Source organism: Diospyros lotus, chromosome 14 (genome assembly GCF_014633365.1).
Source record: "Diospyros lotus cultivar Yz01 chromosome 14, ASM1463336v1, whole genome shotgun sequence".
Classification (NCBI taxonomy): Eukaryota; Viridiplantae; Streptophyta; class Magnoliopsida; order Ericales; family Ebenaceae; genus Diospyros; species Diospyros lotus.
Window position 1 is genome coordinate 16,195,171 of NC_068351.1, and position 144,179 is coordinate 16,339,349.

Consider the following 144,179-nt stretch of genomic DNA (forward strand, 5'->3'; position numbering starts at 1 on the left):
ACACAAATATAACAAAAATTCTTATGGGATAAAATTTATCGTATTAAATATGATTAATCACAATTAATGTCATTTAACTTTATGTGACATTTGCAACTCAATATATAATTTTAATTAATTAAAGATGTTGTGACTAGTCTCCAATTAATCAAAATTATATGGACCACGTGACATTTAGCTGATTTTATGCATAATAATTTTTAATAAATCATGCATGTATAATAAGCAAGCAATAACAATTTATGCATATATAACATTATTAATTATTCATACACGTTAGCATGTGAATCAATAGACCAACAATAGATAATTTACTTAAGCATGCATTAATAATTAAACATGTGAATAATATAATTAATTGTATGAAAACTAAATTTTTACAAGTTGTAAAATGAATCACAATCTCGCCTTTATGTGAGGTTAATCCAAACACAGCATTTGAGGCATCTTTAGGTGAAACAAACCTCGTCAACAAAATCGAGGACCCCAAAAATCTTAAGAAATACCAATTTCCAAGGCTGGGTGGCCACCTAGGGTGGTGCGTGGTTGCCAAATCTACATAATTGATTTGGTTTCGATCTAACCCGGTGGATTGACTTGCCCACTACGCATGAGTCACACACCTCTCCATGGCTTGTGACCTCCTAGATCTGTAGATACAAATTCGATTGGATCTAACCTGGTGGGTCGACCCAACAACTTAATAGGTCAACCCACCTTCTTCCCCAAATCACCTAGTTAGGGGCCCCTAACTAAGGACCCACAACAAGATGACATAAAAGCCAAAACCCATTAAAACATTACACATCCTCCTTGACAACGAAAGCCACGCTCATACTTTCTTATTCATAGACAAACACAATAGTGTCCACATGCCCACAAAAACAAAATTAACTCAATATTACACACCACATCAAGGTCCATAAACCCACCATTATCCCCTCAGGGGTACAACCTGAAACATAAACAAGCATAACTTAATACTATACACCACAAAACACCCCCTAAAGACCTTTGATTGAGATGGCTCTGTACACATCACTACCCTATGGATTCTGATTCACTTGGCTCGTCTTCTACTTTAACCTTACCCTTACCTAGAATGATGCAAGCAAACATGAGCCACAAGGCCCAGCAAGTATAACTGGAAGAAAACGAGTATAAGAGTCATGGGTATCAAGAAGCAAAAGAAACATGAATGTCATTTAAGGTACTTTCACATGATAAAATGATGATACATGCATCCATGCTCATATGCAGTACTTTTTAGAACTATAAACATGGGATTGAAATCCGAAATCTTGGGACCAAAGTCCATAACGTAAACTTGGGACTAAAATCCATAACATAAACTTAGGACCGAAGTCCAACTTTGAGCTCAACATTTTCTCTGCGGATATATCCTGCGGACTTGTCCGCTGTGCGCCTCATGAGACCTTTACACATTCTTAAAAACCACTTTCATGCACATGCTTCATGCATCATCGTAACATGCAAATTTGTAATAATTTTTCATATATAATTGACATGCGAATAACGAAACAATAAGCACAATAGGACAACATTCATGCAAGATAACATCAAATCCTTGCATGTCCTTAATAAAGCATCATTCCCAAAGAAAGATAGGGTGATACAAAACCTTATTTGAGACTCAAGAGGTATAACTGAGAACCATGAAATAATTTACTAGTAAAAGGGGAAATAACTTGTAAAATAGGAAAATAACTTGCAATTTAGAAAATTAAGAGGTAGGATCTTGCAATAACAAGAGATAAAGAGTAGAACTTGTAATTTAAACATAACTTGAGCAAAGAGGAACTGAACTTGTAAAATAGGAGAAGAACTTGTAAAATAGTAATAAGAACTTGCAAACATGAACTTGAGAAGAGGGAGAAACTGAACTTGCATATTAATAAGAAAACCGAGATCTTGCGTCTTAAATGAAATAAAGAGGAAGAAGAACTTGCCTTAGATATTCTTTTTTAACCTTTACTGTGAATCAAGGTTGCTTACGTCATAGCCCAAACTTACACGGACAGAATTTTTCTCAATTTCCCCCAAACATTCCTCAAACATTCCCTCCCAAAATCTACCCATTCACTCAAAGACGTAGCCTATTTATAGGCCAAGGGGTAGGGGATGTGGTAGGGCATATGGGAGAAAAAATTACTTTTTTTTTTTTTTTGGAACAAAAATGGATGCTGGACGTGTGGCTGCAGGAGGCAGCCACGTGGGCGCGTAGCAAGGCCACGCAGGGCCCTACGTGGCGTGCTTGGCCGCGCGCATGCGCCTGGCCACTCGGCCGCCCGTGTGGCACGTGGGCGCACGCTTGTGCCTAGGCTGCTCCGAATTTTTTTTTAAAAACACCATAAAATAATTATTCTCTTAAATTTTCAAATATTCAATAACCACCTCAAATAATTATTTTTAATCCCAAAAACATGCCAAATTTAATATTTTCCATTAATCTCCATAAAACCTCACATAACTCAATAAATTACCCTAAAGCCCATAAATTAATTATTTTACTTAAATCCTCTAATCACTTCAAATGGTGAAATTAAAAATTGTCAATTATCTCAAATTTCGAGATGTTACACTTAGGGTTTTCACACCCTTGTCGCCGCTGCGGCCACACCCTCAACCCACCGTCGTGACTGCTCTCTTTTCCTTTTATCATTGTCGGTGGCTCTGGCCATTGGCCATCTTCCTTAATGGCAGCCACTAGGGCTACCGATTGAAAGGGAAGAAGAAGGAAGAAGCCTAATCTCCATGAGAAGAAGCAACTTGATCAGCCATGGTAGTGAAGACCCAACTTGATCAGCCCAATCGTGACCATTAAAAAGATCTCGACCATGGCGTCATCAACCATTGCCACAACCAATCCATCGATCACGGCATCACTGCCATGGCAAGCAATAACCAACGCGATGCCCAAATCCAACAACCATGGCAAAAAGCTTAAATCGATGGCGATGTCGAAGCACTAATGGGAAGATTAATCGCTAGCCAATGAGTATCCACTATAAAAGCAACCTTCGACTGGCCACTAGAAAAGCGACCCACGACCGGCATCCATGTAAGGCAACCAAAAAATTGAAACAAAGGGTCACGCGTTGTTGATCTCTGTCGCAATTGCATTGCCAGCAGCCATACCTCTTTACCCATGCTCATTGTTGATGACACTAGACTGCCCACGAACCGAGACATACACGGTTGACCATTCATGTGGGAGATGACACGACGAATACGATAGCAAATTGCTTTACTGCCATGGAGTAGGAAGCAAAGGCTGCCCATGGTGGTCGCCGGCAATGAGAAAATCTAGCCATGGTAGTGACCATCGGACACCAATGGTCAATGTTGCCCCACACTCGCCGAAGACACGAATGGCTGCGATGAATGCGGCCGCCAACGATACCTCAATCATGGTTGAAACCAAACAAATAGACAAGGCCAAAATATTTTTTATAGAAAAACACAAAATTTTTCCGAATAAAAAAAAATCGTTATAGAATCAGATTTTAGCAACAAATAAGGTAGAGATACAATAGGTTTTGATACCAACTATAAGAAGATTTAAAAAATATATACACTAACCTTCAACAATTATTTGTATGCAAAAGAATCACTACAATTAGTTTGGATGCCTTCGGTCAAATAGCTAACTGCACACTGATAGTGTATGCCCTTAGATCTATTTTTGATTGAGAACCCAAATTATTTTATGTAATTTTTGTATATTTTTCGAGAAACTTCTCTATTTATAGACTAAACAATATTTATCTTTATTTAAAACTAACTCCATCAAATTAATTTGAATTCAATTTCAAAAGTAATTATCACTTCTTATCTAGTGGATAAATATCATGAGATAAATATTTAACATTTTAAATAATATTTATTAAATAAATAAGTCTACCTAATAAATAATTATATTAATAGATAATTACACATAATATAATTATTTTAGTAGATAATTAGAGTAATAAACAATAATAATTTTCTTTTCCAGTCCATGGATGTAACGTAAATGAGCAAAAATTGTGTCTGAAAGTTAATTTAAACAGAGAATAAAATGCTTGTTAAATTAATTTTAGAATAACATTTTTCAATTATGAATTCCATTTTAGAATAGGATCATCGTGCCCAGAATAATTATAGTACATTTATTTCCTTCCTTTCTTTCTTTATGGTGTTGAAATAATCACTTTATGAACACTAGTAGATCACCCATACAATGCATGGATATCGTAAAAAAAAAAAAAATTATTAAAGTGAAAGTTATATAATTTAGTAGTTACAATAAATAAAAATCACAATAAAGAAGTAAAGAATAAATAAAATAATCATGTTATAATCATTAAAATACAACAAAAAGATTATAGATTTTGAAATATTTCTTTATATACATTCAAGGGTAGACTAATAATTAAAAGCACGTAACTCTATCCTGAAACCATGTAAAAAATAAACCTAAATTAACATGTAATACAATAAGCAATGCGTAAAAAATATAAAAATTATATAATAACATGAAAAAATAAAAAAAAAAAACGATAACCAACCTGTAAGCACCCCCGCCCGGATATCCCAACCACCCGATTTATCCGAACGAAAGTGCTTACATAAGGGAAGAGAAAAAGACATAAGACAAAAATACCCTGGCATGCATACATAAGAAATAAAACAGCAGAAGCAAAAACAGTAAACATGCATACCCACAAGTACCCCGCTGGAACAGCGGTCACGGAGTATATAAATATATACAAACCCTGTGCCAACAAATAGGAGATATAAGGGATAACCTGGCACGATCAAAAATGAGAGACAGAAGTTCTAACAAAATATCAGAGATGACGAGGCAGCTAACTGTACACCCTACCAACACGGTTGGCTGCTAGGTGGCGCGGTCCTCGCCCTCGGCTTTTTGCTTTACCCTTACCTGGAATGATGGAAAGTAAGGTGAGTCACAAGACTCAGCAAGTTATAAGAAAATGAAGGCTATACAGAAAATAAAGGAGATCACTCCAAATATAGACCCCACATATACACACAAGCCATGTGACACAACAATACAATAGTGCAGCATAATAAAAGCACATACCGGTCCTTGGGGCCCACATAAGACACCTGGCACCCAAGTCCCATACCAACATGCCGCTGCCCTGAAAGGCAACATAGATCTCCAACAAACCTATGCGCACTATCTCGGGTCGGTACTCTCGTCACCCGTATCCATGTCGGTACTCCCGACACTCGAGCCATAGGTTCCCTCGGAACGGTACTCCCGTCCGAGAACTAAATACTACCAGGCATCAGGCCATGCAATGCACATAAAATGCAATGGCGTAATGAGCATCAACGTGATACATGGCGCCCATACATCTAGACATCAGGCCATGCTCCACCCATATAGTAAACCACACGCGATGCATATGCCCGTGCTGGATGCAGCATAACCAAGCTAGAATGTCCATGACCAAGCATAACCAAATCATGATAAATCCCAACATGCAGCCCGTACCCATGTGCATACCAAACCATGCAACAAGAATTAAATGTAACCAGGCATGCTATAATCACATAATGGCAGAGCTAGTCAGTAGTGTCTGGCACCGGTCAGCGGTCAATGACTAGGAGAGACCATCTAACGGCCTAAGATAGACCGTACGACAGTCACACCGTCACCGAACAGCCGATCCTTGCCTCCATTGTACAACCGCTCTAACCGATAAACAACCAAATATCCAATAATAATACCCGAACAGCTAAGAATCTAGCCCCGGGTGAGTACGACATCATTCTCATAGGCTTGGGGGTGGTACAAACCCCCGTAGGCAACCAACGAATAAAACCCTCAAGACCAGTTAAATAAATTAAATTCTTAATTAAGACAAACTGTTTAAAATTCCATAATTTATTAATGGCCGAAACAAATGAAGGGAGGTCAAATAAATTGACAACGAAGGAAACGACAAGGAGGGTATAAAGAACTTGCCTTTACGAAGGTATCCTTAGGCTTGTTTTGGCCAAACACGCTAAAAATTATACACACTGCAATATCCCAATTATTTGCCAAAATTAACAAAATAGGGCTCTAAATAAAATTTTGACCATACAGAATATTAATTACTAGCTTCTCTACATACCTAGATAATTAACTCTTGAATTAAACTTGATTTAATCTGAATTTTGGCCCCAAAATCTCTCAAATTTCTCCCGCGCGCACGTTGCTGATTTCTGTAATTTGCTCACTGCTCAAATGCAAAAAGAAGCGCTCGAATTGGGCTTAAATTCGGCTAAAAACGAGCGGAGGAGTGGGCGCCACGTGGCAGCGCGCGGGCCAGCCGCTGGGAGGCCACCGCCTCAATCGAAATGACGTCGTTTCGACACCCAGTGGCTGAAATAAATCAGCCAAAAATCCGCCATCGCCGCGCAGCCCCCGCGCCTCGAACCCTGGCCGCCTCGCGCGCGACCGCTCGCACCCGCACACGCCTTCAACCTATATAGAACTTAAGTTATATTTGAAGTGATTTTCGGCCCTTTCCGCAATTCGCACCAGCACCCCCAAACTTCCATAAATCACACACATACCCCCTTAATTAATTATATTAACGCCCGAAACTTCTAAAAATCCCACATTTTGATTTATTTTAATTTTTTTTTCTTATTTCAGAAATTTCTAAAATAACATAATTAATTATCTTAATTTCTTATTTCCTTAAAATCACATAATTCACATAATTTATTTTTATTTAATAACAACAAGTTATTTTAATATTTCTTTTAAATTAAATTACCCCGATAATAAATAATTAAATTAAATCACAATTTACGGGGCGTTACACTACCTCTTTATTCTAAAATATGCATTCAAGGGTAGACTTTTTTTTTATTATTATTTTCACGTATATTTGTCTCATATGTGCATACCACACGAACTCTCAAAGCCTAATTTTTCTTAGTTGCATTCACATCACTCACTTGACAGAATAGTGGTGCTATGTTACACCAGAAGACCAAACTAGATAAAAAAATGCAGTTAAAATTTACTAAATAAAAGTAAAGAAGAAGATAAAATTTGAAAAGAATAATCAAGAAATGAGAAGAGAGGAAATGGAATGGTTGAACGGGAATGGAGAGGAAGAAGAGAGAGAGATATTTACTTTCTTTTATTAACTTCTCTTCCTTCAAATTATCTTATTTCTCTCAATTTATCAAATCACATGTCACCATTAAGTTTCGTTTTTTTCCCAAACTTAGCCACACAATTTGAATTTTACTCACTTAACATAATTTTCAAAACACAAATTTAATTTACATTTAATTTCTCCAAGTCCAACATATAGCACATATTCAGAGTAGACTAATGGGAAAAAGGAGAATTAAATAAATGACAATAATCAATTAAGTTAAAAAATAAAATTATGACATTTAAAATGATAAAAAATAATTTTTTATTAATTAAATTATTTGTAAAATAAAGATAATTTAAATAATCGATTAATTATATAAATAATAATAATCAAAATTTCAAAATTGATTATCCATACATGACTTTACATATTTCTCCTAATAATTAATTACCACATTTAAGACAGGTCAAATTTTTAAGGAAGTAAAAAAAAAAGTAAAAAAATAAAATTATAACATTTAAGTTATATATAAAATTATAATATTTAAAATTATAAGAAAATTAATTTAAATTAATTAAACTATATATAAAATAAAGATAATTTAAATAATCAATTAATTATATAAATGATAATAATCAAATTTTCAAAATTGATTATCCATGACTTTATATATTTCTCCTGACAATCAATTATCACATTTAAGACAGATCAAATTTTTAAGAAAGTAACAAAAAAAAGTTAAAAAAATAAAATTATAATATTTAAATTATATATAAAATTATAACATTTAAAAATATAAAAAATAAATTTAAATTAATTAAACTATATATAAAATAAGAATAATTTAAATAATCAATTAATTATATAAATGATAATAATCAAATATTCAAAATTGATTATCCATACATGACTTTACATATTTCTTTTGACAATCAATTACCATATTTAAGACAAATCAAATTTTTAAGAAAGCAACAAAAAATAAAATAAAGTTAAAAAATAAAATTATAACATTTAAGTTATATATAAAATTATAACATTAAAAATCATAAAAAAAAAATTTAAATTAATTAAACTATATAAAATAAAGATAATTTAAATAATTAATTAATTACATACATGATAATAATCAAATTTTCAAAATTAATTATACATACATGACTTTACATATTTTTCCTAGCAATCAATTTTCACATTTAAGACATGTCACATTTCTAAGAAAGCAACAAACAAAAATAAAGTTAAAAAATAAAATTATAACATTTAAGTTATATATAAAATTATAACATTTAAAATTATAAAAAAATAAATTTTAATTAATTAAACTATATATAAAATAAAGATAATTTAAATAAATAATTAATTATATAAATAATAATAATCAAAATTTTAAAATTTATTATCTATACATGACTTTACATTAGAGACGGCAAAATGGGCTTGGCCCGACGGGCTGGCCCATTGGGGCTCGGCCCAGCACCGAGCTAAGGCCAGCATTTTGCTGGCCCATTTAAGGTCGGGCCGATTTGGCCCAGCCCACTTGGCCCGGCGGGCCAAATGGTGGCGGGCCGGACTGGCCCGCTAATCGGCCACACAACCCCCCCCAAACAGCCCTCGCCCTCACCCTCTATCTCGCCCTCGCCCTCGCCCTCGCCCTCTGTCGCCCTCGCCCTCGTCTCGCCCTCACTCGCCGGTCGCCGCCCTCGCTCATCCTCGGTCACAGTCGCCGCCCTCGCTCGCCCTCTATCTCGCCCTCGCCCTCACCCTCGTCTAGCCCTCGCCCTCACCTCGCCCTCGCCCGCGCCCCTCACCCTCGCCCTTGTCTCGCTCGCCCTCTGTCTCGCCCTCGCTCTCGCCCGCGCCCCTCGCTCTCAGTCTCTGGGCGGGTTGGGCTGGCCCGTCTAGCCCGTGTAAGGCCTGGCTAGGGCCAGCAATCTGCTGGCCCGTTTTTAAGAGGGCCGATTTGGCCCGGCCCGCTTGGCCTGCGGGCCACTTGGTGGCGGGCCGACCTAGCCTGTTTGCCATCTCTACTTTACATATTCCTCCTAACAATCAATTATCACATTTAAGACAAGTCACATTTTTAAAAAGCAACAAAAAAAAATAAAGTTAAAAAATAAAATTATAACATTTAAGTTATATATAAAATTATAACATTTAAAATTATAAAAAAATAAATTTAAATTAATTAAACTATATATAAATAAAAATAAAATAAAAAATTTACTTGACAGTCGGTATTCGGCAGTATTACCTATTATCTCAAGATTTCTCTCGAATTAAAAAAGTCTCATTTTTCTGTAATTTATTTCAATTAAAATTTTATGCTAATATTTAAAAATTAATAATATGGATAAATTAATAATATTTATCTTAGCTCTTCATATACCAGCATGCTTACACATTCTCTAAATACTATTCAATCATGAAAAAAACTATTTACATATTCCAAGAACTACATGTTTTTCACAAATCTAGACTTAATTAATGATTTATAAAAATTTCATTTCGGGTATGTAAAAAAAATTAAAAAAATATAATAAAATATCAAAATAGTAACTGGAAATGTACGGAAAAAAATTTGACGGTTGTTTTGTTATAATATATATAGATATAGATATAGATATAGATATAGATATAGATTATCTAAAATCATTAAAGTTGACTGGGAGTGGACCCAACCCGCCCAGCTGAGCGGTCATAAAGCAATTTTCTAGAAATGTGAGATATCAAGTAGCCTAATTTGGTGAATTATGCCCTTTCCGCTTCAATCAATTATTCCTGAAATGGTAAATTCATATTATATTTTTTAATTTAAATATTTCTAAATTTTAAAATTGAATCAATTTAAGTTTTTACGTTTTAATTTTAGTTTTAAATTTATTTTTAGTTTTCTATTTTAGTAGTCTATTTTTAAAAAATATAAATATATTTTATTTGTTATTCTAAAAAACTGTTTTTCAAAATAAAAAATAAAAACACATATTTTTTAAAAATTTTATTCAATTTTTGAGACTTATTTTGGCTGAAAAAGCTAAAAAAAATTTTGTTGTTTTGAGTTTTCTTTATAATTTTTTTATTTTCAAAAATATATTTTTAAAAATATAAAAATAAACACGTTTTTAGTATTTTAAAAATTCAAAAACTCAAAACAAGTTAAAAACAATAAAGAGAACGTTTTTAATTTTTTAAAATTAGTTAGAACACCTCTTGCTAACACATCCATTTTTTTTCCATCTTCAATGCACTTGACAAATTGTCCAGTAGATAATACATTAAATTTGAAAATCTATAGAGAACATCCATTTTTTTTGTCCATAACAATGATTAAAATTAAATATGAAGATCAATCATAGATAAATTTAATATAAAAATATTCAGATAGTATTTAATGAAGTTCTGTTTATTTGAAAATGAAGAGCAATCGCATTTAATGCAATCATAACTAATCTATTTTTCAAATTTAAAAAACGGCTAGTCAAATAAGATTAATAGTTACTAGAGTAAATTTAGAGATTACTTGAGTATTTTTAGTACTTAGTCGATTAAGTAATTCATTACTCTACTATTAAACAATCTTACTTGATTAAAATTTTTAGAGAGATGTGTCATTCCTCGATTAAAACTAACTCTCAATCGATTAACTTTTGAGTATCTTATTGTCCAAAAATGTTTGAAGAATAATACTTGATTAAACAAGTTTGTTACTTGGCTAAAGAAGATAATACTCGATTAAACAATTTTGTTACTTGATTAAGAAAGAATAATATTAGACTAAAATTAATTTTTAGTTGATTAATCTTTTGAGTCCAAAATTATTCGAAGAATAGTAGTACTTTTACAAATGATACTCAACTATATTATAGTATTAGTTGATTATGTTGGGTTTGCTAAAATATGGCACCACACACCCAAAATGAGGTAAATTGGGTATTTTAAAAATTGTTTAAAATTTGAAAATATTTGTTTGAAATGAAGTTTTAGTGAGTTAAAACAGAAAATATAAAATGTCAAATGCAATGCTTAAAAAATATAAAGCAAGAATGATAAATAACACAAGACATTTACAGTAGTTTGACTAAACTTAACCTATTCCACTAACTTAATTCCCCACAAAGAATTTTCAAATTTACTAAAATATTTTGTTTAACCAAATATGCCCTCTAGCATGAGTTATTAGGAATACAAATCTCATATCAAATCCGATAGGTTCTATAACACACAAGTTATGAATTACAAGAAGTAATACAATCAAAAAGATCTGAGAGTTAACACTCTCAGTTATAATCTCTCAAACAAAATACACAAAAACTAAAACAAGATAATACAATTGATACATATGTAGCCTTTTGAGAGAGAAAATGAAAGTTTAAGCACTAATGACAAGAATGACCACAATGGTAAGTTTTTGACACTTTATTTTCATTCATTAGCATTTTTCAGTGTTTTCTTGGGTTGTATTTATAAGTTTATTCAAAGTTTGAAGAAAAACTAATCGTTATTAACCGTTAGAGTCTGCAAAAACTAGTCGTTAAAGAAATTTATAATAAAAATCGTCGACAAACTCATAGAAACGATCAATAGCTACAAAAATGGTCAACAGTTTGTCTTTCAAATTTAAAAACATGGTTTTGATGTTCAAGACCATATGATCAACTTTGATGAATCAAATATAAAAATTTCTTTGGATAATAAAAAATTTAGTTTTTCAAATGCCGTCAAGGATATTGAGAACTTATTTTGGCATTAGATAATTTTTAGCATGGTGCTTAATTACAGAGGTTAAAATAATTTAGTTACACCTATAAAAAATTATTTTATAAAAAATAGATGGACAATATTTAATTAATCAAATGAAAATTTTCATTATCAAAAATAGAATCAAAGAGTAAAAAAACAGATTAATTTTTTGGTTACTCGATTAAAACTTGAGTTCTTTAATTTGTATGACAATCTTATTTGACTATTTTACTCGATTAATAGTCTTATTACTCGATTATGTCAAGTGGTTAGTCGATTAAAATTTTGAATCTTGAATTTTCGATATATTTTACTTTGGTAATTAATTCTTATTACTCGAGTGACTTTGAATATCAGTTTAACTTGAATTTTTCAGAAATAATTACTCAATTAATATAAAATATTACTCCAATAAAATAAAGGTATTCGATTAACTAAATGTGTTATTCAATCAATTCCCTGTTTTCATATTTGACTTTAGCAGTTTGTATTTTTATTATTTCTAAACTTATATTTTGAAATAAGTATCAAAATCAAAGGTTGAACACAATTTGTTGAATTAACTGTAGACTAATTGAGGTCCTAGAATGCCCCCTTTTGATTCTAGGTTTTAGGTTTGCTTTTTCTTTTTTCTATTGTTTATATCCCTTGAACCAAAGGCTTCCCCATATTTTACCTTTAGCATTTGTCATTTTTTAACTGCTAGCTTGTAATCAGCACTACGTTGTTGCAGCACATTTGGTATGCTTGCGAACAACATTACTAGCAACTTATGACTTAAATTCTAATTAGGCTTCAAATTTAGTAGTGGTATCGCAATTAATCCATATTGAAGTTGCTGCTTAAATTACATCCGAATATAAGATGTGAGTTTAGCCTTGTTATACATCCACTCTTTTGTTTTTGTTGTTAATAGATATTAACGTGGACGAATATTACAAGTACAAACTACGAATGGATTTTTTTCGTAATTTCAAATTAAGGATATATTTTATATTTCTAAACTATGATTATACTTGGCCGTTATCTTTTTAACTATGTAAAATTCATTTAAAGCATAGAAGTTTTGTTAGAGTAAAAGGATCATCAATAAGAGCGTTCTAGTGCATTATAGATTCTTATCAAAGACTTGATGACGGTTTTTGGGATCGACCATCACGTGCCACCTCTGCGACTGGACCTCGGGAATGGAACCTCGGACTTGGGGATGTCAGACCTCGAGTGTAGAACCTGCAAGACAATGGAGGACCGGGGCTTGGATCCCCCGGGGTGGACTCTGACGCTCAAATCAGTAGAGTAAATGCAAGTAGTAGTAAATGAGAGAGCTGTAGAGTTTGAATATACCTGGCGAGAGTCCTTGTCTTTTATAGGCGAACCTGTTTTGGGGTACCCGAGATGAGCGGGCACGACCCCCGAGAATCCCGGTCAAGTTGGAACAGGTCTTGCGGTTCGGCCTGGATTTCCCGGGCTCCGCTCCAGAATGTTGACTTGCCACGTGTCGGTCTCTCAGGTGATCCGCATGGCAGGTGAGACTATCAGCGCGTAAGGGTATTCTAGTAATTTCAGTTGGTGCCACATCAAGACTTAAATCATTTAGTAATGTCATGTGAATTGCTAGAAACATGAAAATATATGACTACCTGAATAATAAAAGTTTCGCAAAAAAGATTGGAGGAGACCACCATAAGACAAAGAATCTTATTTCCAAGGAGATTTGATTTAGAGCTGGCCCTGGACATAGTCTATCTAGGAGCCGTCTACGGCCCATGCCTATTTCAACTCACTTAGGGGACTCATGCTCATTATAATTTTTAAATTTTAAATTAATTAAAAAAATAAAATTAATTAAAAATAATAAATTTAAAAATTGAAGAGACGTTAGAAGCCCATACACATTTCAAGCCATTATAAAATTTTAATTAATCTCAATCTCCTACATTTCTTTTATCAATAATTAATCTCATGAATATCACTATAATTTTTAATTAATCTCAATCTCTCATATTTCTTTATTAATAATTAATCTCATTCCTATATGTCTGGCAGTGGCACCCATCCCCTCACAACTATTCTATGTATTTTTAATTAATCTCAATCTCCCCCTTGTATGATTGTATTACAACTATTTTTATGCGCCTGGCAGTAGTCCCGACTCCATTGTTTTCCTCAGTTCCTCTATTTTTTAATTTTTTATTCATCCATTGTCATTGGTATCTGTCATCAATCTGCACAGGCGTAGGTCTTCAATCCAACCGATTTCACAACTACGCCTTCTCTTCAGCGATTTAATTTACGTCCTCATCATCTTGTTGTATGACTTATCAAGTATATCTTTTAATTTTTTTTATTAACCCTTAAATTATCAATTAATTTTGTATATATATTTTAATATTTGTGATTCCTCTGTTATTAGTGAATCTACACTAATGGTTTGGCGATTGTGTATATTGAAAAATATATGTGGGAATAAATTAATTGTAATAGTTTAATTGTTAATTTTTTATTTAAAAATGTTAAAAGAATAAATTTAAAATGAAATATTGTGAATTTTATATAATAAATTTTTTTATTCATATTAATTTTATTTTAAATATAATCATAGAGCGCCCCATAAAAAATTTTGCTTTGGCCCTAAAATCTTAAGCCGGCCCTGGGTGCAAGGTTCAAAATTGAAATAATTTCTTTGGCTTTTAACTTTGTCCAGAATTCCTTTCTTCGTAAGAAAGATTATAAAGGTAATATTTCTCTTTGATTTAATTCTCCTCGTCCAATTGCCAGTTTGAGAAATTAAAAAAAAAAAAAAACATGTGGGAATATAAAACCTTTGGATTATTACTTTGTTCACCTGTTTCCCATATTTTCTAGCTGATGGTACCTCTACGACCAAGTAAGCAGATTTATTAGCTATTTACTTATTATAAAACCTGCTGGGTTCTTGTTACTCATTTCCTATTTATATAGTATAAATGAGATTATTTATCTTCGTGGCAACCATTTTATCTAACAAATTTGCAGGCGTGTTAATGATTTACTAGTTCAGCAAGAAACATAGAAATCTTCCAAAGTGCACAGTGGAGAACCATTGGATTTGTTGATTGAACCCCCTTCTATAACAGCCTGATCAGATGTCCAATATTATCTTGAATAATCAGATAGAGCTTAAGGCAACGGTTGATGCCACTGTAGTTGCAAACCAAAGAGAAGTAGAAGCTCATGAAAACATCAATTATCTTGTCAAAAGAGAATGATGAACTGCAGGTGAGGCATATATAAGGTCTTAAATTCTTAATCGAGGATACTAACAAGCTAATAGAACTATATGGACGAGAATGCTTTTTTTTCTGAAGGACAAAGCATTACTGCAACTAAAAGAGAATTTAATTGCCTTGAAAAGCTTGTTAAAGTGGATGGAGGCAATATAACAACCAAGATGGATATCTTGGTTCTCAAGCAACAATACCCTCAAAGGAGGAAGCTAGTTTATTTGGATCTTAACTGCAAGATGAAGGAGAAAGTCTCGAGTTGGAGAAACCTGTAGGATCTGGGGAATGCTTCCTGTCAATGTCCTCGACATTCCAAAGGAAGGGATTCTCTTAATTTAGATGAACTTCTTTCTAGTGTACAAGAAACTCACAACAGTGTCCTCAAGTCAAAATGGAAAGTACCACGTCAGACAAAACTTACCTTATCAGATGAAGATAACATAATAGACAAGGAAATTGGTGTTTCTACCTTGGACTTACTTGGAACAATAATCCTGCCTATTTGTTGAAAACCCTCAAACAGATGTAGGGATTTAGAGTTATATATGTTCGAACCAATTATGACTTGGAAAAAAATTCATTAGATCTCACCATGGTAAATGCATCTCGTGATCTAGACTTGGTTAGAACGAAGTCAGATGGAATAGAAAAGAAGCTTCTAAGTTCTGCTGAGACTATCATTATTTGGGTTGCTTGAGTAAGTAATTGCCAAGGCTAATGATCTGTCAAGAGAAATTGAAGTAATGGAAAATGCCATTCAGATGAAGCAGCAGGAATATGCATCCCCGAAGCTCATTTCTTGTGAGATTCATGAAAGAAGAGCTTTAATTTTCAGAAAATTAATGGCTCTCAAATACTTATTGTCAAACTTTTCTTCATCTTTTAGTTACTTTGAACAAGGAGAAGCTAAAAGCAAGGGCAAGTGTTAATACTTTTCTTCTCTTCTCTGGATTGAAAAGAAGATGAACTAGCCTATCTCCAAATTCATAAGAATGAAATTGAGGATGCTCAGAGGAAATTTCAACAACTTAAATTAATGAACAACCTTGCACATTTAAATTCAAAAATAGAGGAAGAAAATCAAAGATGGGATAACGAAAAGGTTGTTTTGGAAATAGACAACCTTAAGGAAATAGATGTTGCTCCCTATAGAAATTGGCATTTTAGTAGTAATAGCAATTGAATTACTCAGGTCTGAGGAAGGTAAGACCAACATATGAGCTGAGATGAAATGAACACGATGTAGAGTTGAACATTTAAGGTAGAGTTGGTGGAAGAGGTGAAAATCTTGGATGAAGAATTACAGATCCAATTTCCCCAAGTAGAGTTACAGAAAACAAAGGCCGTTAACAATTACTAAGAAGAACCAATTATTACGGGTCACACAATCCAAGTCATGCTTGGAAGAGATCCAAGATATTAGGATGTCAGTTGTGGAGTTGAAGTTATTTCTCAAAGACGATGGTTAAATCTTCCATTTAACGGTCACAATTTTCACATAAGCCAATATTGCATATTGTGATTGTTAGTTATCCTTACGATTGTTAATAATCAAGAAGATCTGCTCACTATGATGCCATTTAGATATATATAGACAGTTAGTTCTTTATTATTCCTCTTCAATGGAATGCATTCCTTTCTTGTTGACTCAAATCTTAAGCTCACCTGTGCCAACAACTGCAACCCCTTGCACGGTTGCACTTCTTGGTGGGGTGGTGAAGTAGAAGCAATATTAGGCAATGACTCCTATGATCACCCTGTAATCTTAGTACTTAGCTTGTCTCCATCTCTGTTGGCAGTCCAAATACATTGATTGTACTTTCTACTTCTTGTCGTGGCATACATTGTTCATTGTGTTACTAAAAAATTACACTATGTAAATGTTCAAATTTAAGCTCAAATGCTGGCATGAGAGGTATCCAAGAACATATAGGATTTCATTCAATGAAATTCTTTCAGCATTAAAGTTTGGAAAGAAACATAAATAGCAACCTTTATAAGGGCATAAAGCCATAAACTTTGGAGAGTTGGGGGTTTGACATTCAATCACTGTAAATACCCACACGTATTTTTGAATAATTTTATTAGATTCTATATACATATAAAATATTTTTTTTTCTAAATTTGTTTGTTTGTTTTTTTTTTGCATTATTTCATTTTTTTAACATTTTAGTTCTAATTTGAAATGTGAGATGCCAATGGGTACAAAAGACATAGATCATAATATTAAATAGTTTTTAAGGATAATTTTTAAAAAAATTATATGAATTAATTACATAATGAGTATTCGTAGAATATTCATTATTTGACCAGTATAAAAATGAAAATGAAGAATTAGGTAGATTACTAGAAAAGTATGAAGACAACAATGGAAAAGAAAAAAAACAATGGCCAAACCTATATTTTTGCCTTGCTACTTTTATATTTTTTTCATGTGATTACTCCAATTTTTTGTTGTTTTGATTATATCTTCGAACTTGTATTTTTGAGTTAATTTAATATCTATATTTTAACTTTTTTTTTTAATGTAACAACTCAAATTTTTCATTATTTTGATTACACCCCCAAATCTGTATTTTTAAGTCAATTTAATTTCGTATTTTGACATGAATTAAATGTGACGTATATTTTTTTTATTTATTTTTATTTATTTTTTTACACAAAAATACATGAATTAAATTGACCCAAAATTTGAGTTCATGGGTGTAATCGAAATAACGAAAAAAATGAATTATTACAAAAAAAATGTAAAAGGATTTGACAAAAATATGAATTTAGCCAAAAAAAAAAAAAATTAAATAGATCTTGATCTTTGCTATGAATGAGTGATAATTTGTTGGGATACATTGGTCAAGTAGGCAGAAGGACAAACCATTAGCCTAGATTACACAGAAATGAAAATAGAAAAATGTCATTTTTTAAAAAAAGTAAAAAACAAAAATACAACTAATGTTCTAAAACGTGTTAGGTGCTAGTCGGGCACCAGACTAGTGTCTAATACCTAGGCTGCCTAGGTGGGAGACATAGGAAAATTACTATTTTTTAAATTAAAATTCATATTATCCCAAATGCACATACAATATCTCAGTCTCTCTCTCTCTCTCTATATATATATAAATCTTTATCTCTCTTTATATATATATATATATATAAACACATAGGCATATTTAGGAGTAGATCTAGGGAAGGGCTGCCCTGCAGATCCATGAGTATTTTAGCTATTTTCCCCCCAAATAGACTAGATTTGCTTTGTAAATCTAGGGAAGGGTTGAATATCTCGGGAGGGAGGGGGTTGCAGCCCGTGCCTGCCCGCCTAAATCTGCCCCTATATAAACAAATATACCTATATAATATATATATATATAAATCTTCCCCTCCATCTTTTTCTCTCTTTATATATAAATAGATGTACCTATATATATATAAGATACCTATATATATACGTGCAAAACGCAAACAAAACAACGACGAAGAGACAACGACAAAGATGGGTTGGTTTGGGTTTTGTTACGTGTATTTTTTGCTCTACTCCTTATGGGGAAGGCTCAACTCAGTGGGCTGGCCCAATTGTATAAGGCCCAGTAGACCTCGAGCTGAATTCTTCTAAGCAAGCTCACACATCGCTAGAGCCCAAGCTCAGATTGCAGGACCAAGTAGGCTTGATACGAACGAGCTCCCAGCTACCCTTCGAGCGAGTTCCTAGCTACACTTCGAGCGAGCTCCCAGCGACTCTTACAGTTCGTCGGCTTAGCTGATCAGCTCACATAACGAGAATGTCATATGCCTGGGAATATTAGTGGCCTAAAGGCTACCCCAGCTGGCCCCGTCTTCTCGGCCCATATCAGTCCCATCGTTAGCCCTTTGCAACATCATTACAACCGCGTTTGGATTTTCGTGCATTCACCTTAGATCTCATCCACATTAATGAAGGATATCATTTACATTAATGAGGGTCCCGTCGGCACCTTACTGATGCGTGGGCGCTTTCGCCAGTGCCAAAAATTATGTCCCATCATCTGCAGACGTACAACACATGCATGAGGGTTTCTCCACCTCTCATATATCAACCAGCTCTTCCTAGAGCCATGGTATGTTTTTTTTCACCAACTTGCTGATACTTTGCATTTCCTTACTCGCTTACTTACTTGAACGTCAGAGTATTATCACAGGGACCAGACGACGGATCAACAAACCCAACCAGATAGCCCCATTTCTTCTCCCTTTCGGATTCATCACACCAGTGCGGGTCAACGAATCACCATCAACTATATCCGAATGTTGACATTTTGGAGCTAGAAGGAGGGCCTACTCTGGTCGATATCAATGTCGAAAACAAGAAATACAAGAGGTTTCAGAGCGTTGACCAACCAACCTGCAAACCATGCTAACCAGTTGTCGAAAATTCCACGAGTTGGAGGCACGGTTGCATCCGCTTATGTGCCCCCTCCGACTGGATCCGCCCCCGGCGTCCCCGGATGGTGTCCCTACCTGCCTACGGCTTCTACCTCCGGGATAGAGGCGATTCAAGCCTGGCAGTAACGTTAAGAAGCATTGGAGAATACTGTCATGCAACTCGCTGACGTGGTTAGGGCACTGGCCCAAACACAAGTCCAGACAGCCCATATGCAGGGAGGTGTTATGCCACCTGTAGGAGCCCATCGACCTCCAGTCAGAAGGCTTTCTCCAGATGAAAGAAAGGTCAGAAGAGACCTATAGTGAGCTGGATCGGTCCGCTCCTCAAACCTGTACTCTCGAAGGATAGAACAATGGTAGTGCCACAGAGACGAACAAGAGGTGCATCCCATTAAACAACAGGCATGTGTGAGTTCTTGCAGAGTTCGCCATGGAGATGCTCATGAAGGAAGTCAACGATGTGGGGATTCGCGTCGAGGAGATAGCTCAGTCGGAGCCAACCCTAGTTACGCTACCCGTTGTAACTCCCCTGACCGTGAGCTGAGGAGGCGACTTCCTTCGTGAGATCGCCATTCCCCAGAACAAGACCTTGTTCGGGAAGGACAGCCCCCCATGGGGCGATCTGCAAACCAGGATCCCGTGGTGAGGGAGCTACTGCTGAGAATCTAGCAGCTGGAGGTGAGACATGGGGCACATAACCAAGGAGAAGAGCATGAAGATAGGAACCCATTCTCTAGGGAAATCAAGCTGGAGCCTATCCCCCGCAGATTCAAGGTCCCCAGTATCCAGTAGTACAATAGGGATAGTGACCCATATGACCACCTGGATGCCTTCAATGTTTAGATGGACCTGCAAACTTCCAGCCCGTTAGCAAAATGCCGGGCTTTCCCTCTGGCCTTGGGAGACATACCCGAGCATGGTTAAGAAGGCTCCACCATCGACGGCTAACCGACGATGAATGATTTGCACAAAAGGAAAGATGAAAGTTACAAGGAGCTTACCAATCACTGAGCTTGTCGTCGGAATGAGAGCTTGAAGCAAGCCTCAGACAGAGATGGTCGGCGCCTGAACGATTGTGAACAAGAGAGCCTGGTAGCAATGGAAGTCTCGAGAGAAGAAGGCAAAAGCAAGAAAAGATTTCAAAATAGCGTGAAAGAGGGAAATGGCTAACACCCTCCACTATTTATACCTTCATCTCGTTCAATCCCATCCGTCGGATCAAAACAGCTTATGGAGTGCTCCACATCCGTCGGCAGCACAACAGCCTATGGGTCCCATAAGTGTCATCATGTGCAACAGTGGAGAAACGTGCTCATTAAATGAGCCGTAGACAAGACATGCAGCATGAAACGTCATGATTTGAAGCAATTGGGCAGAAAGCTAAAAGGTACATTAACAGCTGGAATAGCTGACACACGTCAACTCCCAGTCCAAAGATCGCACTGCAAGCTGGGGGGCTTAATGTTACGGGTATTTCCCGCTCTACTTCTTATGGGTTGGGCTCAACTCAACGGGCCGACCCAATCGTATAAGGCCCAGTAAACCTCGAGCTAAATTCTTCTAAGCAAGCTCGCATATCGCTGGAACCCAAGCTCGGATCGTAGGACCAAACGGGCTTGATACGAACAAGCTCCTAGCTACCCTTCGAGCGAGCTCCCAGTGACTCTTGCAGGTCGTCGGCCTAACCGATCAGCTCACACAATGAGAAGGTCATATGCTTGGGAATATTAGTGGCCTAAAGGCCGCCCCAGCTGGTCCCGTCTTCTTAGCCCATTTGATCGGCCCATATCAGTCCCATCGTTGGCCCTTTGCAACATCATTACAGTCGCGTCTGGATTTTCGCGCGTTCACCTTAGATCCCATCCTTATTAATGATGGATCTCATCCACATTAATGAGGGTCTCGTCGGCACCTTACTTATCCGTGGGCGCTTTCGCCTACGTCAAAAATTCTGTCCCATCATCTGCAGATGTACAACACATGCAGAAGAGTTTCTTCACTTCCCATACATAAACCAGCTCTTTTTAGAGCCATGGTATGTTTTTTTCACCAATTTGCTAATACTCTACATTTCCTTACTCGTTTACTTACTTGAGCGTCAGAGTATTATCGCAGGGACCGGATCAACAGACCCAACCAGATAGCCCCATTTCTTCCCCCTTTCGGATTCATCATACCAGTGCAGGTCAACAAATCACCGTCGACTAAATCCGAACGTTGATAGGTTAGAAAAAAGAAAACGACGACAGGATCGATTTAGAGAGGAGAATGACAATGGGTTGGAGAAGACTTGCACAGCGGCGAAGGGAAAAGAGAACGATTCGGCGGCAGCGTGGCGACAGGGGAAAGAGATGATGGATATAGGTTGTAGCGGCAATGACGAAGAGGGAAAAGTGAGAAGAATTAGGGATTTCTTTGAGGAGAAGGTTGAACTACAACGCGAAATAGGAAAATTAGATGATTTTTGTAGGGATCTCACCAAAAAGCCAAGTGACCCAAGTAGCTAGGAGCTGCCTAGACTCCGATTGGGTCTGATTAATTGGGCCCGATGTCTAAGAGACCGACTTTCCTGCATTCGCGGCTGCCAGGGGCCGCTTAATGCCTCGATGACTCCTAGGCCTAAATAAAAAAAATATAAGAATCTTTTTATAAATATAATTTTTAATATAAGAAATTATAAAAAAATAGTTATTCAATATAAAAATAAACAAAATTTCCATAATGCATTCAAACAACAACTGAAAATAAATTCTAGAAAAATTAAAAATTTTAATTTAAGTTAGAGACGAAATTTTTTTATCTTTATATGTGGATCGATTGATATTTTTTTAATATTAGGAAATAATCACAAAAAGTTTTTGAAATTATAAAAATAACCCAAAAATATTTTTTAATATTTTAAAAATAAAAATATTTTAAAGATGCTAAAATGACACCTCCAAAAAAATTCCAAACATCATAGCCATTGGCCCAATACATTCAGACAAATTATTATTATTATTATTATTCAATATTATTGCATGATACATTTAGTTTAAAAGGTTACTCTTCTCAAGCAGCCAAAGATATACTTGGTTACTTTTGGGTTGGTTCTTCTACAGGGTTAGACAGAATGATAGAGAGATTTACCGAATGGGGGCAAAAAGATCAAAATGCCCTTGCCCACTTTATAAATTTGCAAAGTGGGCCAATGCCCTACTCTTTCCTCTCCCTTCCCATGGCTACTGCCGTCGCCATCGCTTCGCGATGGCAGCGAGGCGACTGTGGTGAAGCGAAGATAGCGGCGAGGCGGCGGTCATGGCGAAGACAGTGGGGCACTTTACAAATTTGCAAAATGGACGAGAGCATTTTGGTCTTTTTACCTCTATTAGATAAGCCCCTCGATAAGTTCTTCTAGCTCTCAAGAATTTTTTGTAGCTCTGCATCTGAGTTTTGCTACATTGCCAGACAACTTTACTGAGAGTTATCGAAACCAATTGGGAAATTCTATCCGCAGCTCGTGAAATTGCTCTTTACAGCCCATACCATGCAAAATTCCCCGTTAATTTTAAAATTCCTAATTTAGCCCCACAGCCCACTATTTTCTCTTACCACCCTCGACCGCCGCCTCACCTCTCTTTTTCTTTCCCACACCATGTACACACAAACACATATGTATATATATATATATACACATGGGCGACAGCCATGGCTGTCGACCCACCACCATTACCCCCCCACACACTCTTGTTCTCTTTCTCTGTACAATGGCCACGAGCCATAATAGAGAGAAGAGAGAGAGAGAGAAAGAGTGGGTTGGTTGTTATGGCTGACCCCCCCCCACACACATACACATATATATATATATACACACCTATATATATATATACACACACAGCATGGCCGTGGCGATGGCAGCCGCAGCCATGAAATCTAGCCTAACACACACACACACACACACCTATATATATATATATACCAGTGTTCTAAAACTCGGGCTGGGCGGTCGCCTAGGCGCTGGGCGGCCGCCAGCCGCGGCGCTTTTGGGGGAGGCGGCCCATTTAGGCGGCCCCCCGACTAGGCGGTTCCAGGCGTGCCTAGGCGGCCGAGGCGGCCGCCTAGCCGCCAGTCGCAGCCCTAGGCGGCCTCCGCCCCCCACACTTTTCTTCAGCTAAGCGCGTAGATCGTTTTTAGGGTTTACATTTCATTTCAGATTTCCCCCCCTCCTCTCTCTCTCGCCTCTCATTGTCTCATCTTGGTGCGTTGCCGGTTGCTCCCCTCCTCGCCGTCGCCGGACCCGCCGCTGCTGCTCGCTGGAACGACGACCTGTCTGGCCGCCTCTCTCACCGCACCACCTCTCTCACCGAGCAACCTCTCTGGTCGCCTCTCTCACCGGCCACCGCACCGCCTCTCTCACCGGCCGCCGACCGTGTCCCTCGCCGCCGACCGCCTCCTCTGTGTTCTGCCACCGCCGAGCCCCTTTCTCTCTCAATCCGCCGCCTTCAAGCTAACAGTCTAACAGTATGTACTATGTATTATTGTATTTAAAACTATTTATTAACCATCATCTATGATTTTCAGATTTATTAACCATGTCTTTCACTAGCAATGTTTAGATTTTATCTTCCACATGATTTTGATTTTCAGTTTCAGATTTGTGTTAGGCTATTAGCAATGTTAAGTTCCTGTGTTAGGTTGTTAGTTTTGATTTTCAGATTTGTGTTAAGCTGTTAGCAATGATTTTCAGATTTGATTTTCAGATTTTGTCTTCCACATGATTTTCAGATTTGATTTTGACTTCCACATGATTTTCAGATTTGATTTTGTTCAGTTTAAGTGATGTCTGGAACGGGGAGTACGGAAGCATCGTCCGCTACCGTCTCAATTCTTAAAAGGAAGTCAAATGATGTGGGGTGGGAGTATGGGATGTTAATTGATCCCAAGAATATGGACAAAGTCAAATGCAAGTTATGCAGTAAGGTGATGTCTGGCGGTGTTTATCGAGTTAAAGAACACATTGGCCATATTTCTGGAAATGTGTCTGCATGTCCAAAAGCTTCTCCAGATGATAGAGCCAAATGCAAGAATGCAATTGAGGAGGCAAGGAATAAAAAGAAGAATAAGAAAAAGGAAGAAGATCTGATGAGATCAACAGTCAATATTTCTGAAAAGGGGGAAGGGAATGGCGATGATGAATTGCAAGAATTAGGGAGTAATAACCCACCCCGCACACTTGGCCCTATGGATAAATTTGCAAGCTCCATCAGCCCTGAAGCTGGTTCAAGTGTAAAAATGACACAAAGACAACAAAATATCAATGAAGCACTCTTTAAAGAGAGGACACAGACAGTTCGTGAATATTGTGCTAGGTGGGTCTATGAGCACGGTATTCCTTTCAATGCCATTGATAATGACAGTTTCAAGTTGTTTGTTGAGGCAGTTGGTCAATTTGGGCCAGGCTTCAATCCTCCTAGTCAATACCAGTTGAGGGAAACGTTGCTAAAGGGGGAAGTTGACAGGATGAAAGGTTTGTTAAAGAAGCATGAAGAAGAGTGGGCAAGAAATGGGTGCTCCATTATGACAGATGCTTGGAGTGATAGAAAAAGAAGGAGCATCATGAACTTATGTGTTAATTCTAATGCCGGTACTGCTTTCCTTTCTTCTAAAGAATCTTCAGAGGAGGCACATACAAGTGAACTCATTTTTGAGTATGTGGACAAATGCATTGAGCAAGTTGGGCCACAAAATGTTGTCCAAGTGGTAACTGACAATGCTGCCAACAATATGGGAGCGACAAAGTTATTGAAGGTGAAGAGACCCAATATCTTTTGGACATCATGTGCTACTCACACCATCAATTTAATGCTTGAAAGCATTGGAAAACTGCCAAGGTACAAAAAAGTCATTGATCAAGCCAAGAGTTTGACAATCTTTATTTATGCACATCATAAGACCTTATCCTTAATGAGGTCATTTACAAAGAAGAGGGATATAGTGAGACCAGGTGTCACTAGATTTGCTTCTTCTTTCCTTACTCTACAAAGTTTAATGGAGAAAAAGAGCCAATTGAGGGCAATGTTTACTAGCTCTGAGTGGGAGGAGTGCAAGTGGTCGAAGACTGTTAAAGGGAAAGCAGCCTATGCAACTGTGTTAAGTATTGCTTTCTGGAATGGTGTGACTATATGTCTTAAGGTTTTTGCACCTTTGGTGAAGGTGCTTCGAATTGTTGATGCAGATAAGAAGCCTTCTATGGGCTTTTTATATGGAGAGATTAATCAGGCAAAAAAGGATATTAAGGAGGCCCTAAACAATCTTGAAAAGAACTATTTGCCTATTATGGAAATTATTGATGCAAGAGTGAAAGATAGGCTAGATAGTCCATTGCATTTTGCGGCTTACCTTTTGAATCCATATTATTTGTTCAAAGATATGGATATGCAATTTGATAATGAACTGATGGATGGGTTTTTTAATGCTGTGGAGATGTTTTTTTATGGTGATGATCGCATGCAAGGGCATATTTTAAATGTTGAGTTGCCAAAATATACTTGCAAAGAAGGAGTTTTTGGAAAGTCATGGGCAATTCAAGGGTGTGCAACAAATGATGATAATTATAACCCAGGTATAAAATTCCTTCCTTTAATCCTTAGGACTTTTTTTTTTTAGTTTCTATCGTATATTAGTTTAGTGTATAAATTTCAAATTTGTTTAACCTATGTAGTTAAATGGTGGATGACTTATGGAAATCAAACACCAAACTTGCAACGAATGGCGAGAAGGATCCTCTCGTTAACTAGTAGTTCATCCGGTTGTGAAAGAAATTGGAGTACTTTTGAAGGGGTTAGTGCATATTTTAAAGTGTTTTCAATATTTTAATCAATTAGTTATCTATCATTTATATTGAATTATTGATATTGCTTTCATTTTCTTCATGTAGATACATACGAAGAAAAGAAATAGACTAGATGTTAATCGATTGAACAATCTAGTCTTTGTCCAATTTAATGCAAAACTGATGAACAAGCAAAAAAGGGAGAAGGAGAGGAATGTTGATGTGCTACTTGCTAGTGATGCTAGTAATGCACAAGGATGGATCGTTGATGGAGAAGATGATGAAGAAATTGAGCCTGGTATGGGGCTCACTTGGGAAATGGTTGGTGAAGCTTCTGGAGCAGACGACATGCTTTAACCTCGAAGAAGTTCTAGGATGAGAGAACTTCATGAAGATGATTTTCAATCAGAAGAAGAAGATGAACAAGAGCATCATGAATTTGATTTTGAGTCTGATGAAGATCGTGTGCTAGAAGAATATGGAGAGGAAGAAGAAGAAATCCACTAAGATAACTAGATATTACTTAGATTCTTCATATATGTTTTAATGTTTATGTTGTATTATTGTTATTTTTGTCATTTTAACCTCAGTACTAATCTACAACAATTTGTTTTTAAAGTTTTTTAATGTTTAAATTCATTATTTCACTTATTATTCCAACTTTGGTTTACTTGATATCAAATTGCATCAAAAAATTTAAAAAAAAAACACTATTTTCCAAGTCGCCGCCTAGGCCCCGCCTAGGCGCCCTAGGCGCTAGGCCTCAGTCGGGCGCCCGACTAGCGCCTAGCGCCTTTTAGAACACTGATATATACACACTCACACACACGAAAGCATGGTCGAGCCCATGGCAGCTGCGGCCATCAGAAACCTCTACACCTCGCGGTGCCTAGGTTTTTGAAACCTTCACCCCAACCCTCCCCCATCCCAACGACGATGGCAGTATCGCTGCCTTCGTCAGCTGCGATGCCACTACCATCGCCTCGAGTCGAGGAATGCTGGGTTCCCCGACTACTGCCATGGCCACAGCACCACAGCCATGCGTGTGTATGTGTGTGTGTGTGTGTGGGTCGGCTATGGCCGACCCACTATCTCTTTCTTTCTCTGCAACGGCCCCCAAATGGGTTAGCTTCCATGGCTGCGGCCATGGAATTGTGTGTGTGTGTATATATATATGTGTGAATGTGTATATATATATATGTGTGTGTGTGTGTGTGTGAGTCGGCCATAGCAACCGACCCACTCTCTCTTCTCTCTTTGCTACAACTATGAGGTTAAAATGAGAATTTTAAAATTAGTGAAGCATTTTGTATGGTATGAGTTGTGAAAAATAATTTCAGGAATTGCGGATAGAATTTTTCAAACCAATTTTGCTCCAACAAAAATACCTCCTCACCCCTAACAGTATTGCAAAAATCACCTGTTGCCAACTTGGGTGCAAAAGGTGAAATCGTTCACCTTAAGGGCCTCCAAACATTGCCCCACACACGTGGGAGGGATTAATCACAGAACATGGCGGCCCCCAAGGTAGGAGGCAGAATGCATAGCGCTCACAATAAACCATTCCTATAAGATGATGAAATTTTCATACTGCGATTGTCATGACTCGAACCTGCATCATTAGGTGCAATTTTCTATCCTGTGAACCATCACTGCTATGCCCGTGGGGCACCTCTTGCCAACTTGGTTCAAAGGTAAAATCGCTCACCCCGGGCGCCCCCCACACCCGGCCCGACAGGATGTGGGGGATTAATCATGGTGACCCAGTCGGACGCAGTTGCTAAACCCAGGTTCACCGCGTATAAGGAGCCCCCTCACTTTGAAAAGAGATACCCCACACTACTAATTACGAGACTTGATCCTCGATCTTGGTCCAAGATTCACCATAGAAGGCACTTTGTGCCCCTTTTTGGCCAACTGGCCGCCCATGCGGGCACCTCTTGCCGACTTACCTTCACCATTCGTGGAGAGAGAAAGCAAGGGTGAGGGCACCAAAAGCCCCCGTGTTCAGTCGCCGTTCTTGCATCTGGAGGAGTCGATTTTCAGTCGCCGTTTCGCCCACTTCACGCCACCGCCTCGCTCTCTCTTTCTCTCTCTCTATCGGCAGAAGAAGAGCACCGCCGTTCCTCGTGCCGCCTTGTTCTGATCGATCTATCTATCTATCTATCTGTCTGTCTTTCTAATCTGCTGAGGTTGTTCTTGAAGACAGTGGCAGGTTGGCATACAATGCTACCACTCCGGCGATGCATAACCCCCAAATGGGCTTCTCTCCCCGCTACCTCCGCCTTGTTGAATTCGTCCACTCACAGCATCAGCCCTTCTTTCCGTTCGGCCGGAACAGTCTCTACATCCGTCCTCGGCGAGGAGGGATTGCGGTCTGACGACGTGGTGCTATCCTTTAGCCACTGGTTCAAGTCCCGAAAGAACCCTTTGTTCGACCATATCTTCAAGATATTGGGCGACGATGAGAGACAGGAACGAGCTGGATTTACTGCCGATTTGGCCCTCTCACAGTTGGGTCTTCGGCTGTCTGAATCCCTGGTTCTGGAGGTCTTGAACTACGGCAAAGACGTTCTCTCCTGCCTTAAATTCTTCCACTGGTCTGGTCGGCAGCCCGGTTTCTACCACACCCGCGTGACTTTCTTTGCGATTTTCAAGATTCTTTCAAGGTCCAAGCTCATGTATTTGATGGAAGACTTGTTTGCGGACTTCTGGAAGCCTGGGAGGTCATATAATACCCGGTTATGCAGTGTTATGGTCATGGGTTATGCAGTTGCTGGGAAGCCTGAAGTTGCACTCCAACTGTTCGGCAAAATGCGCTTTCAGGGGATTGACTTGGACATCTTCGCTTACCACGTGCTTTTGAATGCTTTGGTGGAGGAGGGTTGTTTCGATGCGGCTGAGGTGATCGCCAAGCAGATAGCGATCCGGGGATTGGAGAACGTGGTTACCCGGACCATACTTTTGAAAAGTTTGTGCAAGCAGCGCCAGTTGGATAAAGCTGAGTTTTCCCTCCGTGGGTCGGTGAGCGATGAGAGGCAGTTGAATGGACACTCTTTGGGCGTTCTTGTGGATGCACTCTGTAAGGATAATCAGTTTGAGAAGGCGGGTAAGTTGCTCGATGAGTTTTGCCACTTGGGGATCGGTAAATTGGAGCATGCTTATGGTATGTGGCTTAGAAACCTTGTTCAAGCTGGGAAGCTTGACGGGGCTCTGGAATTCTTGCAAAGCAAGAAGTCATTGGAAGGCTATGTTCCTGATGTGTTTCGCTATAACATGCTGATTTGTAGGCTTTTAAGGGAGAACAGGCTCGAGGAGGTCTGTGATTTGTTGATGGAGATGAGTGACAGGCAGATTTTACCCGATGATGTCACCATGAATGCGGCTCTCTGCTTCTTTTGCAAGTCAGGTATGGTAGATGTTGCCCTAGAGTTGTACAATAAGAGGACTGAGTTTGGTCTCACTCCAAATAGCTTGGCTTTCAACTATCTGGTCAATACATTGTGTGGGGATGGAAGCATTGATGAAGCTTATCAAGTTCTGAAAAATTCCTTATACCAAGGTTATTTTCCTGGTAAAAAGGTAATTTCTATCCTTGCCAGTGCCTTGTTTAGGGAGGGAAAACTTGAGAAGATGAAAGAGTTGGTCATTGTTGATCTCGAGCTAAATTTAATGCCAACTGGTTGGATGTTTAATAAGTTAATATCAGCTCTTTGTATGACCGGTAAAGTGAAAGATGGTTATTTGATTTATGGAGAGCTCAACAGATTAAATAAAGTTGTCAGTAAAACTACTTACGGCCATCTCATACATGGTTTCAACAAGTTAAAGAGGGGAGATATTTCTGCTGGACTACTCATAGAAATGCAAGAAAAAGGTCTCAGTCCTACCCAAAAATTGTTCAGGGCAGTCATCCAGTGTCTATGTGACATGGAAAATCCAGAAAAGCAATTTCTCAAGTTGCTTGATTTGCAATTGTCTCGTCATGGCCCCAGCCGTCAAGTTTACAATAATTTCATTGATGGAGCCAAACATGCAAGAAGACCTGAGTTGGCCACAGAAGTGTTTGAGATGATGGTGAAAAGTGGTATAGCGCCGGATTTGACTTCTGACAATCTGATGTTGCAGAGTTATCTAAGCAGTGGCAAAATTTCTAATGCTCTGAATTTTCTCGCTGACGTGTCCAAGAGGAGAGAGATTGGAACAAAATTGTATGGCACCATGATTGTTGGCCTTTGCAAAGCCAACAAACCAGGCCTTGCATTGGAGTTCTTGGGGAAAATGAGGGAAAACAAAAAGAAACCAAGTCGCCAGTGTTATGAGGAGATTCTGAAACTACTTTGCGATAATAAGAAATACAGTATGGCGGTAAATCTTATTCAGGACATGGTGAGAGTTGGTCAGCCTGTTTCGTCCTTCATGGGAAATGTACTTCTATTGCATTCATTGAAGAGTCAACATCTGTATCGCACATGGGTTGGATTAAATGATTTGCAAAATGGGACATCATCTACTTGGATGCTTGAACAGCTAATTGCCAAGTTCTCTAGCCGCACAACAAACGAAGATTTTGAGGTCTTGGAAGAAGCGATTAAGCAGTGCTTCCCGCTTGATCTCTATACATATAATATATTGCTGAGAAAACTAAGCATGAGGCAAATGGAGCATGCTTGTGAGTTATTCAATAGGTTATCTCGGAAAGGTTATGAGCCCAATGAATGGACTTATGGCATCATAGTGCAAGGGTTTTTCAAACACGGTAGGACAGCTGACGCTCAGATATGGATAGAACAGATGCTCCAGAAAGGGTTTGATCCAAATAAGTGTACCAAACGACTCATCTAATTGACAAATATGTTTACAGCAACAGGTACAAATGCTAAACATTTATAGAGCCTATAGTTTGGGGCTTTCATTTGCTTTAAACTATTTTGTACATTATTTTATTCTTCATTGATTTTCCCAAGGTCAACAATGATTATAGTAATGAAATTATTTATGTTTTTGGCATTTCCTGGTAAGCACTTAATTTTTATTGGTATGCTTCTAAAGTATCATGGTGTTTCCTTATGGTTCTTAATTTTGTAATAGATGGCAGGATACATATGGCTGAGTTTGGGACTTGCTACCAATGAATAGAATACTGGTTTTCTGCCTTTCTAAGCTTGATGCAATACATTTTTCATTGAAATATTGATTCATAAGTGATGCAAAACCTGAAACAAATAAACAAGAGTAATCCCAATTACTCAAACCAATTTCTCAATATCAATCAACAAAGTCTATTTAACAATACATCTCTAAAGGGTTTTGTCATGAACCTAGGGTTCATAATAGGTTTAAGAAGTAATTGGGGAGGAATTGAATTGGGGAAGAAATCAGAATTGAAGAATTGAAGGAGAGGGAAGAAATTAGTAGAAAGAGGGAGAGTAACAGAGATAAAACGAGAGGGAGATTGGAGAGAAATTTAGAGAGGAAAATGAGAGATTCAATATCAATTCAAGCATGCTTTCTTCCTACAACATTGGCTTATTTATAGCCCACTGTTCCTGCACCCATGTGCAGTCTGTTTGGTCTCAACCATGTACCCATGTGCATAACAATTGAAATTCTAACAAATTGCAAAATACCCTCTAACAACTGTTTATATCTTTATTACAATTTTTCCCCTCTATTGCTCATAGGGTCATGACAATTCCTCCCGCCTTAAAACATTTATTGTCCCCAAGAAATGCCAAACCTCACAGCTTCCTATGTGCCTTTTTCCTTCTCTTCCACAGCTTGGATGGAGAAGTTTTGAAAATCCTCTGTATGCGTAGCAGATTTGTAGTAGTTCTCATGTACACCTCGACAACTTTCCCCACCACAGCTTCTTCAATGTAGGCTGGTGCACTTCCAGAAGATTGGTTAACTGTGACCCCAATTTCCTTTAATATTTTGTCACTATTTTGGTCCAAGTCCTTGATGAATGCCTTCAACTGCATGTGGACCATCCAATCTTGACCCTGCCTAGGATATACGTCACAAGTGTTGCCATTCTTAGCTCCAGCTCTGACCTGCTTTGTAACTGACTTATCCAACAAGTCAATGTTTTGTTCCAAATCTGATTGTTCCTCAGATTTCTGTAAGTCCAAAATATGAGTAAAGACTCTAGCACTAATATCCGTTGTGCCAGATTCCATGTAATGAATTCAGCAACTCCTTTTTCTTTGTGTTTGCTAGAATATCCTTCTACAAGAACTTCTTTTTCAACAATTTTAGATTGTCCCTTTGCCTTTGATGCCATATCAACCTCACCATAGCTCAGGTTCTTCCCAACGTTGCCCCCACCAACTACGTTTCCCATTGAACTTGTAATTCGAGATTCTGCATTTCCAAGGGTTGGAGATACTCCCATTCCTGGAACAACATCCCAATTACCGATTGCAACAGAGGTTGGAAGAATCTCGGGAATAGACCCACCAACTCCATTTGTGCCACTATTATATCCAGGGCTTCCAACAACACTCATTATACAACTATTTGTCACCCCTGAATGACTATGTGCGCTACTATGAGATATTTGAGAAAGGGCAATAGGGAGATTGTTTGATGTAAAACGACCACTAGAAATGCTTCCAGCAAGTTGTTGAACTCCTTGAATGGTTCCTGCATGATGAAAAATAGGGGATGCAACACCAGATTGAGTAGAGAATGATGTAGCAAAAGACCTCCCAGTACTCTTTGGAATATTTGAAATCAATCCATTCATAGATGACTAATTTTGGCGAGAGAACATGACCATTAAATAGTTGATCCCTGATCTAAGCTTCCACTTCATCTATAATTCCATTCAACCTTCTCTCCAAGCCCCCTAGAAAGGTCTCCAACTTCCGATCCAACGCCATGATAGCTACCTGCTCACGTTTGCTTCCGGTCTCCAGTAATTCCACTCGAGCTTGCAGATAAGTGGTTGCCGAGTGGAATTGTTGGACCTGGGACTCAAGGTTCTTCATCCGCATCCCTTATGCCATTGCTGATCTTGCATAATTTTTTAGGTTCAATAGCCTTCAACTTGAATCGAAACCACAACCAAGGATTAACTGCTTGGCTACGTTAATTCGGTCTGCTTTGCCTCTCAAAATTTGAATCGAGAATCGTCGGAACGTAACGACCTATGCACAATTAGAAATTAATCGTCATGAAGCATTGGAAATTAGCAGCGATGGAATGGAGCAATCACAGCCTGAGAATCGTTGTACTCGTCGCCAATCAAGAAGACCTACAACCACTGCGACCCACACCCCAATCACCATCCAATGGCCGGGGCCACTAACTCTCCTTCGGAATTTAATTTGAGAGATGCTCACCCGTTTTGATCTGCTTCCGGATCGCGAAATGCCTTGTGGTTGCCTCCCTGAACCATGTCTGCAATAGCCGAAATCTCGGATTCTGTTGCGGCAAGGAAAGTTCGCTGGACTGCTGGACTTGCCTTGAATCCTTCCTTTGGTTCTGGCTACTTAGTGGTTGCGTTTGATAATGGCCTCCACACCTTCCTTGCCCACGTCGCCCTTCGACGGACTTCCGCCTACTCACGAACGCCTGGGTTGCTCACTTGTTGGAAATTAACCACGTTGGTAGCAATATTCGGAAACTCGTTCGGAATTCTCTTGGCTAGATTGCCATTGAAGTCCTCCTCCCGACTCCGAACCTAATTGCCGCCACAGTAAATACTTTCTAGATCAGATCAGAAGCTCAACCTATCTACCGTCAAGCTAGATTTGCAACACCCAATCACTGTCCACTGGTCGTGACCACTCTCTTGGTTTTGTACTTTATCGGAATTGTTTTACCTAATCACCAATGTAAATCATCGTTGGAGATCGATAACAGAGTCGGATTCTTTCTCGCCTCCAAAAGTTGAACAATCTTCTCGATCACCTTCTTCGATTTGCTTTGCTCGCGATCGTTGTGGATTCAACGATTGTATTCCTCGCCGACTCCTTCCAAAATCAAATCTGAAGCAACCACTTACCTACCATCAATCACCTTCCTGCCTCGGGTTTTGCTTCTATGAGTCGCTTCTAGAACAAACTCTTGAATGTATCGACTCCAATCGCACCACCGAAATGGTTCGACTCTGTTGCTTCGCCACTACTGTGTTGTTTTCGGAATTGCCTCCTGCGACCTATTACTTTCCGCCACCGATCGCCGGTCAGCATCAAAACCTACTGTGGACCGGTGTCCGTTCTACCACTACTATCTTCTTTGAATTCCACCGCTAAGATAGTCGAAATTTGCAAACGCATAAGAAGTGAAGGCTACGGATGTTCAATGGTATTCGCCAGAATCACCATCGGACTCACCTTCAAAAGTCGGACACACTAACTTGATTGCCGAGCTCACAGTCGAGGAATGACTGCTCTGATACTATTTGTCAGGAACCTAGGGTTCATAACAGGTTTAAGAAGTAATTGAGGAGGAATTGAATTAGGGAAGAAATCAGAATTGAAGGAGGTGGAAGAAATCAGTAGAAAGAGGGAGAGTAACAGAGAGAGATTGGAGAGAAATTTAGAGAGGAAAATGAGAAATTCAATATCAATTCAAGCATACTTTCTTCCTACAATAGTGGTTTATTTGTAGCCCACTGCTCTTGTACTCATGTGCAGTTCGTTTGGCCTCAACTTGCACCCATGTGCATAACAACTGAAATTCTAACAAATTGCAAAATACCCTCTAGCAACTATTTATATCTCTATTACAATTTTGCCCCTCTATTGCTCCTAAGGTCATGACAAGTTTATATAGATTAGAGATCCTAGCTAATTAAGAAACATATTAAAGATCAAATCACATCTTAACTAGAATGGAAGTATAATTGTAAAACCCCACACATAGCCTAGGGTATTATAGAGAGCACTAACTCTCCTAGTTGGGGAGAACACTGATCAGAAGTTATCAACTAATAATTAGGTTATGAGCCTTTGAATTGTTCTCCCACTCACTAGGGTAAAGGAAAAATTAGCGAAAGGCAGGAAACCTTTCCTGTTGAGTACTTCCTTTGCATGCACTTTATAGGCAAATGTGAGTCTTTTTATGTTTTGCAATTGTGCAAATTCTATAATTTCATATAACCTAAGCATGCAACAGTACATCCATCATACAATCAAGATAGACTAACATATTACAAAACATTCAAACTTGCGACAAGCATAAATAACATCAAACATAAATTGAGCCTCTGGCTCGTCATACTCATACATTATAAATAAAACACCACTACCTAGCCTCAGGCTAGGAATTACGTTCTAAAGAAAACAATTAATACCTACACGACGGTGCCACACCCTTTTAAACTCTATTCGAATTGGCAACACTTGTCTCTTGATCCCTATTTGTTTTTCGACCTCTACATGGTTGCTCGATCACTATCTTGTCCTTGTCAAAACCTACGATGATTATTAAAAATAGAAAGGGAATGGATTAGTACATATACTTAGTAAGGCATACCTAAGGTGTATGAGTATAAAGGATGTGCAACATGAATATGCTTGTAAAACTTTGTGCGAAAACCCTGTTTTCTTTACTGGAAGCCTCAGGATTATGTTGGTCATGCATTGTTACCCAAAGCGACTGTTGCAGGTGTCCACCTTATCTCGGCTACGGACATTATGGACTCAACCTCAAAGCATCTCATTGATCTTAGTTATCTTACCTAGCCCTGGAAGGACTTATGGATTTGTCTTGCTCCTAAACTGAGGTAAGAGGACTTGCCCCTCAACCAAGTTCCTGGAATAGTCCGTGGACATCAATGCCTGAAAACTTTATGCAAAGCTGCAAACAACATTGTTAGATTGGGAGCATTGACAGTCCTCGATCAAAGACTAAAACACACTCACACACACACGGATTAAACCCACAATAGAAATAAAACAAGAACAGAATTGAAAAGATATGGCAAGAATACACAAACCACACAAAAAGACAAAGATATATCCTGGTTCAGATTACTGTGAGCAATCCTACATCCAGCCTCTTGCAATCTCGAGAGCAATCCACTAGAAATTAGAAATCAGTACAAAGAGTCCCTCTCTCTCTCTCTCGCTCGCTCACGAGTACAATTCTCAATAGAGATTACAAAGAACTAACTGCTCTAGCCTTTCCTCTCTCATTTTCACTGCACTCGTACACAATCAGAGAATTGTCACGACACACCCGTGAATGCAACTACTCCTAGCCCCGGTTGGATTAGGAGTGGGTTTCGACCAACACAAAACAGAACAGAGCAGGGGAGGGAGAGAACAAGAGTGAAGAATGAGAGAGAGAATAAGAAGAGAGTTAGGAGCAATGGAGGAGAATCAATTTTGATATTATCGTTCTACCCTCCTTTCTCCAACAAGTTGGGAATATATAAACACTCGGTGGGTGGGGACTGCTACATTAGATCCCTTCTCCATGTGGTTATAACCATTTCTTTGTCCTATTCTAATTCCCATCTATGTGGGGAATCTTCCAGCCAATATCACTAGGGAAATTACAGCAGGAAAATAACAAAATTACAGCAATAAGGAAATGACAATAGTAAGCAAAAAATAAACCAAGACTTTAACTATATGATGTAGCGGTCCTAGGTCCCCTTCCATGACAATTCCCCCCTCACACCTTTCTTGTTCTCAAGAAATGCTGAGGAGACTGGCAACTCTGGGGAATCGTGTGAGCAGGCTAGGCAAGTACTTCCAAGTATCACTTCCTGCTGCACCACCTTGCCATTTTACCAATACTTGGATGAGTGGAACCCCTTGATTATGAATTACCCGCCTATCCAAAATAGCTTCTGGTTCTTCTAGGCTGTCCTCTCCCTCAGAGATAGTGGGCATCGTAGGGTTCACTTGCTCAGTCCCTACTGTTGCCTTTAACAGGGAGACATGGAAAACTGGGTGGATTCGAGTTCCCTCTGGAAGCTGTAGTCGGTAAGCCACCTTTCCTATCCTTTCCAATATGGTAAAAGGCCCAAAATATCTAGGGGCAAGCTTTGAGACTTGTTTTTTAGTAATAGCCTTTAAGTGGTACTTCCTCAACCTCAGGTAAACCTTCTCCCTGACCTCAAATTTCCTGTCACTTCTCTTCTTATCCGCAACTTGCTTCATCCTATTCTGAGTCGTAGCCAATTCTTGTTTGAGCTGCTGTAATACCTCCCTTCTCTGCTACAAATACTCTTCTATCGAGGCTGCAGTGGAATGTTCTCCTGTAGCTGGTAGTAAAGGAGGCTTATAACCGAAGAGAGCTTCGAAGGGAGACACCTTTAAGGAAGAGTGTTGGCTGGAATTGTACCACCATTGGGCTAAAGACAGCCATCTGTGCCAACTGTTGGGCTGCAAGATGCAGATGCACCTCAAATAATTCTCCAAACCCTGGTTTACCCGCTTAGTGTTACCATCCGTCTGAGGATGATAGGCCGAAGACATGCTCAGCTTGACACCCAATGCCTTCATAAGTTCTTTTCATAGGGCGTTTGTAAAAACTTTGTCTCGGTCGGAGATAATAGTAGTAGGAACCCCATGCAAGGCTGCCACCTGATCCATGAAAATTCTAGCCACCTCTTGGGCTGTATAAGGGTGGGCCAACCCTATAAAATGAGCAAATTTCATGAACCGATCAACCACCACCATTATACTATCTTTTCTCTCAGACCTGGGCAGCCCTTTGACGAAATCCATAGAGATGCTAGACCAAGCTTGCTCGGGCACCGGTAGGGGCTGTAGAAGCCCCGGCTAGGCCGCATTCTCAGCCTTGCACCTTCTGCAAATATCACAGCCCAACACAAACCTTCTTACCTCAGCTCTTAACCCGGGCCAATAGAAGAGCTATTTCACCCGTAGGGAACTATGTTGAATGCCGGAGTGCCCTCCCAATGGAGATTCATGTAGTGACTGCAGGATTTTCTTCTTGAGGTCTTCTTTATTCCCAATGACAATCCTGCCCTGGTGCCTAAACATTCCATCCACCAGTGTATATCCTTCAACTCCTTCAGATCCTATGGCCAGCTTTTCCAACAGCTCCTTCACTGCTGCATCCCCTTCATAGCTTTCGATCACCTGTTGACACCATTCAGGGATAACGGTAGTTATGGCTGCCACACTTCCCCCCTCATGACACCTTGACAATGTATCAGCAACCACATTTTCTTTTTCCTTCCGGTATTGTATCAAGTAGTCTAATCCCATCAACTTGGCCATTCCCTTCCTTTGCAATTGTGTTTGTAGTTTTTGCTGTAGTAAAAACTTCAAACTCTCGTGATCCGTTTTGATTATAAACCTCCCCGTTTCCAAGTAATGTCTCCATTTGTCAACAGCCATCAGTACCGCAATGAACTCCTTCTCATATATGCTAAGCCCCACATGTTTTGGGCCCATCGCTTGGCTAAAAAACGCCAAGGGCCTCCCTTCTTGCACCAGGACTGCCCCCACACCCGTTCCACATGCGTCAGTCTCCAAGACAAAGGGCTTACTAAAATTAGGCAGCCCCAATACTGGCACTCTACTCATGGCCTTCTTAAGTTCCTCAAAAGTCCTCTCAGCTTTCGGTCCCTAGCTAAAATTGCCCTTTTTTAGCAGTTCCGTTAGTGGTTTGCTGAGGATTCCATAATTTTTAACGAACCGCCGATAATACCCGGTTAGGCTTAGGAATCCCCTCAAGGATCTCACGGACTGAGGCCTCGGCCAGGACACCATTGCCTCCACCTTCTTTGGATCCGTACTAACCCCTCCCTTGGATATAATGTGCCCTAAATATTCCACTTGCCCTTGACCAAATGCACACTTAGATTTTTTAATGAAAAGCTAGTTAGACTTGAGGATATCCAAGGTGATTTTGAGGTGAATTAGGTGTTGGCTAAGGGAAGGGCTGTAGACTAATATGTCATCAAAGAATACAAGGATAAATTTCCGAAGATAGGGTTCAAATATTCGGTTCATTAGGGACTGAAAGGTGGTCGGGGCATTGGTAAGCCCAAATGGCATTACTAAGAACTCAAAGTGTCCGCTAAAGGCTGTCTTATGTACGTCTTCTGGTCTCATCCTAATTTGATGATACCCCGAACCCCGAACGCAATCAAGCTTTGAAAAGATTTGGGCGTGGTGAAGTTCATCTAGGAGGTCTTCCACCAAGGGTATAGGGAATTTGTCTTTAATGGTTATGGCATTAAGTTGGCGATAGTCCACACAAAATTGCCATGACCCATCTTTCTTTTTAACTAATAGGACGGGTGAAGCAAAGGGGCTTTGGTTAGGCTTGATAATCGATTGTTGAAGCATTTCCCTAACCATTTTCTCTATTTCAGTCTTTTGGAGAGGTGGGTACCGATAGGATCTTACATTAATGGGTTCGATATTTGGCTTTAGGTGAATGGTATGGTCATATGGTCTGGCGGGAGGTAGGGACTTAGATTCCATGCAAAGCTCCTCATAATCTGCTAGCAGTTCATTAATGCAATTTAAGTGGTTTACCTGGTTAGGGAGCTCCCCAGTTGAGCTGATCGTCAGGTAGGCCTTCCCGTGCCTTCTTGGAAATTCCTCCAAAGTTATGATGGAAAAGAGATTGGCCAGCTGACTCCATTTCCCCTTGAGCACCTTCTGCAACCTCCTTCCTGTTATCATTTTGCATGTTCCAGCTTCCTTACCCCCTGTCAGTATCATTCTTCTTCATTCCTTTTCAAATGACACCTCCATTCGGTTAAAATCAAAATTAATCGAGCTTACTCCCTTCATCCAATCCACCCCCAGCACTACATTACATCCCCCCAGTTGTAACAATCTGAGGTCTGCTTCGAATCGCTCGCCTTGCATCTCCCAGCAGAACCCATTGCAAGCTGATGTACTCATCACTTGTTGGCAATTTGCCACGGTCACACTCAAAGGGGGTGTACCCGTGAGCTGACACCCCAGCTTCTTGGCCGTGCCTTCGTCTAAAAAGTCGTGGGTACTCCCACTGTCAATTAAGACCATCAGGCCTTTCCCTTTAACCTATCCTTCTACCTTCATTGTTTTGTTGTTGGGTACCCCTTTCAAGGCATGGATGGATATCTCTCCATTATCCTCCTTGGCCTCTTCCTCCTCTTCTTCTTTCGTTACTGTTTGTTCAGACTCCTCATTACCCTCCGGCAACAGTATCTGTCTCTTACACTGATGGCCCACATGGTATTTCTCTCAACACCGGAAGCACAATCCCGCCAGCCTTCTCTGCTCCCTTAGTTGTTCTCCAAAAGAGGTTGGGTTGGGGCTTGCCACCCCTCTCACCCCGCTATTTCCTCTCATCTGATCCCGGTTGAAGTGTCTTCCAACAGCATTAGATGAGCCTCCTACAACGCCCCTCTTTTGCTGTCTCTGCTTTCTCATTAAGGCTTCCACCACCAACTCCTGCAGCCTAGCATTCTCGAAGGCTTGCTCAATTGATTGGGGCCTCAACACCTTCACCATTGGTCTGAGCTTGTCATTAAGGCCACTTAAATAACTTGACACAAAATAGGCCTCCGAGAGGTGAGGATTATATTGGATCATGAAGGATCTCAATTCCTCAAAGCGTTTTTGGTAGCTCTCCACACTTTCGGTTTGTCTCAGTTTGTTAAATTCCTCCACAATATCCTCCATACTTCTTTTCCAGAACCTCTCGCACACCCTCTCAAAGAATTCCCCCTACATGTAGGTCCTCCCCTACCTAAGGCTTCCTTGATACCAGGCATCCACCATCTCATTGAAATGAACCGTAGCCAGGGGTACTCTTTGCCCTTCAGGGATACCATACCACTCAAACATTCTTTCGCACTTCCTCGGCCACCACCGAGGATTAACTCCCTCGAAGGTGGGAATATCCATCCGAGGCATCGGAAACCCTGAGTGATGATTTACAGGTCTGTCCTGAGCTCTATCCATCAACCCAGCCAGCTCCTCTTTTGGGTCCGCTTCAATCTTCGAGGTTCCGTGTTCTCCGTTAGTTTCATTCCTCTGTAGGATTGGTTCTGTGTGCTCTCGAAGTGGAAAATCAGGAGACAACCTTACTTGGTTTTGGTGAGCGAACATAACCATGTACTATTGCATTTGAGCACCTAGTTCATCTCGCACCCTTGCGATGGACCCTTCCAGCCTCCGCTCCATTCCATCCATGGAGCTCTCCACTCGTCGGTCCAACGCCATGATCGCCTTGTGGCTACGGGTAGCTCCTAACTCTAGCTGGTCGATCTGATTTTGACAATCGGTCATGGTCGAGCTGGCTTGTTGTAGGTGTGATTCCAAATTCTTCATACAAGTCCCTTCTACCATTACTGACTTCTTTTTCAATCGGCCAGGGAAAGGTGGCTTTGATACCAAATTGTCACGGCACACCCATGAATGCAACTACTCCTAGCCTCGATTGGATTAGGAGTGGGTTTTGACCAACACAAAATAGAACAGAGCAAGGGAGGGAGAGAACAAGAGTGAAGAATGAGAGAGAGAAGAAGAAGAAGAGAGTTAGGAGCAATGGAGGAGAATCAATTCTGATATTATTGTTCTACCCTCCTTTCTCCAACAAGCTGGGAATATATAAACACTCGGTGGGTGGGGACTGCTACAGCAGATACCTTCATGCGGTTATTACCGCTTCTTTGTCCTATTCTAATTCCCATCCATGTGGGGAATCTTCCAGCTAGTATCACTAGGGAAATTACAGCAGGAAAATAACAAAATTACAACAAAAAGGAAATGACAATAGTAAGCAAAAAATAAACCAAGACTTTAACTATATGATGTAGCAGTCCTAGGTCCCCTTCCGTGACAAGAATGAATGAATGAATGAATGATGTCCAAAGCGACTGCACCTGCCCTCTATTTATAGATGTTTGAGGTGGATACATCAAGGAAATATAAAAGATATGCCAATACCTTAAATACCTCTAAAGTACAGGTTACTGTTAGACAATCAGCTAACTAACTAATTGTCACAAGGGACCAATCAGGGCTCTTTTCAGTTCTTCTAGACCTTCTATACTTGATGCAAAACATAACAAACATAATTGGTGCATGTCAAAACAATGCAAATGCACATGAATGCACCACACTGATTAGTGCCACCTTGGGTAGTCCTTACCTATTTCTTCCGGTGAATCAAGCTGAAGTGAATTTGCCTTCATCATATGTGAAAGGAGTCTGTTTTCTCTCCTAGGACATGGGTCAGTCATGCTGTAGTTTTCATGAAACATCTGTCTGAAAACTTTTTGCCACATATGGTCAAATAACCATTATATAAACAACAATGTGATACTGTTGACATCTCTTTATTTGCTTATGCAACTCTTCAATTGTGTGAAAATTGGCAGATGTTCTCATCAGTGATTAAAAACATGAGCCCAGATATGATGCTAGTATGGGCCAACAATTTGGATTTAAGCTTTCTCAGGAGGCAGAGAAACCTCAACAAGTCATCTCCTCTTTGTCACCAGATGACTTGGATAGAATGGTACGTTCCTTCACAAATTGTATTTATGTGAACTAATTAATGTTTCTTTGCAGTTTTGCTTGCCATGGTTGTTCATATCATACAGTCAAACTTCTGTAGAAAACAGAAAATGTAGATGAGTCATTTTCATGTAGATCACTTTCTGTGAATCACCATGCATGATTAATCATTTATGCTATTCTTTACCTTAGACTGGTAACCTATTTATATCTGTGAAAGAAATTTAATGCTGGAAGAGTCTCCGAGACAAAAAAGAAAATTCCCATGATCTATTTTTCTGCTCGGAGTCTCCAAGATTTGGAACATATCAAGTCCTCCTCTGAAGCCTTGGTCTCATGTTATAGTTACAGGCAAGTACAGAAAAAGGAAACACAAAAAAAAATTGCAAACCTGATTATTTCACAAAGGAATAAAGAAAACCCGAGTCAAAGCCCTTACTGAACTGAGGATCATAGTTCTCAGTTCCTATATGAAGCCTTGTCAGTTGCTTGCTGGTTTCATCAGAAACATCTTGAGCTGATAACTGCAAACTAGGGTGGGTGGCTTTTTTAGGGTACTTTGCTGACACATGGCAAATCCTGATGAATATCAGCATGTTGTGAGCTATGGATTGATGTGATGTGTTGCATGGATTTTTTTGAGCCTTGCGGGGTTTAGTGGGGCTTGCACAAATTGGACATGCACGTCTGCCCCCAGCTGGTGCTGCTAGTCTGGAAAAATCTCTGGAACACTTTCACATGATGTTCCTTAACTGGAGCCTACACACGAACATATGCTTGTTTTTTCTATTTACATGTAGATGTTGAGAAAATAATGATTTTAACATTAGTTACTATTTTAATTACTTGGGCTGTTCTTTACTGATGAGGCAGTGGTGGGCTGGACAAAAGGTAATCCACTCAAACTATGCTTTGCTATCAACTCACTACTAAATATAACATTACATGAGACGCACATGAGCCTATAGATTTGTTCTTGATGCTGCCTGGGTGTATGATTATTGTGGAGGTGGAAGAGTCAATGATCAGGCAATCTCCCAAACAGGAGACGCACACGAGCATGTGCTTTTGCTTACCCATTAATTATTGTGAAATTTTTAGAAGAAACCAAGAACTTGGGCTCTTGCATTGATAATGTTCTGTTTTACAACTTGTCAAAGAATGCCTATGCAGTAGCCCGTTTCTGTACCTTTTGAAGAATATTCCACTTTCTTCATAGTAGGTGAGATATTATAGTTCATGTGGAAACTTCCTTATATTGAGCATGCTTTGGTTGGAACCTGATGTTAGACGGGTGCATTTATGAGGCTGAAAATCGTTCTCACAGGCACTTAAAATCTGCTGAACTTCTTGTGTTGATTTCATGTCCTGGATCTGCAACACACATTCATGTTCGTTGTTCACACAAAATGACCCATACATTCTCATTCATTCAGATGCAATGGGCGGATAGGATTCAGAGAGGAGTCGAAGGTGTGAAGAAGGCTAAAAATTAGCTCTCGGGAAGACCCGGTATGATTCTGGCAATATTTATTGTAATTTTAGCAATAATCCTTCACCGGCTAGGCAACATCGGAAGCTTAGAGTTGTCCGTAGGCCATGGAAGCATGGGGGGATCAGCTCAACCTCTAGTTGAGCAATCAATCATGCATACTGCAGGAACAGACTGCATACAGAGGTTCAAGGGTAGAGAGTGTGATTGCTCAGTGGGCGAAAGATGACTGGGTAACAATATATCTTTGTCATGTTAGTAATAGTAAATTGATTTTGATTGGGTCTTGGTACTTGTAATGTTCCATGACATAAGTTTGCCATGGGAGATCAGTTTTGGGATTCGAATTCTGTCTTTGCAACGAGGATGTGTGGAAGAAATAAGAAATAAAATACAGACACAAGCTAATGTATTCCATGATTAGGTAGCTACATTGTGTCCTGTGATTGTCACGGCTACAGAAGAACATGATGCATTGTCATCTCCAGCAAACTATAGGATCCGAAAAGAAAAAGGAATCACTCTCCCTTCTGAAATTCTAAGTGATTAGAAGAGCAAATCGTAAGGTAATAATGGCACTGAGAATGGAAGAGAAAATGATTTTATCAAGCAGCAGCCCCCACTCATCACAAAAGCTTCCATGGAGATAGGAAAATATTATTTATACTCTTTGTGTTATATTTTGGGTTATATAATATAGTTAAAATAATAAAAATACATTTCACTAAAGACGGTGAGGTGACGTGAGGTGATGAAGTGCAAAATGATGAGGTGCGGTGGTGAGATGCGAGGGATATTTTAGTTATTTGTGAGTGTGTAATTCAAAATGTAGTACTTGATATACAAATAGCATGGTTCGAGAGATAAGAGAGTCCATACATACAGATATAATTTTAATTTTTTTGTTTCGTGATTTCGATTACAGTTTAATCTAACTGTGTTTCTTTGGGAAATTTTGTTTTTGAGTTCTTGTTAACTCTTTTTTTAATAATGATAAGATATTAATTACTATTTCTAGAATTTTTCATAATCAACCAACCATCTCCCTCATTGACTGCTTAGCAATTAGCAAATAGCAAATGCCAGTCTAGAAAGTGGAAAATGGAGGGTGGAAACAAATATTGACAATATCCTTGCGTTCCCAATTTGACTCATAAATTTCCAATAAATGCAAATTTGACCCATAAAATAAATCAATAGAAATTTCTAGGTATTATTAGTTATTACATCTTTTAGGCATATGTTGACTTTATTTATTTTTTAAATAATAACATGTTTTTATTATATATTTTTAAAATAATTCCATTAATTAATAATAATAATATCATATTTTAAAACATTTAATTAATTAATAAAATTATTTCAAAATTAAAAATAAAATACTATATATATATATATATTTATGTGAAGACAGTGAGTGGGAGACCGAGTCACTATCATCCTGCGTGGTGGACTCGGTCACCGCCAAAGTAACGATAAATAAAAAGAAGGAAAAGGGAAGCGACGGAGAAGAAAGGGAAATTTTCAAAAGTAGGACTCCCGTTACTAAAATATGCAAAAATAGGACACTTTGAAAATCTTTGCAAAACTAGGACTTTCGTGAGTTGAATGGACAAAAATGGCCCTGCTTTTAATAACCCCGCTACTTAGGGATGGTCTTCTCCCTCCCTCTCTCTCTTCTGTCACTCACATTCTGACTCGGCCGCCGTCAATCTCTCACGCTCGTCTTTCTCAGAGCCATTGTTGTTGTTATTCACTTGCCAAAGTGCTGCTGCTTCTTCATCAAGCGTCTTATTCGCGCCCATTGTTCTTATTTCTTAAGCGTTGTTGAGCTCGCACATTAATCGACTTCTCTCGATCTAGGTATTTAGTTATTTTCCAATCGTCGACAAGATATTTTTTCCTCTTTTCCAAAGTTATGAGTGAAAAATTATGCATTTCGCTAGATATCGGTTGATATATCGGCAATTTACGTCATGATATAGGTTTAAACATAGAACCATTAACCGATATATTGGTTGAGGTCTTATGTTAACTGATATATATTAACCGATATGGCTCTTACAACCGACATTTAGAAACCGATAATACCTTGCAAAGTTTTAAATTTATTTTAATTTAGAAATCGTTTCAATGTATGTTATAGGAATGGTTAAATCTCGAAGACCTGTCTTTGTTGTTGTGATGTATGGAGGTCAGTGGCAATATGATGTTGATGCGAAAGAATATAAATACATGACCGAAGAATGTGGGTCGGTACTACGTGTGGAATCGGATTGCACACTTGACCAACTAGTAAGTTCCCTATACAACAAGTTCAACGTTAGTACGGCGGAGAAGTCAGTTGTGCTGAAGTACAAGTATAAGCACTCGGTTCCATCCGCACTTCCATTGGAGATACGTAATGATACAGATGTTGAGTGCTTTCTATTGGAATGCTCTCGGATAGAGTCCAGAAACCCATTGTGTGTTGATTTTGTGGACAGATTACTACCGCGGACAGAACCTAAGGAAGTGGTGGCGGAGAATTCTCCCCTGACACGCTTGGGCATCGATAGTCCGACATCGTTGAAAGACGAGGTTAATCGCGATGATGCTTTGGATGGAAATGGTTATGAAGATGTTAAACGGGATGATGCTGGACATGGTTTTGAAGATGCATTCAATGCTGATGATGCTGAAAATTTGTACATTATCAATGTAGACTCACGGGATTGTGCTGAGCAGCCTACTTTTCTCCTATCTTTGAGATTATCAAGGGTTAGTGCGGGAACATCGTCGGCTGCGTCAGATGTTGAGTTGAACGAAATTTTTTTCGTCAAAATCAGAATTGCATGAACGGATGAGTTTGTTGGCTTTGAAGAATAATTACGAATACAGAGTGGTCAAGTCAACTAAGAAGGTAGTTTACATGAAATGTAAGCACGGTGATTGTAAATGGCGGTTGAGGGCAGCCACGCTTGGCACTTCTTTTGGTTGGACAGTTAGGAAATATGTAAATACTCATTCATGTTCATCTTCAATAATGCGCCGCGATCATTGTCAGGCGAAGAGCAGAATAATTGGTTCTTATATAAAAAGCAGTTTCGAGGATGTTAAGCGTATTTATAAGCCTAAGAACATTGTCCACGATATTCGCAAGGACTTTGGGGTCAACATAAGTTATGAAAAGGCATGGAGATCGCGGGAAAAGGCTCTGGACATGATCAGGGGGGGTGCGGAGGAATCATTCCAGTTGCTTCCATCTTATCTGTACATGTTGAAGTTGAATAACCCCGGGATTATTGCAGAATTCGAGAGTGACAGTGGGAACAGATTCAAGTACCTTTTTATGGCCATTGGTGCATGCCTTGCCGGATTTCGTAGCAAGATGCGGCCTGTCATTGCAGTGGATGCTTGTTTCCTTAAGGGCAAGTATCTTGGTAGTTTGTTTGTTGCTACGTGCAAAGACGGTAACAATCATGTTTATCCTACAGCGTGGGGAGTCGGAGATTCTGAGAATGATGCCTCATGGGAATGGTTCTTCAATAAATTGCGCTCTGCCCTTGGTGATGATACACCTGATTTGGTATTTGTGTCTGACCGACACAAGAGCATCCATAAGGCGGTCACGACTGTGTTTCCTAACTCATTGCACGTTTCATGTATATATCATATTGGCCAAAACATAAAGGCTAAATTCAAAAAGGAAAATGTGCATGCTCTGTTCTACAAGGCTGCGAAGGCATATCGACAATCAGAATTTAATGAATACTTTATTGAGCTCGAGCGATATGCTCCAGCCATCGGTGCCTATCTTAGAGAGGCTGGTCTCAGTCGTTGGGCACGTGCATATTCGGATGGCAAGAGGTTTGATATAATGACCACAAACATTGCGGAATGCCTTAATGCAGCTCTGGCAGATGCGCGTAAATTGCCGATTCAATGTTTGATGGAGTATATCAGGAATATGCTGCAACAATGATTTTATGAGAGACGGGGTGATGCTAGTAAAATGGGTGGATATATAACAGCTTGGGCTGAGGGAGAAATAGGCAAAAGATTGGCATTATCCCGGAATTGGCGTCCAGAGCCGATTGATATGTATAGATTCAATGTTCATGATGGTCACTTTGGGGGTATTGTCGACTTGAAAGCGAGAACTTGCACTTGTAGAGTGTTTGATTTTGACAAATTGCCATGTGGTCATGCCCTGGCTGCTGCACGTTCACGCAATATTCACCCATACAGTTTGTGCTCCTCATACTACCAAACAGAAGCTCTGTTGTGTGCCTATGCCGATCCGATAATGCCTGTGGGCAGCCAAGCCGACTGGACCGTGTCGGCGGAAATTGCGTCTATTAAATTGCTACCGCCGGCAAATAGACGCAAACATGGAAGACGTCAGATTTGTCGAATTCCCTCAGCCGGTGAAGAGAAGAGGAGGGTAAAATGCAGTCGTTGTGGTCTAATTGGTCACAATCGCCAAACTTGCTCTAATCCAATAACTTTGCTGTCATAAACGTCGTCTAACATACATTCAGTAATTTCAAAAATTTAAAAAGGTCATAAGAACAATGTAACAGGCACCATTATTGATTTGTCGAATTTCTTGTCTTATGGAATCGATGAAACATAACCGACGAAATATCAAGAAGAGGATATCGGAAAAAGGGTATCGGTTTCAAACCGATGAAACATAACCGACGAAATATCAAGAAGAGGATATCGGAAAAAGGGTATCGGTTTCAAACCGATGAAACATAACCGACGAAATATCAAGAATAGGATATCGGAAAAAGGGTATCGGTTTGAAACCGATGAAACATAACCGACGAAATATCAAGAAGTGGATATCGGAAAAAGGGTATCGGTTTCAAACCGATGAAACATAACCGATGTATCTGTGGAAATATTATCCACATAATACATTGCAAACCAATGATATCACATATAAATAAAGGATTTCTTATCCATTCGAGAAGAAATATCCCACAATCACCACCCCTGCCAATTACAGCAAATAACATTTATATCGGCTACATGTATCGGTTCATGAAAAGTCCGGTCGGACTACTCTTATGTGTTAGAGATGCCCGATCAAACTATTCACGGTCCGCTTAAGTGTGAAGTGTGAATTGTCCCATCGGATTAGCCTGATCGGCCTCTTAAATTGCCCGGTCTTCGATCGGATTTATATTAAGTCTTATCCATGCATTTATCCGATCCGGGTTCTCTGATCGGATTATTTCTATTTGTAGAGCCCGATCGGCCTCCTCTTAAATGGTCCGGTCCGCGTAAGTAGATCAAATTAATCAAACTATTCATGGTCCGCTTAAGTGTGAAGTGTGAATGACCCCATGGATCATCAATTGTCCGATCGGACTATTAACGGTACGCGTCCGCCCGATCGGCCTCTTAAATTATCCGGTCCGCGTAAGTGAAATTGTCCGATCAGATTACCGATCAGACCATCGACGTTCATCAGGTAACGCGTCGTCCATTGAGATTCTCAAATAAGTAGGAGTATTAATATCAATTTCATTTATCCGATTGGACTATTGCGTCGGTGTGAAGAGTCCGATCGGGTTCTCTGATCGGACTACTTCTATTTGTAGAGCCCGATCGGCCTCCTCTTAAATGGTCCGGTCTGCGCAAGTAGATTAATCGATCGGACCATCGACGTTCGCCACATCCTGCAACGCGTCCATTGAGATTCTCAAAATAATTAGTAGATTAATCAATTTTATTTCATTTCAATACATCCCGTTTACACAACAACAATTTCCTTGATCAAAGATTCACGGTGAAGAGTCCGATCCGGGAATGTGAATTGTCCGATCGGACTATTGGTATTTGTAAAGGATTGATCCCTTCAGATTGTCAAAATAATTTTATTTCAATACATCCCGTTTACACAGAACAACAATTTCATTTCATAAAATCCATTGCTATGTATCCCCGATCAAACTGGATTACTGTGTCTGTACAAGTAAAAGGTAATGAACTTCCGGAGTTTTCAAGTGTCCTCTTTCGTATGGTGCATCTCTCATCGGTTAGTTAAGTTAACCGATTATCGGAAAAAGGGTATCGGTTTGAAACCGATGAAACATAACCGACGAAATATCAAGAAGAGGATATCGGAAAAAGTATATCGGTTTCAAACCGATGAAACATAACCGACGAAATATCAAGAATAGGATATCGGAAAAAGGGTATCGGTTTGAAACCGATGAAACATAACCGACGAAATATCAAGAAGTGGATATCGGAAAAAGGGTATCGGTTTCAAACCGATGAAACATAACCGATGTATCTGTGGAAATATTATCCACATAATACATTGCAAACCAATGATATCACATATAAATAAAGGATTTCTTATCCATTCGAGAAGAAATATCCCACAATCACCACCCCTGCCAATTACAACAAATAACATTTATATCGGCTACATGTACCGGTTCATGAAGAGTCCGGTCGGACTACTCTTATGTGTTAGAGATGCCCGATCAAACTATTCACGGTCCGCTTAAGTGTGAAGTGTGAATTGTCCCATCGGATTAGCCCGATCGGCCTCTTAAATTGCCCGGTCTTCGATCGGATTTATATTAAGTCTTATCCATGCATTTATCCGATCCGGGTTCTCTGATCGGACTATTTCTATTTGTAGAGCCCGATCGGCCTCCTCTTAAATGGTCCGGTCCGCGTAAGTAGATCAAATTAATCAAACTATTCACGGTCCGCTTAAGTGTGAAGTGTGAATGACCCCATGGATCATCAATTGTCCGATCGGACTATTAACGGTACGCGTCCGCCCGATCGGCCTCTTAAATTGTCCGGTCTGCGTAAGTGAAATTGTCCGATCAGATTACCGATCGGACCATCGACGTTCATCAGGTAACGCGTCGTCCATTGAGATTCTCAAATAAGTAGGAGTATTAATATCAATTTCATTTATCCGACCGGACTATTGCGTCGGTGTGAAGGGTCCGATCCAGGTTCTCTGATCGGACTACTTCTATTTGTAGAGCCCGATCGGCCTCCTCTTAAATGGTCCGGTCCGCGCAAGTAGATTAATCGATCGGACCATCGACGTTCGCCACATCCTGCAACGAGTCCATTGAGATTCTCAAAATAAACAGTAGATTAATCAATTTCATTTCATTTCAATACATCCCGTTTACACAACAACAATTTCCTCGATCAAAGATTCACGGTGAAGAGTCCGATCCGGGAATGTGAATTGTCCGATCGGACTATTGGTATTTGTAGAGGATTGATCCTTTCAGATTGTCAAAATAATTTTATTTCAATACATCCCGTTTACACAGAACAACAATTTCATTTCATAAACTCCATTGCTATGTATCCCCGATCAAACTGGATTACTGTGTCTGTACAAGTAAAAGGTAATGAACTTCCAGAGTTTACAAGTGTCCTCTTTCGTATGGTGCATCTCCCATGTATGCTCCCTATGCCGCAATATGTCATCCACGTACTTGATAACAAAGCACCCGCAGCTAGTCCTGCAAATCATCAATTAACGATTTAATTTTAATTTTTTTGGAATCATTTAAATAAATGCAGTACCCGTCCTGTTGCTGAGGGATCGGCCTCTGCACCGGATCAGGAATATCCACCTCCCATTTTTCGTATGAACAACCAACAGCCGTACAGTGCTTATAATAATCATCCGAAATAGGAGAATGGGTAGGAGCATGGATAATGGCCTCAATTCCTTAAGCCTTTTCTGCCTGCTTTCAATGGACATTGACCTGGGGTCGTATACAATGATTATCCTATATTTGAAGGAGATTTTCGCCAGGACCCAGTGCTCGTTTTCTACAGCACATGGGAGCAATGCCTGCTTGTAACATTAACACATTAGTTATGCTAAATACAAGAAAACCAAATAACATGCAATACACTTACGTGGTCTACTGCCCACCAGGGGAAACCTTTGTCATTCTCCCCTGAGACATAACGGGACCATTCCTTGGGGAGCTTCACGTCATCAGGCACGAAGGGTTTCTTTCCCTTCTCGAATTTGGTATCCCATACATATTGCATATACCCCTGTGAAGAAAAAACAAAAAGTTTAACTTTACTAACGAATAACAAACAATGCAAAATAGTAATATAATTTGAGTTCAACACTAACGAAAAGCGATGACGACACAACGGCGTAGTTTTCATCATAGATAGATCCAGGCGGTGACTGCGTTTCTCTAATCCGTCGGATGCAACACAAGTAGTTGTCAATGTGTTGCCCTTCCAACCAGGTCGTCTCTCCCTCTATCTGGCGGAGCATACTTGGCACAATGTGGTATATGTGCCCAGTGGTACGCCTACAATGAGCATGAATTAATATGGTTTCTGTTGGAATTTTAGAAACATCGGTAGCTATAAAGTTAACGAACAAAAGTTGAAAAAAAACATGAATGTGAAAGGCTGTAATCTAATTATTTTTATTCACATCATCATGCCTTTAAATAGGCAATACATGTCAACTGAATAACAAGAAAATAGGATTTATTGCTGGATTTAAATTTAAAAATAACGAAATTATCTCAATCCACTAAATCAGTAAACAGAATCAAAGACTCAATCATAACTAATAATTTTGACCCAATCAATCCACTAAATTAGCAACTTTGAATCAATATTCAACAGTTTCTGTTATTACCGATGTATATAGAAAGGTAGATAAAGTTTTTCTGACTTACTGTATCTCATCTTTTGAGGCTACGTACTGGATGTATCCCGATGGTAGTATAGGACCAAAGTCATCCTCACCCTCAGCCCCAAGGTGTTGTTTGGCTGCTTCATGGGCGATCAAGTTTGTCTCCCCCGCCACTGCATTTTTCTTTATCTTCTTCCATGGAATGGGATAAGTGAATGGTGTTCGACAAAATTTGGATGGATTCCGCTTTCGTACTGTTCGTTCGTCCACCTCCTCCTGCAAATTAACTAATTTGCGTGTGAATTCGGTAGAGTTGACTAATAGGAAGTCATATAGTAATTTATTTTTTTTCTTACGATTGAAGGAGATGTTTGATTCGCCTCATGCATCTGAACAAAACAATTCACGGTTAACAGATATATAATCACATGCAAGTGTATCAAAGTTAATTGCATCTTACGACTTACAGTACATGGATTGTCCTCCTCGTGCATACGATGAGGCTGGATGTGATCACCACCATCTGGCTCCTCCTACAAGTCAACAGAAATTAATCGTTACAATATGGTTTTAACATATACAAGTTAATTTGTATCTTACAACATAAGGAGGTGTCTGGTCTCATTGACATGAACATGATGGAGCTGATCTCCAGCAACTGGCTGATCATAACCGTCTCGATACTGATTGTCATCATGATCGACGTGTTGCTGTAAAGCTGGACTGGCTGGGCCTCGTGTAATAGTTAACACTGATTCAACCATCGTCTCCAACCGCTCCAAACGTGTGTCGAATTGGCCAACCCGTGTCTCCAACCACCCCACCTGTGAATCCAATTGGCCCACCCGTTTGTCCAATTGGCCAACCCGTGTATCCAATTGGCCCACCCGTGCGTCCAGACTCCTCAACAATTGTAGCGCCTCACGGAGCATCTCAGTCACCTGTACATTTAACCGTCGAAACCGAAAACAATTACAAACAAACCAATAGTATGCGTACAAGAGAAACATATTCAAATAATATTCATACCATATGCTCGTTGTGGATAGCCTGCGTGGTGGGAAGGAGTCCCCTATCGACGGACTCCTCGTCATCCTCCTTGTCCGCTCCCTCCCCTCTCTCCATCCCACCAGGCTCCTCCTCATCCTTAAATCCTTCCCTGCATCCATCAGCTTCCTCCTCACCCTTAAATCCCTCCCTGCATCCATCATGCTCCATAACACCAGTAGTCTCCACCGCCTCCTCCCCCCTACCCCCATGCTTGAAGACGTCGGGTCCAACCAAGTGCAGAGGGTTAAACGACCTCCAAAAATCAGTGTCTCGCTCTGTATCTGTTGGCTCGATCGTCCAACTAGGTTTAAGTGACTGTAATATTGACATATTTACATAGCTATTTCTGTAAACAAAACAACAATATACAAAATAGATACACATAGACACATTCATGGGAATTTACGTCAGCCACTTACCAACATGGAAAGACATTCATCGTAACTTATTTGTTTGGGCCTCTTTTTTGATAACCACTTCATGCATCTAGGGATATTGACTGTGCCTTTTATTGGTACAGCCCACATACTCGCCACCCATGGGGTTGTTTCGATCAACCACCACTGTCAAATGTGAAAGAATTATAATAAAAAAATTCAACTAAACAAAACAAAAATTGTTTGTATATACAAATAAAGTGAGGATTTAACCTGGAACACCCAAACAAATCCATAGATGTTGACTTTCTTCCCAACTTGAGCATTGAACTTCCACCCGATGGTAGCTAGACGAAAGTAATGTAGTCCCTGACTATATATGTACGTTCCCCAAGGGAACGACATAAACGATTCTAAATCCTCCACCAAGCTCCAATGGAAATCTTCTACACTTGCCCGCTCGTCGTGGCCTATTAAAAGCATGTTGACCACGGCAAGGTATCCCATCTTCAGCGCATCATCTTTATCCAGGTCAATCTTCGTATCAAGTAGTTCCTTTATGTCTTCCAGATAAACGACCTCTTTATGTGGGAATAAACGTGTCCGTAAGCTACCATCCTTGGCAGGCCTCGCATGCAAGATTTCCCCGTCAATTGGGCCGAATCTAAGTCCTGTGATGAGGGTGAACTCCTGCTTCCCATATCGACATGCCACGCCGCCCAGCTCGAACCACATCTCATCGGGGCGGCCACCGGGAAGTTTCACCTCCCTTAAAAGCACGTGAAGAATCAATTGCGGTGCAGTAGCTTGGGAGGAGTGGGGGATCTGCATGAAATGTCCTAGTGGGCCCCGAATGAAATCCTCCAACACACCATACTTCACAAGGGACTCACGAACAAAGGGCAAGATTATTGATGCAACAGTGAGTGGTTGCTCGCGTACCGGGAGGTAGTACCCGGCTAGCATGTACATACGTAAATGTCTGCTTCTTCTTCTTTTGAAAACTTCCCATCTGTAAACAATAATTAAATAAATAGAACACCCAAAATCAACGAGACTGACATCGGACTATTCATGAAGAGTCCGATCGGACTCATTAATACTTTAGGAATTGTGTGAGAAATAAAAACAACAACAACAACGATACAACAGTTTAGGAATTAAATGAGAACAAAAGTATTCAAGGACTCAACAAATCTTCGCACTTCACTTAAACGGGCCGATCGGACTATTGTTGTCGGACTCCTGATTAATCATTTCGGATCCATAGTATGAGTTTTAGCCACTTTAACAACAACAATACAATAGTTTTTGAAGAGAACAAACAAATTCATTAAAACAAATAAAAACCCAAACCAAACTCAGCTTATCAGACTATTAATAGGCCGGTCGGTCTATTTTCAATGGATTACTCTTTTCTATCGGGACTGTCCATCAGCTTGGTCGGACTATTAAAAATAACATTCAGATCCATATGTTTTTCGTTCGATTCATTTGGCTATTTTCGGTTTCATCCTACATTTCTCAAAAACACGAACCAACACAGCTTCAACAAAAGTGCAATCTCATCCCACATTCAAAAGTAAATATTGTATAAAGTTTTTGACAAATTTTTAACAAAAACCCGACTCTTCTTCGGACCAAGTTCAAAATGACGGAATAGTCCGATGAATAGTACCACACGTTTCATCTCCTTCCTCCACCTTGTTAATAAATATGTTTTCTGGAGAGCTCTGCAAAACTGTGTGACAACCCTTGATCTCACTTCTCGGTCTCGTTCCCTTCGTCCTTGGATTGCTTCCTCAAGGACGTCGCCGTCGGCCTCTGATTCCTCTTCGCGTTGATCGACTCTTTGGGCTATTTCTCTCTTCTAGGGTTTGGTTTGAATGTTCCGATTCCATGTACCCCGGTTAACCCACGTGGTTTTTATTTGACTTTATGTTTTTTCTTCATCAACGTGGTTTTATAAAGCCATGTGGCGTGTCACCTATGCAAAGGCACACGCCCGGGGATTTGATTTCGACATGTGGCCAAAATTGCAACTCATTTCATAAAATCGGTACCTTTTGCCAAATTTCAAAGGATTGGATATTATCGCAATACCACAAAACGTTTTGTCTTTTGGTGCTAATTGGCCTTGTTAATTCATTTTTCAGTTTTTGATTTTTATTATCTATTTTTATAATATTGGATATGCCTTCTCGTTGTAAACTTGAAAAATTATTTATAAAACATAAAATTATAAAACACCCAAATTTTTAATATTTTTACAACAATTTTTATATGACATTGTACATAATGAGTATAAATTTCATTACAGAACACGTTTACTTTATAAATTCAGTAAATATTATTTTATATATATATTTTTAATTCATTTCATTATGATATAATAAAATTAACTTTTGATCATAATTTTATTTTGTGAAATTAAGTAATGGTAGACTTCTTATTATACATGTGACATTTTATATTAAAATTATGTTCTGCCTTCTCGACTACAATATCACATATCTAAAGAACCCATCATCACACTTGATTGTGTGAATGTCAAAAATACCCCATTAGCTGTTTTGTATAAATAGCATATTTGCCTCATTTATAACTCTTGATAACACATGCATTTTAGGAAATTGGCCTTTTTGAATGCACAATAATTTATTGGTATAAAAGATACAAGGTGAAATTTACATGTTACATAATTCCCTTTGAAACATGGTGTGGTTTAGTTCATCTTATCGGCCTACAATAAATAACTTGCAGTTGAGCATAGGAGATATACGTCGGACCAAGTTGACTTCCCGCATCACTTCAATTCAATAAACCTTGAAACAGCGAATTAGATTGAATGAGGAGATGCCATCAAGCTTCAGATCATGCCAAGAAGGACGATCACCATTCATGATCTCCTGCTTCGCATGATCTAGAGTTTGATGGCATCTCCTTGTACTATGCAATTCACTGCATCAAGGCTTATTTAATTGATTATATGATAAGAGAGATCCTTGATTCCAATATCGATTGCCTGCAGGAAATTTGCACATTTCAAAGTTAGAACACAATTACATTTTCCAATTAGACATCACATTTTCCAATTACATGTCAGTAAAACATACAAAGTAAAACGTTATACCCACATGATCTGGAGCTCGATGGCATCTCCTTCCTTAAAGCCATTTGCTGCATAAGGTTCCCCCGGGATCTGGCCGCCGCTGTTCACAACTACCGCATCCAGCGGTCGCCGGCATACACTGCCGTCCGTACATTCCCACGATCGGAGCCTACCATAACAAACGCAAAGCCATCCAAGTTAACATACAAAACAATGCACATACAGTCCCGACGGCTACCATGGGCAGGGGTTTTCGACCCATCATAGGCGCCCACCCGAAACCCTTATCCCCATAGACCAACATACCCCAACACCAACAAGATCCAATGGCGGAATATATCTAATGTAAAAACTGTCGTCCTTACCCAAGCCCACATATATACGAAAACATAAAATCATTCATTAATGCTAAATCGTATTACGTACCTGTTCTTCGGGTGATTCTACCGTGAAAATACGTTGGGATTGAAGATCAAACAGTTCGAATTCTCAAAATATATGATTTACCGAAGCTGTTTAGAAAGATATGGGTTCATCGCCTTACAACATTGGTTACGGCGGAGGATTGGCCAAGTCCTTACGGCAACCGCGATTTATTACCTTTTAACAAATAGGAGTTATCATTTATTTATGTTTTAGGGTGGCTGAACCAATAATAAAACGCATACCAGACGTCCGTAGCGCATTTAATACGGGCACATTTTACGAAGAGATATTCGGCCTCATCAGATCTCACCGGAGCCGATCCCATGTGTTGTGGCACCACCTGATTGGATGGAATAAGAGGTGTTACCATTTATTTATGTTTTAGAGCATAGAGCGGCTGAATCGATAATAAAACGCATACCAGACGTCCGTAGCGCATTTAATACGGGCACATTTCACGAAGAGATATTCGGCCTCATCAGATTTCACCCGAGTCGATCCCATGTGTTGTGGCACCACCTGATTGGATGCGTTGGGAGGTAATCACGTGCCATGGTCTTATTACTCGGGATGGGTCGACGGATTGACCGAAGTGATAGGTCTAATCACATCGGTTATGTAAACGATGTATGTTACTACTGAGGATAAAGAGTCTCCTCTTCTGTAGGGCATGCCTGCCGTCGCGCTTTCTCTTCTTAGACAACCATAAATCAATAAATCCTATAGTTCCAACCATTAGCTGGAGGCACTGTGTGTGCCTTAAGAAATTAGACCCGGTCAAGTGGCGTATTGTTTTATATGTTGGTGACTTTGCGTTTGTAATGGTAGGATCTCATCGTGGGAATGTGTGGACGGAGGTGGTTGTTGGCGACCGATGCAGCGGCGGTTGCCAGATCCAGGAGGAGCCTTCCGCAGCAAATGACTTCAACGGAGGAGATGCCATCAAGCTTCAGATCATATCGGTATAACGTTTTTACCATGGAAACTGTGTTTTAAAAGTTCATTACATCATTAGTCACCAATTAAACTATTTTTTGCAATGGTAGTTGATACATCGGATACAAACCGCCCCAATCGGTTTGAATCGGTTAATACACATCGGTTATATAACCGATATTAATGACCCGATATGAACCGATATCCTTTGACCGATTTCCACTTACTGAGATTTCATCGGTGAACACACATCGGTTACGTTGCCGATGTTACCGATATCCGATATATCGTATTCATCAATATGTAATGGAATTATACCCAATATCATCGTGAACTAGTTGTTTATGCTTATAAGTTGTTCTCTGCCACGTATATATTAATTCCCCAGTAATTATATGCATGTGTTTGATGTGTGTTTTTTAACATGTAATTGTGTTATAACTTTGTAATACGTCAATTTTCTGCAGACAATCCACTCGAGAGGAACATTGCATTGCCATTGCATACCTTACCAGGTGGAAATACTCCTCCAGGTTTTCTAGGGTATGCAGTTAACATGATGATACTCGGCTTGTAATCATACCTTCAAGTTATCCTCCATGAATGGTGACCGTCCTTCCTGGAATGTTCTCTAGCTTGATGGCATCTCCTTCAATGCAATTTGCTGCAGAAAGGCTTATCTAAGTCATGATGGATGTCAAGTTACCAGCAGTTACGTAACATGTATATTGCACACTATCGATCAATTTAAAAATATTGTATATGATTCTGAGATAATTTTGTATTACAGCAGAAGTTAACATCAAACAATGCATGTGTTTACAAGAGCGAATGGCTATAAATGATTATTGCTTCAGATCAGTTGTAGACATAATGGGTAAATGCGTGATTATAATTGTTCTTGTATATTCACAACTTAATAAATAATGGGTGTATTCACAACTTAACCATGCACTACTTAACTACATTGGACTACGATGACACTATTACCTATGCAAATGTATTTCGTACAGAACATTTAATCAAATTGATGAAAAGAACATTAATGAGGAACACTATTCCTGCCCCCGCCCCCTCGAAATACAACCACAGTTTTCATCGTGGTCTGACTGATTGACGATAATAGCCGGGTTTAATTGAACATTTAAACCCGATGTCCTCTACAGTAAACCCGGGATGCGAATGCCCCCGGTCATTGCCCTGAACCCGTCTTAGCAATTCGGGATACGGGAAAAATTTGGAACGGTACAAATACGAGTATTATTCGGTTTGATATATTTTAAATACAGTAACAAAAGTTTTCACCGTGGTCTGACTGAGTGACGATAATAGCCGGGTTTAATTGAACATTTAAACCCGATGTCCTCTACAGTAAACCCGGGATGTGAATGCCCCCGGTCATTGCCCTGAACCAGTCTTAGCAATTCGGGATACGGGAAAAATTTGGAACGGTACAAATACGAGCATTATTCGGTTTGATATATTTTAAATACAGTAACAAAAGTTTTCACCGTGGTCTGACTGAGTGACGATAATAGCTGGGTTTAATTGAACATTTAAACCCGATATCCTCTACAGTAAACCCGGGGTGCGAAAACACCCGATGTCCTCTAGCCGGGTTTAATTGTTAATTTGCTGCCAGTGAGGTGGCCGAATTTTTTAGCCGAATTTAAAAATATTCGTAAGTATAAAATACGTGAATTAATCCGTATGTTTGAAAATACGCAAATATAATACTTTTGATAAAAACCGGAATTCGCGAATAATACGCGAATAATTCACGTATTTACTAACAAGGCCTTGAACTGCGCCGTGGTCAAGTTCCATTCGGGTGGACTGCCTTCCGGTCCTCATACTGCGACAATGCCCGTGAGTCAAATATTCCGGGTTTAATCGGCATATGAATCCCGCTAACGTTTATACCCGACAAAGTTCGGGGATTATTTCCTGATAACGCCCGGTTGTACATTCAATGGGGATAATAATTTCATAAAACCCGGTATCCGGGTGTACTCACCCGATGAAGGCCGGATCCGACGATCACCACACTCAACCATTTTACACAGCTATGTATATACAACAGACCTTTCAACATAACATATATATTACGTATCAGCATAATATACATATTACATGTGAGGAAAATACAAATACCAACTAGACTTAAATGTATATAGAAATACATATTAATTTTACTAATAACATATACACTCAACTATCAACTACACTGCTATGTCTATACAAAAACATCGCAAACTTCTGGCGGAGACTTGTCATATCACCCATGCTGTGATTGCTCACCCACTGGTCCTCGCTGTGCCGCAATATGTCCATAACGTACTTCATAATGTACACTCTTCAGGAGTGCCTGTAGTAGACAAAAATCAAAAGTAGTTAAACATTCAATGTCAACAATATTAAATTGAATCCATAATAATTTAATTTAATGTAAATCACTCAAGTACCCGTCAGGTTGCTGCGGCACAGCCACCTTCCCCAGATCAAGAATCTCCAACGCCCATTTTTTGTAAGCAGGCGCATCTTTGGATAGATGCTCATAATATCCACTCCGCACCAAGAGAATGGGGAGGAGGCTGACCAATGCCTGCATGGCCGTCACCCTGGACTTCCTGCTATCTGCTGACTTGGCAAGGGAGTCATATACAACAACTTTCCCCTGCTTCAGGCAAATATTCGCAAGGACCCAGTGACCATTATTTATACTGCATGGGAGCAACACCTGCATATAATATAACGTTAGATTTTGTAAGGCAGTAACTCCATAAATAAGATCAAATAACACATACGAATTCTACTGTCCACCACGGGCGTTCATCATCAGTCTGGCCTTGGACAAAATTCAGCCAACTGTCTGGGACAATCGCATTACCAGGCACGAACCGCTTCCCGGCATATGTATTGTTCCAGTGCAATACCATAAGTACCTGGATGGAATATATGAGACAAAATATTTATCCAACAAATAAGTAATATAAGATTTATGTATAGCACTCACAAATAGTGATGACGACATCAGTGCGTAATTGGTGTCATATACACCACTAGACTGCGTCTTGATTATTCGTCGGAGGCAACACATATAACTGTCGATGTGAGCCGCCTCTACCCAGTTAGGCGATTCCGCTATGCATCGAAGGTCATTGGGTATTAGATGGACAATGTACCACTGTGTCCCGCCTACAACAACAACGAATTAAGAGTTAGACTGCGCATATGTAAATAGAAATTGCAAGAAAAAAATGCTTAAGCCTTTGAATACTCACGCAATTTCTTTATCCGACCGTATGTAATCACCGTAGCCCTCGGGGGGGTTAGGATTATCCTCATCGTGCGGGTCCAGGTGGCAAAGCGCTGCTTCAGCTGCTATCTGCATGACCACCTCGGCAGCATCAGTGGGTGATAGATTTTGAGGGACTTCATCCCAGGTCCCCTCCAGCTGCAGGTGGTGTTCCGCAACATGAGCCGCATTATCCATCACATTGTCTGCCCCTCTGTCCGGTTGAGGAACAGGAACATCCTCCACTGTCCCAACAGATGTGGACTGCGGCACTGTATCCGCATCAATTGCATCGTCGGTCCTGTCCACCGCGACAGCATTCCTTACCCGCTTAAGTCTGGTGGGATCGGTGTATTGTGGCCGACGACACTACGATTGCGACTGTATAATCACTAACCCTTACAATAAGGTATTGCAGACTGAAATATAATACGAATTCAAAGTGAAGTTCGAGCATACTCTGCCTGTTGATGTCTGGTAATCCGCTTCATCGCCAACTAGAGGTGATGCTTGCCCCATTTCCAATTGCCTCAACCTCCACTCCACATGGCCCAACCTCCTATCAGTTAGCTTCATGCGTGAGCTCAGTAGACCGATTTCCCGGTCCAAACGTGTGCTCATCTCGCTGAGTTGACCGTTCATGGACCGCAACATCTCCACCGTCAGATTCAGCTTATCGGTTATCTGCAAAAGGCAATGCCAACAATTAGATGTGTATATATACAATATGAACAATTGATCATATATCAAATATACATGACATGAACAATTTTATTACCAATATCATACCTCTTGTTCGTGCTGTCCGCGGTGCGTATGTGTACGAGGAGCACCATCAGCCGCATCCGCCTCCTCCTCCTCTGGCACCTGGTCGGACCGGACCGCATCCTCCATATTATGGTCAATCCCTCCGCCGCCTAACTTGTATACGTCCACACCAACCCAGTACATAGGGTTAAAGGACCTCCAGAAGTCAGTGTCCCGCTCTGCATCGGTTGGCTCGATCGTCGCACTCGTACCCCGAACCTATGACATTATTTTATCATTTTTAACTTTACTAAAAATATTCAAAAAATTACTCAATTTAATTTGAGATTTGGAACATACATTCCTAAGGCCTTCTACGTAGTTGATTTTATGTGGCCTTCTTTTAGAGCACCACTTCCGACATCTGGGAATGGAGAACGGAACAGATAGTCTGATGGCCCACTTATTCTCCACCCATGGGAATGTTTCGATCAGCCACCACTGTATAAATCAAATAATTTAAAAAATAAGCCGATAAAACAATTGAAGTAAATGAAAAGTGCAGTTGGCAACCGATGTCACTATACTGAATTTTGTACCTGAAACGCCCAAACAAAACCGTAAATATTGACTTTCTTGCCAAGCTCCCCACTCAGCTTGCCATCTGCAGTGGCCATCCGGATGTAATGCAGGCTTTTACTGTAGATATACGTACCCTAAGGGAACGACTGAAATGCAGGTAAGTCCTTGGCCATAGTCCACAGAAAGTCCTCCACCGATGAGCGTTCATCGTGGCCAAGCAACAAAATTGTCACAACAGCAATATAACTTAGCTTGAGGACATCATCTGCAGGGAGGTCATGTCTGGAATCAAGAGCTACTTTGATGTCGCGCCAATTCACCTCTCGTTGCTGTGGGAACAGCCGCGCGCGTAAACTGTCCGCCTGCAGCAGCCTCGCTTCAAATTGTTCTTTATGAATTACGCCAAACCGGAGTCTAGTTATTAGAATGAATTCTTGCTTCCCGTACCTATATGGCACACCCCCAAGCTCGAACCACATCTCATTGTCCCGGGCTCCGGGAAATGTGACCTCCCTAACCAGGACTTCTCCAACCAATTGTGGTGCAGAATACTGATAGTGCAGAGGGATCTGAATAAAATGTCCCAGGGGCCCATCGGCGAATGTTTCCAAGAGGCGATAACGACTTAATGCCTCACGAACAATTGTAAGATGGTGCAGGCCACAGTGAGTTGTGAACCGCGTAGTCGGCGGGATTACCCGATTAGCGTGAACGTACGTAAATTTCAACATCTGGTAGGCATCCACCTGACAGTGATCGACCAAAATTTAAAAAGGGAAAACCTTTATGTTATCATAATAGGAAGGCGATATCTAATGGGGTACATGAACATGTTCTATTTAGCGGGCCTAAAGTAGTTTGTAAGCCCTAAAACGGGCTTAAATTGCATATTAAGCCTGTAAATGAAAAACGGTATAGCTTGTGTCCGGAGTGGCGATGAGGCACGACGTCAATGGCGCCATGACGCCCGGTTGGCCTGAAATTACATTTTAAGCCCGGGACCCACGATCGCGGGCTGCCTAGCTTCATCGGGTTACAAGGAGGCAGACCGGCCACGAATGCAGACGGTCATCATCGCCAACGGGTCTTCATCACGACGAAGCGCCGTCGGCAAGACAGTCGGTCCACATTCCGTCCCTCATCGAGAAACATAGCCGGGCCATGATACGGATTCCGTTTAAGTCTAAGTGTCCGACAAATATAACACAAAAGAACAACATGACTCACCTCTTAACGGCGGTTAGGGTTCGGCGGTGACGTTCAACGCTAATGCGGCGGCTGCTCGCTTGTTCTGGGGCGGATGTGGGGTTTAGGCAGAGATAGCGAGTTGGGCTTAACGAAGACAATCACAAGGAGCGATCGGGTGAGTGAAAGGAAATTCGGGTTTAATTAGTACGGGTGTTTTAAATTTCAGGGGTAAAATGGAAGTACCAGGGGTATACGTAACAGTGTGCAATAAGTACTAATAATCAGGTATTAGTTAAATTAGGGTTTTTTGTAGTTATCAGGAGCGGGGGGATCGTATTAAAGTAAGAGGCATAAAATAAATAACCCCCAATTTGATGTTGCCTCTGAAGGATTCGTCGGTAAAATGAACAACCAAATTCAAAAGTATACCTATCGGGTTTATTATAGCTATAAACCCGATACGGGTTTATTCGGGCATTAAAGCTCGTCCTATCCAGTGAATTGATATTCGGGCCAACAAGGGATTTTATGCCCGTAAAATGAACTTACGGGCTTTATACACATGTTAGGCGCGGTGGGGTAAATTTATTGAAAACACTAAATATACTTTCCTCCGAATGTGAAAGGGTTTGCCATTTTATATAAAGACGGTTCAAATACAATGTATAATCCTTATTGAATACAACATTTAAAATTTCTTTATCTTTGAATATTTGAGGTTCCAATGACCTAAAATATATTCAAATTCAGTAAAAAAATTTCCGTCTCTTCCTTGTACGTTTGGGAGTTTCTTTCTCTTTCTCTATATGGGCAACTTCTTTATCTTTGAATAATTTGCCAGCCCTTTGGGCTGCATAATCCTTTGCATCCATGACTGCAAAAGAATAGAGCTCCACAGCCATTTCTTTTCTAAAATGTGCAGCTCGTTCCTGGGTCATCTCCTGTATTGAGATACCGTTGGCCAGGAATTCCATCCATTTGAGCACAAAAATCCCACAATCACCACCCCTGTCAATTGTAACACCAAAAAACAATCACCTTCCATTAATAGGACTAACACCAAAAACACTAACTACAAATTTTTATAAAATAACATATACTAACCCGGTTTGTTGCGGACCTTCTTCAACACAAAACCTCCACTTGTCAGTCAAAATAGTATCGGGTTTAAATATGGGGTATTTGCAACTTATTAGGAGTTTGGGAATCATATCTACCATATACTGGAACTTATTTTCATAGTCTACAGGTTTGGTTGAGGTGATAACACGAACAATCTGAGATTGCAGTTCTATCTTTACCAAAACCCAATGTGTATCATTTATATTTGCGGGGCATAGCACGCTCTCCACGTTCAAAAATCCGTTGGAAGCAAGTGCATCTCTTCAAAACATTTGCACAGGTAAATCTGGTTCTCCGAAAGGCACCCAACTGCCTTTCTGAAATTCGAACCACGAAGCTTTCAATGATTGCTGTATGGGGCCAAAATGACAGTGTTCATAATGTTAAACACAGTTAATTCCATGAAATAATTTACAGATATATTCATTGCGTCGGAACTTACAGCAAATGTGCTTGGCACCAATGATAATTTATCATTGGTTGTCCGTGATTCTTTCATTCTTTTATTAATCATGTATACGTAGCTATCAATGTGCTGCAAAGATTAAAAGAAACTTGAATAAGAATTATTAAATTAATAATGTAATTGGAAATTGATGCATCAAATTGAAAAATATCGGTTCGCTATATCGGGTAACACCCGATATACAAAACCGATGGATAGAATGAATAAAATGTGCCAAGCAATCAATAATGTGCCGATATAGAATGAATAATAATAATATGTTGGTTATCTATAGCGGATATTAGCCGATATCATGCGTACGTAGCAATGAATAATGTGCCGTTTTGATTTTAAATATGAAATCAAAACTTACATACGCAACCGAGTAAGACCCGATATACGGATCCGATACGATATTTTTAAATACTTACATCAGATAGGAGCCAACTGTCCGGTGTGGACAGTATCTCAAAAAACGCCTTGTCCATATCACAGCAGCTAGCTCTTATAATGGTTGGAATTTTTAAGAAATTTGGTACTCCCGATGCCAATCCCCGTTAGGAGGACCTTGCGGATTCAGCTTCGGAAGGGCGGATATGAATGTTTGAACTCCGTCGCCCTTATTTTCACCGGGGGCTTTCATTATTGATTCAATGACTGTATTTCTTTGCTTGCCCCGTTCTATTCGTCTCCTTTTGAATGTCTCCTTAACAGGAGTTATAGCTTGTATTAATTCTAATGACATATTTGTTGAGTCGGAGGCCTTTGTCTCCTCTTTCACCTCAACTTCCCCATCCTTGTTCGCCTCGTCTGTGCGTCTCCTATTGAATGTTTCATTAACAGGAGTTATAGCTTGTATTAATTCTAATGACATATTTGTTGAGTCGGAGGCCTTTGTCTCCTCCTTCACCTTAACCTCCCCATCCTTGTCTGCCTTGGCATCAATCGTCTCTGCTAGCCTCTTCACCTCCCCGTCCTTCGGATCCTCCATCATATCCACCTCCCTATCCTTATCATCCGCCCTCTCCACCGCCCCCTCATTATCCTCCGTCCTCTCCGCCTCCCCCTTATCCTCCATCCTCTCACCCTCGTCCCCCATCCTCTCCCCCTGGATATCGTCATGGTTCTCATATATCCTATCAACCTCACCCTCCTTAACCTCCACCTTATCCCCCTCGTCATCCTTCAGCTCATGCTCATCCTGGGTGACTGTTGATTTGATTGAAAATTGATGTAAGATTAAATTAAGCATATGCTTTATGTCACCCAACTCGTTTCTCAATTCCCTCCTAACTTCCCTTCTCACAACTTCCCCAATTTCTATCTTTAAACCTTGAAGATAGTTCTTGACAGTCCTCTGTTTCTGTGGGTATTCACGCTTACCCCCGGCTTGGTTTAATGACTCCATCTCCACAACATTTTCACCTCTTCCTTCACCTCCAACTTCCTTTTCTTCGTCTGCTTCTTCTTCATCCTCTGATTCTTCTTCTTCTACAAAAACGCATTGTGAGTTCTTGTAATAATGTTCACCCATCTCCTCCTCGGTTGGCACAATAGGGGTAACATACCCTTTATTCTTCTCATCGAAAATTCCCAACTCCGAAATCTGGTCTTAGGTGAATTTTGAATCATAAAGTCTCCATTTGTTTATTCTTGGAGATTGACGGCCTTCTTGATTTCTTTCCACAAGTTGGAGGTCAACCAAATGTGGCATTACCTCAAACATAAATATCTGCATAAAGAAACAAAGTATATATTAGATGCCTTATAATGTTTTATATTATACATATCGGCTGTGCATATCGGTTCATTGAAACCATGTCGGTTAAATTAATCGGCTGTACCGAAGTGATAAAACTGATATACTTCGCAATGAAGACCGATATATAGTAACGGATGCAATTATTTAAAAATATACCTGTAATGTAATTGGGAAACCTCCCATGTCATATGTCTTCACCTTCTGCTGCTTCTAATTGAACGCATTCAGAATGTGATTTCTGGCACCATCTGTCGTACAAATAAAGGATTCGTTTGCCCAAGGGAAACTGTTGGCCTCTTCCCAATGGGAGGCCAGGTGAAAATATATCATATCCACCTTCTTCGAACGAGACTTGGAATTGATTTCATTGATGATCATGAGATATGACAAAGAGAGAAGATCTTCATCAGAACATTTAACCTTGCCGCTAGCAATGTCCTTCCTGAATAACTCTCTCAACCTTGCACCTGAAACACCTTTCTTCGGGGTACAGTCAGGGAAAAACTTGGTAAACAGTTTAGGAGTTCCCACCACCTTGATTTTCCTCTTTGCTGATTCGATGTTGCCAAACTTCAACCCTATTATCAGAGCAAACTCCTCCCTGCCAAATTTTACATCTTTCCCACATATTCTGAAGCATAGGGAGCCTATCTCGTCATTGTCTTCCCTCGTCAACAGTCTTAACAGTAGACTGTGGACTAATTGATTGCTCCATGTGAGTCCATCCAAATCGTATACTAGGTGGCCGAAAGCAGAATTCTTAAACTGTTCCTCTAGTTCAGGCTTCTTCTTTAGTGCCTTCCTAATTAACTCAACAGTGGCATCAAAATGATCGAGTCTAGTTATTTTGGCGTTGAAAAACTTATTGATCTCCAATTTAGCATCAACTATCTGTAGCAAATAGAGAAAACAATAATAATTTAAAAAACATATAGGATGTTAAAGAAAACATGCCGGTTAAAACCGAAATGTTAACAAATCAGCATTTCACGGTAGGCCCATGTCGACATACGTCGGTGGAGTATTTCAAAACATGACAAAACAAAGGAATATTGTTCTAACCTTCTTTCTGGTCTTAATCTGGCTCATGTGAATGGCCTTCTTCTCCGCCTTCTCGGTTGTGTTCTTATCAAACGACGCATGTGAGCGAGCCATTTTCAGTAATACGGACCTGGGACAGTAATGAGGGAATCGCAACGAGAATACAGAGCAGTTAGATACACAAAAACGAACGAAACCAACATGGAAAAGGGAAGGGAAGAAAGTCAAAGTACATGTGCTGGGCGGGAAAGTCATTGTTGTCCAAAGGATAAAAAGTCAAATCGGTGCAGACATTGGGAACTGCAAAGTAAAGATTTGAAGCGAGAAAACAACATCAATATAAAACATGTATCATTGCATTATTAAGATATAACACCAAATTTGGTTTGTTTAAAGCAGATAGGAAAAACATATCGGTTATAACCGATATTACATACCATAAACTATTCCGGTTAAACAAAGTATCGGATATAAGATCGATATAACATGAGCGATCGCTAACATCTACATGTGTTGCGCGGGAAGGGCATTGTTGTCCGAAGGATGAAATGTCATATCGGGGCATACATTGGGAACTGCAAAATAAATATTTTAAACAGAAAACGCGACTAATTGCATTATGAATAGTATGTTTCCGCGATAAGATAATGGTTATTTCTAGTTTGGTTGCACGACATTTAGTTTGTTTAAAGGATATGGGGGAAACTTATTGGCCATAAACCGCTGTCCTGATACGTTATATGGGTTCTCGGTTACAGCCATATAACATAACCAAAAGGCGGGCAACCGAACCCCTGCAAATAACGGTAAATGATCGGCCGAGGTTTACACGACGTATTCAAACCAGTTAGGGAAGTGTAAGGAATTGAGGCAGGTTATGTCGGTTGTATCTGTCGTAATTTGGATCGGTGAAAAGATATTTCAAACGCATCGGTGTATACATATCGGTTAATTCAAAAACAATGTTAGAGGCATTAAGAGGACTCTGAAGCAGATTTCGGTTTCATATATCGATCCATCGTACATGTTAGTATCGGTGCGAATATCAAATATGGTTTCGGTTGCCTTTAATATGTAAGCAAACGTATAAACAGTCCTCATTGCATTATTAATAGTAAATTTAACCGATAAGACATTCGTTATATTTGAGGTTGCACCGGTGTCGGCCAACCGAACCGTCGCACAAAGTATTGTTGTGTATCTCGTACGTTTGACCGATATAGTGGATTAAATGAGCTAGTATCGGATACGTTTTTAGATAGGATAAAAACCAATATTATTTTTAGCAGTGAATAAACGTAACCGACTTCCTTTTTAACAAATTGTTTCTTGTTTTCATGGCGGTTCAATTCGATACAATTTGCATGTGGTAGGCGAGATCATAATATGGGTGTATACATATCGGTTTAATTTGTTGTAATCGTGTTTTCATGTCGGTTCCAAACCGATATATTATATTATATATATTCGTATTTTAATTCCATTCCAGAGAAATATATAATCGACAATGACAAGAGAAATAACAAAGAAGAGAAAGGACAAAATGACAGGGAAACAAGAACATTTACATTTACATTATTGTAATCAACTAATGAATTTACAATCATTTCATACATGTTCTGAAAATGGAGCAGGCATCGAATATAACCGAATACATATCGGTATTGGACAGAGGATGTAATACATAAAATTTAAACCGATATCAATTCACCGACGTATCCGTACCCAACCGATTATAGTACAGCACCAGCAGACGATATTGCCAACTTCACTTGCCAACCGGATGCAGGAAAATCTGAGCGTGCTGAACTAAACAACTTAGCATCTTATCTGTATATCGGTACTGTTGTATCGGTTTCTAGCTTCATCTCTCTATGTCTCTGCACCGATATTACTTCCCAATCCGACATAACCTGGGTCATTTCCTTACACTTCCCTTGAGTGTCTACTCCCTCAGAGAACCCTGACTGAATATCCTCGACCACATGGTTTAATTCCCTCAGTTGCCTAACTAGTTTGAATACGTCGTGTGATCCTCACACGACGTATTCAAACCAGTTAGGCAACTGAGGGAATTGACCCATGTGGTCGAGGATATTCAGTCAGGGTGTAAGGAAATGACCCAGGTTATATCGGTTGTTTGTTAAGGTCAGCAGTGCATTGGCTACATACCTGGAATATGAACTAGCAATAGGACGCGGGGCAATCCAAAATGTGAGCACCCCAAGGAAAGTGACATCTACTGCTGGCCTTGGTATGGGATTCTTACAAATGTTGAGAATGCAAAGCGTGCGAACCAAGAGAAGTGCAAAACATAATGCAAACCCACTGATCAATGGGTTTGCCTTTGTTTTGCACTTCTCTTGCATGACCCTCGCATGCTGCTGCTGCTGGTGCTTTCTGAATCCAATCTATCAATATATATATATAGGGTGGTGGGAGTAGTGGGTGGAATAAATGAGCTATTAAAGAAGGGATGCCAACAGTCGGCGAACCGAACGGTGTAATAAATGAGCTAGTAAAGAAGGGATACCAAAAGTCGGGCAACGGAACGGTGGGTGCCGTACATAAATTATATATGCGGTTCACATAAAATCATCAGTAAAACGGGTCTTGGGCATTAGGTTAAACTTCACAAAGAGAACGTATTTCAATATTAAAAAAATAGACTACCAAAATCAAAAACTGAAAATTGAATAAATAAGGCCAATTAGCACCAAAAGCCAAAACGTTTTCTGGTTATTGCGATATCCAATCCGATCGGACAATTCACACTTCACACTAACGCGGACCTTGTATAGTCCGATCGGACACATTTATATATAAGAATAGTCCGGTCTCTTCATGTGCAGTCCTTGTTTTGTTGCACAGTAAATATGGCTCCCATTTAAATAGGCAACGTAGCGTGCCACCTATTAAAAGGAACACGCCCGGGGAATCGATTTAGAGAGCAGGCTGAAATTGCAAGTAATTTCATAAAATCGGTACTTGTTGCCAAAATTGAAACGATTGGATATAAACGAAAAAACCGTTCACCGTTTGTATTTTTGGTGCTAATTGGCCGAATTAAAAAGAAAATATTACAATTATTATTAGTAATCCATCGGCCTTGATGTGGTCCGCCGGACTATATCGTGGTATTAAGTCCGATAGATGGAGTATGAATATTCATTCGGATTTTATCAGGGAATCAAGTCCGATCATATATTCCTGAAACGATTTTAGATGGAAGCGATATCCTAATTTGATTCGATATTGTTTCATTAATGGAAGCGGTCCATACCACGACAAAGTCTGATAGGATCAAAATCTCCTCCCGAACATACATAACGTGATATCGGTTATAACGTAATGGGTACCGATTGGACTAACCAGGTGTATATGATCAGTCGAACCCTTTCATTTGCATCTCTTCGCTTCACATTCTGTCTTTATTATAATTGCGTTGCCTGACCGCCTTTTCCTCTATTAGATCATTATTCCCAATTTGGTTCGCGTTCTTATTCCATATTACTGATACGATGGCTAGCTCAATCGAGAAGCAATCGAAGGCGGCCAAGAGCAAGAGCGCGAAGAAGACAGTTCATCAGGTTTGATTTTGGACTATTTTCTTTGTCTGCTGATGTTTTGACGAGATTGGCAGCGAATAATTTGATATGAATACATACCACTGAGTTCCGGTTTGAGAAGATGAACTGAATCCAGAAAATATATGTTATAAACCGACGTATTTATAATATTAGCGGATGTGTTAGCATTTATCTCTCGCTAGATGAAGAAGGGGCAACGGTTTATGGCCATCATGTTCGGCGAAGATATGTTATAAACCAACGTACATAATACAGGCTGATAGGTTAACATACATCGGCGGCATATATATACACCACCGATATGGGGTTTAGCGATGGTTAGGGTTTAGCGTTTACTCCGTATGGATATGGGGTAACCGATATCGCTTATATTATATACTTGATCGGTTCCTTGTAACCGATAAAGATTGTATTGTTTAACTTAATATTGTTTTTTTATTTTTTTGTACAGAGGTTAGATGATGATAACTTGGAAATCAATGAGTTTTTCCACGCTCGGATTACTAGACTTGATCATTTTAAGGATACTGTTGAAGGCATTAGGGCGACACTGAGGCATAAGCCTGACCTTGAGGAACAGTTTAAGGCATCTTGTTTTGGACAGCTCGTATATGGAGTACAGGGACTAACATGGAGCATTCAGTTAGTCCACAGTCTACTGTTAAGGCTGCTGAAGATAGCAGACAACGACGAGGAAGGCTCCTTGTGCTTCAGAATATGTGGGAAGGATGTAAAATTTGGGAGGGAGGAGTTTGCTCTGATCACGGGGTTGAAGTTTGGAAACATCGAAGCATCAAATCGGAAAATCAATGTGGAGGGGAGTCCTGCACTATTTGCCAAATTCTTCCTCGACTATAACAAAAAGAAAGGGGTTTTAGGGGCCAAGTTAAGACAGATTTATATGCGGGATATTGCTAGTGGTAAGGAGCAGTGTTCTGATGAAGATCGTCTCTCTATGTCATATCTGATGATTATAAATGAAATCAATTCCAAGTCCCATGGCGTGAAGGTGGATATCAGATATTTTCACCTGGCCTCTAATTGGCCAGAGGTTAACAGGTTCCCCTGGGCAAACGACTCCTTCATCTCTACGACAGATAGTGCCAGACGAGGCATCTTGAATGCGTTCAGACAGAAGAACGATAACAAGACATACGACATTGGAGGTTTCCCAATTTCCTTACAGGTATATATCGGTGTTGGTGGATCATCGATATGGATAAATCGATACGAATATGATATCGGTTATACAATATCTCTTAGTTTATCCATATCGTATTGATTATACCATATCGATATCTGACCGATTAGAACCGACATGTCTTATTAGAACCGTAACACTGTTCTAATATTTGTATTATGAAGCAGTAGTCTAATACTTATTTCCTTAATTTTGTATCATATGCAGATTTTTTTATTTGAGGTCATGCCACATTTGGTTAAGCTGGGAATTGTTGAGAGAATTGAATCAGGCCCTCAAGCTCCAAGGCTGAAGAAATGGATACTTTCACATAAAAAAATCAACCAAGAACAAATTTTGCAGGGGCGTTTATTTGATGATGGGGAAGTTATCCCCATTGTGCCAACAGAACAGGAGAGGAGGGGGGATTATTTTATTGAGCCACGTGGTGTATTGGAAGAAGAAGAAGTAAATAAAGGTGAAGGAGTCGGAGGGAGTGCAAATGTAATGGAGGTTGACTCAATAAACCAGGGAGGAAGGAGTGTTGAAGCGAAGGAAACAATATGTATAAAGAACGATTTAGATGGTTTAATGGAGGAAGTTCGGGAGGAAAGGAAGGAAGTCAGCAACGAGCTCGGTGAAGTTAGAAACGAGCTAAGGGAAGTCAGAAACGAGCTAAGGGAAGTGAAAAACGAGCTCGGTGAAGTGAGAAACGAGCTAAGGGAAGTGAAAAACGAGCTCGGTGAAGTGAGAAACGAGCTAAGGGAAGTGAAAAACGAGCTCGGGGCACTTAGGCACATGTTTACCTGAGATAAGGAAGAGAGCACCGACATAAAGAATATGTTTACTTTCATCTGCTAGCGATTGTCAATCAAGCCACCGGTACCTGAGGGGGAGGACGACAGGAATGACCGTGAGGTGGAGGGGGATGGGGAGAGGAAAGATGTTGAAGGTGAGGTTTCGGTGGAGGACGGGGAAGAGGAGACGACGGTAGGCGATGTTGCTGAGGCTGTGGCTGTGGTTGAGAAATTGATAGAGGGGACACAAACAGAATCAATAAACCCGTCATTAGATGAAATAAAAGCAGATACTCCTATTAAGGAGACATTCCAGAGGACGGGTGTGCAGATGGGGCACAAAAGAAAAGCCATTGAATCAATTATGAATCCCCCCGAGGGAAATAAGGAAGACTCGAGAGTAACATCATTCACCTCGAAACTCCCAAAGCTGAATCCCAAACCCACAGGTGCTCCAAGCGGTTATTGGGTGGAGGACTTACATAAATTTCTCAACGATCCAAATACAACAGCAGTTATCAAAGCTTCCTGCTATTATATGGATAAGGAATTTTTTGAGATCCTATCAAAAAAAGACTAATGGCTCCGATCTGATGTAAGTCATTAGCTAACTATATATGTTCTGTTGTGTATATCGGGTTATAATTATCTGTTAAGAGCCGATACTTACTTACCTACATATATCCTTTGCTGTATAGCTACGTCGGCTACACTTTATCGGTTATATGTTAATTAGTTGGTTTCCTACATCGGTCTTGAACCGATATATATAGCCGATATATATACATTGTAATGTATCGGTTTGGTATGTAAGTTACGAACCGATATATATACATTGTAATGTATCGGTTTCGTATGTAAGTTACAAACCGATATTTATAACCGTATTTGCTTATGATCTTTTTGGTTTAAATATTTGCAACACATGGATAGCTACGTGTACATGTTGAATAAAAGAATGAAACAAACAAAGACAACCAATACAAAATTAGCATTGGTTCCAAGCACATTTAGTGTAAGTGTCGTAACCATATATATTATCTGGACTGGAATTTACTTCCCAAAATAACAAAGCATTTGTGATTTTGACCGCACACAACAATTATTGAAGAGTGCGTGGGATCAGTTGAAGGCAGGAAAGTGGGGAAACTTCACGGAGCATGATATTCCTTGCCAATATTTTTGGGGAGAGACAACAGATACCAACGGATTCTTAAATGTTGAGGCCGTGCTATGCCCTGCAAATGTAGATGATAAACATTGGGTTTTGGTAGGGCTGGAATTCGCGGTTCAATGTGTTCATGTATATACCTCGACCACACCAAAAAACTACAAAACTAAGTTCGAGTATCTTGTACATATGGTTCCAAAGCTTCTAAGAGATTGTAATTACGACGTCTTAACACCTGGATTTAAGTTGAAGCCTAAATGGGACTTCAAGGTTCAAAAAGGTCCTCAGCAAATTGGGTAAGGTTAAGGTTAAGGTTATTCAGCACATTGTTTATTTGGATTATGATGGATATAAATGTTATTTGCTTACAATTGACAGGGGTGGTGATTGTGGGATATTTGTTCTCAAATGGATGGAACTCATGGCCCACAATGTCTCAATAAACGAGATGACCTAGGAGCATGCTGAACTTTACAGGTCTCATATGGCTGTGGATCTTTATGCTTTTGCAGTATCGGATGCACTGGATTTTGCAGCCGACCTTGATACCAAAGATCCCAAGAAGAGAAAGGAAAACTAAACTATTGTAATGTATATATCATCTTAGTAATATTGTAAATTATATCGTACCAATATATATGTTTTAACTGTTAATATGTCCTCATTAATGTCCATTAGTTTGACATCATTCTATTAGAGGAAATGGATCGGTAACAGGTGTCATAATTATATCGGTTTTGATTCATCGGATATAAACCGATATTATTTGACCGAGATGTCGAATTCCTCAGTATTAATCGGTTAATAAACATCGGTTAATTAACCGATATGAATTCACCGATATTGTTTTCCCCATAACTAATTTCTTAACTTTCAAAATTATTTGGCGGTTAATAAACATCGGTTAATTAACCGATATGAATTCACCGATATTGTTTTCTCCATAACTAATTTCTTAACTTTCAAAATTATTTGGCGACCTGTGAGACATCCTTTATATGTGATATCATTGGTTCTGTGTTTAAACCTATATCATGACGTAAATTGCCGATATATCAACCGATATCTGGCGAAATGCATAATTTTCCACTCATAACTTTGGAAAAGAAGAAAAAATATCTTGTCGATGATTGGAAAATAACTAAATACCTAGATCGAGAGAAGCCGATTAATGTGCGAGCTCAACAACGCTTAAGGAATAAGAACAATGGGCGCGAATAAGACGCTTGATGAAGAAGCAGCAACACTTTGGCAAGTGAATAACAATAATAATGGCTCTGAGAAAGACGAGCGTGAGAGATTGACGGCGGCCGAGTCAGAATGTGAGTGACAGAAGAGAGGGAGGGAGGGAGAAGACCATCCCTAAGTAGCGGGGTTATTAAAAGCGGGGTCATTTTTGTCCATTCAACTCACGAAAGTCCTAGTTTTGCAAAGATTTTCAAAGTGTCTTATTTTTGCATATTTTAGTAACGGGTCCTACTTTTGAAAATTTCCTGAGAAGAAAAGCAGTGAGAAAAGTTGACAAAGTCATTGCCGTTGTACTCAGGTTTGCTTCAGATTAACGTGTAGTATTATCTCTTCCAAATCCAGTGGAGGTGATTTCGAGAATCTTTCTTCCCAATTGATTCGCGAGCAATCTTCACAGTAATATGTGGCATTTGTATTTGTATACACGGGTGTCTCTTTGATTGTCTTAAAATTGGCCGATTTTGGGGCTTTGTTCAATTCCGGTTACTGAATACTGAATAGGGCTAGTTTTCTTCTTTTTCTGGTTTTCGCTACTCTGCTTGAAGGTGATCCTGGATTTTACTGTTTTCCCCCATTTAAACTTTAGGTTTCCCCCGTTTAATGTTACTTGAAAATCCGCTAGTGATGCGATGAATTGTTTATTTTGTATAATAATGGTTAAATTTTATTGGTATGAACGCTTCGGCTTATATGTTCTTTCGTTCTGCTTCGTTTCTTTGATGTCTTCAAATATTGGTTGGTGTTTGGATGCTTAATTTTTAGTGTTGTTGGGAATTTAGGCTTATGCTTGTCTGTTTCTTGTTCGCTTAAGAAAAAGTACAATTGCAGATGTATTTCTTACCTCCTTTTTATGTGGAAGTGAGATGATAGTGAGGATTGCCTCCTTTTCCCACCCCCGTTCAATTTGTAGTTTCAGTTACATGGCTTTTGTTTGTAACCCTTTTTAGTTGGTCTGGTTATGCAACATTCTGCATTCAACGCGGCGTCCAAGTGTAACAGCTTTCTAGGTGGTTTTTCTAGGATTAGTTTCAATTAGTTGTTGTTCCAAGGAGAATAGGGTTTTAGGGTTTTCTAGTTTTCTGACTGCTGGTAGTGAAAAGGGCTGATGGGCTTAGCTTTTCTGTGTATAGTCAAGTGTTTAGGTGAGGTTTGTGAGTGTTGTTTAAAGGTGGGAAAAGTGATAACTATCTTTTTTTGGATTATAAAGGTTAATAAAGTGCTAGGTTTCCATCAAGTTCCCATAAAGATCAATCATATTTAGCTCAAATGAATTGAAGATAAAGTGATACACATGCCCTCTTGGCTGGTTTTTCATGCTTGGATTGTGCTACCAATAACGAGAACTTGATTTGTTATGAATGAGATGACCTCATAGAATGGATATCTTTATGTCCAGCAAGAGCTATGTTTGCTTTCTTGTTCTCAAAGATGAAATTAAGCATGCATAAATTATTTTATCGCTGTGTGTTTTGGATTAGCTACTAAAAAATTCCTCTCTTGCTAGGGTGGACCATAAATGGAAATTATATCAATTTATATATCTCTTATATTAAAATGTTTTGGAAGTCTTTTAGGGTGTTACTTGTGGACATCATTGACTAATTTTAAGTGGACGATTTGGTGCAACACCTAGGTATTTTGTATTTATCTATCCATCATACTTGTTAGGAGGTATGCAATCGAGTTTTAGTTGTTTTGATGTGAAAGCTTTTTTTGAAGCCTTGTGGGATAAATGAGGTTATTTTTTCCTTTAAAGGAGTGTAACTTCCCAATGCTACTTTTAATTGGTCTTTTTTGTTTTTTTTTTTGGATGGGTTTTAATTCAATTTTTTGTTTGGATAGGTGTTCACTGCACAACCCTTAAAATTAATAATGGAAACAATTAGATTGCATCATGTTGGACGAGGAAGAGAAATTCAAATTTGAAGATTGATAACCAATGGATAAGGCCTTTAGTCTTATAGTTTAAATATTGTAAACTTGTATTTTAAAGTTTAAATTAGTCTCTATAAGTTAGGAGATAGAATATCCTAATATTTAGGAAATAAAATATCCTATCTCATCTCCTATTTTATAGGAGAAAAGATAAGGATGTATTGTGTATATATTTTCTGCTCTTTTCCGTGAGATTTATTCAAGCAAGATAGCATTTTTCTGCTTGTTTCATGGTATCAGAGCATAGGAAAAATCTCTAGTCTATCTCAGCCGATTGCTAGTTTCCTCAAAATCATGGGCGATACAATTCAAAACCCTAGTCTCACAGAAGCTTCAGCCACCAGTTCTCCAGGTGCAGTTCATCCCTCAGCTACCTCTCAATCTTTCCCAAACCTGTCCAGCCATTCAATCGACAACCATCCATTGCAAATTACTCACCATAAGCTAAATGGGAGTAATTTTAGGGAATGGTTTCAGTCCGTTTTATTGGTGATCAAGGGAAAGGGAAAATCAGGCTATTTAACCGGTGCTACCCTTGCTCCTCCACCGACAGCAGTCACATATGGAACTTGGGAGGCATAAAATTCAACCATTATGGCTTGGTTGATAAATTCCATGGAGCCTAGGATTGGAAGGACATACCTCTTTCACAAAACAGTCAAGGAGATTTGGGATTCAGTGCAAGAGATGTACTCAGATTTGGATAATTCATCTCAAAGTTTTGAAATCAGGTTGGCCATAAAAAATACCAGACAAGGTAATTTGAATGTTACAGATTATTTTAATACTTTGGTTGAATTGTGGCATGAGATGGATTTATTCTATACTATAACTTGGGAAAATGTGGCTGATAGCATTAAGTATAATAAGATGGTTGAAAAAGACTGAATATTTGATTTTCTCCATGGACTTAACAGTGATTTAGATGAAGTGCGTGGCAGAATTTTAGGTACTAAACCTTTGCCCAGTTTAAGAGAAGTATTTGCAGAAGTTAGGGGAGAAGAAAGCCGACGCAAAGTAATGCTTCAATTTGCCGATGATTTATCCCATCAACAGTCTGCCCTAGCCACTGTTAGACAAGGAGATTTTGTTCAAAAGGATGCTGGGAGAGAGAAGCAATGGTGTGATCATTGCAAGAGACCATATCATACAAGAGAGACATGTTGGAAGATCCATGGCAAACCAGCCAACTGGAAACCAAAGAATAAGAGAGAAGGCACTAGATCAGCTTATATGACTGCCACATCCGGAGAGAGTGGACCGAAATCTGTGGAAAAGGGATCAAAAACAGATCTAAATATGTCAGAGGAACAAATCCAAACCCTATACAGGCTACTAAACCAAGGTACAAACTCAACCGGGTCTTCTAATCATCAACCTACTGGATCAGTTGCTTTACAAGGTAATCCTCACTGCTCATTTATGTCAAAACAGATTCCTAAGGATGTATGGATAATAAATACTGGGGCATCCGATCATATGGCTAGTTCTATGGATTGTATGACTGAATATAGGCCATGTAAAATAATGATTGAGATATCTATGGCAGATGGGTCTATTGCACCTGCATTAGGACTTGGGAAAGTTTGTGTATCTGACTTAAAACTCAATTCAGTCCTATATGTACCAGGATTAAGCTACAATTTGTTGTCTGTAAATCGGATTACCAAGGACATGAACTGCAAAGTAATCTTCTTATCATCTTGTTGTTTATTTCAGGACCAAGCCTCGGGGATGATGATTGGCAGTGCTAAAGCTAAGGATGGTCTTTATTGGTTGAAAGGAAGTCCTTCAAACCCATTTTGTTCAAATAAAGTTGTTCTAAATGTTAATTCAAATGCCAAAGCTATGTTATGGCATAAATGTTTAGGACATCCTAGTTTCCCTTACTTAAAATTTTTGTATCCTCAATTCTTCATTAATAAAGATCACAATCTTTCATGTGAGCAATGTACTCTTGCTAAACAATCTAAAGCTCATCATTTCATTCAACCATATAAACCCTCATCCCCATTCCACTTGGTTCATAGTGACATTTGGGGTCCTTCTAAACTCCCAAATGTTTCGGGCTCTAGATGGTTCATAACTTTCATAGATGACCATTCTAAGGCTTGTTGGGTATATCTTATGAAAGAGAAATCCGAAGCTAGCAATATTTTTAAACGGTTCCACAAGTTTGTCTTGAACATGTTTCAAGTCTCTATTCATATTCTTAGGACTGATAATGGGAGAGAATATTTTTCTCATGACATAAATAATTACCTTCTTGACCATGGGATTTTGCATCAAAGTTCTTGCCCATACACACCACAACAAAATGGAGTGGCCGAACGAAAAAATAGGCATCTCTTAGAAGTTGCTAGGGCTATGATGTTCGCCACTCATGTCCCTAATTCCTATTGGGGGGAGGCTGTTCTTACGGCTGCCTATCTCATAAATCGTCTTCCCTCCAAAACATTGCAATTCCAAACACCCCTTGAGACCCTTTGTGCTATATATCCTCATGTTCCTCTCTTACAATCTCTTGAACCGAAGGTGTTTGGTTGTGTTGTCTATGTTCATAACCACAACACATCTCGGACTAAGCTTGATCCCAAGGCCCTAAAATGTCTTTTCCTTGGTTATTCACCTACCCAAAAGGGATACAAGTGTTACAGCCCTATGACTCACAAGTATTACATTTCCACCGATGTCACCTTTTATGAAAATATCTCATTCTATCAGTCCAACCCATCTGTGCCTATACCCTCTCCACTGTCACTGCCAATGTATTCTCAAGGGGGAGAAATCATTACCTATGACAATACACTGCCAGTGGAATCTCTTTCTAAAACAGTTCCAGCAGTCCCATCCCTTTCTGAAACAGTTCCAGCAGTCCCATCCCTTTCTGAAACAGTTCCAGCAGCCCCTGACACAGCCTCTGAGTCAAAATCAACTGATTTTGAAACATCTGACCATTGTTCTGGTCAGTTTTCCTCTCAGCCACAAATTAACTCAGTTGCTGAACCTAAATTTGTTTATTCCCGACGACCAAGGAACCAAACGGAGCAGCAGCAATGCCAATCATCTCTACCAAAAGCTGGTCCATCAAAGGATGACTGCAGCTTTGGAAAGGAAATAACCAGAGATAGCACAGAAACTTTCAGATCAACACATGATGCTAACAGTGAGGCAGTTCTTGAGGATGGGCTAGATTGGGCAGTGCCAATAGCCCTGAGGAAGGGTTTAAGATCCTGTGCAAAATATCCTATCAAAAATTATCTAACTTATGCTAAGTTATCTCTTAAGTTCAGAGGTTTCATTGCTAAAGTTGACAATATAGTTGTTCCAAAAGATGTTCAAGAAGCAGTGCAGGATCCGAAATGGAAAGCAGCTGTTATGGAGGAAATGAAGGCATTAGTGGATAATGGAACATGGGATATAGTGAGAAGACCCTTAGAAAAGAAAATAGTTGGGTGCAAATAGGAATTTACAGTAAAGCATAAAGCTGATGGCAATGTGGAGAGATATAAAGCTCGATTGGTGGCCCAAGGATTTACTCAAACCTATGGGATAGACTATGAGGAGACTTTTGGTCCTGTGGCAAAATTAAATTCGATCCGGGTAATCCTTTCAATTGCTGTAAACTTAGATTGGCCACTATATCAGTTTGATATTAAAAATGCATTTCTTAATGGTGATTTGGATGAGGAAATATACATGAAAGTACCACCAGGTTTTGAAAAGGAGGCTAGTATAGACAAGGTTTGCAAGCTGAAGAAATCTCTATATGGGTTGAAGCAATCACCTAGGGCTTGGTTCAAAAAGTTCAGCATGACCTTAATTCAATTTGGGTATCAACAAGGACAAGCTGATCACACATTATTTGTAAAATCCTCAGAAAATGGAAGGAAATCTATTCTAATTGTTTATGTTGATGATATAATTGTTACAGGTGATGACATACAAGGGATTGAGACCTTAAAGAAGCAGCTAAAATCCAAATTTGAAGTCAAAGATCTCGGGCTTATGAAATACTTCTTAGGTATGGAGGTTGCTAGAAGCCGTGAAGGATTATTTATCTCACAAAGGAAGTACACCATAGATTTGCTAAAGGACACCGGGATGATGGCTTGTAGACCTACTGGAACTCCATTAGATAAAGGATGGAAATCAAGAGAAGAAGAAGATGATGTCCCTGTGGATAAAGAGAAGTACCAACGGTTGGCAGGGAGGTTGATTTACTTGTCTCTTACTAGGCCTGACGTAGCCTATGCAGTAAGTAAAATAAGCCAATACATGCATTCTCCTACACAAAGACATATGGATGCCGTGTTTCATGTTCTAAGATATCTAAAAGGAACCCCTGGAAAGGAGTTGATGTTTCAGAAGACAAAGGAAAGAGGAATTGAGGGATTTGTGGATGCAGACTGGGCATGATCAAGTGAAGACAGCAAATCAACAACCGGATATTGTACCAAGGTGTGGGGAAATTTGGTGACATGGAGAAGTAAAAAACAATCAGTGGTAGCCCGTAGTAGTGCTGAGGTAGAGTTTCGAGCTATTGCTCAAGGAATGTGTGAAGTAATCTGGCTAGAAAGGTTTTTTGGAGACCTAAAGATACCTTTGGTTCAACCTACAAGGGTATACAGTGATAGTAAGTCAGTAATAAGCATAGTGAAGAATCCTATCCAACATGATCGCATGAAACATGTTAGGATAGACCGAAATTTTATAAAACGAGAGATTGAAGGAGGAGGGATAGTCTTGCCTTATATTTCTACCACTGATCAAGTAGCAGATGTGCTCACCAAAGCAATGGTAAGACCAGGTTTTGAATTTCTAATTGGCAAGCTGGGGATGACGTGCATTTACTCCTCAGCTTGAGGGGGAGTGTTGGACGAGGAAGAGAAATTCAAATTTGAAGATTGATAACCAATGGATAAGGCCTTTAGTCTTATAGTTTAAATATTGTAAACTTGTATTTTAAAGTTTAAATTAGTCTCTATAAGTTAGGAGATAGAATATCCTAATATTTAGGAGATAAAATATCCTATCTCATCTCCTACTTTATAGGAGAAAAGATAAGGATGTATTGTGTATATATTTTCTTCTCTTTTCTGTGAGATTTATTCAAGCAAGATAGCATTTTTCTGCTTGTTTCACATCAAAACACCCCAAGAGTTGTTTTTTTTTTTTGGGGGGGGGTGAATTGGGGGTTTCCTAAAATTTAATCTTTTAATATGACAATGATCAAGGCAATAATAAAGTGAAGAAATCAAAAAGCGGCACACAATGATTTATCATGGTTTGGTTATAACCAAGCCTACATCCTCTTTTCTAGTTACCTCTAGAGATATTTCACCAACTTAGAAGGATGTTTTCAGGCTGACCTCTCAAAACCTTTACAACCAATGGTTTCTAAAGGTTCAATACAATACCTTTTAGTTTTCTAGGACCACTACAAACCCTTTTTGACTAAATCAATATAATTTTGATACACTATTGAATCAGTGTACCAAATACACACAAATGACCTCTTAAAAGGTCCCAACTGAAATCAAATGCCACTTGATGGGTCTGATTGTTTTACAAGAAATAACCAAAAGCAAATAAACAAAGAAACCGAGTAGTTGAACGATGCAGACAGCAGAACTACGGTTTCTTTGAGAACTTCAGTGCTTGAGACTTTGCTTGTGAGAGATTGTCAAGAGCTCTTGACAATCAAACAATCAATAGTCAATCTTCATCAATCAATCAATCATATAGTTCTTTCTCTTTTGAGGAGCCTTTTGTATTCTCTTGGTTATCTGATGGTTGAAAATAAATTGGATCCATCTTGGTAATTTTGACAAAATCTGCAGGGATTTTTGCTTGATATTCATTTGACAGATTCCTCTGATGAAGGGAAACAAATTAGACCTAGCTTTGGTAACTTTGACAAAATCTAATCTGAAGAGATTTTTGCATAATAGTGAGTTGACAGATTTCAAAATGTTTTGAAACTTAATGAAAATGTTTTGAATGTTTTTCTTGCAGCAGAAAACAACTGAGAGTGTGCAAAACATAATCCCATGTTTCAAAACTTTTCTTCTTCAAAAACTATTTTGACCCAATATTTACTCCATTTCAAAAACATTCTACAATTGTTCAAAATCAAATAATACTTTCTTCAATGGTTTTGTTTCCCAGAAAAATAACCCAAAAGGGGGGTGAATTGGGTTTTATAAATTTAATTGTGGATTTCTCTATCAAACCTTTGATATAGTGAGTTCGATTTAAAGTGTTCTTTATTAATAGATAGAGATGGAAAAGTAAGAATGTGATCAAGCACAAATACAAAGTTTTATATAGGTTCAGGTTTTAGAGTCTACGTCCTCTCCCTTCAAATAAAGCTTGAAAGCTTTGCTATGAAACAATAACAACCCTAACTTTGGTCTAAGAGCTAGAATCTTGATGCGGTCCCAAGCTTTTGTTCAGGAGCCAAAACCTAGATGCAATCCCTAGCTTCTATTCTAGAGCTAGAACCTCAATAGAGTCCCCTTGCTAACAAGAACACTCCTGTAGCAAGTCAAATTCCGCGCAAACAATGTGAGATCTCCTCACACGCAGGTGAGTTAAATATAACAATAATAAATGACTTAAAACCCTTTAAAAATCAAAGATGAAGGCTGGAACAGCAATGGTACAACTCAAACGAATGCTTGAATGCCTTGAACTTCTTTGCTGATGTGTAAGCAAATGCTTGTGTCCCTACTTTTAAAGTCTCTCAGTAGCTTCTTATCATTGGAGTACTCTTCACCATTTGAAAGAATTCAAATTTGAATTTTGCTAATGTTAGTTTCAACCTGAGAGAGAGAGCTCCAACTTCGTAGAACATTAATTTTTAGAAACATGTAATTAGTAAGGTCAATGCTTGAGTCTTTGAACTACCGTTAATGCCAATAAAAAAGGAGCATTCAGATTTAAAGACTATCTAGACATTTCAATCTGCAAGTCAAAGTATTATTTTATGAAAGTGTCAAGCTTAGACAAAGACGAAGAGCATGTTTGCTTAACCAAAACAGGAAATATTTGTATTTCACCAAAAATCTTACATAAATACATGAGAGTATATAGGTAAATTATATGTAAGAGAGATAAGTTAAAAGAGTGAGATTTGATCACAATTTTAGGCTAGAAGTCATTTTTAATGTAGAAAGATCAGAAAAATTTGTTACCAAACTTTGACTTTGATAAAATAAACTGGCTTTGAGAATTTGTCTTGGACTATACTGGAAGACTTTGGTCGACCAAACTTTTTAACTTCGACTAAACAGTCATTGATAAAACTTGTCTAGGTCACTGGAAGACTTTGGTTGACCAAACACAGAACGTAAGGACTTTAATCAACTACACTCAAATATCAGAAATTTGAAAACTTATTGGCCAACTTTGGTCGACTAAGCATATGCTTTGGTCCTTAGTTGACCAAACCGATTCTTTTGGAGAAAACTCTCACTGGTCGACCAAACTGGTTTCAACTTTGATAAAACTTGAGATTAACTTTTGAGGTTTTTTGAGTAACAATTTAGTGAAAGTTTGTGATTGTTGCGAGCACTTTCATCTACCAAATACCAAAGGAGAAACTTAAAATATTTGTTTTCCTGAGATAGGATCAACACATTTGGAAAATATTTTCTAAAAGATGATTTGTTAACAAGGATAGTTTTTGTTATCATCAAAAGATTACTGTCAGTATCAACAAATATGAACTGCAGCAGGCAGGGTTATGTTAATTGATGTTGCCTGGTTTCCGACAAAGATGGATGCTGCCAACCATCTTCCTATTCCTTGTGCGGTGGCATGGTTTTCAGTCTTTAATATTTGATTGTGATTGTTAGGTCTTGTTTCAATTGGAGGTTAGCTGGAGTGGTGAAGACACAAAAAGGGTGTGGTTTTTTTGTGTCGTGTGCCTGTGTAAATCATCTGGTGTTAGTGCAATAAAAGGGTTTTTTCATGCTTTTGAAGGCCCTTTTTAGTTTGAAATTAGGTTCTTCTATCTTTTGTAGATTTTTTTGAATCAATTTTCAGTTTTTGGGTGCAAATGATGTTTAGTTGGGAATATAAGCTTCCTGCCCCTCTTGTTATGTATGTGGGTGGTAGTCCTTTAGTGTCTTTTATATGCATATTCCTTTTACTCTTTTGCTTGTTCGAACAAAGAAATAATTTTTCCCAATACCTAGATATGGGATTTCCTGACTCTGAAACCTAACAATCAAATGCGTTTCTAGTGCTAAAAAGTATTGTACAGAGTTCTAAAGCTAGTAGAAGTTCTCATCGGCTAGATGTTGTCAAATTGAGTGAATTTATCTTATGTCAAAAAGAGCCAATTTGAAATAATGCAATTCTTTTTTTCTTTTTTCAATAAATATGATCTTACTTGAATTACTTTTCTTGGAGCTTGTGTGGTCTGTATTATTATTATTATTATTATTATCCTTATTTCCTATCATTTCAATTTTCAAGGCACTGTTGATGTGTGCATTATTTTAGCAAATAAGCAGCCATAGCAGAATTATTTTTGGTGGTGCGTGGTCATTTGGAACTGAGTGTTATTTGGGTTAACATACTAGTTTGCTCGCTGAACTGTGTTCTTTTTGAAGGTCGCAAAGATGGAAGAGGTTGTAAAGTCTGAGAACCATTTGACATCTGCTGCAGCTTTTGTTGAAGGAGGCATTCAAGATGCGTGTGATGATGCTTGCAGCATATGCCTTGAAGCGTTTTGTGAAAGCGATCCTTCAACGGTATGCATTTGGTGTTTACATCTAATTTCATTGGTTGAATTTGGCTTCACTCAGAGCTAAATGTGCCTTTTTTGATGCAGGTCACCAGTTGCAAACATGAGTTTCATCTTCAATGCATTCTTGAGTGGTAATGTCATTTAACTATGGTTGGATTGATGTCTAGTCCAACTTCTTTTACTATTGAGATTTTTTATTTTTAAGCTGGTCAGAAAGGAGGTTAGATTGTCTGGTTACTTTTCTAGCATTAATGGGAAAATAAAGGATGAAGAAGGAAAATTAATTAGCTACCATACAAATTACAGTATGCGCATTCGTGATATCAACTGGATGGGGGTCATTTTCTGTGTGATTCTATGTCTATTTGCTTTCTAACATAAGCTATTGCGGATTGAACATGTATCTATCCAAAAAGAAAAATTGGAAGTTAAACTTTGATGAGATGGTGACCTAAATGGTGAGCTATAAATTGTATGTTTCATAATACTGCTGTCTATTATTTCAGTACAAGATACCTAAGAGCATGATATGGGCATTGGACATTAAAGCTACAAATGTGGGCACACTAACATGACAATTTAAAAAAGAACAGGATGCGTGCTTGGCAGAAACAGGACAATTATTTAATACATGTGCTATGTTAGAATATTTTGTGATTATTGTCAGAATATTTTGAGAACATTTTTTGTAGTCTTTCTATATTTATTCATTACCTATTAAGTTAGTTATAAAACTTTCATATACCCATTGTAAGCAATGTTTACAAGATAATAGAATACAATACAATGCATTTTGATACTTCCTCTCCTAACTTCTTTTTCATCGTTTCTAACATGTTATGTGAAATTGATAACAACTTATGCGTTATTTATATGATGAAAACATTCATTTATTGTTATATCAAATTAGTAAAATTTATTTCTCACATTTATATTCTAGAGAAGAGTTTGAAGGTTTTTAGGCTTCCTTATATGTGTTTAAACAACAGAATGCGTTCGCATTAAAGGTAATATCCCATTTGGATGTGTGTACAACTCATATCTAAATTTAGGATAAAGTATTATGCTCTTCATAACATGTCGCATAAATTGCAAACTAGGAATTATGTTTTTTAAGAACATTATGCTTAAATTTGTTTCATGTTTTTATTTCATATTGAATTAGCTCATAGGTTCTGTGTATTGCATTTAGTACCATGTTGTAAACCTGGGGCTGCAATGCTTAGGACCTATTATTGCTTGTTCAGAAGAGAATGTGATTGAAAGTTCTTGGTTACTCACCTCCCCTGAAACACACACACACACACACCACACTGAGAGTATTGATGTGACTCTTTTATTGTAGGTGTCAGAGAAGCTCCCAGTGTCCTATGTGTTGGCAATCCATCAGCCTTAAGGATCCCAGCAGGTTATATTTTCTATTTCGACTTCTTCTTTTTCTTTTTCTTTTTCTAATTTATTTGGTTTGCTTGATACTTAATTTGACTATAGTGTTAATGTGTATGTATTGGCAGCCAGGAGTTGCTCGACGCGATAGAACACGAAAAGACATTAAGAATGAATCCACCAAGAAATACCACAATATTTCATCATCCAACCCTCGGAGATTTTGAATTACAGCATGTATGTGATCTAATTATTTATTTGGGAGCTTTCTTTATCTTTCTACAAGCCATGTGAATTTATTTAGATGATTCATGAAATCCAATTTTGTCTTTCAATACAGCTCCCAGTTAGTGTGACTGATGCGGAACTTGAAGAGCGTATTATTCAGCACTTAGCTGCTGCTGCTGCCATGGGAAGGGCACGCCATATTGCAAGGAGGGAAGGGCAGAGGAGTAGATCATCAACTCAGGCTCGTCCACATTTTCTTGTGTTCTCAAGTCATCCTGATGCACCTTCAATTGCTTCTGTGTCTTCTTCTCCAACTCAGGGGGGTGAAGGTGAACCAGTTCCTTCAATCACAGTAGCTAGTCCGACTTCTCCTCCTCTCTCAACCTTGGGAGAAGATTCTACCCCTCATGCTAATTCTAGTCAACCTGTCCGGGTTTCTGCTTCAGCATCTAGATCAAGTGTCCTTGCTCCCACTTATCAGGGAACTTCATCTAACAATCAGTACTCTCTCTCTCTCTCTCTCTCTCTCTCTCTCTCTCTATCTATCTCTCTCAATCTGTTTGCTTATTTTTGTGATCTATTTGTTACCTTGTAGAAGATCTCATACTCAAACTTCTCCAACTCGTCAAGATGGAGCTGGGCAGTCAGAGTTCCAGTCATTTCCAGAATCTCTAAAATCTCGATTTAATGCAATGTCAATGAGGTATGCATAAAATCTGATATATAAACTCTTGTTTCCTTTTGGTCTACAAAATTCCTTGTTTATACTCATTTTTATTTATTTTGTTCATTTTCTTAAGATACAAAGAATCTATTACTAAGAGCACGAGGGGTTGGAAGGAGAGATTGTTCTCCCGCAACACTAATATGTCAGATCTTGGTTCTGAAGTTAGAAGAGAGGTTAATGCAGGAATTGCTACCATATCACGCATGATGGAGCATCTTGACACCAGAGATAATACCAGAATGAATGCTGCTTCTGTATCAAATAGTTTGCAAGGTAGCTCAGATCCAGAACCATGCCAAACTGCTTCTGAATCAAATAGTTCGCAGGGTAGCTCATTTCCAGATCCAGGCAACCAGCATATTCCTGATGCTGGTGTTAACAATTCTTTAAATGATGGCATTACGCAAAGCCACAAGCTCTGCTTCTAACTAGTCATTTCTTGAGGAACTAATATAAAGTTTATTTGGTAAAGGTAAGTCTTGATTTTGAATTTTTCAGCAATTAAAATTTACTTGTGCTGGTTTTATTAATTTAAACCTTATTGATTCAGTTGGAATCACTAACTATATTTGCTCATACTGTATTTAATTTGGATTATTTTTGTAGCTTGGAATTCGTGCTGTCCTTTTAAATGCTTTAGTTTCATATGTTTACTTTCGAGTTCTCATTATGCAGCCTTATGTTCCAGACCAACAAAAACTTTTAGCTGCTTATAATTCTCCCACTTTTTCTTCTCCAATTATTTAAGTCCATGTCATTTTCTCACTACCCAGAGTAGTCCGGGAGATAAAGATATGGAAGGAAAAAGAAAGACTTGTGTGCCCAATGTTTCATGGAAGGCCATTCAAAAATTGGGACTAAATGCATACACAACCCAATGCTTCTGCTCTTTTCTTAAATAACTAGTTGAAGCTTATCAAAGAGAAACTGTGTAGAATTATAAAGTCCAACTGGTGCGTATGCTATTGACCACCACTCTTCTAAGCTGGCCATCCTCAACCTGGACTCGTGATTCATAATGGATTCATTGTTGATGCAGAACTTGATTTTTAACATGAAGTGAACAAAAAATAAATATAATTTTTCATCAGTCACAATGTTGTTAGAACTGCCAACTCTATTGGCTAATAAATACTATCGACATGGAATTCTTATGTGGCTGATATGTAGCCCTGTTCTACCATGGCCAACACTTAGCCATTCGAAGGGCCGTTATCATCCACTGTGATGATATTATATTATACGAGATAGAATTAGAAATGGAATTATTGGTAATAAAGTTAGAGTGGCACCTATTAAAAAATAAAATTCATGAGACCCAATTAAGATAATCTAGTCATGTAGAAGAAGACCAATAAAGGTTCTTAAGGGAGAATGGATGGAATGAAACAAGTCTTTATGAAAATGGTAAATCAAAACAAAAGAAAAACTTGCTAAGAACTCTTAAGACATGATGAGTGATGAGGGCCTCATAAAAGATATGCCCATAGATAGAAGTGGTTGACAAGCTAAATTCATGTTACAGACCTCACTTAGTGGGATTAAGGCTTCATATGATGTTTTTTCTGCTAAGTTCCTGAGTATGATTTCTATACCTCTTGTATGTTGATCTGTTCTTCCTTTTGCATTTTTCTCACTCTTAACCTAATAAAAGCAGAAGTTTAAGACATGCATACAAAGAACTGAGACAAAATCTATCCACTTTGGTGATGTTCAGAATTTTTCAATTCTATTGCAATTGTAGATAGAATTAAGGGGGGAGGAGGGGGAATCTAAGTTATTAAAAATAATATAATATAATATGATATGATATGATATGATATGATATGTTGTAATATACACTAATTTATGCTCTGTGGTGGTCTTCTAACAAAAGCTATAAATTCACCTCCTTGGTAACCAATTCTATGACACGCGTTAGTCCTCTTTGTATTGTCACTCTATAAGTTACATCATATAATAACATGAAAGATCTGTGAGCTTGATGTGGCCCTGTATATTATTATTTTCCTTAACATTAGAACAATGTCATCTACTATATTTTAAAGGCACTCAGTGCTTTTGAGTCCCAGGTGGTATAGAGGCTTGATGGTATGCCACATTGTTCAAGTAGATTCAACTGACCTTGTTTTTATGGTATATTGTGATAATAGATACTGCTTTGAAGGCCTGAAACTTGTCTATTATAAGTTTCCATATACTACTAATTTGTACGTTTATCTTCTGTGATTCACATAGAGAATTATTACAGTAGCTTTGTTTGAAGCAGATCACTTGTGGGGTTTCATCCATGGAAACTGATATATTAGCTGTTTTCTTAAGAATGATCCTTTTTTTTTTTTTTCCCTGACAATTGCTTGACTTGAAGATTTTAATCAATGAACTGTTCGATGCCTGTAGATTTACCAAAGGGAGTCCTCATTTTAATGAGCTATTTATATTCCGCTGTTTTGGGGCTGATGATATGGTTTATAGGATAAGTGTGTATTTGTTGCATAACTTTGTTGTCGGTGTATCCCCTCCGGGTTCTGCGAACTTCTTATTGATTTTTAATGCATTGAAGGGTATTCATTTCAATATAATACTGAAATTTGTAACTGCAATGACACAAAATTTGCAAACTAGTTCAGGCTTCTTAGGTTCATAAACTAACAATTTCATGGTGGTTGTAATTGTTGAGTGCTACTTTTCTTCGTTAACCATTCTAATCAGTTTTTTCTCTTTATCATTGCTTGGTACATGCTTATAAATAAGAAGTCTTCTTTTTGATGTCTTCTCCTTTGGCAGCTAATTGTGTGGCTTTGTGCATGTAGAAGTAGAAGAGCACTGGGTGATTGTGATATGATGAAGAATAAACAGTGGAGAGAGAGAGAGAGAGAGCTGGACAATGTGGACTTGGCTGGATTCTACATCAGTACTGACTGTAAATTGGTTTATGAATTTATTTATGGATATATATATATATATATCTTCTATGTCTTGTGTGGAAGGAAAAATTATGCTCCTAGAGCTTTCGACTTTTCGACTTTCTCCCTCAATGTGAAGAAGATAGCTCCTGTTCCTGTGTAATTTGTTATCTCCTGGTTTAGTCGATGATGAATGTTATGGATAAAGATAGTCTTTGAGATGTGCAATTGCATAGAATTCTCTCTGCCTCTGCCACCAAATTTTCTTATCAATGTGAATTCAGCTTGGATTGCAACTATATTTGATTTTATTTTTAAATATATCAAAAACTACTTGTGTCAAAATGTGACGTGATATCATATGTAGTTACACATTATTATTTTCTACCACCAGCACGAGCACAAGTGTAACCCCAAATTGCCCACGCTTTGTGGCAATTTTATATATATTCTGGCAACTGAAACTGAGACAAAAGTAAATATAATCGAAGCAAAAATATAAGGAAAAATTTCAACAAAATTTTTACATTTTCATCACTAGAAAATTGCCCAAGTTTGGTAGAAAATTTCGATGGGGAACACAATTTAGCAACTTTGTGAGGAGGCGTAGCATCATGACTAGTTACTGTTAATTCATTTTATGTTGCCAATGCTTAAAAGGGTAAAAGGAATAATCACTATTGGAGCAATACCATGGATGTGAAGTGGTTTATGCTTTTACATGCAAGAGAGATTGTAGATGTAATAAAACATTATATATAAGATTCAGAGAACCTAATTGGAGCAATACTACTAGGTGAGAGGCTGGCAAGCCAGGGCAGAGATTTTAAGAACATTAACTAGCAGCAGCTCAAATATCCTTAATTGCACATCCACACTTGAATCTTTCTAGCAGCTCAAAGATGACAATTCATTCTATGTAAGATTCAGAGAACCTAATTGAAACAAGACTAGTTGAGAGCCTGGCAATAACTAGCAGCTCAAATATTCTTAATTGCACATCCACATTTCAACCTTGACTGGAGTGTCAGAGTTGCACAGTAGATTTTCGCCAAGTGTTCACAATCAAAATCACTGGGCAACATAAGCAACAGCAAAAGATTAAGAAAACACACTACTAGTGTTTAAGTTGAACTGGGTGCTCAAATCATATCAACGCTTGTTGAGCAACAACCCCGTGGCATCATTCCTTGAGGCAAGCATGTTTATTTAATTAGCAAGAAAACAACACAGAAGGCCAAATGGCAAGGCAACGGGAAAGAACAGGACACATATGTCCTTAAACATTGCAATTCTTATTTCCTCTATCAATGTTTAGTTAAAATCACTATGAAGAATAATTATTCCCAAGTACAACAGAACAAAAAATAATACAACAGTAAACAAAGTCATGAACTATATATGGTCCCTTCTCTTTCAAGGCTCAACCATTCTAAAGGAAGCAGTTGTTAACTTCCACAGCCCCCACTCCACCTCACCTCAAACCCCTCCCCCCAGAAAAGGAGAAAAAAAAGAAGAGAGAAAGAAAGAAAAGATAAAGATAAAATAAATAAAGAAAAATATCTCATTTTATCTGTCACCAGTACACCCACAATGTCTTCTTTGTCATGTATATATTCCAGACCAGACAACCACCTATAAACAACTTTGCATCAACTCATAGCAGCAGAATACAAGCACACAAGGAACAGAGAATTCCAGTGTTATGTGTTTCAATGCGCGGGGGGAAGAGAGAGAGAGAGAGAGAGGATTTCATGCCCAGCAGTCACATACACGAACTCAATCTAGCAAGAATTTAGAAGTTTGTCTTAAAGACCTCTACCCTCAATAAAATAAATCAATAGAAGGGTGCTATAATGTAATATAAGATGCTATGAGTTGAACCCCAGCAGAAAGGTAAAAAACAAAGATACCTCCCCAAAGTAGATTCACGAGATGCAAGAAGATGGACATGCAGATCCTCCAAAAGTCTCAAATTGCTCCCCATTGTTGAGTTCTTTCTTAACCACCCACCAAATCAAATGAAATTACGCTCTACCTGCAAAAATGAAGTCCTGATAGGATGATAAGAATAAGTAATAATGTAAATCCAGCTTTGAGAAATAACTGCAGTACCCAGAAGTCAAAAACAGGCATCTTGGTCTCATGAGCATTCCCATTGAAACAAATCAAGACAATAGGAAAAAAAAAAAAAAAAAAAGGAGATATCTCAAAACTAAGAAAATACAACCAACATGTGCCACTAAGGTAGCGTTTGTTAAAATGAGCAAGATAAGGGAGTATTAAGATAAGTTTGAAATGATTTTCAGACCAAGATATGAAATGGTCAAGAAAAGGTTGGGAAACATTTCAAGATTTTTATCAAATTATTTGTTAAATTCTTTGGAATGCATAGAGGACACAAGCGTCATTTTTTTTCTTATATGTAGGGATCAAGATATGCTTATTTGAGGGGGATAAGAGATATGCATATATTGAAAAATCAAGATAAGAGATCACAAGATGGTTTTTCCAAAAATAGACAGATAAGTTTAACAAACATATTGGAAATAATAGAAGTCCGAGATGCATCCCATATCTTGGCTTTTTCACTTTATATTTTGATTAACTAACGGCCCCTAAATATGAGCATGCGGAAGAAATTTCTTTTGATAATTAAGATCACCTTCCTATCCCATCATTTTCCTCAACTCATATCTAACAAAAGGTTTCAATTCAATGAAAAGGTGAAAAAACAGTTATCCAAGCATGAGGCATAATGCAATCTATGGCACAAGGTTGAGTTTTCCACTTTGGCAGTAATGAGTTTTGATCTATTTTTTACAAAACAAAGGCAAGGTTCACAAGACTAAGAAGTTGACCATATCTATTTGCATGTTAGATACCCTTCTCAAAGATGGTGCTTCAAGATAAACTTATTTCTAAAATCTAAGAGCCATCATGGCAGCTAAACTTCTTTATAGTCAAGCAATAAGATTGATTAATCATTATATTCCTCATGGCAGCTTGTTGAAGTAATACATCGTTGCCCTCCAATTTGATGTGTTCATCAATTTCTATTTCTCATTTCTATCTCATATTTGATTGTCTTCAAGTATTTGGTCATGGTGGGGTACAGAAGGAAACACTTGATGGCAATACAGCCACACCTCATAGCCGAATATGAAACCTCAATCGCTGGCAGCCAAATCTCATAGGTGGATCTTGATTTAAAAAAGAAACAAATGACAATACAATAATCCAACCAAATTTACATGACATAAAAGAAAAAGTTTGGCATTCCCAAATCTCATAGGTGGATCTTCTAAGGATCTTCTCCAGATCCTTAATATGACGAGCTTCACTAAAGGCTCTATGCCATTTCGCTATCTTGGTATTCCCTTGGCTGCCGCTAAGTTAAAGGTCAGTCACTTTGCCCTGCTGGTGGACAGAATTTCTGATTGCACTAAGGCGTGGAACATGGCCCCTCTCTCTTATGCGGGCCTGGTGGAGCTTATTCGAGCAGTTATCCAAGGAATCCAAGGTTTCTGGCTGTCCATTATTCCCATTCCAGCTACTGACATCGAGAGAATTAATAGAATCTACAAGCTCTCTCTGTGGAGATCTAAGTCCTCTCTTGTGGCCTGGTCGTCCATTTGCCTCCTGAGGAATGAAAGTGGCCTCGGTTTTAAGGACCTTAGAAGTTGGAACATAGGCCTTCTTTCCAAAGCCCTCTGAACGTCCACAGCAAAAAGGACTCTCTTTGGATTAGGTGGATCCATCATCACTATCTTCTTTCTTTATCCATATGGGAGCGGCCGACTAAGAAAGATGACTCGGCCATTTTTAAACGGTTGCTGGATATTAGGGACATGATCTATCATCGACAGGGGTCAGTTGCTGCAGCCATTTCTTTGTTGGCTAGCTGGGTTCATGGGACTGATGTGCACCTTCCTACTACACATGATTTTTTTCGGCCTAAGGGTCAGATTAAGCCATGGGCATCAGTGGTCTGAGCTCTTGCCTGGTGTCGAAGCATGCATTTATTCTCTGGTTGTGTGCCAAATCCAGTCTCTTGACAAGAGACAAGATTACATTTCTTGACATTGATCGGTTTTGCCCGATATGCAATGCTGTGGAAGAATCAGTCTGCCATTTATTTTTTCAGTGCTCCTTCAATTTGTTTGTTTGGGGCAGCATTAGGGATTGACTTGATCTTTCTAGATCGATGTCTACAGTTGCTAGTGCCCTCAAGTGGCTCAAGAGGGAGGCCCGTGGATTCTCTTGGCCAAGGAAGCTAAAAAGAGTTGGCTTGACAGCACGATTTATTTTCAGTGGAACGCTCGTAATCGACTCATTTTTGAAGGCATTACTCCCAACGAAGAAACTATCATTAGGAGGATTAAAACATATGTATATAAAATAATGTTTATCATGTATTCTTATGTTTTGGTTATTTTGAATCTCTAACTTTGGGTCGTATGTAATTGGCTCCATGCCTTATTTCGCTCGGATATGCCCGATGCATTCCTGTACAGTTTGTTCATATTTATACATATTTACCTTTCTGATAAAAAAAAGAAAAAAAAAATTTGGGACTTTCTTTTGCGCGCGGCAACAGGATCTTTTCGTATTTTATTCATTATAAAAACAAGAAGCTGGTCTTGCAAGGAGATGTTGGATACTTTCACGTCCATTATACACTCGTTCTTCAGAATAACATTCTAAGAAACAAGAGTTCTTGGCACTAAATGGACCTTTATAGTTTCCTCAGTCAATTAAGTATCCAGTCCTCACATAAACGTAGCAGGCATTTATTCATCCACTACGCTTTTCTCATTTTTTGCTTCCCTCAGACGCAAATAATTGTTAAACTAATTCTATGTACTCAATATCGCATGGACCTTTTCCCAAAACTTTTGATTTATTCCATTGACCCTTTCACGGATTTCTCAGTTACAAGTTCAAAACCTACGCATACTTTAGAAACAAATAAGAAATAAAGGCCCGTAACATATTTTTACACACTCAACTCACTCATTTAATTTCCATGAAGTATCTAAAACCCACCATGTAAATCTTGAAACCAGCACCACGACCCTAAAGTGCCTTATTTTACATGTTATTTCACATAGTAATGAAATTTATTTGTCAAAAAAAAAACAAATTCATCATAGGCGCCCATGAACACTTGAAATGAATGCAGTAAAGCTATATCAACTTGCATGGATCCTTCTAAACTTGTGAAGTGCCCATGTGGACATAAGACAAGTAGGAGTGAATGAGATGTCTAATTCTCCCTCAAATTAACTGTTAAGCATGCACTCATCAGGTTAAAGTAGAAACAGTTTTCTGTGAGACTACATAATACCCCACAACTTCTTTTTAAATAAGAAATAAACATTTTTGTGTCCAGTGTCCTTGGCACAATCTAGGTGAGCATTTGAACTCTTACAGCATTTTAATTCGAGCTAGATTCCCATAAGACCAGGAAAACAAAGCCATCATAGTCATCACTAAACCATGCAGGAAACTGACATCATCACCTGTTCAAGTGTCTCCCTTTGACCATGTATCAAAGCAGAGCTGAAACCATGAAAAGAAAAGAGAAAAAAGGAACAAAAACAATTAGAACAAAGTGAAAATGGAACTGGATAGCCAAGGGCCTGTTTAGTTGCAGAAAATGATTTTCAATTTTCCATCTCCAATTTTCATCTTCATCTTCATCTCAGTTTTCCATTCCCATAGAAAGACACGTGTTACACTTCTTTTTGGTGAAGAATCAATGCAAAACATCGAAAGGATAATTTTCAACAGTAAGTACAAATTTGAAAAATTGGGAAAGAAAGTCCTCTTTTTTCTATTTGAAAATTTTTCTCATTTGTAATATGATTCCCTATTTTTCATTTTCTGTGAAGAAAATATTTCAGAAAACAGCCTCTTTTGATGACCCAGAAAGGGAAAAAAAAGAAGGGATGAATTCATATTTGACCAAAGTCAAATGTATAAAATCTTTTTTGTACTTTTCACAGAAAAAAAACGTTTTTAACTATTCAAACAAACTAATTACACTCTATAGCCACTTTTATGTAAAATACCAAAAATACCCTTAATGAGATTTTAAAATAGAAAACCCTACTGTCCTTAGCCTCATTTACCAAAATATCCTTATCTCTTTCATATAACCTTTCTTCTCTCTCCTCTTCCCACATTCACGTTACTCTCTTTCTCTCCATTGTCAAACTATCCAAACTCAGTCATTCTTCATACATTCAATCTTTTTGCTTGTTGGGTCATTCAATCTTCTTTATCAATTGCAGCGACCTCACTGAAGTCCCATTCAATAAGTTTCTTTCTCTCCAACAAATAATTTCACCCAATCTCAAGGTATCTATTCGATTTGTATTTGTTTTATTTTTTTAAAATAATTTTTGTGTTCACATTGCTTATTAAGGTTGTGTAGAATGATTGTAGTTGTGAGCAGAACATATTTTGATAGATATCATTCCAAATCTGCTCTAATTCAGGTGGAAAAAAAAATTTTCAAAACTGCACATCGTTTATGGGTTTTGTGGGCGATAACAGTTGATCGGGCTTAGTTTCGGAACAAAGCCCGATAGGGCTTTGTGGGGGAACGAAGCCCGATCGGGCTTTGTTCCCCCACTAAGCCAGATCGGGCTTTGTTCCGAAACTAAGTCCGATCGGGCTTTGTTCCCCCACTAATCCCGATTATAATTTTTGTTGCCTACAAACCTGATATGGTTTTTATATATATTATTTTTTAAAATAATATGAGTATTTTGTTAAATAATTTAATATTATATATGAGTAAAATAATATAATTTAATATAATATATTTAATTTTATCATATTATTTAACAAAATTTAACTTTTTAAGCATTTGTGCCTAAATGTGTTATGTTAAAATCCTCCAATGTTTTTCATAAAATTTTTAAATATTTTTCTTAAATTACATATGAAAAATTATCATAACTTGGTTGTTAGTTTATAAGTCAAAAATCATGTTTAATTGTACAAATCATCTCTTTAGAAAAAGAAAATAAAATACAAATCTCAAAAAGCAAATAAACTTACTTACTTATAGTTATGACTTGGTTTAATAAAGAAATGAACCCGATTTGGGTGTGTGTGGGTCCGTTGCATCCATGGTAATGGTGAGACTAATTTTTTACTCCTTTCAATCTTGCAGCAATAGATTTAGTGCAGTTGGTCATCGTGTGGAACGGGGAATGGAATGATAATAAGTATATTGGGGGTAATAGGATGTGTGCGGGAATCTACAAAAATACGACTTTTACTCAATTGGTTGAGATTGTGTACACAATAACGGGAATTGATAAAACAAGGTACAACATCACCATTCATTTTGTAATGGAACACTCAAGCGAACTTCCAGCTACCAAGTTCCCTATCAAGGACGACTACGGTGTCAGGTTTATTATGTGCGATGACAGAAAATATAAAGTGATGTATGTTGATATGATTTGTAAAGATATTGGAGTTTGTAACCTACGTAGTGGTGGTAATCAAGATTCAGGTGCCGTTCCATTTACATCCGCACGTAGTCCACTGCAAAATGATGATTTTGGTACATATGGTATGGGTGGTTTGTCAGATGACGCTCCACATACGGATGATGATTGTGATAATGAAACTGATAATAATAGTGACGATAGCGATGGTGATAATAGTGATGATGGTGGTGATGAAAGAGAAGTGAGTCCGGAGTACCCAGAAGTAAGATTTTCAGGTTCACAATTTGAGGACAACCATTTACAAAGAAACTGGATCGTTCCTGGTGTAGAAAATTATGCAATTGAGGAAACAAGACCTGAAGTGTCTATTCCATACCAAGGTGATCTTTTACACATGGGTGCACTCTTTAAAAGTAAACAGGAACTAATTTTGGCATTTGGACAATATTGTGTTGATGTGAAGATGGACTATCGAGTCAGACGTTCGTGCACAATTCGATTTGAGGCTGGTTGCAAGGATGTGAACTGCAAATTTATGCTTCGTGCAAGATGTAGACCTGGTTGTTCGTTTTGGCATGTGGTGAAATTTATGCCGAGTCACACGTGTACTCCGGACGTATACGATTCACATTTTCGAAGTGTGAAGGCTATTGTCATCGGAAGTTTGTTTTCTGAAAGAGTGGCGAGTAGTGAATATACACCTAGAATGCTAATGGGGGAGTTGCTGGAACAACATGGTGTGCAGATTATGTACACTAAAGCTTGGAGGTCTTTACAACATGCAAAGAGACTTACTTATGGTAATCCAGATGAATCATATCAGCAACTACCCTCATATTTTCACATGTTAAAAGAAACAAATCCTGGTAGTATCACGACAATAGAGACAGATGAAAATAATTATTTTTTATATTCATTTTTTGCACTAGGAGCTTGCCTTCATGGTTTTCGATCTTACATAAGACCGGTTGTTGCCGTTGATGCCACACATTTGAAAGGTGAACACAAAGGGGTGATATTCGTTGCAACTTGCAAAGATGGGGAGGAAATGATTTATCCCATCGCTTTTGGATTTGGAGATGGTGAGTCTGACAGATCATGGATATGGTTTTTGACGAAATTGAGAGAGGCTATCGGAGTGCGAGAAGATTTAGTCATTGTTTCTGATCGTCACCAAAGCATTGCGAATGCGATGAGTCATGTCTTCCCTTCTGTCCCACATGTCTTTTGTTTCTTCCACCTTAAGCAAAACTTGAAGAAACGTTGTAGACAGTGAAAAGATGTGATGACTGCATTCTACCTTGCAGCATACAGTTACAGCACAATAGAGTGTGATACATACTTGGCAGAAATACAATCGATGCATCCTCAGACTCATCTGACATTGATGGAAGCAAGACCGGAAAAGTGGTCACGTGCATATTGTCCAAGAAGAAGATATTCCATGATGACCACCAACATTGCCGAGTCTCTCAATAAATGCATGATGAAAGCACGTCGGTTGCCTATAACAAGTGCACATGAATTTTTGAGACATATGCTTCAGAAATGGTTTAGTGATAGACGTGCTGCAACTGCCGGACTCGAAACCATTGTGACCTCCGCTGCAGTGGCATATGTTAACTTGGCGCATGCCAAAACATTAGACCGAGGATGTCGTGTAGTTCCTATAATACAAGGGAACAAATACCTCGTGCAACATGCAAAGGAAGGCGATGGGATAGTTGACATTGTTGCGAGTACATGCAGTTGTCGCAAGTGGGACATTGATCAAATGCCATGTTTTCATGCAATTGCTGCTAGCAAGTATCATGGTTTGACTTTTATTTGCGTATTATGTTCGTAATTTAGTGTGATATGTTAACACTATGTGTTTCTTTGCCTTATGCGACAGTTTCATGAGGGTGCACTACCATATGCTTTGCCATTCATATTACACTGCAGATTGGGTCAGACGCGCATATGCACTTCCCATCAATCCTCTCCCTAATAAGGCCGCTTGGGTTCTTCCAGCGTACGTCAGACAGATAGTTATACTCCCACCTGTGCAAAGACGACAACCGGGTAGACCGAGAAATGGTCGGATTCCTTTCATGGGGGAAGCTCGTCAAAGAAAAAAATGTGGAAAATGCGGTGAACTAGGACACAACAGTCTTGGTTGCCCTAATGAATGGACTTCCTCCATTGGAGAGTCGAGCACAGCCACTACTTCAGAATCCAGGGACGCTGCTAGGGTCTCTGCAAGGGCAAGCCGGAAATGTAGCATTTGCAAAGAGACTGGACACACTCGTCGTCGGTGCCCTATACAGTTGTCAATTCCAGGTGATGATAATATTGTCAATGATGAAAACAATCAATAGACATTAACTCATTCAGGTATGATATAATGTTATCACATATGTTATCAATAGTTGTTAGATCGTTTGTGAAAAAAAAAATGTTTTTTACTCGAAAAGTGTTAATGGAATTTTTACTTACCATATATATCCTTTGTGTTTCAGCAATGCTCAAAAATCACTGGCACGATACAAAAAGGATGACAACATCAATCAAATATATTTTTGTCGGGGTTCAGAAATGAATATTATTTTTTACATTAATATTTGAAATTGAGATTTATTCATATTTGTAATCTTTCAATTTCCTTCATCTAAACTCATAATAATTAATTTAATTGACAGCTTGTGTTGTAGTATGTTGTTGAGCAAAGAACTGAGTATATAATGCAGTTTCAATAGCACCAAAATGATGCAATGATAAACTTGCTCAAAAATTAGAGTGTAATTTCTTAACAATCACTATTATTTGAGACTATACTAGTGGAAAACTTCAAAAAAAATTTAATGGCAAAAAAAAAAAAAAAATCGGGCTTTGTGGGCCACCAAAACCCGGCCATCGGGCTTTATGGCCCACGAAACCCGGCCATCGGGCTTTGTGGCCCACGAAGCCCGAAAATGATTTTTTTTTTATTTTTCTTGATTTTTCTTCAAATTAATATATTCCATTACCACTAAAATGATGTCTTTTAATGTTATTTGGGTAAACCCAAATGTATATATCACAACAAAATCATTATTTTTCACTTTGTGTGAGGATGTCCATCCACCATAAACACAACCAACACATGATCAATTGCTTCTAATAATATTGGACAAAGCAAGATAATAACGTTATGATAATAAACTTGCTCAAAAATTAGAGTGTAATTTCTTAACAATCACTGTTATTTGAGACTATACTAGTGGGAAACTTCAAAAAAAATTCAATTGCAAAAAAAAAAAAAAAAAACAAATCGGGCTTTGTGGGCCACCAAAACCCGGCCATCGGGTTTTGTGGCCCACGAAACCCGACCATCGGGCTTTGTGGCCCACGAAGCCCGAAAATGATTTTTTTTATTTTTCTTTATTTTTCTTCAAATTAATATATTCCATTACCACTAAAATGATGTCTTTTAATGTTATTTGGGTAAACCCAAATGTATATATCACAATAAAGTCATTATTTTTCACGTTGTGTGAGGATGTCCATCCACCATCAACACAACCAACACATGATCAATTGCTTCTAATAATATTGGACAAAGCAAGATAATAACGCTATGATAATAAACTTGCTCAAAAATTAGAGTGTAATTTCTTAACAATCACTGTTATTTGAGACTATACTAGTGGGAAACTTCAAAAAAAATTCAATTGCAAAAAAAAAAAAAAAAAAAAATCGGGCTTTGTGGGCCACCAAAACCCGGCCATCGGGTTTTGTGGCCCACGAAACCCGGCCATCGGGCTTTGTGGCCCACGAAGCCCGAAAATGATTTTTTTTTATTTTTCTTGATTTTTCTTCAAATTAATATATTCCATTACCACTAAAATGATGTCTTTTAATGTTATTTGGGTAAACCCAAATGTATATATCACAACAAAGTCATTATTTTTCACTTTGTGTGAGGATGTCCATCCACCATCAACACAACCAACACATGATCAATTGCTTCTAATAATATTGGACAAAGCAAGATAATAACGCTATGATAATAAACTTGCTCAAAACTTAGAGTGTAATTTCTTAACAATCACTGTTATTTGAGACTATACTAGTGGGAAACTTCAAAAAAAAATTCAATTGTAAAAAAAAAAAAAAAAATTGGGCTTTGTGGGCCACCAAAGCCCGGCCATCGGGTTTTGTGGCCCACGAAACCCGGCCATCGGGCTTTGTGGCCCACGAAGCCCGAAAATGATTTTTTTTTTTATTTTTCTTGATTTTTCTTCAAATTAATATATTTCATTACCACTAAAATGATGTCTTTTAATGTTATTTGGGTAAACCCAAATGTATATATCACAACAAAGTCATTATTTTTCACTTTCTGTGAGGATGTCCATCCACCATCAACACAACCAACACATGATCAATTGCTTCTAATAATATTGGACAAAGCAAGATAATAACGCTATGATAATAAACTTGCTCAAAACTTAGAGTGTAATTTCTTAACAATCACTGTTATTTGAGACTATACTAGTGGGAAACTTCAAAAAACATTTAATTGCAAACAAAAAAAAAAACAAAAAAATCGGGCTTTGTGGGCCACCAAAACCCGGCCATCGGGCTTTGTGGCCCACGAAGCCCGAAAATGATTTTTTTTTATTTTTCTTGATTTTTCTTCAAATTAATATATTTCATTACCACTAAAATGATGTCTTTTAATGTTATTTGGGTAAACCCAAATGTATATATCACAACAAAGTCATTATTTTTCACTTTGTGTGAGGATGTCCATCCACCATCAACACAACCAACACATGATCAATTGCTTCTAATAATATTGGACAAAGCAAGATAATAACGCTATGATAATAAACTTGCTCAAAAATTAGAGTGTAATTTCTTAACAATCACTGTTATTTGAGACTATACTAGTGGGAAACTTCAAAAAAAATTCAATTGCAAAAAAAAAAAAAAAAAAAATCGGGCTTTGTGGGCCACCAAAACCCGGCCATCGGGTTTTGTGGCCCACGAAACCCGGCCATCGGGCTTTGTGGCCCACGAAACCCGGCCATCGGGCTTTGTGGCCCACGAAGCCCGAAAATGATTTTTTTTTATTTTTCTTGATTTTTCTTCAAATTAATATATTCCATTACCACTAAAATGATGTCTTTTAATGTTATTTGGGTAAACCCAAATGTATATATCACAACAAAGTCATTATTTTTCACTTTGTGTGAGGATGTCCATCCACCATCAACACAACCAACACATGATCAATTGCTTCTAATAATATTGGACAAAGCAAGATAATAACGCTATGATAATAAACTTGCTCAAAACTTAGAGTGTAATTTCTTAACAATCACTGTTATTTGAGACTATACTAGTGGGAAACTTCAAAAAAAAATTCAATTGTAAAAAAAAAAAAAAAAATTGGGCTTTGTGGGCCACCAAAGCCCGGCCATCGGGTTTTGTGGCCCACGAAACCCGGCCATCGGGCTTTGTGGCCCACGAAGCCCGAAAATGATTTTTTTTTTTATTTTTCTTGATTTTTCTTCAAATTAATATATTTCATTACCACTAAAATGATGTCTTTTAATGTTATTTGGGTAAACCCAAATGTATATATCACAACAAAGTCATTATTTTTCACTTTCTGTGAGGATGTCCATCCACCATCAACACAACCAACACATGATCAATTGCTTCTAATAATATTGGACAAAGCAAGATAATAACGCTATGATAATAAACTTGCTCAAAACTTAGAGTGTAATTTCTTAACAATCACTGTTATTTGAGACTATACTAGTGGGAAACTTAAAAAACATTTAATTGCAAACAAAAAAAAAAACAAAAAAATCGGGCTTTGTGGGCCACCAAAACCCGGCCATCGGGCTTTGTGGCCCACGAAGCCCGAAAATGATTTTTTTTTATTTTTCTTGATTTTTCTTCAAATTAATATATTTCATTACCACTAAAATGATGTCTTTTAATGTTATTTGGGTAAACCCAAATGTATATATCACAACAAAGTCATTATTTTTCACTTTGTGTGAGGATGTCCATCCACCATCAACACAACCAACACATGATCAATTGCTTCTAATAATATTGGACAAAGCAAGATAATAACGCTATGATAATAAACTTGCTCAAAAATTAGAGTGTAATTTCTTAACAATCACTGTTATTTGAGACTATACTAGTGGGAAACTTCAAAAAAAATTCAATTGCAAAAAAAAAAAAAAAAATCGGGCTTTGTGGGCCACCAAAACCCGGCCATCGGGTTTTGTGGCCCACGAAACCCGGCCATCGGGCTTTGTGGCCCACGAAGCCCGAAAATGATTTTTTTTTATTTTTCTTGATTTTTCTTCAAATTAATATATTTCATTAACACTAAAATGATGTCTTTTAATGTTATTTGGGTAAACCCAAATGTATATATCACAACAAAGTCATTATTTTTCACTTTGTGTGAGGATGTCCATCCACCATCAACACAACCAACACATGATCAATTGCTTCTAATAATATTGGACAAAGCAAGATAATAACGCTATGATAATAAACTTGCTCAAAAATTAGAGTGTAATTTCTTAACAATCACTGTTATTTGAGACTATACTAGTGGGAAACTTCAAAAAAAATTCAAAAAAAAAAAAAATCGGGCTTTGTGGGCCACCAAAACCCGATCTTCGGGTTTTGTGGCCCACGAAACCCGGCCATCGGGTTTTGTGTCCCACGAAGCCCGAAAATGATTTTTTTTTTATTTTTCTTGATTTTTTTTCAAATTAATATATTCCATTACCACTAAAATGATGTCTTTTAATGTTATTTGGGTAAACCCAAATGTATATATCACAACAAAGTCATTATTTTTCACTTTCTGTGAGGATGTCCATCCACTATCAACACAACCAACACATGATCAATTGCTTCTAATAATATTGGACAAAGCAAGATAATAACGCTATGATAATAAACTTGCTAAAAAATTAGAGTGTAATTTCTTAACAATTACTGTTATTTGAGACTATACTAGTGGGAAACTTCAAAAAAAATTCAATTGCAAAAAAAAAAAAAAAAATCGGGCTTTGTGGGCCACCAAAACCCAGCCATCGGGTTTTGTGGCCCACGAAACCCAGCCATCGGGTTTTGTGGCCCACGAAACCCGGCCATCGGGCTTTGTGGCCCACGAAGCCCGAAAATGATTTTTTTTTTTCTTGATTTTTCTTCAAATTAATATATTTCATTACCACTAAAATGATGTCTTTTAATGTTATTTGGGTAAACCCAAATGTATATATCACAACAAAGTCATTATTTTTCACTTTGTGTGAGGATGTCCATCCACCATCAACACAACCAACACATGATCAATTGCTTCTAATAATATTGGACAAAGCAAGATAATAACGCTATGATAATAAACTTGCTCAAAACTTAGAGTGTAATTTCTTAACAATCACTGTTATTTGAGACTATACTAGTGGGAAACTTAAAAAAAAAATTCAATTGTAAAAAAAAAAAAAAAAATTGGGCTTTGTGGGCCACCAAAGCCCGGCCATCGGGTTTTGTGGCCCACGAAACCCGGCCATCGGGCTTTGTGGCCCACGAAGCCCGAAAATGATTTTTTTTTTTATTTTTCTTGATTTTTCTTCAAATTAATATATTTCATTACCACTAAAATGATGTCTTTTAATGTTATTTGGGTAAACCCAAATGTATATATCACAACAAAGTCATTATTTTTCACTTTCTGTGAGGATGTCCATCCACCATCAACACAACCAACACATGATCAATTGCTTCTAATAATATTGGACAAAGCAAGATAATAACGCTATGATAATAAAGTTGCTCAAAACTTAGAGTGTAATTTCTTAACAATCACTGTTATTTGAGACTATACTAGTGGGAAACTTCAAAAAAAATTTAATTGCAAACAAAAAAAAAAACAAAAAAATCGGGCTTTGTGGGCCACCAAAACCCGGCCATCGGGCTTTGTGGCCCACGAAGCCCGAAAATGATTTTTTTTTTATTTTTCTTGATTTTTCTTCAAATTAATATATTTCATTACCACTAAAATGATGTCTTTTAATGTTATTTGGGTAAACCCAAATGTATATATCACAACAAAGTCATTATTTTTCACTTTGTGTGAGGATGTCCATCCACCATCAACACAACCAACACATGATCAATTGCTTCTAATAATATTGGACAAAGCAAGATAATAACGTTATGATAATAAACTTGCTCAAAAATTAGAGTGTAATTTCTTAACAATCACTGTTATTTGAGACTATACTAGTGGGAAACTTCAAAAAAAATTCAATTGCAAAAAAAAAAAAAAAAAATCGGGCTTTGTGGGCCACCAAAACCCGGCCATCGGGTTTTGTGGCCCACGAAACCCGGCCATCGGGCTTTGTGGCCCACGAAGCCCGAAAATGATTTTTTTTTATTTTTCTTGATTTTTCTTCAAATTAATATATTTCATTAACACTAAAATGATGTCTTTTAATGTTATTTGGGTAAACCCAAATGTATATATCACAACAAAGTCATTATTTTTCACTTTGTGTGAGGATGTCCATCCACCATCAACACAACCAACACATGATCAATTGCTTCTAATAATATTGGACAAAGCAAGATAATAACGCTATGATAATAAACTTGCTCAAAAATTAGAGTGTAATTTCTTAACAATCACTGTTATTTGAGACTATACTAGTGGGAAACTTCAAAAAAAATTCAATTGCAAAAAAAAAAAAAAAAATCGGGCTTTGTGGGCCACCAAAACCCGGCCATCGGGTTTTGTGGCCCACGAAACCCGGCCATCGGGCTTTGTGGCCCACGAAGCCCGAAAATGATTTTTTTTTATTTTTCTTGATTTTTCTTCAAATTAATATATTTCATTAACACTAAAATGATGTCTTTTAATGTTATTTGGGTAAACCCAAATGTATATATCACAACAAAGTCATTATTTTTCACTTTGTGTGAGGATGTCCATCCACCATCAACACAACCAACACATGATCAATTGCTTCTAATAATATTGGACAAAGCAAGATAATAACGCTATGATAATAAACTTGCTCAAAAATTAGAGTGTAATTTCTTAACAATCACTGTTATTTGAGACTATACTAGTGGGAAACTTCAAAAAAAATTCAAAAAAAAAAAAAATCGGGCTTTGTGGGCCACCAAAACCCGATCTTCGGGTTTTGTGGCCCACGAAACCCGGCCATCGGGTTTTGTGTCCCACGAAGCCCGAAAATGATTTTTTTTTTATTTTTCTTGATTTTTTTTCAAATTAATATATTCCATTACCACTAAAATGATGTCTTTTAATGTTATTTGGGTAAACCCAAATGTATATATCACAACAAAGTCATTATTTTTCACTTTCTGTGAGGATGTCCATCCACTATCAACACAACCAACACATGATCAATTGCTTCTAATAATATTGGACAAAGCAAGATAATAACGCTATGATAATAAACTTGCTAAAAAATTAGAGTGTAATTTCTTAACAATTACTGTTATTTGAGACTATACTAGTGGGAAACTTCAAAAAAAATTCAATTGCAAAAAAAAAAAAAAAAATCGGGCTTTGTGGGCCACCAAAACCCAGCCATCGGGTTTTGTGGCCCACGAAACCCAGCCATCGGGTTTTGTGGCCCACGAAACCCGGCCATCGGGCTTTGTGGCCCACGAAGCCCGAAAATGATTTTTTTTTTCTTGATTTTTCTTCAAATTAATATATTTCATTACCACTAAAATGATGTCTTTTAATGTTATTTGGGTAAACCCAAATGTATATATCACAACAAAGTCATTATTTTTCACTTTGTGTGAGGATGTCCATCCACCATCAACACAACCAACACATGATCAATTGCTTCTAATAATATTGGACAAAGCAAGATAATAACGCTATGATAATAAACTTGCTGAAAAATTAGAGTGTAATTTCTTAACAATCACTGTTATTTGAGACTATACTAGTGGGAAACTTCAAAAAAAAATCAATTGCAAAAAAAAAAAAAAAAACAAATCGGGCTTTGTGGGCCACCAAAACCCGGCCATCGGGTTTTGTGGCCCACGAAACCCGACCATCGGGCTTTGTGGCCCACGAAGCCCGAAAATGATTTTTTTTATTTTTCTTTATTTTTCTTCAAATTAATATATTCCATTACCACTAAAATGATGTCTTTTAATGTTATTTGGGTAAACCCAAATGTATATATATCACAATAAAGTCATTATTTTTCACTTTGTGTGAGGATGTCCATCCACCATCAACACAACCAACACATGATCAATTGCTTCTAATAATATTGGACAAAGCAAGATAATAACGCTATGATAATAAACTTGCTCAAAAATTAGAGTGTAATTTCTTAACAATCACTGTTATTTGAGACTATACTAGTGGGAAACTTCAAAAAAAATTCAATTGCAAAAAAAAAAAAAAAAAAATCGGGCTTTGTGGGCCACCAAAACCCGGCCATCGGGTTTTGTGGCCCACGAAACCCGGCCATCGGGCTTTGTGGCCCACGAAGCCCGAAAATGATTTTTTTTTACTTTTCTTGATTTTTCTTCAAATTAATATATTCCATTACCACTAAAATGATGTCTTTTAATGTTATTTGGGTAAACCCAAATGTATATATCACAACAAAGTCATTATTTTTCACTTTGTGTGAGGATGTCCATCCACCATCAACACAACCAACACATGATCAATTGCTTCTAATAATATTGGACAAAGCAAGATAATAACGCTATGATAATAAACTTGCTCAAAACTTAGAGTGTAATTTCTTAACAATCACTGTTATTTGAGACTATACTAGTGGGAAACTTAAAAAAAAAATTCAATTGTAAAAAAAAAAAAAAAAATTGGGCTTTGTGGGCCACCAAAGCCCGGCCATCGGGTTTTGTGGCCCACGAAACCCGGCCATCGGGCTTTGTGGCCCACGAAGCCCGAAAATGATTTTTTTTTTTATTTTTCTTGATTTTTCTTCAAATTAATATATTTCATTACCACTAAAATGATGTCTTTTAATGTTATTTGGGTAAACCCAAATGTATATATCACAACAAAGTCATTATTTTTCACTTTCTGTGAGGATGTCCATCCACCATCAACACAACCAACACATGATCAATTGCTTCTAATAATATTGGACAAAGCAAGATAATAACGCTATGATAATAAATTTGCTCAAAACTTAGAGTGTAATTTCTTAACAATCACTGTTATTTGAGACTATACTAGTGGGAAACTTCAAAAAAAATTTAATTGCAAACAAAAAAAAAAACAAAAAAATCGGGCTTTGTGGGCCACCAAAACCCGGCCATCGGGCTTTGTGGCCCACGAAGCCCGAAAATGATTTTTTTTTTTATTTTTCTTGATTTTTCTTCAAATTAATATATTTCATTACCACTAAAATGATGTCTTTTAATGTTATTTCGGTAAACCCAAATGTATATATCACAACAAAGTCATTATTTTTCACTTTGTGTGAGGATGTCCATCCACCATCAACACAACCAACACATGATCAATTGCTTCTAATAATATTGGACAAAGCAAGATAATAACGTTATGATAATAAACTTGCTCAAAAATTAGAGTGTAATTTCTTAACAATCACTGTTATTTGAGACTATACTAGTGGGAAACTTCAAAAAAAATTCAATTGCAAAAAAAAAAAAAAAAAATCGGGCTTTGTGGGCCACCAAAACCCGGCCATCGGGTTTTGTGGCCCACGAAACCCGGCCATCGGGCTTTGTGGCCCACGAAGCCCGAAAATGATTTTTTTTTATTTTTCTTGATTTTTCTTCAAATTAATATATTTCATTAACACTAAAATGATGTCTTTTAATGTTATTTGGGTAAACCCAAATGTATATATCACAACAAAGTCATTATTTTTCACTTTGTGTGAGGATGTCCATCCACCATCAACACAACCAACACATGATCAATTGCTTCTAATAATATTGGACAAAGCAAGATAATAACGCTATGATAATAAACTTGCTCAAAAATTAGAGTGTAATTTCTTAACAATCACTGTTATTTGAGACTATACTAGTGGGAAACTTCAAAAAAAATTCAAAAAAAAAAAAAAAATCGGGCTTTGTGGGCCACCAAAACCCGATCTTCGGGTTTTGTGGCCCACGAAACCCGGCCATCGGGTTTTGTGTCCCACGAAGCCCGAAAATGATTTTTTTTTATTTTTCTTGATTTTTTTTCAAATTAATATATTCCATTACCACTAAAATGATGTCTTTTAATGTTATTTGGGTAAACCCAAATGTATATATCACAACAAAGTCATTATTTTTCACTTTGTGTGAGGATGTCCATCCACTATCAACACAACCAACACATGATCAATTGCTTCTAATAATATTGGACAAAGCAAGATAATAACGCTATGATAATAAACTTGCTCAAAAATTAGAGTGTAATTTCTTAACAATCACTGTTATTTGAGACTATACTAGTGGGAAACTTCAAAAAAAATTCAATTGCAAAAAAAAAAAAAAAAAATCGGGCTTTGTGGGCCACCAAAACCCGGCCATCGGGTTTTGTGGCCCACGAAACCCGGCCATCGGGCTTTGTGGCCCACGAAGCCCGAAAATGATTTTTTTTTATTTTTCTTGATTTTTCTTCAAATTAATATATTTCATTAACACTAAAATGATGTCTTTTAATGTTATTTGGGTAAACCCAAATGTATATATCACAACAAAGTCATTATTTTTCACTTTGTGTGAGGATGTCCATCCACCATCAACACAACCAACACATGATCAATTGCTTCTAATAATATTGGACAAAGCAAGATAATAACGCTATGATAATAAACTTGCTCAAAAATTAGAGTGTAATTTCTTAACAATCACTGTTATTTGAGACTATACTAGTGGGAAACTTCAAAAAAAATTCAAAAAAAAAAAAAAATCGGGCTTTGTGGGCCACCAAAACCCGATCTTCGGGTTTTGTGGCCCACGAAACCCGGCCATCGGGTTTTGTGTCCCACGAAGCCCGAAAATGATTTTTTTTTATTTTTCTTGATTTTTTTTCAAATTAATATATTCCATTACCACTAAAATGATGTCTTTTAATGTTATTTGGGTAAACCCAAATGTATATATCACAACAAAGTCATTATTTTTCACTTTGTGTGAGGATGTCCATCCACTATCAACACAACCAACACATGATCAATTGCTTCTAATAATATTGGACAAAGCAAGATAATAACGCTATGATAATAAACTTGCTCAAAAATTAGAGTGTAATTTCTTAACAATTACTGTTATTTGAGACTATACTAGTGGGAAACTTCAAAAAAAATTCAATTGCAAAAAAAAAAAAAAAAATCGGGCTTTGTGGGCCACCAAAACCCAGCCATCGGGTTTTGTGGCCCACGAAACCCGGCCATCGGGCTTTGTGGCCCACGAAGCCCGAAAATGATTTTTTTTTATTTTTCTTGATTTTTCTTCAAATTAATATATTTCATTACCACTAAAATGATGTCTTTTAATGTTATTTCGGTAAACCCAAATGTATATATCACAACAAAGTCATTATTTTTCACTTTGTGTGAGGATGTCCATCCACCATCAACACAACCAACACATGATCAATTGCTTCTAATAATATTGGACAAAGCAAGATAATAACGCTATGATAATAAACTTGCTGAAAAATTAGAGTGTAATTTCTTAACAATCACTGTTATTTGAGACTATACTAGTGGGAAACTTCAAAAAAAATTCAATTGCAAAAAAAAAAAAAAAAAATCGGGCTTTGTGGGCCACCAAAACCCGGCCATCGGGTTTTGTGGCCCACGAAACCCAGCAATCGGGTTTTGTGGCCCACGAAACCCGGCCATCGGGCTTTGTGTCCCACGAAGCCCGAAAATGATTTTTTTTATTTTTCTTGATTTTTCTTCAAATTAATATATTTCATTACCACTAAAATGATGTCTTTTAATGTTATTTGGGTAAACCCAAATGTATATATCACAACAAAGTCATTATTTTTCACTTTGTGTGAGGATGTCCATCCACCATCAACACAACCAACACATGATCAATTGCTTCTAATAATATTGGACAAAGCAAGATAATAACGCTATGATAATAAACTTGCTCAAAACTTAGAGTGTAATTTCTTAACAATCACTGTTATTTGAGACTATACTAGTGGGAAACTTCAAAAAAAAATTCAATTGTAAAAAAAAAAAAAAAAAATTGGGCTTTGTGGGCCACCAAAGCCCGGCCATCGGGTTTTGTGGCCCACGAAACCCGGCCATCGGGCTTTGTGGCCCACGAAGCCCGAAAATGATTTTTTTTTTTATTTTTCTTGATTTTTCTTCAAATTAATATATTTCATTACCACTAAAATGATGTCTTTTAATGTTATTTGGGTAAACCCAAATGTATATATCACAACAAAGTCATTATTTTTCACTTTCTGTGAGGATGTCCATCCACCATCAACACAACCAACACATGATCAATTGCTTCTAATAATATTGGACAAAGCAAGATAATAACGCTATGATAATAAACTTGCTCAAAACTTAGAGTGTAATTTCTTAACAATCACTGTTATTTGAGACTATACTAGTGGGAAACTTCAAAAAAAATTTAATTGCAAACAAAAAAAAAAACAAAAATATCGGGCTTTGTGGGCCACCAAAACCCGGCCATCGGGCTTTGTGGCCCACGAAGCCCGAAAATGATTTTTTTTTTTATTTTTCTTGATTTTTCTTCAAATTAATATATTTCATTACCACTAAAATGATGTCTTTTAATGTTATTTGGGTAAACCCAAATGTATATATCACAACAAAGTCATTATTTTTCACTTTGTGTGAGGATGTCCATCCACCATCAACACAACCAACACATGATCAATTGCTTCTAATAATATTGGACAAAGCAAGATAATAACGTTATGATAATAAACTTGCTCAAAAATTAGAGTGTAATTTCTTAACAATCACTGTTATTTGAGACTATACTAGTGGGAAACTTCAAAAAAAATTCAAAAAAAAAAAAAAAAATCGGGCTTTGTGGGCCACCAAAACCCGGCCATCGGGTTTTGTGGCCCACGAAACCCAGCAATCGGGTTTTGTGGCCCACGAAACCCGGCCATCGGGCTTTGTGGCCCACGAAGCCCGAAAATGATTTTTTTTATTTTTCTTGATTTTTCTTCAAATTAATATATTTCATTACCACTAAAATGATGTCTTTTAATGTTATTTGGGTAAACCCAAATGTATATATCACAACAAAGTCATTATTTTTCACTTTGTGTGAGGATGTCCATCCACCATCAACACAACCAACACATGATCAATTGCTTCTAATAATATTGGACAAAGCAAGATAATAACGCTATGATAATAAACTTGCTCAAAAATTAGAGTGTAATTTCTTAACAATCACTGTTATTTGAGACTATACTAGTGGGAAACTTCAAAAAAAATTCAAAAAAAAAAAAAAAATCGGGCTTTGTGGGCCACCAAAACCCGATCTTCGGGTTTTGTGGCCCACGAAACCCGGCCATCGGGTTTTGTGTCCCACGAAGCCCGAAAATGATTTTTTTTTATTTTTCTTGATTTTTTTTCAAATTAATATATTCCATTACCACTAAAATGATGTCTTTTAATGTTATTTGGGTAAACCCAAATGTATATATCACAACAAAGTCATTATTTTTCACTTTGTGTGAGGATGTCCATCCACGATCAACACAACCAACACATGATCAATTGCTTCTAATAATATTGGACAAAGCAAGATAATAACGCTATGATAATAAACTTGCTCAAAAATTAGAGTGTAATTTCTTAACAATTACTGTTATTTGAGACTATACTAGTGGGAAACTTCAAAAAAAATTCAATCGCAAAAAAAAAAAAAAAAAAAATCGGGCTTTGTGGGCCACCAAAACCCAGCCATCGGGTTTTGTGGCCCACGAAACCCAGCCATCGGGTTTTGTGGCCCACGAAACCCGGCCATCGGGCTTTGTGGCCCACGAAGCCCGAAAATGATTTTTTTTTATTTTTCTTGATTTTTCTTCAAATTAATATATTTCATTACCACTAAAATGATGTCTTTTAATGTTATTTCGGTAAACCCAAATGTATATATCACAACAAAGTCATTATTTTTCACTTTGTGTGAGGATGTCCATCCACCATCAACACAACCAACACATGATCAATTGCTTCTAATAATATTGGACAAAGCAAGATAATAACGCTATGATAATAAACTTGCTGAAAAATTAGAGTGTAATTTCTTAACAATTACTGTTATTTGAGACTATACTAGTGGGAAACTTCAAAAAAAATTCAATTGCAAAAAAAAAAAAAAAAAATCGGGCTTTGTGGGCCACCAAAACCCAGCCATCGGGTTTTGTGGCCCACGAAACCCAGCCATCGGGTTTTGTGGCCCACGAAACCCGGCCATCGGGCTTTGTGGCCCACGAAGCCCGAAAATGATTTTTTTTTATTTTTCTTGATTTTTCTTCAAATTAATATATTTCATTACCACTAAAATGATGTCTTTTAATGTTATTTCGGTAAACCCAAATGTATATATCATAACAAAGTCATTATTTTTCACTTTGTGTGAGGATGTCCATCCACCATCAACACAACCAACACATGATCAATTGCTTCTAATAATATTGGACAAAGCAAGATAATAACGCTATGATAATAAACTTGCTGAAAAATTAGAGTGTAATTTCTTAACAATCACTGTTATTTGAGACTATACTAGTGGGAAACTTCAAAAAAAATTCAATTGCAAAAAAAAAAAAAAAATCGGGCTTTGTGGGCCACCAAAACCCGGCCATCGGGTTTTGTGGCCCACGAAACCCAGCAATCGGGTTTTGTGGCCCACGAAACCCGGCCATCGGGCTTTGTGGCCCACGAAGCCCGAAAATGATTTTTTTTATTTTTCTTGATTTTTCTTCAAATTAATATATTTCATTACCACTAAAATGATGTCTTTTAATGTTATTTGGGTAAACCCAAATGTATATATCACAACAAAGTCATTATTTTTCACTTTGTGTGAGGATGTCCATCCACCATCAACACAACCAACACATGATCAATTGCTTCTAATAATATTGGACAAAGCAAGATAATAACGCTATGATAATAAACTTGCTGAAAAATTAGAGTGTAATTTCTTAACAATCACTGTTATTTGAGACTATACTAGTGGGAAACTTCAAAAAAAATTCAAAAAAAAAAAAAAAATCGGGCTTTGTGGGCCACCAAAACCCGATCTTCGGGTTTTGTGGCCCACGAAACCCGGCCATCGGGTTTTGTGTCCCACGAAGCCCGAAAATGATTTTTTTTTATTTTTCTTGATTTTTTTTCAAATTAATATATTCCATTACCACTAAAATGATGTCTTTTAATGTTATTTGGGTAAACCCAAATGTATATATCACAACAAAGTCATTATTTTTCACTTTGTGTGAGGATGTCCATCCACTATCAACACAACCAACACATGATCAATTGCTTCTAATAATATTGGACAAAGCAAGATAATAACGCTATGATAATAAACTTGCTCAAAAATTAGAGTGTAATTTCTTAACAATTACTGTTATTTGAGACTATACTAGTGGGAAACTTCAAAAAAAATTCAATTGCAAAAAAAAAAAAAAAAAATCGGGCTTTGTGGGCCACCAAAACCCAGCCATCGGGTTTTGTGGCCCACGAAACCCAGCCATCGGGTTTTGTGGCCCACGAAACCCGGCCATCGGGCTTTGTGGCCCACGAAGCCCGAAAATGATTTTTTTTTATTTTTCTTGATTTTTCTTCAAATTAATATATTTCATTACCACTAAAATGATGTATTTTAATGTTATTTCGGTAAACCCAAATGTATATATCACAACAAAGTCATTATTTTTCACTTTGTGTGAGGATGTCCATCCACCATCAACACAACCAACACATGATCAATTGCTTCTAATAATATTGGACAAAGCAAGATAATAACGCTATGATAATAAACTTGCTGAAAAATTAGAGTGTAATTTCTTAACAATCACTGTTATTTGAGACTATACTAGTGGGAAACTTCAAAAAAATTCAATTGCAAAAAAAAAAAAAAAAATCGGGCTTTGTGGGCCACCAAAACCCGGCCATCGGGTTTTGTGGCCCACGAAACCCAGCAATCGGGTTTTGTGGCCCACGAAACCCGGCCATCGGGCTTTGTGGCCCACGAAGCCCGAAAATGATTTTTTTTATTTTTCTTGATTTTTCTTCAAATTAATATATTTCATTACCACTAAAATGATGTCTTTTAATGTTATTTGGGTAAACCCAAATGTATATATCACAACAAAGTCATTATTTTTCACTTTGTGTGAGGATGTCCATCCACCATCAACACAACCAACACATGATCAATTGCTTCTAATAATATTGGACAAAGCAAGATAATAACGCTATGATAATAAACTTGCTCAAAAATTAGAGTGTAATTTCTTAACAATCACTGTTATTTGAGACTATACTAGTGGGAAACTTCAAAAAAAATTCAAAAAAAAAAAAAAAATCGGGCTTTGTGGGCCACCAAAACCCGATCTTCGGGTTTTGTGGCCCACGAAACCCGGCCATCGGGTTTTGTGTCCCACGAAGCCCGAAAATGATTTTTTTTTATTTTTCTTGATTTTTTTTCAAATTAATATATTCCATTACCACTAAAATGATGTCTTTTAATGTTATTTGGGTAAACCCAAATGTATATATCACAACAAAGTCATTATTTTTCACTTTGTGTGAGGATGTCCATCCACCATCAACACAACCAACACATGATCAATTGCTTCTAATAATATTGGACAAAGCAAGATAATAACGCTATGATAATAAACTTGCTCAAAAATTAGAGTGTAATTTCTTAACAATTACTGTTATTTGAGACTATACTAGTGGGAAACTTCAAAAAAAATTCAATTGCAAAAAAAAAAAAAAAAAAATCGGGCTTTGTGGGCCACCAAAACCCAGCAATCGGGTTTTGTGGCCCACGAAACCCAGCCATCGGGTGTTGTGGCCCACGAAACCCGGCCATCGGGCTTTGTGGCCCACGAAGCCCGAAAATGATTTTTTTTTATTTTTCTTGATTTTTCTTCAAATTAATATATTTCATTACCACTAAAATGATGTCTTTTAATGTTATTTCGGTAAACCCAAATGTATATATCACAACAAAGTCATTATTTTTCACTTTGTGTGAGGATGTCCATCCACCATCAACACAACCAACACATGATCAATTGCTTCTAATAATATTGGACAAAGCAAGATAATAACGCTATGATAATAAACTTGCTGAAAAATTAGAGTGTAATTTCTTAACAATCACTGTTATTTGAGACTATACTAGTGGGAAACTTCAAAAAAAATTCAAAAAAAAAAAAAAATCGGGCTTTGTGGGCCACCAAAACCCGGCCATCGGGTTTTGTGGCCCACGAAACCCAGCAATCGGGTTTTGTGGCCCACGAAACCCGGCCATCGGGCTTTGTGGCCCACGAAGCCCGAAAATGATTTTTTTTATTTTTCTTGATTTTTCTTCAAATTAATATATTTCATTACCACTAAAATGATGTCTTTTAATGTTATTTGGGTAAACCCAAATGTATATATCACAACAAAGTCATTATTTTTCACTTTGTGTGAGGATGTCCATCCACCATCAACACAACCAACACATGATCAATTGCTTCTAATAATATTGGACAAAGCAAGATAATAACGCTATGATAATAAACTTGCTGAAAAATTAGAGTGTAATTTCTTAACAATCACTGTTATTTGAGACTATACTAGTGGGAAACTTCAAAAAAAATTCAAAAAAAAAAAAAAATCGGGCTTTGTGGGCCACCAAAACCCGATCTTCGGGTTTTGTGGCCCACGAAACCCGGCCATCGGGTTTTGTGTCCCACGAAGCCCGAAAATGATTTTTTTTTATTTTTCTTGATTTTTTTTCAAATTAATATATTCCATTACCACTAAAATGATGTCTTTTAATGTTATTTGGGTAAACCCAAATGTATATATCACAACAAAGTCATTATTTTTCACTTTGTGTGAGGATGTCCATCCACTATCAACACAACCAACACATGATCAATTGCTTCTAATAATATTGGACAAAGCAAGATAATAACGCTATGATAATAAACTTGCTCAAAAATTAGAGTGTAATTTCTTAATAATTACTGTTATTTGAGACTATACTAGTGGGAAACTTCAAAAAAAATTCAATTGCAAAAAAAAAAAAAAAAAATCGGGCTTTGTGGGCCACCAAAACCCAGCCATCGGGTTTTGTGGCCCACGAAACCCAGCCATCGGGTTTTGTGGCCCACGAAACCCGGCCATCGGGCTTTGTGGCCCACGAAGCCCGAAAATGATTTTTTTTTATTTTTCTTGATTTTTCTTCAAATTAATATATTTCATTACCACTAAAATGATGTCTTTTAATGTTATTTCGGTAAACCCAAATGTATATATCACAACAAAGTCATTATTTTTCACTTTGTGTGAGGATGTCCATCCACCATCAACACAACCAACACATGATCAATTGCTTCTAATAATATTGGACAAAGCAAGATAATAACGCTATGATAATAAACTTGCTGAAAAATTAGAGTGTAATTTCTTAACAATCACTGTTATTTGAGACTATACTAGTGGGAAACTTCAAAAAAAATTCAATTGCAAAAAAAAAAAAAAAAAAATCGGGCTTTGTGGGCCACCAAAACCCGGCCATCGGGTTTTGTGGCCCACGAAACCCAGCAATCGGGTTTTGTGGCCCACGAAACCCGGCCATCGGGCTTTGTGGCCCACGAAGCCCGAAAATGATTTTTTTTATTTTTCTTGATTTTTCTTCAAATTAATATATTTCATTACCACTAAAATGATGTCTTTTAATGTTATTTGGGTAAACCCAAATGTATATATCACAACAAAGTCATTATTTTTCACTTTGTGTGAGGATGTCCATCCACCATCAACACAACCAACACATGATCAATTGCTTCTAATAATATTGGACAAAGCAAGATAATAACGCTATGATAATAAACTTGCTCAAAAATTAGAGTGTAATTTCTTAACAATCACTGTTATTTGAGACTATACTAGTGGGAAACTTCAAAAAAAATTCAAAAAAAAAAAAAAAATCGGGCTTTGTGGGCCACCAAAACCCGATCTTCGGGTTTTGTGGCCCACGAAACCCGGCCATCGGGTTTTGTGTCCCACGAAGCCCGAAAATGATTTTTTTTTATTTTTCTTGATTTTTTTTCAAATTAATATATTCCATTACCACTAAAATGATGTCTTTTAATGTTATTTGGGTAAACCCAAATGTATATATCACAACAAAGTCATTATTTTTCACTTTGTGTGAGGATGTCCATCCACTATCAACACAACCAACACATGATCAATTGCTTCTAATAATATTGGACAAAGCAAGATAATAACGCTATGATAATAAACTTGCTCAAAAATTAGAGTGTAATTTCTTAACAATTACTGTTATTTGAGACTATACTAGTGGGAAACTTCAAAAAAAATTCAATTGCAAAAAAAAAAAAAAAAATCGGGCTTTGTGGGCCACCAAAACCCAGCCATCGGGTTTTGTGGCCCACGAAACCCAGCCATCGGGTGTTGTGGCCCACGAAACCCGGCCATCGGGCTTTGTGGCCCACGAAGCCCGAAAATGATTTTTTTTTATTTTTCTTGATTTTTCTTCAAATTAATATATTTCATTACCACTAAAATGATGTCTTTTAATGTTATTTCGGTAAACCCAAATGTATATATCACAACAAAGTCATTATTTTTCACTTTGTGTGAGGATGTCCATCCACCATCAACACAACCAACACATGATCAATTGCTTCTAATAATATTGGACAAAGCAAGATAATAACGCTATGATAATAAACTTGCTGAAAAATTAGAGTGTAATTTCTTAACAATCACTGTTATTTGAGACTATACTAGTGGGAAACTTCAAAAAAAATTCAAAAAAAAAAAAAAATCGGGCTTTGTGGGCCACCAAAACCCGGCCATCGGGTTTTGTGGCCCACGAAACCCAGCAATCGGGTTTTGTGGCCCACGAAACCCGGCCATCGGGCTTTGTGGCCCACGAAGCCCGAAAATGATTTTTTTTATTTTTCTTGATTTTTCTTCAAATTAATATATTTCATTACCACTAAAATGATGTCTTTTAATGTTATTTGGGTAAACTCAAATGTATATATCACAACAAAGTCATTATTTTTCACTTTGTGTGAGGATGTCCATCCACCATCAACACAACCAACACATGATCAATTGCTTCTAATAATATTGGACAAAGCAAGATAATAACGCTATGATAATAAACTTGCTGAAAAATTAGAGTGTAATTTCTTAACAATCACTGTTATTTGAGACTATAGTAGTGGGAAACTTCAAAAAAAATTCAAAAAAAAAAAAAAATCGGGCTTTGTGGGCCACCAAAACCCGATCTTCGGGTTTTGTGGCCCACGAAACCCGGCCATCGGGTTTTGTGTCCCACGAAGCCCGAAAATGATTTTTTTTTATTTTTCTTGATTTTTTTTCAAATTAATATATTCCATTACCACTAAAATGATGTCTTTTAATGTTATTTGGGTAAACCCAAATGTATATATCACAACAAAGTCATTATTTTTCACTTTGTGTGAGGATGTCCATCCACTATCAACACAACCAACACATGATCAATTGCTTCTAATAATATTGGACAAAGCAAGATAATAACGCTATGATAATAAACTTGCTCAAAAATTAGAGTGTAATTTCTTAATAATTACTGTTATTTGAGACTATACTAGTGGGAAACTTCAAAAAAAATTCAATTGCAAAAAAAAAAAAAAAAAATCGGGCTTTGTGGGCCACCAAAACCCAGCCATCGGGTTTTGTGGCCCACGAAACCCAGCCATCGGGTTTTGTGGCCCACGAAACCCGGCCATCGGGCTTTGTGGCCCACGAAGCCCGAAAATGATTTTTTTTTTATTTTTCTTGATTTTTCTTCAAATTAATATATTTCATTACCACTAAAATGATGTCTTTTAATGTTATTTCGGTAAACCCAAATGTATATATCACAACAAAGTCATTATTTTTCACTTTGTGTGAGGATGTCCATCCACCATCAACACAACCAACACATGATCAATTGCTTCTAATAATATTGGACAAAGCAAGATAATAACGCTATGATAATAAACTTGCTGAAAAATTAGAGTGTAATTTTTTAACAATCACTGTTATTTGAGACTATACTAGTGGGAAACTTCAAAAAAAATTCAATTGCAAAAAAAAAAAAAAAAAAATCGGGCTTTGTGGGCCACCAAAACCCGGCCATCGGGTTTTGTGGCCCACGAAACCCAGCAATCGGGTTTTGTGGCCCACGAAACCCGGCCATCGGGCTTTGTGGCCCACGAAGCCCGAAAATGATTTTTTTTATTTTTCTTGATTTTTCTTCAAATTAATATATTTCATTACCACTAAAATGATGTCTTTTAATGTTATTTGGGTAAACCCAAATGTATATATCACAACAAAGTCATTATTTTTCACTTTGTGTGAGGATGTCCATCCACCATCAACACAACCAACACATGATCAATTGCTTCTAATAATATTGGACAAAGCAAGATAATAACGCTATGATAATAAACTTGCTCAAAAATTAGAGTGTAATTTCTTAACAATCACTGTTATTTGAGACTATACTAGTGGGAAACTTCAAAAAAAATTCAAAAAAAAAAAAAAAATCGGGCTTTGTGGGCCACCAAAACCCGATCTTCGGGTTTTGTGGCCCACGAAACCCGGCCATCGGGTTTTGTGTCCCACGAAGCCCGAAAATGATTTTTTTTTATTTTTCTTGATTTTTTTTCAAATTAATATATTCCATTACCACTAAAATGATGTCTTTTAATGTTATTTGGGTAAACCCAAATGTATATATCACAACAAAGTCATTATTTTTCACTTTGTGTGAGGATGTCCATCCACTATCAACACAACCAACACATGATCAATTGCTTCTAATAATATTGGACAAAGCAAGATAATAACGCTATGATAATAAACTTGCTCAAAAATTAGAGTGTAATTTCTTAACAATTACTGTTATTTGAGACTATACTAGTGGGAAACTTCAAAAAAAATTCAATTGCAAAAAAAAAAAAAAATCGGGCTTTGTGGGCCACCAAAACCCAGCCATCGGGTTTTGTGGCCCACGAAACCCAGCCATCGGGTTTTGTGGCCCACGAAACCCGGCCATCGGGCTTTGTGGCCCACGAAGCCCGAAAATGATTTTTTTTTTCTTGATTTTTCTTCAAATTAATATATTTCATTACGACTAAAATGATGTCTTTTAATGTTATTTGGGTAAACCCAAATGTATATATCACAACAAAGTCATTATTTTTCAGTTTGTGTGAGGATGTCCATCCACCATCAACACAACCAACACATGATCAATTGCTTCTAATAATATTGGACAAAGCAAGATAATAACGCTATGATAATAAACTTGCTCAAAAATTAGAGTGTAATTTCTTAACAATCACTGTTATTTGAGACTATACTAGTGGGAAACTTTAAAAAAAATTCAATTGCAAAAAAAAAAAAAATCAGGCTTTGTGGGCCACCAAAACCTGACCATCGGGTTTTGTGGCCCACGAAACCCGGCCATCGGGTTTTGTGTCCCACGAAGCCCGAAAATGATTTTTTTTTATTTTTCTTGATTTTTTTCAAATTAATATATTCCATTACCACTAAAATAATGTCTTTTAATGTTATTTGGGTAAACCCAAATGTATATATCACAACAAAGTCATTATTTTTCACTTTTTGTGAGGAACAACTACAAAAAATTCATTAGTCATTTCCAAGTTTTTCATTTTTCCTCTCAATATATGGGTTCCACTAACACTAAAATGATCTCTTGTTACGTTGTTCAAGTTAGTTAAAGGTAGAATGCACAACAAATACATGATGAATTGTTCTAACTACTAACATTGGATCAACATGATGTAATGATCTTCAAATTACCCCATAAGTGTAATTTAAAAATTTCGACAGAGTCTCCCTTGTTTCTTGGACATTGAACCTGCATTAGAGACTCAGTCTCTATGTTCAACAACATAATAACATGACAATATTTATCATCACAACATTAGAGACTCAGTCTCTCTTCCCAACAACATACTGCCACCACAACCACTTATCCCTTACCATCAACAACACCGCAAACCACATTTCATCAAGTGAGCAATATACAATTTGCTATTTGCTATACTTATACAAAAATATACAACATTTGAACTAGATGAAAATAAAAACACAAAACAAAGAATCTTCTAATCTATTGATCTACAAGTATACTATCGTGCTATGTCTATACAAAAATATTCCAATCTGTCTTCGGAGGGTACGGACATCCACAGTTGGGTGCATCTGCCAGTGATCCTCATTATGCCTCAGTATGTCCTCGACATATTTGATAATGTAGCACCCGCAGCTGGCCCTGTATTAGACATAACACACATTGGTAGCATAACCATATTTTCATGAAAATTGACCCTGTAATATAATTTAAATTAATTTACCCATCCGGTTGTTGAGGCAACTTCTGAGGATCAGTATTCTCCACTTCCCAATCTCTGTCTAGCGTTGCAGTTGCAGTTACATGTTCATAATATGCAGCTTTCCTTAGTAGAATGGGTAACAAACTCACAAGTGGTTGTATAGCTTCGACCCTGCTCCTACGACTATCTTCATTTATGGAATTGGAGTCATATATGATAATTCTCCTATCTTTCAAGCAAATCTTTAAGAGAAACCAATGAGAATTTGCTACATTACAAGGGAGCAACACCTGTATTTTATTTTAATATGTCAATCTTACGAAAATAAATAAATAAATAATTAAATAGAATGAATTAAGACTTACATAATCGACTGTCCACCAAGGGAGACTTCCGTCAGTGCGCCCGTCAACGAAACCGGTCCACTCTTCTGGAACAGATGCGATAGAAGGCACAAAAACCCTCCTATTGCCCCCGTACTCCTGTTCCCAAAATCTTACCATGGATGCCTGAAAAATAAAATAAAATAAAATAAAATAAAAATATTGGTCATAGATTAAATTAATATGCAAAAAAAAAAAAAAAAAAAGTAGTGCAAACTCACAAAAAACGAAGTTGACATGATAGCGTAGTTTGTGTCATATTGACGCCGAGACTGTATACGTCTCAGGCAACACATGTAACTATCGATATGGTAACCCTCCAACCAGTTGGCCTCATTCTCTATGTTTCGGAGGTCATCCGGTGTTAGGTTAAGAATGAAACCGGTGTGAAGACTACAACAACCAAGAAAAATAAGAGTAAGAATATATTGTTTATGCAAATAGAAAAAATGTAAATATTGTTACTTACCTAATATTTTCATTAGAACCTATAAACTCAATATAACCCTCAGGGGGCTCTGTCTCTATGTCCGGCGGCATTGGGTCTAGTACCGGCGGCATCGGGTCCACGTCCGACCCCTCCAAAGTAGCATCCTTCTTTCTCCTTTTATATTTTGTTGGATCGGTGAAGGGTGGACGACGAAACTGCGATGACAATCTATCTCGCATAGGTCGCCTGTCGACCCTAACCACTTCCTCCTCCTATAACTGAACAAAACCTAACCGTTACAAAATAGTATTTTAGAATGAAGTAAAACGTATAAAAGTAAATTTGGAATTTACTCTAGATGTAGATGCCTGCTCCTCATCGTGATGATCAAGATCTACCTGATCACCACCCTGGGACTGCTCATGAACATTATCGCTGTGATCTGGGGAAATATGCTGGATGCGTAGATGAGCACATAGTGCTGCCTGCCCCCTCTCTAGTGCTGCTTGCCCCCTCTCTAGTGATTCCTGCGCCCTCTCTAGTCTCAACAATTGTGTCCTCACCTGACTCATTTCCCCATCTATTCTCCGCAACATTCTAGAGTTTGTTTCAGCATCTCGGTGATCTACAAAAGGCAAACAAAAAAAATATAAATAATTAAAAAAAATATAAAACCATTATGATAATAAAAATCATACCCCTACCTCGTATTGTCCATGGTGCGAACTATCAACGAATCTTACCTCCTCCTTATCCTTCTCCCCCTTTCCCTCCTATAAAAAATATATAAATAATTACAAAAAATATAACTTAAAACCATTATTAAATAAAAATCATACCCCTACCTTGTATTGTCCGTGGTGCGAACTATCAGAGAATCTTGCCTTCTCCTTATCCTTCTCCTCATTTCCCTCCTATAAAAAATATATAGACAATTACAAAAAATATAAATTAAAACCATTATTAAATAAAAATCATACCCCTACCTCGTATTGTCCGTGGTGCGAACTATCAGGGAATCTTGCCTTCTCCTTATCCTTCTCCTCCCCATTCTCTTCCTTTCTCTTCTCATCTAAATGTATCCTACTCGCCTTATCCTCATCCCCGTCCTCGTCCTCATCCCCGCCATTCTCTTTCTCCTCTTCACCCCCTCTGCCCCCAAATTTATAGACATCGACCCCAACCGAGTGTTGAGGGTTAAAAGATCTCCAAAAATTCGTTTCCCGCTCATCATCAGTGGGCTCAAGAGTCTGACTCGATCCTCGTGCCTGCAAAATTGTATTATTTAGATAGATATGATTTAAAAATAAACAAAATTTAGAGGTAAGTTGCACACTTACTTCCTTCCTAAGACAATCGTCGTAATTTTTTATCTGCGGCCTTTTTTTTTATAGCCATTTTCTGCATCTTGGAATGTCTGCATCAGACAGTCTAACGGCCCATTTATTCTGAATCCATGGGAACGTTTCGATCAACCACCACTGTAGAGAGCAAAATAAAAATAAAAATTAAAAAACAAAACAAACATTTAGTTATTATAGACAAATCATATACAATAAGGAAAGAGTACCTGAAACGCCCATACAAAACCATAAAGGTTGATTTTCTTCCCACCTTCACCAGTCAATTTTCTTTCTTTCGTGGCCAATCGGATGTAATGTTGACTCTTACTGTAGACATACGTACCCCAAGGGAACATCTCAAATGCTTGTAAATCCTCAGCCATAGTCCACAAGAAATCATCCACATGCCCGCGCTCATCCTGGCCCAACAAAAACATATCGACCACAGCAATGTAAATCAGTTTCAGGGCATCCTCTGAAACCATGTCCTCTCTGGTACTAATAAGTAATTCAAGGTCGTCTCCAGTCACCCCCTTCTTATGTTGTGGAAATAGTCGAGCACGTAAACTCTCCGGCTCAATAGGTTTCGATTCAAGGCTTTCCCTATCAATAGCCCCAAATCGGAGTCCACTAATAAGTATGAACTCCTGCCTCCCGTACCTATATGGTGTGCCACCAATCTCGAACCACATCTCATCGTGGTGGGCACCTGGAAATGTCACCTCCCTAAGTAGAACATGATATATCAATTGTGGTGCAGTCAAATGGAGAGACAAAGGCATCTTTAAGAAATGTCCTAATGGGCCCTGTAGGAATCTATCTAATAACTTGTATCGGTCTAGAGCACGACGCATCGCCTCAAGGTGTTTGATCCCACAATGAGTAGTAACTCGCATTCCGGGCGGTAATATTCGATGAGTATGAACATAAGTAAATTTTATAGTTTGTTGTTCAGCCATCTGTAAGGAAAAAAAAACAACAATTGTCTTAGACAGTGACCATGTAAAAACACAAGTAAAAGAAGAAGAAGCCCAATTGTCGCAGCCAGATCATCGCAACCCAAACCTAATCGAGCTTCGTTGGGCAGAGATAATCGAGCTGGGGCCCAACGGTCGAGAGAGCCTGATTGGGCTGTGGGCTTGGTCGCGGCCTATCGGGCTTCGTTGCAGTGAGACGAAGCCCGATCACTGCAACGAAGCCGAAGCTCGATCGGGCTTCGTTGCAGGAAGCCCGATCGAGCTTCGGCTTCGTTGCAGTGATCGGGCTTCGTCTCGAAGAAGACGCTTCGTCTTCGTCTAGACGAAGCCCGCTAGGGCTTCGATTCAGGAAGCCCCATCGGGTTTCCTACAAACGAAGCTCGATCGAGCTTCATCTGCAGACGAAGCTCGATCAAGCTTTGTCGAGATGCAGGGGGCTCGTTGCAGACGAAGCCCGATCGGGCTTCGTCTGCAACGAAGCCCCAAAGACGAAGCCCGTCGAGCATAGCGGGCTTCGTCGCAAACGAAGCCCGACCGTGGGTTTTCGTTCGCCACGAAGCCCGGTCGATCTCCATGGTCGCCGATGAAGCTTTGTCGTCGGCGACCATTTCCAGCATCTTCTTCATTAAAATCAACAAAGAAACTCTAACCTTGTTTAGCCAAGATGAGATTGATGTCGGCGGTCAAGTGGCTGTCACGGCGGCGGCGGCAAGTGGCTGTCACGACGGCGGCGGGCAGTTGCTTAGTGAGAGAGATGAAGTGGGTGGGTGAAATGGGTAATGAGGGGGTGAGGGGTATTTTAGTATTTGACTATTATTGTGTTTAATTTTTATTTCTTTCTAACTTTTTAAATAAACTAATGGTTGAATATGACAAAGTGGCTATATTATGTAATTAGTTTGTTTGAAAGTACATAAACATTTTTTTTTTAAAAAGGGGATAAAAAGGAATTTTATATTTGAATAGTGGTTACTTTTTGCCATTTCCACAAAAAAGAAACCTACGGAATTACACCGGATGATAAAATTCCATTTTGAGAGAGCTGCCACTGGCAGTATCTTCGAATCTTTACATTAATAATATCCCTATCGGCAATAGACTATCCTTTTCATCCCATTATCATCTTTGCCAACTGAACTTGGCTTTTAATTCAGATAGTTTTCCTGTCTGCATGCATCATAAAAAGGGGTAACCACTGCGAGATGGAAGACTTTTAGTGAGGTCGTGACTCCCACTAAAGGTGACAAACACTCCCACTAATTGTTTTAATGAGAGTTAACTTGTACTGGACAGAGTGTCACTACAAAAGTTGTTACAAAATTAATTAATCATAGCTAAGATTGTCCTTATCACTAAAAAGATAATATTAATAGAGATCAAATGTGAGGTCTATCAAAAACTTATATCAGAAGAGATAACCTCCACTAAAAATAATATTAGTGGAACTCTTTAGAAGCTTCTATTAAAACTTACCTTACTAACAGTCAACTTGAGCCTCCAATAAAAATAATTACATTAATGGAGGGCACATGCCTCCACTAAAATTCATATTCGCGAGAACTCTAAATAGTCTTTACTAAAAACAATATCAGTGGATCCCATTTGAGACCTCCACTAAAACTCATATTAGTGGAGGCCAACCCCGATCTCCAATAAAAATAATATTAGCGGAAACCAATTTTGACCTTTACTAAAACTCATATTAATGGAGACCAATTTTGATCTCCAGTAAAAATGATATTAGTGGAGAATATTGGCATCTTTCACTAAAAATAGTTTTAATTAGTTCAATAGTGGCAATTTTGGCTACTACTAAATATTCAATTAGTTACCACTAATTAATACTTTATTAGTGAAGGTTGTAACTTCCACTAAAATTTCATTAGTAACAGGCTTTACCACCACTAAAAGTTGTACCTTCACACAACTCAAATCAAAAGTAAATTTATTTTGTACAACCACTATAAACATACAATCAAACAAACAAAACCAAACAACTTGTCCATGATATTCATCAAACTTGTTTCATTCAGATCTCACAAAAGATTCATATTCAAGTAAAACAATACAACACAAAATGTAAAACATTCATCTCTTTCATATACAAAAGAAGATTTAATTTTTTTATCACGAATTACTATATAATTAGATCTAATCGCTTCCAACATATCATGGAGTTTTTTATACTCCCCTCTTTATTTCTTTTCCGGTCTTCTTCGTTTCTTTTCCACTCCTCTTCCACCACTTCTTTTAATTGGGTCACTTCTTGCTTTAGTTGTTCATTACGTTGTTTTGAAATATTCAATTGATCCATAAACTCAACATGTGTTGGAAGTTTCCCAGATATCGAACTAGGTTTGGGCCTAGTCCATAGCCCCATACACGCCCATGACCAATAATTTGTGAAAAAATAACATCATGTGATTTTAGATCAGAAGATTGTCCCACGTCTTGGATGGACAATGTCTCATATTGTTCCTATCAAAAAAATAATGCAACACAAAAATTAAGTTTTTTTCAATAAATTTAAGCTAAAAGAAAAAAAGACAAATGCACCCTATCAAATACAATATTACTATAATCCTCGTTACATTGATAACCTCGAATGCTGAACAATATCAAACAATATATATGTTAATTGACTTTAGCTACCACACTAAAGCCACATACATGCCAATTTTTACACTTGTGCTTTGACTTCACTTTTGTATATGTGTAAACTAAGTAATCCTCTAAATGTCAAGAAGATACGATGACAATGAATAAAAATTAGAAAACTGTCCACCTTAAAATCATTATAATCTAATATTTCCTCAAGTTGTAGTAAATTAAAATTGTGTTCTACTTCTTCACAACCTACCAACTTATGCCTTGTTCTCAACAAAGCATAATTCATTGTGGTTATCTTTAAAGTTTTTAGTAAGTGTAATTATTGTGTTTATCTTCAAAATCTTATTTCTTAATTGTTTAATACTCTATATATATGACTAAAGAAAAAAAGAAACTATGTAAAAATAAAGAATGTAACATATTACCACTTCTTGTGAGGCTGCATCAACTATTCTCCTATCTTTTCGTTTATGCGTCATGCAAAACATCTCCCATCAACTCGGCTCACGACATTTTTTTCTTCACCTAAATGAATGATTAAAAATGAATTCTAATGAACCCTGACAAATTTTTGAAAGACGATTGTATCAAAAATAATGCTCACAAAATAAAATAGTTATAAGTAGAAGTACAAAAACAATGCTTAAAGTAGATATCTCCTCAATTCTTACGTGACCAAAACTCTTTGTACTTGTAGTTTTGCTCACATTTTGTTTTGGTCTGTTATTCTTGTTTCGTGCACATAAAGCCTGTGTATGAACATAAATATATGAAAACAAGAGAACAAAAAAAGAAAAAATAAAGAAATTGAAAAAAGACATACCTGATATTCTAGTGTACCCACCCAATGGACAAATTATATCCATTGGTCTCGAATGATATATTAAGGACAATTTGCAATCCTTTCTTCATCATTGATACGAGGATCATAATATTTTGATTTTAATTTATATTTGTGATTTGTGAACTTTTTTCCCTTATTTTGAAATTTCCATTTTTTTCTATTCCCAGTCTCCTCAAATTGGAATTTGTCCTACAAAAATGAGGGAAAATTTATTAACTCTAACACAACATATTCAAGTTTGTGAATATAAAACTAATATACAATATTTATTAGTCTTACCAAAGCTGCTGCATACTTCTTTGCCTTATTTTCATTTGGAATGTCTTCCCAACATTTAAATGTAATTGGTGCATTGTTACAATTTCTAACAAGCTTAATTACCAAGATAATTTGTGAAAACGTTACCATTGTCACCAACAACTTGACCATGGTTGTTAAACTCCAATGGCAATTTTTCACCAACTCCCAGTGTTGTTACTTTGAGACTTCTTGTCTTTCCTTGTGTTTTCTTGTTTGTATTCAATGATTATACATTTTATATATGCATATATTTATATATTGAAATTGGTAATTATTAGAAATCATATAAAAAATATACAAAATATAAAAGAATCTAAATGAAAGAAAATTGTAAAAGTTATATTACCAACACAACTTTGTTCAGTAGAAGATGTTCCAATCGGCATGAGTGATGATGAAGACTTCATGATAATTATATAACCTACAATATGAAAGTGATACACCAAATCGAAAGGGAAGAGACAAATAAAGAATTTTATACAATTATTTGATCAAGTAGACAAACAAAAGCAAATAATTTATAAGAAACATTCCCACGTGACCATTACAAAACATTAAATTTGAAACCATTACAAATCATTAAATTCATGAAACCAAGTCATTCAAACATATCAAGATCATCATCACTTGTAATTATTTTTTCTTTCCCTTCCCTTTTCTAATTTTCTTGAGATTCTGTCTATTTAGCTTTATTCCTTGTATAGTTACTCTTCATATGTAATTTTCTGTTGGAATATCACTTCTATGGCATGCAAAAGCATCTTCATGAGAATCCTCAACAAGGTTTGAATGTTGAATGATACATATTTGGGTTTGTTGATATGGTTCATCATCATCTACTTCAACAACACGTATATGGTAAAAATTGTGACGTGATTTTTGAACAATTTGCCAATTAGAATCCCCTATATCTTTGACATAATACACTTATTATGATTGACATGTAAGAATAAATGGTTCATTATTTTGTAAACATCGAGTGATATTTACACAAGTAAATCCATATGCATCAACCTTGATGTCTCTTCCTCGATTATGCACATCTCTCCAATTACATTTGAACAAGATAACTCGATTCCTGCCCATATATTGCAACTCAATAATATCCACTAGAATGCCATAATATTCAACATTGCCAATGCTTGGATTATTGTCTTGTGCACTTGCAAAATTTGTTATTTCTCCTACCACTACAACCTCACTATTTTGAGTTTTCAATTCATTTTCATGATCTTGAGTGTGAAATTGAAAACCATTTACAAGATAACCTTTATAAGACATTGCACTTTGGTTAGGGCCCCAAGCAAGTGACAATAATTGATCAAACACTCCTTCACTATTTGGATTTTGCATTTTAGTCACCTATTCAGTACAAACATAAAAAATATCTAAAAATTAGTATATAAACTAATAAATTTATAAAGCATCACTAATGTCAATTTGCACAAATGTTTGCAATATTTACTTGAATTTCAAACCACTTTGCAAAATCTCTATTGTGAATGGTATCTATATTTCTTAGATAAGCCTGTGGTAAGGGACGAACTAACAACTATTTATGTTCTCTATAAAAAAAAAGTGCACTATGTATAATAATAAAACTAATGAAAAAAAGAAGAAGATAAAACTAAAAACTTAAAAATAGATAATTTTCACTTACTCGATGAATGGTCAGACTTCATAACAATTTTTTAAAACATAAAGATGAGCTTGCAACCATTCATCCCTTGTAAGCTCTCGTGGGTTTGTTTTTCCTAAAACATGTCTCATTTTGATAAAAGTAGATACTCAAATACTTGATTCTCCAACCTCCCTATCATAATTTCTTTCGACATAATTAAATTTAGTTTCAATTTCATCCAAATACCTAGAACAACATGTTAAGCATTCCTCTATAAGATCTCTTTTTGCAATTGAACCTTATGGACGACTTTTATTACGCACATAAGATTTCAACATATGCAAGTACATATATAAATCATATACATATGAAACTTGAGTGATGAAATATACCTTTTAAACCCTACAAAAATAAATAATTTGAGTGATAACAAACAAACCTTTTAATTGGGTACATTCACCTATACTGTACTAGTCCTACGATCATAGCTTCACTAGGTAAATGAATAGGCAAGTGCTCCATAATATTGAAGAACATTGGGAGAAAGATTTGTTCCAATTTACAAAGAGTTTCTATGATTTCCATGTCAAGTTGATATGTAGTCTTTCAACTCTTAACACTTTAGAACACAACTCCCTAAAAAAATTACTTAGTTCAATCAACGGCCCACAAACATTTTTGGGTAAAAAATTGCACATAGCTATAGGGAGTAATCGTTGCATTAGAATATGGAAATCATGACATTTCAAACCTAAAATTTTTTGTTCCTTAATATTTACACATCTAGAGATGTTTGATGAGTAACCATGAGGAACTTTTATGTCTTTCAAAAATTCACATATCATCAATTTTTCCTTCAAAGATAAAATGTAGCATGATGGAGGTAGTTTTAATTTTCATTGACAATGTGAAGTTGCTCTCTAATATGTAATGTTGGCCTTTGGATGAGCTACTTGCTAAAAACCAATGTCGACGTCGATTTGTCCCTCATTCTCTCTCTCTCTGTCTCTCTCTACAAATAGGGTTTGGGGATTTTGGATTTTTGGGAAGAAAGTGTTTGCTGGAAGTGAAGATAGGCATCTTGTAACGACCCACCCTCCCAAGGTGTGTCATTATTTAGGGATTTTTTTTTTTGAAACATATGTTTTTTTTTCCACAATACCATCTCAAAATCCCCAAAATATCGTATTTAAAAATCCCTAAACATACATTTAGCATATCCAAATGATAAGCTAAGAAATGGTAAATTAAATACTTTCGAAAATGGAATCGAAACCTAAACAAATATTGTAATTGCGAAGGAAATTAATCCGTATAATACTGTTCTCAAAAGGCATAAAAATTACAATATCCGATAGAAAATCAACATATAATATAATATGCCTCAAATCATCAAAAATCCCATGACTTGTCCTGATATGAGTATAGGACAAAAATATAATTGAAATTATGACTCAACAACCTCCTTTCCCTTTCTACTTCTACTACTCAGTCCACCTAGAACGTTGAATATTCCAAGGATAAAATCAAAATTAGAAAGTGAATATTCTAAATAAGGGTTACAAATATTTTTTATGTACATAAATCAACCGACACCCTAGAGTAGCTTTAGCATTCTAGCCTTTGCACGGAACCCTAAACAGTCATCTCACCAAGCACACATGGCACAAGACACCCCTATGGTCATTTCGGCAACCATATTTGGGAAAATGTAGGTCAAATTACTAAAGCAACATCCCATCCCATCATAATCAATATGGATGGCACAATTATAGATATGTCAGTAATATATTGCTCAATGCAATATCACAATTATTGAGGTAATATAAAATGAACATGCATGTGTATAACATGATGCACATAAATCACATAATAAATTTGCCAAATCTCTCGCAAATTTCATGCTCATTTAGATAAAACATATCACGTATAAATTTTTGGGGCAAATCACTCACTTTGATCTAATTGTGTAAGTTTTTTTGAAACTCGTGCCCAACCTCAAAACACATGCCCAAGTATTTTCCTGATCAATATTTCATTAATTTTCTAGTTTTTCAAAATTTGTCCACATTTTTTCCATTTTTTTCCTCTATTTTTTCTTTTTTTTTCTTACCTTCACACGCCTACATGTGTCTGCACCCACTCGCCTCGCGTCTACACCCACTCGCTTCGCGTGTGCACTTCACATGCCCGATTTGTCGATAGTCTTCTCTAACATTATCCTCGCCATTGGCTATTGGTTTTGCTTATTTTCTTTGTTTTCTTTTCTCTTTCTTGCTATATTCTTTCTTCCTAACACAATGGACCCCCTAATGGCTTGAAAATCTGGTTAAAGCCCATTCGATTTGGCTGATTACAGTGTATCTTCGGCAAAACTTCGAAACAATCTCAAAACGCCACCAAAATCCCTCAAATTTTTTCAGAAATCTTCTTCTTCACATGGATAATAAAAACCCTTTATCTATTTTCTCCAATTTTTCCTCAAATGCTCAAATTTTTTAAATGAAAATTTAATGAAACTCTTGGCCCAAAATCTGGCTATTTATAGGCATTCCGACTGTCTTTCCAGCCAATCCGGTTGCCCCTTGCCCTAGGTCTCACCCCCTAAGTGATTAGTGGTTAATTTTATAAAAAATTTGTTATAATTATACCCTTCTTTTGATCTTAAAAATGGTTTAAATTAGATATTAATATATATTTTATGGTTATATGCAAGTTTAAATTGAAAGATGAATGAAATGAAATTCTAAAGTAAATAATAATAATATATAAAATTATATATAATACATATACATCATTATATACATGCATGTAATATATATATATATAATATAATCTAATATATATATGTGTCATGTGTAATACATATATATAATATATAATTTATTAATAACATTAAATTATTATTTTTTTTTAGGCATGAAGAAATCAAGTCCATAAAGAATTCAAGCCCATGAAGACTTAAAGTCCATGAAGAATTCAAATCCATGAAGAAATCAAGTCCATGAAGAATTCAAATCAATGAAGAAATCAAACCTATGAAGAAATCAAACCCATGAAAAATTAAAGTCCATGAAGAATTCAAGCCCATGAAGAATTAAGGCCCAATTTGAGCAACCCATGGAAGATATTATTTGGAGAAGGCCCAAGGATTATTTTTAATCCTAATAAAGATTAAAAACCAATTTATAGAAATCTATTTTTATTTTTTATGTGAGAGCTTTATTAGGTGTGTTTTTTAGCTAAAATCCATTTAACTATTAGGTGGATATTATAGCTAAAATCCATTTAACTTTATGAGTGCTTTATTAGGTATGTATTTTAGCTAAAATCCATTTAATATTAGGTGTGTATTATAGCTAAAATCCATTTAACTTTAAGTGTGTGAATGCCCATTAGATATAATTATGTCTAGTTGAATAATTGAAATTGTGTGATTTGTATTGCATCTTGTGGCCTATAAATAGATCACTTGATTGCATTTGTAAATGTGATTATTATTCTTGAATAAAAGTTTAGTTGTTTCCTTATAATTCTCTCTTTGAGAATTGTTCTTGTTCTTTCTCATTTTCTTTAGTACTTTCTCTTATAATCTTACTTTTTTTTCTTTCTTCTTTTAAATTCTTATGTCATTTATTATTACTTTATTATTCACCGCCTAAATGGCCGGTTAATTTGTGCCTTTAAATTTCTGCAATTTTAATTCTTGTCATTTAATTATCCACCGCCTAAATGGCCGGTTAGTTTATGCCTTTAAATTTCTGCAATTTTAATTCTTGTCATTTAATTATCTACCGCCTAAATGGCCGGTTAGTTTATGCCTTTAAATTTCTTGTCATTTAAATTCTGTTATTTAAATTTTGTCATTTAAATTTATGTCAATTAACTTTCAAATAAAAATGAGTAGTTAAATCTAATCTTGGGTTAAGGCAAGGACAGTGTCCAACGCCAATGATTCCCAAAGAAAGCTGCGCTTTAAATAAGTAACATTAATTTAAATTCCAGTATGAGTGTGTATTAATTATTAAAAAATCACTAGGTTTAGATTGGAGCGTAAGCCTAACTTAGAGCTTTCATGCCATGTATGAGAGTTACTAGAACTGGAAACGCTATCATACCTAAACCCAGATGATTAATTTAGTTGTTTTGTATATTAATTGCAATTGGATTTATGGTGGTTGCTTAAATTAGAATCTCGCATATCATGTATGGGGATTGCTTAATCTAGAACTATCATCATCTCTAATTGCATTTAATAACAAACCCTCATAGCTGAAATTAAATTAATGTTGCTAATCTTTTATACTAAAATTTGGGAATCAACGGGTTGGTACTGAAATTGTCTTAACTCAAGCACTATCCAAATTCATATTTTTACGTTTAATGTTTATTTCAATTTTTGCCTCACTTTATTATCTAGTATCTGTTGTCTAAATAAAAACCATAAAAAAATTATATTATCAAACCATCTAAATGCGTGTGCGTGTGTGTGACATTCTTTTTCTTTTGCCATAAATAAATCTCTCAGTGGACGACTTGGACTCATCCAGAAAGTATAAATTTAAATTTGGACTACAACTGCACTCGTACACTGACGAGTATAAACCTCTCGCCTAAATAAAGAAAAAAAATATAAAAGTTTTATTATGATTTGTTTTTATTGTGTTTTAATTGCAGGGTGAGAGTGCAGTCAAATTTTGGCGCCGTTGCCGGGGAGATTAAGGCAAAAACAAAAAGAACAAAAAAAAATAAATATAAAATATAAAAAAAGAATAAGCTTCTCCCGATAAATTCGGTAACTCTATTTCTCTTTTACTTTATTTTTGTTTGTGCATTGTATATGAGATTGAGATCAGGTAGAATTCTTAAACAGCATTTTCATATCATTTTGATTCTTTACCTGCAATTTGATTGTCAACTTTACACTCATGTCTCAATACTACTACAATCTGTCTGCACAAGATACTTATCATGATGAAAATTATCATTTTGAATCTGATTTGTCTAGACCTCTTAAGGATTATCTATACCCTCTTAGGCAAACCACTTTTGATTTGCAACCAGACACTACCCATTTGTTACCCACTTATCATGAAATTGAGGTTTGGTGTGCTGTGTGTGAGACTTCAGCTCATTTAACGGATGACTGCCCTATAATACCTGCTTTTAAGGAGATATTGTATGGTCAATCCTGTTACACACACACACACAACTATGAGGGAATGTATTACCAGAACCATGAGGAAAACTACCATTCGGACTTTGATGCATATCACCTTAATTCACACTTTCATCCAAATTTCTCATGGGAAAATGATTTTGTAGCCCAACCACATGAGCACTTCCTTTCCCAGCCTCAATCATTTCAAATGAATGAAGGGTCTACATTCGATGCATATCAACCCCCTCATGGGAGTTCATTAGAAGATACCTTCAATCTATTTATGCAAGGCCAAATGGAAATTTTTACACAAATGTCCAAATGTCAAGAACATACCATTAGAGTTACAGAGGACATTAGGAACCAATTGACACAGCTAACACAGACTTTGAGCATGTCAGAGCCTGTCCATCCCAACTCACTCCAAATCCCATTAATAAAACCCATCATCAAAAGTGAAAGTCAGGAGTAGGACATAGGAGTGACTGTCTTAAGGAATGGAGAAATAATTGAGAAACTTGATGCCCCTAAGACAGTACACCCTTTGGTGCAAGAAGAGAGAGTGGTTGATCACAGTGAGGTAGATGTCAATGAAGCCTTGGAAGAAGAAAAAGACCAAAATGATGTAAGAAAAGAAGAAACCTGGGAGGAAGAAGAGGATAAAATTCGAGAGCCAAAATGTGAAAAAATCATAAGTTTATCCACATTTATCCCTCAATTTCTATCTTTTAGGTTAGTCAATATTATTGAGGATCAAATTAAACCAAACACGTGTGAGATGTTTGTGCAAATTAATGTGCCATACGCGGATATAATAAAACCAACACCTCCGGACGATATATTTTCAAAATATATATGTGCATTCATGAGAAAAATCAATTTATATAATTTTGAAAATAACTTTAAAAGTGGTGTAGTGAATGGGAGATATTATACGATTAGGTGGGCAATCACTCATTTGATCCTTAATTGGAAGAAAAGAAAAAAAAAATTCTAAAAAAAAATAAAAATAAAAATATAATAAAATAATTTTATATATACATATAAGTTGTTCCTTTTCTGCATTACTTAACTAGTGTTTCTCTATGTGCAGTCTAAATAAAATTTCTCCATACGAGTTTATGTATTGAAGATCGCCAGGTATGCCTATCTTCTATCCTTTTATTGCCAATTGAGGACAATGCGCAATTTAAGTTGGGGGTAAGGTGTCTACAAAATTTTACCTAAAAAAAAAAAACAAAAATTAAAATAAAATTAATTAAAAAAAATTGAATTGAGAGAGATAAAATTGACGCTGGTGGTAGCCATCTTTTCTTGGGCAGTGCAATCACACTGCCCTATAAAGAAAGAAGGCACACTGCCAAATGTTGAAAACAGAGGCGCCAAGCGTTGAAAAAAAAAAAGGCACACTGCCAAATGTTGAAAAATGAGACACTAAACGACGTCAAGTCTGACGGTGCAATTATGGCATGCCTCGAGTCGAGTATAGAATAGTGATGCCCATTGCTCTATAAGAGACTCCATATCTGTATGAGGCAAGTCACCCATCTTGAGCTCAATCTTCTCTCCTTTGTGTTATTCTCCGATCAGGTACTCTCATCCCTTTTGTAAAGTTTATAGTTCTTTACTTTCTTCTTAGTATAATTTTTTTTTCTTTTAAAAAAAATGGATCTTTATCTCTCAAAAATTCACAAGTACTATCCATCTCTCCCGCAGAATGATTTGAAAAAAATTTATGCTGCTAGGTGTGAAAGACTTAGGCTGTTGATGCGTAATAACATCCCTGAAGATATTCGTTGGCTGATCGAAGCCAAAGTTCGATTAGCTGGTGAAACTTCACCTAGTTTTAAGCATTTTTCAGGCTTAGGGAAGAGTAGTTTTGCGAAGAAAAGAAGAGCGAAAAGAGTGAATAGTTGTTACAAATGTGCTCGATGGACCTGTAACACACGATGCAAATCTGTGGGGTTTACGTCCATAAATCGAGAAGATAAAATTAGTTTCATAAAGGATGGACTGAGTAAGGAGTCTTTGGATGATATCCAATTGACTCTTGAGACGCATCCATGTGGAATAGTGCAAAGAGAACTTCTTGCTTTATGGACCCAGTTCAGAAGTGACCACCAACGCTATAGTCTTGGGAATCTGACTAAAAACGACCCTGTTTGCCAATCTATAAGAAAATTGGATGGGAAGCTTATCCTCGCTTCATAGAAAGTGTTTAAGCCGTTTCTAGACGTAAAACCAGAGGAAGATGTGAGCCACAATCACAACTACTTATACATACGCATGATTTTTGTTTATATTTATTTCTTGTTGAATTGTTGTATAGCTACTTTTGATCGCCAAACTTCTTTTCAGGACATACAAAAGGAATAAACATGGAAGGCCAGTTAGTTCGTCGAATCAATACCATATGTGTACTTTGTGGCTCTCAACTTGGGAGCGATATTTGTTACGCACTTGCAGCGAGCGAACTTGGTAAAAAATTAGGAGAGAAAAAAATTAATTTGGTATATGGAGGGGGAAGTCGTGGATTGAATGGTTATGTTTCACAAGCTGTACATCTTGGAAATTCATCTGTGGTAGGTGTAATGCCAATCCCTTTAGCTGAACCACATATTTCCGGGATTACACGCGGTCAACTTATAGAAACGACTTCTATGTCTGAGCGCATGGCTTGTAAGATTTATCAGTCAGATGCCTTCATTGCTTTACCAGGAGGTTTTGGAACACTTGAAAAAATCTTTTGTATAATCTCCTGGGCTAAGAGTAATCTCCATACCAAACCCATTGGACTTTTAAATGTTAACCATTTTTTCGATGGGTTACTCTCTTTTCTTGATCAGGCTGTGGACCAACAGTTCATTTCTCGTTCAGTAAGAAAGATTCTCATTTCTGCATCCACCATTGATAAGCTGCTAGAGAAATTACATGCTTATGTTCCACAGTACGATCCTCATGAGCCTCGGATAGACTGGTCTAAGGCAATTAGTAACAAGCGCCAAGGGGGTCCGATTAATTTAGATTTATCACTGTGAGAAATGCTCTTTATTAAGATGGCTGAGTAAGGAGTACTTTTTATACTCTTGAGACGCATTTTGCTTATCTTATGACTTGCATGAAATTCTTATTTTGGTGTGAAAATATAAATATATATATAAATGGTGTGCTCATTTGTTGTTTAAGTTTTAGCAGTTCACAGCAAATCTATGGACTTGTGGAGTTACATGTATTCTTAACAACCCTAATTTATTACTGCAATTCAAGTTGGGGGTGTAAGGTTTAGTTATGAATTATTTGGTTCATATTTAACTGTGAGTTTGCTATTGCTAGTTTGTTGTCTTGTGTGAATTGATTATCTTTATCTGCTCTTATTAAAAAAAAAAATTATGTTTTAAATAATGCTATTCCTAAAGTTTTGAAGTTATGCACTGATAGCCGGTTAAGTTTGCAATACGAAACGTGGATGCATTGATTTCTTATTTGAAAACGTATGTGCATTAGAATAAGTAATTTGCATTCATCGGGGATTCAAAATTTAAAAAATTGGTTATCGGTCATAAAGTCAAAGGTAACAGTAATTAGCTGATTAGTACATTGTATGATCCCTCAACAGAAGTGGAGACTATTACCCAAGTAAGTGTTTGAGCCTAATAACCATTAATTCTGAGTGAAATAACACTTACTCTAAATATGCTCTCTTGTTTATCTTATCTTTTCAATGGCTTCAAAATATCAATTCGCTTTGAATGTCTAGTATGATAGCGGATGAATTTGACTGGTTTCAAACTTCGACTTAGATGACTGAGAAGCATGATAGGGGGATCAATTTCTTTCAGTTTGAGCCTATTAAACCTTTTTCTTTCTTTAAATTAACCTCCCTTGCTATCCCATTTGAGCCATTTGTAGTACAATTTCTTTCGTTACTCTCGGTTAACCCATAACCATATGAATTTTATCCAACCTGGTGTGATTTTGGGAATTAATCTGTCTTTCTATTTTCATATTTAAAGAGAAAAAGAAAAAAAAAGAGAAAAAAAAAGAAGAAAAAGAAAAAAAATGGGCAAATTCTCTTAGCTATTCAGCATAACTGTTTCAAAATAAATGCTAAAAAAAAAAAAAATCCCGACACACCCTTTGCACACTCTACATTTTCTTTGACAACCCGTATTAACCTTATAGCCCCATTACAACCCAGTCTGGTCCCTGTTGATGCTATAAATCATGTGATCTCAGAATTCGAGTTTGGAGTAGGGAATCATGTTTAAATTCAGAAGTTACTCATCTAGAGCATTATTCCAATCATGAAGC

General features: G+C 37.5%; 2 protein-coding genes and 1 non-coding gene across 10 annotated transcripts; all 3 read left to right on the forward strand.

Moving 5' to 3' along the window:
- Positions 1-23,565: 23,565 nt before the first annotated feature.
- On the forward strand, positions 23,566-26,726 carry LOC127790919 (uncharacterized). The gene is made up of 3 exons (XM_052320650.1): positions 23,566-26,159; positions 26,259-26,377; positions 26,475-26,726. The coding sequence occupies exons 1-3, from the start codon at positions 24,377-24,379 to the stop codon at positions 26,724-26,726; spliced, it is 2,154 nt and encodes a 717-aa protein (XP_052176610.1). The 5' UTR covers positions 23,566-24,376.
- Positions 26,727-28,289: 1,563 nt separating this feature from the next.
- LOC127789842 (E3 ubiquitin-protein ligase RHF2A-like) lies at positions 28,290-93,268 on the forward strand. Of its 8 annotated transcripts, none has more exons than XM_052318859.1 (10): positions 31,091-31,239; positions 42,697-42,836; positions 87,624-87,764; positions 87,845-87,891; positions 89,106-89,168; positions 89,275-89,383; positions 89,487-89,875; positions 89,970-90,077; positions 90,175-90,573; positions 92,889-93,268. In XM_052318859.1, the coding sequence occupies exons 2-9, from the start codon at positions 42,744-42,746 to the stop codon at positions 90,527-90,529; spliced, it is 1,305 nt and encodes a 434-aa protein (XP_052174819.1). In that variant the 5' UTR covers positions 31,091-31,239; positions 42,697-42,743; the 3' UTR covers positions 90,530-90,573; positions 92,889-93,268. The 8 variants fall into 8 exon arrangements, 6 of the variants coding, with proteins under 6 accessions (XP_052174819.1, XP_052174818.1, XP_052174822.1 ...); XM_052318858.1 differs by having other exon boundaries at positions 92,915-93,268; XM_052318862.1 differs by lacking the exons at positions 31,091-31,239; positions 42,697-42,836 and adding an exon at positions 77,241-77,362 and having other exon boundaries at positions 92,915-93,268.
- LOC127791280 (small nucleolar RNA snoR35) lies at positions 33,018-33,098 on the forward strand. Its single transcript, XR_008020917.1, has one exon. It is a non-coding gene; the product is annotated as a small nucleolar RNA snoR35 (small nucleolar RNA).
- Positions 93,269-144,179: the final 50,911 nt, after the last annotated feature.

Coding starts and splice junctions, on each gene's coding strand:
- LOC127790919 (XM_052320650.1), top strand. CDS start 24,377: ATGTCTGGAACGGGGAGTACGGAAGCATCGTCCGCTACCGTCTCAATT. Junction 26,160..26,258: donor TGATGATAATTATAACCCAG/GTATAAAATTCC, acceptor TAACCTATGTAG/TTAAATGGTGGATGACTTAT. Junction 26,378..26,474: donor ATTGGAGTACTTTTGAAGGG/GTTAGTGCATAT, acceptor TTCTTCATGTAG/ATACATACGAAGAAAAGAAA.
- LOC127789842 (XM_052318859.1), top strand. CDS start 42,744: ATGGGCCAACAATTTGGATTTAAGCTTTCTCAGGAGGCAGAGAAACCT. Junction 87,765..87,844: donor GTGAAAGCGATCCTTCAACG/GTATGCATTTGG, acceptor TTTTTGATGCAG/GTCACCAGTTGCAAACATGA. Junction 89,384..89,486: donor GAGATTTTGAATTACAGCAT/GTATGTGATCTA, acceptor CTTTCAATACAG/CTCCCAGTTAGTGTGACTGA.